This window comes from Triturus cristatus, chromosome 4_2 (assembly GCF_964204655.1).
Source record: "Triturus cristatus chromosome 4_2, aTriCri1.1, whole genome shotgun sequence".
In the NCBI taxonomy this organism is placed as follows: domain Eukaryota; kingdom Metazoa; phylum Chordata; class Amphibia; order Caudata; family Salamandridae; genus Triturus; species Triturus cristatus.
In genome coordinates, this window is record NC_140586.1 from 194138015 (window position 1) to 194268563 (window position 130549).

A 130549-nucleotide genomic window follows, 5' to 3' on the forward strand; every position below is an offset into this window, starting at 1 on the left:
CCGCAACGATTCTCCACACCTCCTGTTCGTAGGGTGTTCGGAACTTCCATCCCAGTTACCTGTCCTTGATAACGACTTAGTCACCCACTTGTAGTGAGGAAAGCTGTGCTCTCTGACTCAGGCTTGCCTTCGGGTTTGTGCATCCCTCCTAGCCTGCGAGGCCTCACTGTTGAACTCTGCAGGGTGCCAGCCTGGACTAGTGGGGATATTGTCCCTTGTGGTCCTCCGAAACACTAGATGAGCCGGGGCACAGTTGGTGGAGCTATGCTGGGTTTGGCGATAGGCGTTTGGGAAATAGTGCAAACAGTTTTTAGCTTCCTCACCTCGTTCTGCTCCAATCTGGAGGGTCCAGTTGAGTGTCCGCATGAAGCTCTCTACTTCTCCATTCGCCTGGGGCTACTGCTGTGTGATTTTCCTATGACGATAGCAAGAGAGGCAAGGTATTTTTGGAACTCGTAGCCCTGAAATGGAGCCCTGTTGTCTGATTTCATCTACACCAGCAGGCCCAGCATTGTGAAGGTCTTATCCAGCACTGCCTTGACTTGAGGGAAGGCTGTGGATGATTCTACCTACACGGCTGGGAATTTCGAGAGTGAGGCCATCATTACAATGGTGCTCCGGTCATTGGGGAAACAGTTGATGCTGATCCTTGCACATGGTTCCAGGCTTGGTTCATCAGTAAAGACTGGAAAGGGCAGCTGCTCCCCACCCTTGATGGCATAGGAATGGCATTGGCGCACAGTCTTGTTGACCAGAGCATCCATCCCTGGGAACCTTACATTGCTGGTGGGCCGGGCCTTGGTTTTCGCTGCACCTTGGTGCCCCAAGTGGGGGAGATTGACTACCTGTACCCACAGCTCTCTCTGGACCACGATCAACTGCCCATGGAGCAGTATTCCATGCAGCCCTTCACTGAGCTTGTGGTGGACCCTCCACAGCTCCTGCCTTGTGGGTTGGTCATCTGTGGTTAGGTACTGGGAACCATCAAGGAAGTGTTGCCATTTCCTTTGGGCTAACGCTTCTTGGACCCTTGTCAGGTTCTCGTTGGTGGCCTCCCGAGTTCTTTCAGCATCAGTGCCTTTGGACAGGCTTCTTGGAGAACCATTTTGACGAATTCCTTGATGCATTCTTCTTACTGGTCCAGCGGTGGGGCTTCTGTCGGCAGGGGATGGTGAGACAGATAGTCGTGCAGGTTGCTGGCGCCAGGGCGGTAGACAATGTCGAACCTGTATGCTTGCTGTTGTACCACCCATCTTTCTATTCTGGGGGAGCTAGGCGTGTGGTTCCAGCGAACAGAGTGACTAGCAGTTTGTGGTCGATCACCACCCTGAACTCGTGGCCATAGAGGTGGAAATGTTGACAGGCCTACTTTATGGCCAGAGCCTCTCTCTCAATCTGGACATACCTAATTTCTGTTTCTGAGAGTGCCCTGCTGGTGTAGGCTAAAGGCAACCATTCCTTGTTTGTGTTTTCCTGCATGAACACTGCTCCAAGACCACCAGGGCTGGTGTCAACTATTAGCTCCGTCCTTTTCCTTGGGTGGAAGTATGCCATGGTGGTTTTGCCCACAAGGGCCTCTTTGATTGCCTTGAAAACCTTGGTGCCTTGTGGGCTCCAGTCCCAAGATACAACGGTGCAGGTGAGAGCCACCAGGGTCGCAGATAGTGAGGCCAGGTTGGGTATAAAATGTCCACAGTAGGTGGCCATCTAAAGAAAGCTGCAGACTTCCATTGCGTTCCAGGGGGTGTTCGCGGTTTGTATGGCTATGGCTTTTTTGGTCCTATGATGCTTGTTTCCGGTCCGGAGAGGACCTGGCCTGGCAGTTCGCGCTGGACTATTCCCATGGGGAATAGGGTCAAGACTGATTTGCATTTGGCAGGGTGTAAACTGGAATGTCATGGGGAGCAAAAAAATGATGGATGTAGGGCCAGATCTCTGTACCGGGGTGAATGTTTGACATCGTTCAACATTCTGTCCATCAATTGTTCTTTTTGCATATGGCCTTTTTCAGATTTACCCGGAAGCCCTCACGGGAGAATAGATACCCAAAGAACTTGATCGACTCCTGGTAGAAGGAACACTTGGCTTTGTTCAGGGTGAGGCCACAGTCAGACAGGTAGCGAGGCCTGTCTCAAAAGCGCACATGGTGCTCTTCCAAGCTATTCAAAATTAACAAAATGTCGCTTGAATTGAGAACTACCATCAGGCTGGACAGCATCTCCCTGATGGCATTTTGGAAGACCTCCGTCGCTAACAAAATGTCGGAACACAGCCACTTTTATTGCCTCAGGCCCACGTGCGTGGAGAAGGTCTTGATGTACCTGCTCTCGGGGGCCAGCTTCTGTTGGTGGTATCCGGAATTAAGGTCGAGCTTGGAGAACCACTTGGCCCCGTGGATATCCGCCATGATGTCGTTATCATAGGCATGATGTGGCCCTCTCTCTTGACAGTCTGGTTCAGGAGGTGCATGTCGAAAGAGAGTCTGATCGCTCCCAATTGCTTTGGCATGGTAACCAGAGGCGACACCCACAGGGTAGGGCCGGTGAACTCTTCAATGACCCCCAGATCTTCTAGTGCCTGTAACTCTTGTTCCACTTGGGGCCTCAGATGGAAAGGGACTCTCCTATGTCCAGGGCTGTTGGCTTGACTGATGTGTCAATGTGAAGTTTAAACTGCTTGTGCTTTAGGATGCTTAGCTCTTTGAACAGTTGCAGGAATTCGGCAAGGAAGGAGTCCGCATGGGATTCATGGATCTGGTTTGCGAACAATACCAGCTCCAGATCTTCAGCAGTGTTGCAGCATAACAGCGTGCCGTTCTTGCCCTCAGTGACATGGCCCAGGTTGTCTGCTTGTCACTGGTCACACCCACTTTGATCGCTCCTTGCAATGGCAGGGGATCTGTTCCCCCATATGTGTAGATCTTCACTTTGGTGTGAGCAAGAGATGGGTATGGTATGAGGAGCTCGTACTGCTCCGAGTACATCACATTTACTGACACCCCTGTGTCGATGAGGGCTTTCCCAGTCGTGTTCATTACCTTGACGGTGCACATAGGGGTTAATTACCACAGCACTGATCCTCAAATCCATGGATGTTCTTGTGTCTCTGATTGCCGTTAGCACAGCTCTAAGGGTTGGCTGATCAAGTGCGTTTTGCGTATGTGGGAGAAGCAGAGTCTTCATCTTTTACTTCTCTTTTTGGTTATGAAGGCCTCTACTTTACCTGTACCCATCTCGGACATTCATTTTCACCTGCCAGGAGTATTATTTTAGCACATATAATTTGCACAGGCAGTACTCATGTCACAGCATCAGTCTTCCTTAAGGGGTATCACAGGGGCACCTCCAGCCATACCAGTGGTCAAACCAATGTATATAATCCCTAACTTCTCTTGCTGTGCCAGGCACAAGCCAGTCCTCTCCAATTTTAGATATTTTAGCATATTGTGGAATTTTAAGCCCAGCGGTGCAGGGGAACACACCCTATGACTTCGGGTTCTTCCTGTTTCAGACCTACAGAAACACAGAGTCTTCTGGGTGAAGTCAAAGATCAGTTTATTGGCTGCAGACCAATTACAGGTATCCTAGAAGTACAACAGCGTGTATGTTCTCAGGAGACTGCTTAAAATTACAGAAACGGGCTTCTCCTTAAATACAAAATATTCTGCTTCAGGCACACATTCCTTGTTTTATGGCATGGTCATTCATATGTATGCATTTCAAACGAAAAGGCAGAGTCATGATGACCATCCCACATTCCAGTCAAGCCAGCCCACAATTATTTACCCAGCAAGGCTCAGATCCCACATCAGATATCGATAGGCCCCAATAAACATGAGCATCTCCTGTTTGGAAAAGAAGCCATAAAGCAGGAACAGTCAGGTGTGAAAGAGATTAGCTGGAGGCTCGTGTGGGATGAAAAGGCTTTATGGTGTGTCAAGCCCTGATGCTAATCACAGGTGGCCGAAGGACGGGGAGCTCGTGGGACCGGACTGACCGGGGGCAGCGGAGCCAAGCTGCCCAGGTCATAGAGAAGTGAAAGGAAGGCACATGTGCTCTAAAAGGCCCGTATTTGCTTCATGATATGTAGCCTATGTGAGGGCAACCATAAGATGGCCACCGCTCTAAGATGGAACCCACGGAGTCAATGTATAATAACGTATACATAGTGCATTCATAGCTAAAACGTTACACAAAGCACTTGTACATACCGCATTGACCATTCGCGGTTCGCTAATACCGGGATAGACAGGGGTAGGGCCCTGCCTCCTACGCGGTCCCAAATTCTAAAGTACGACAGACCCTCCTTTTGCCCTTACATAGGCAATAACTACACTCATTTCAATCCGAGTCTAGGTCAATATTCACGAAGTCATGGAGATGTTGCTGTAGCATCATCCTATTACTTAGCTCGTCCCTCGATACAGGTTTCCTTACACATAATGTAGCACAGAGGCCACATATCGCAGGAGCACACTGTATGCACAGACAGAACAGGAAAAGGATGGCTAAGATCATTCCAATGACCATCAGAATTTTCCAACCCCAGGCAGATATCAGTTCCCAGAACCACCCCACCAGTGACCAATCTCCTTTATCCACGTGTATGGACTCAGATATTTTATGTAGTTTGGAGATGGCTTGATAAACTGTTGGAGCGTTATCTGGTATGAAAATGCAACAACTAGATTGGATAACCTTACATACCCCACCGCGGTCTGCAAGTATGACGTCTAGAACCATGCGGTTCTGCAAAGTCATGAGGCGATCCGCTTGGAGCTCAGCTGTCAAATTACCAAGGGCACCAGCCGTAACATTAACAGTGGATTCAACCACACGAGTCAGCTGTCTCAGGTTCCTACTATTGACCATAGGTCCCCAAAACGGCAGGAAACCCAAAAAGAAGTCTCCCGCTTCCTGACCGGCAGTATCCTCCTTACTAATCACGCCTCTCACAACTCTGGTCTTGTGATAGTCAGAGGCGGCAGTAAATGTTGGCGGTAGCAGATTTGCAATATAACATGTGCCCGAGAAGTCAGGGGGCAACCATGTATATGCTCGGTCATTGCAGATAAAATATGTACCCTTGGCAGCCAAAAACGCAGGGGAAAACTGTGACGGAAAAGTGTACGTTTCAGTACAGTCACTTCTCCCTAGTTGAGCTCTTGGATTCTGACCATTACCTTGTAAACAGAACCGACCTATGTGGGGTACGACCCAGATTGGGGATGAGATTTTTCGCTGTCTTTCACCCAGACTAATACTATACCCCGTCGCGTTCCACCCTACATAAGCTCTCAATTCTTCTTTGGGGATAGATGAGTATGCGTCGATATCTCTGCTCATATCGGCAACCCCTTTCATTAAAGCTTTATTATTTGTACTAGGTCTGATGGAACGCGGTTGTCGCGGGGAGTAGGCGTCTAATGCAAAGAGAAACATGGCCTGGAATGCCCATGACGATCCATTGTAACTAAACGGCAGCACTAGATAAGGAATACCCTTATTAATGGTATGTGGCATTAAACCACACACCCAGCAATTGGTTGTATTCATGACTAGTTGGTGCTGGTGCAGGAGCTGAATAAACGAGTTGTTTACAAACTCAGACCGTCTAGCTTGCTCATGTTCAGGCAGAGGGTGAAAAGAGTGTGAGGAGACAGTAGGAGGCGGTATAGGCTGTACAGTGGGTGCAATGGGCTCTTGAGAGGAGAAGAATACAAATCCTACAGTAAACACTACCATACTACATAATACAAACAGGCATAAAAATACAAAACGTTTGCTCTTCTTTATTTTACACATTCTTGCTTTAAAGTTCATTTCCTCAGTGGGTCTCTCCATCTTGAAAAACTCCATCCTCTAATCGTGCCGCTCGCGGCGGGTGAGTATCTTCTGCTAAGGAGTACGCCTGTCAGTCCAGGGAACGCCCTAGACTAACCAGAACCGTTGACCTAACGTCTTCGGCCTGTACCCCAAAGTCTTAGCACCGCGACCCTGCGGCTGAACCCGGATGGTGGTTCGAAAAACAAAAATCAAGAAAGTCCTTCAGATGGGAGAGCTATGGTATCAAAAGCAAAAGGGGTAAGGAAAAAGAATATTTATTTGTCCATAGGCCTTGGTCTTAGATTATAATGAAAACGGCCAGGTACTGTCTGATCTTGAAACAAGAGTTCAGGCTCTGTGGTGTTCAATCGAATTGACGGTGGCACAGCTTCTTGCAAAATATCGTCACTCTGTTGTGCTGAAGTTGTGCCCTTTATGCGTGCATCACTGAACGGCACAAAACGAGGTACAGTGTCTGTTTCAGAGTCTGCGATACCCTCCTGGACCCACTGGTCATACGGCAGAGGCAAAGGTATCCTTTTGACGTGGGCGCCGTGGATCCAGTTCTTCTTCCCCTTTACTCGAACAGCTGATCTTGTAGACAGAAGTACGAGATGAGGGCCGATCCAACGAGGCTCATCGTTACTCTTGCACTGGAAATTTTTCACCAGAACCCACGTGCCAGGGTCGATAGGGTGTCCTGGAGCCTCAGAGGCCTGGGGGAGAGTATCATGCACCTGTTGGTGTAAAACACGCAATTTAGCCGTCAATTCGTACAAGTAATCAAGCAGTACTGGATGTTCGATTTCACTGAATTTCGCCGGTCTTGGCACACCCCATACATTGGCCGGGCGGCCAAAAACGACCTCGTAGGGACTAAGTCCCACTCGTGAATACATGGTCATTCTGGTGGACAGGAGTGCTAGAGGCAGAGCGTCAGGCCATTTAAGACCTGAGCTCGCCTGGATTTTGGCCAGTTTGAGTTTTAGAGCGCCATTGTAGCGCTCTACTAATCCAGCTGATTGGGGGTGATTTGCAGCGTGGAACTTTTGCTTTATACCTAGTCCCTCACACACATTCTTCATCACTTTACCCACAAACTCACTCCCATTGTCACTCCACACCATTCTTGGCATTCCAAACCTAGGGAAAAATTCCTTCACAAGGGCTTTGGCTGTGGATAGAGCAGTGTTGTCTTTTAGGGGATACGCCTCTATCCATTTTGAAAAAGCGCAGACAACCACCAATACATATTTCAGGTTGTTGCACCTTTCCATGTGGATAAAATCTAGCTGCAAAACTTCAAATGGATATGATGGAGGCGCAAAATGACCAGCTGGAGTTGGGGTTCCCCTACCAGGGTTGTATTTCAAGCATACCATACAATTCTTGACCACATTCTCTGCACACTTGGGAATTCCAGCATTCTGCCATACTGGAGCCAACAACTTACAGATTCCTTTCGTACTGATATGTGCCATTCCATGTGCCATAGTAACCACTGGAAGCACATATGCATCAGGTAACAACCATCGCCTATGTTCTGACAAATCAATCCAACAACCATTCTCATCCAACTTACCCATACTTTCTCTCCACTTGCTCAACTCTTTCTCTGTGGCTTCAGCTTGAATGGACTTTACACTCTCTATTGTGTTTTCACACATTCCAACATCACCAACCCATCTTGCAGGGCCTGCAACATACATTCGAGTCTTTACATCTTTTGCTGTTTCTTTCGCGACTTCATCAGCAAACGCATTACCACGACCAACATCATCAGTGATTTTCTTGTGCGCACTGCATTTCATAATCGCAACTTGTAACGGTAGGGTCAGTGACTCAAGGAGATCATTCACCAACTTGCCATTCTGAATCTTAGCTCCATGCGAAGTCAGGAACCCACGTTCTTTCCACAATCGCCCAAAACTATGAGCCACGCCAAAGGCGTACTGGCTATCCGTATATATGTTCACTTTCATTCCTTCAGACAACACGCATGCTCTCGTAAGGGCAATCAATTCTGCTGCTTGAGCCGAATTTTGTGGCACACGTGCAGTTTCCACAATCGTGTGCAAAGTCGTGATAGCATATGCAGCAGTCGTATCACCATTCGGAAGCTTGAAACACGAACCATCCACCCATAAAGTACCATCACACTCAGTCAGGGGAGTATCTTTAAGATCTACTCTCCCTTTCGTCTCTTCTTCTGTTCTGAACAGACAATCATGTTGCTCAATCTCATCTAGGTCTGCTGGAATTGGTAATAGTGTAGCTGGATTCAACGTGTTGCATCTCTTTATGTGTATATGGTTTGCTAACAGTGTCAGCTCATATCCAGATAATCGCGCACTAGTTAAGTGTTGTGTCTTGGTCCTGTTTAACAATGTGTCCACAGCATGTGGAACCATAACAATCAATGTATGATCCATCACTAGGCCAGCAGACTGTCGAATAGACATAGCTGCAGCGGCTGTGGCTCTCAGACAACTTGGCAATGCCCTCGCTACCGGGTCCAAGGTTGACGAAAAATATGCGCATGGACGCGGTCTGTCGCCAAAAGGCTGTGTTAACACTGATAATGCGCAACCATCTTTCTCATGAACATACAATGTAAAAGGCTTGCTGTAGTCAGGGGTACCCAACACAGGAGCTGAACACAATGCATCACACAATTCCCAAAAACTTTTCTGACACTCTTCAGACCATGGGATAGGATTCGGTGTGTCTTTGCATGTTAATGCTAACAAAGGTTTTGCCAACAAGGAAAAATTAGGAATCCAATGCCTACAGTATGAAGTAATGCCCAAGAAAGCACGCACTTCTCTCTGTGTTCTTGGCACACTCAACTGTGCAATGGCTTGAATTCTTTCTGGGGTCAGTTTCCTTCCCTCCTTCGATAAGAGATGACCTAAGTAGGTCACTTCTTGTCGACAATATTGCAGCTTTGAGAGAGACACTTTGTGATGAAAGGCAGACAAATGACGCAACAATGACAAGGTAGCGTTTTTGCAAATCTTTTCAGTATACGCGGCGATTAGTAAATCGTCAACATACTGAATAAGGATAGCGCCACTGGGTAAAACCAGTGCATCAAGCTGCGCTTTTAAAGCCTGACTGTATATTGATGGACTCTCACAGTAGCCCTGGGGAGCGCGTTTAAAGCGGAAGCTTCGGCCTCCTAAACTAAAGCCAAAAATGTCTCTGCTCTCCTCTGCAATTGGGATGCTAAAGAAAGCATTCTTTAAATCGATCACTGAGAACCATGCAGCGGAGGCTGGAATCATGGTTAACAAGGCAGTTATATCAGGGACAACTGGAAACTGTGGCACAACAATCTTATTAACCTCTCTAAGATCAATCACAAATCTGTAAACAGGTGGCTGTGAAGGGTCCGTTCGTTTTAAGACAGGTAAAACAGGGCTATTGCAAACGTTGCCTCTTGTCTCTTCAATTATATCCTTTTTAATCAAATCACTGACAATTGCTAACAATGCTTTCTGACCTTCATTGGAGATCTTGTACTGCGGAATACGTGGCAATCTGACATTGGCTTTTAAAGTGACCACATATGGCGGTATTTCCAAAAGACCCACATCATTGGGACCAGTAGCCCAAAGGACATCCGGGAGGGATGACAATTCAGGTGGCATTGCATTTTTAGACAAATACATCGGGGAAATCACTTTCTTGCCTAATGTAAGTTGTACTCCTGAGGGAGAACAATATAGCGTTGCATGCAATCTTTTTAGCAAATCTAATCCTAGCAAATTTTCACCACAACCTGTCGTTAGGATGAGGGGTGCTTTTAACTCGCAAGGTCCAACAGAAAGTGACATAGGACTAGAAATCGGGTTCCTAACTGGGGCGCCAGAAAAACCTACTGAAACATTCATTTCGCCAGACAAAGGCGCGCCAGGGAGTTTTGAATGCATGATTGAACTCTTTGCAGCACCAGTATCCAGCAGAAAGGGCTCCGTTACATTTGCTGTAGTTACTCTAACATAAGGTCCGCTCTGATCCACTGGCACTGAAACAACTCCCTCTCTCTGTCTACGGCTGTCCTAGTAATCATTATCTTCTACATTGTCATCTTCTGCATAATAATCATTATTGTAGTACTGAGCTGTATTACCAGTCGCGTTGGCTTGCTGATCAAAGCTATTTATGGTATTTTGAGGCGGAAGAGGACGCGCGTTCTGGGGAACATTTCCACGCCCTCTGCCTCTAGGAGCTTGCTGACCACCTCTACCTCTTGCGCCATATGCATTACTGTTACGCTGCATTAATTTAGGGCAACTATATTTAAAATGACCTTCCTCTTTGCAATATGAACATTGGTTGGGACCTACAGGGATTCGTGGTTGATAATACCCATTCATTTGCTGACTATTCTGAAATTGTTGGGGTTGCTGATAGATACCTTGTGTTTGCCTATAATTATTCTGTCCTCCACGTGGCGGATAGGCCTGCTGTAAAAGGACCTTTGTTTTCAGTTCTTTCGTTTTCTTATCTGTTCTATCCTTCTCATCTTTGTCTCTATTCTCATAATACTGTGCAGTAGCCAGTATTTGCGCTGAAGAGGAAACAGCCCAGGAACTTTCTGAGTCTTTAAATTTTTTACACAACTCGGGAAGTAGATTCTGCACAAATTTATCAACAAATAACCGTTGGCCACCTTCAGTGCTCATGTCTTGACCACTGTGGTCGTTAAACGTTTCTTCAAACCTGGTAAAGAAATCGGACACTGTCTCATCTTTCTTCTGCTTACATGCGGATAGTTTATCCCAATTTACGCGCATCGCAGGCATTATAGTTTTCATGTAGGTAATAATTCTACCAGGGAGTTCTGCTACTAAAGGGTCAGGTTTCGCGCCACCAACTTGGCCAGCATCTGCAGCAATGATATTAGCCCATGTGTTACCCAATTCTGCAGCGTGATCTACATTACGAATGGATCCCCATAAAGGCTGTGGAACCACATTCCCAAATAACATGTCTATGTCAGCCAAATTCATTACACATGATTCTGCAGTTTGTGATAACTCCTTGTAATAACCTGTAGGGTTTTTACGGGGGTCAGGCAATGTCTGTTTAAGCGCTAAGACCTCAGAACGCTTCCAAGGGACATGCACCCAAACACGCTGAAAATGTGCTAGAGCAGCAGCAATACCTTGAGCGGCATTAGCCGCAACGGCTTCTTTCCATACCGGAGGGACTTCTCTCATAGGGTATTGTCGCGCTTTTCCCTTCTTCCCCACAGGGAATTCCTGTTCGAACAATGATTGCTGACAATCCCCATTTCTGAGGGACAGTAAAGTCGCAACTGCTTTATCTACATTGGGGCCCACAATTATACCTGTTTCAAAATCAAATCGCACTCGACACAATTCCTGTGGGTTTGGGTTTGCACCATTATCCTCCAATTCCTCACAGAGGAATTCACACATCTTATCAAAGACATACCTCTGCTTTGGGGCATCCCATTGGTGAAAAACGTTAACAACTGATTCCACATCATAGAGTGAAGGGAAACCAATCCACCTACACGCCAGATGATCTAACACCTCTTTCTCGTCGGGACCAGGCAGCTGACTGCGCAATTGCTTACGCTGTAAGCCAGGAGTCGCACTAGATGACCCAAAGAGAGGCGACATTAAACTAGTAACTACATTAGCTAGTCGTTGTCGTGCTGAAGGAGAAGTTGAGGCGAAAACAGGGGGATAGACAGAGGGAAGAAAAACGGATTCAGATACAGGTACCTGGGTAGTGTAGGAAGGAGCGCCAGGGGAAGCCGCTGGCGTGCTAGGCAAAGTCGCAGAAAGCGCGGGGGTAACAGGTAACAAAACTGGCGGCCCTTGAGAGGGCTGCACTGCAGGGATAGGAGCCAGCTGTGGAGGAGCTGGCGGTTGTGGGAAGGCTTGCGGCATATTTACTGGAGGCTGCACATTTACAAGCTGTGGAGGTGCTGTGGCATTTTGCGCATATGGGGGTGGCGAACTTAGCAAATGGGACATTAGGGAATCTTTCTCATTCTCTTTTGTCTCATCTTGCACAAGGGGTGACAAAACAGGGTAACATTTATCGATCCCTAGTTTGCGCTGTCTGTGCAGTTGCTCATTCATTTGTTCCTCCTCATTATCTTTAAATTGCACAGCTGCTTGCATCATTGACATACCTCTTTCTCTCTTATTTCTTTTCGCTAGCTTAATTTCCTTCTGTTTGGCTTCCTTTCGCCATAGGCGGAAAGAATCAAACATCGCCGGCCGGGCTTTCTTTTTAAACAATTTATCTTCCAAATTATCTAAGATATCTGTTTCGAAACTACCATTTTGGGGCCATTTTAAAACACCGTCCTTTCTGGTGTATCGGATCCATATTTCATTATATGCAATGGGGCCCACGCCATGTTTTACATAAAGCTCATAAGTTGGAGTTCCAATTGGAGGAACCGGACATGAATCCTCTAACTGGAAATCCCTTCCACAACTCAAACAAAATAATATTCCAAATACACTAGCACCAGGCATCTTCGCTCACTGTCTAGTTCCAAACTTCAAAGGATTATCGATTACGATAGTCTCGTGAATACACGAGGCCTCTGGCTTTGGGGTTTGCAAACTCCAAATCAAAATAATCCCGAAGGATACCAAACAAATTGGGAGACGCTCCACTTATACTTAACTGAATATCGATGATCAATGGCGTCACCAGAAGACTCTCTCGATTGTTTCGCTCTACCAAAATCGTCAAGGGTCCAAAACAGGGTGATTAATCAGGGCAGCAGTCCTTCGTAGCCGTCGGGACGCGGAGAACCTCGTAGAAAAGACTTTCGGACCACGTCGACATGCAGGGGTCGATGAAGTGGCGGCCTTCCTCCAGAATTTCCACACAAAGCTCCTCACGAACCTCTGGCTTGGACCGGTACGGCTGAAATCGCGCCCAGTTGGGCGCCAACTGAAGTACTGGGAATTTTAAGCCCAGCGGTGCAGGGGAACACACCCTATGACTTCGGGTTCTTCCTGTTTCAGACCTACAGAAACACAGAGTCTTCTGGGTGAAGTCAAAGATCAGTTTATTGGCTGCAGACCAATTACAGGTATCCTAGAAGTACAACAGCGTGTATGTTCTCAGGAGACTGCTTAAAATTACAGAAACGGGCTTCTCCTTAAATACAAAATATTCTGCTTCAGGCACACATTCCTTGTTTTTTGGCATGGTCATTCATATGTATACATTTCAAACGAAAAGACAGAGTCATGATGACCATCCCACTCGGTTATGGGGGATGGGGGTGATCCGGTGGGGGATGACGGGACCCCGGTTCCTTGAGTGCACTATACAGGGCTTCCCCCCTCTGCTCTTGCGGTACTGTCTGTTGGGATTGCCGGGAGGCGGACTCGACGGGTGGTGACTGAGGTTTTGATGTACATGTACTTCTGATAGGTACGGGCGACATGCTTGGGTGGGTGGGTAGGGAGGAGGGGCTCGTTGGGGGGGATGTTGGGAGATGGGGTGGGGGTATTTTGGCTGTCTCGCACACTTATGGTGGATTACTCCTGTGGATGCATTACCTAGTAGCACGGACATTATTGGGGTGAATGCTGTACAGATGTAGCTTATGTGCTGGGGTGATTATTGCAAGATGTCCTGATTTGGCTGGGGGGAGGACTATGGGGGATGGGGATTGACTGCATTTTGTTCTGTGACCTAATAAAGTTTGTTTAAAAAAAAAAAAAAAAAAAATGATGACCCTCCCACATTCCAATCAAGCCAGCCCACAATTATTTACCCAGCAAGACTCAGATCCCACATCAGATATAGATAGGCCCCAATAAACATGAGCATCTCCTGTTTGGAAAACAAGCCATAAAGCAGGAACAGTCAGGTGTGAAAGAGATTAGCTGGAGGCTCGTGTGGGATGAAAAGGCTTTATGGCGTGTCAAGCCCTGATGCTAATCACAGGTGGCCGAAGGACGGGGAGCTCGTGGGACCGGACTGACCGGGGGCAGCGGAGCCAAGCTGCCCAGGTCATAGAGAAGTCAAAGGAAGGCACATGTGCTCTAAAAGGCCCGTATTTGCTTCATGATATGTAGCCTATGTGAGGGCAACCATAAGATGGCCACCGCTCTAAGATGGAACCCACGGAGTCAATGTATAATAACGTATACATAGTGCATTCATAGCTAAAACGTTACACAAAGCACTTGTACATACCGCATTGACCATTCGCGGTTCGCTAATACCGGGATAGACAGGGGTAGGGCCCTGCCTCTTACGCGGTCCCAAATTCTAAAGTACGACAGATTTCTCTGCATCCACACTGTGGCTTGTGTAATACAGCCTTCTGCTGCCCCATAGGCCCTGTAACATGCACCAGTCCATCATCATCCTGGTGTCTGGTTGTTTAGCCTCTACACTTCTCTCGTGCCACCCGTCCAGCTAGGGTTTTGAGCTTTGTTTGGCCGTTCGGGTATCTCCGCTTTCTCACTGTTGCAGCCACACCACATCCACCCACTTGAGGCCGAGGATACTCAGAGAGAGCTGCAACGGACTTGAAAATTTGTGCAGACTCAGACTTGGAAGTCTTTGTAGTGCCCCATGAATGAATGACTGCTGCCCAAAGTAAGAATCTGAGTGTTGACAAGGAACTCTGTCAATTCCCACATAGTAAGATATGTGCTCTGGTGGCTCTTATGTTTGGACAATTGTTAGGAGAGAGAACTAGTTAGCATATTTGATAATGTTGCAGGAAGTGATTTTACACAACCTTTTAAATCAATGACAACACGAGGTAGCATTGGTGAAATCATTTAATAAGGGAGAAAAGAAATCTAAAATGAATATAATGACACCAAAGCTTCACAAAAGTAGACATGGCTTACAGAAGAAGAGGACCACCACTCATGTTCAAAGAGGTTCTTCCACTCAACTTCATGGACCTGTAAGATGACTCCTCACGTGAAGGGATTGCTTCCTGAAATCCCTTCTGCACAGCAGAACTTTGAACAAAGGAGTATTCAGCAGATAGGTCTTATTCTACTCATCAGCCTCTGTTACGAGAGAAAGCTTAACCTGATGTCCAAATGTGTGGGTGTCAATTTCATTGAGTGAAACTTGAAATCTCTGTGTTGTGTGTGAGGTAGAACAGCGAGATATGCAATTATGTCCCCCGTTCATTATGCTTGGTAAGGGAAATAAGCAGAAAAGTCCATTCAAGAAGAGGGAATTTTTCTCTACGTGATGGACATTCTCCTTGTAACAAGGTGGAGTAGAGGGTGATGCTAGGGGGCTTAACCTGTTTAATATCACTCTGGGGGAATCTTCTTTCTAGACTACCTGCATGCCTTGAGGGTCACCACAGAGAATGGACACACTGCAGTTTAACGTCAATGTGGAACCATTTTGAGGAGCAAAATAAGACAGTAGATCTGACAGAGGGTGGAATCCCATGGTTGAATCAAAGAGTGGGGGGCTTGGAATCAAAGGGCTGCAACTAAGAGATGACGTTGGTGGTCATACAACATTCATAGACTTTGCTGTGTCTATGATGGTATGCCTCACCCAACAGATGTATTTCTTGGAGAATGCTGCAAGGACAACTAAACTTAGAGTACAGGGAGTCCCACTGATCCACAAATTCGGCAACATTTATGTATCACTTTATTTAATCACAGGTACTTGGGAGTAACCGTTCAAAAATGCAGTGTACAGGGTTTTTCAGCTACCAACTCAAGAGCCTGGCGCACAACCCCAGGAGGGGTTACAAAATTGATTGCTTTGGGAAGCCCATCCAAAGTGAGGTGATCACAGAAAAATCTGCCAAGAAAGAGCAAGATTCCAGTCTTCCCTGAACTAAGTTCAGCCACCCAAGACCAGAGAGAGGCAAGAGCCCAGAACTATTGGATTTAAATCATGTTGCCTCCCTGTGGTTTCCTGCATATCTTATAGTGATCTATGAGGGCATGAAATTCATGTTCACTAGGCAGGACGTCACTGCAGTTGAGGACTCAATGGAACTGGAGATTATCTTGACTGGGAAGGGTTAATGCCAACCCCACATAAGGCTATATGTATTCAAGATATATTATTGCCTTCATAACTTTCGAGCTGTGCTGTACACAGTTGCCTCTTTTTTCTCCCTCATCTGTTTTCATGTCCACAAATTGGGGACAGTTTTAACATATTGTTGTGCAGTCTTCATGAGATGTTGCATTCTGTCTGACAGTGGGAGTGTTTTTTCAGTCATATGGCAAGTAAATGCAATTTAAAACTTAAAATCCCCACAGGCTTCGAAGTAACCAAAGAAGGGAGATCAAAGATGAGACAGTAACAATTTTAAGAGTATCTTTATGGATACACAAAAAGTTCTTCATCAACACTGTACCAATTAGCTCATTTCAGTGCTAGTTTGCAGATGTATCTAGATTCCAAGCGTCTTGGATTCTTTGCAGAAGCACTTTGCCTAGATTGGAGCATCATACTGCCCAGGTTATAAGAAGCCAATGATTACATGTTAACATCATGCACCTGACTGTAAACAAAGCAATTGTTTATTAGTGATTACCTTATACTTGATCAATTTCGAGTTACTTCTTAGTTTAATAATTAATGTAGATTTTGTAATTATCCTAATTAGCAAAACATTTTCCCTCTACTTTGTAGCCATATATTTCCCATGTGGGATTTGGCAATACATCTAATTCAAGTCACGGGGTACGAGGTAGTGAGAAACACCAAGTGTCCCTTTCCACTTACGTATAATGTAGTAAGTCAGTTTTAAGTCTATAGTCTACCTGGAGAAAGACTGGTAAGGAACCAATGTTCCTAGGTAAATTAGCTGCGATCAATATGCTATTAAATGTAGGCTGTCCAGATTTCAGTTTAAACTGATAAAACACAGTAAAATCCCACAGCAAGAGAAATTGCACTTTTCTATCCAAACGGATATAAACAGATTTTTTCCACAGCAGTAGCACTCTGGAGAGTCACAGAAGCAGACAAGTCACTGTCCTATTTGTAGTGATGCATTGAGTTGGTCAGGAGAATGCAGGAACACACACTATTTCGCCTGAAAAAAAAACATCCCCATACCATTCGAGGCTGCCTTTTGTTCTGCAGGTAGCACTGGCTAGAAGGCTGCGTTGTTACGAGTTGAGACTGGAGCAAAATGGTCTGCAGTAGCACCAGCCAGCTCTGAGGCAACTCCATTCTGTTTTGCAGCACCGAGGTATCTCTTCAAGGGATGGGTTCCAGGAAACAGTGCTCTTTCTTCCCCAACTATCTGTCTGCTGAGATTGGATGGTTTAGGCAGTGAGGTAGTGTCATCACCCTTCCTGGCCTACCTGTCAGGCATAACATATTAATTGGGCCCAGACTCCCCCAACTGACTCCAACTAGACAACTGGCTCATATCCAGCTTGCCGGATGGGTAACCTTGTGTGATCCTTTCGAAGATCAAAATATACCCCTGTGCCTCAGATCCCCATCTTACTTTTAACTTTCTATAGAAATGAAGGACTTCTTTAGGGTTTGGTGGATAGGATACTCCACCCAAATGTGGAAGATATGCCATTTGCAGCATTAGAGGTGCCTTATAAGCTATGGCACATGTAATACGGCAGATGATTAATACGTCATATTTCCTATCCACATACAACATCATTCTCACATATACATACACAATAAAAATGCTCTACTTAGGATGCAAAAGTACTTATGCACAAGGTTAATAAGTCAAATGACAATAAATGGTAGTTTAAAAAAAATAAAAATTCAATGACAAATAAGTGACATCATAAAAACATATATACAAATCAATAAAACAATGCTAAAAGTTCAATGAATCCAAATTCATGCAATAACAGAAACCCCTTTGGAAAGAAAAAGATACACAAGACAAAGATTTTGTCTTCAAAATCGTTAATTTGCATATAGTCTTAACAACAACCAGCAGGGTGAACAACTTTCCTTTCTTAATGGCTGCTGCCACACAACAAATTTAATAAGACCTCTGCGTCGACGCGTTTCAGTGGTAAGGTATTAATTTAAGCCACCTTCTTCAGGACAAATAACATTCTTTTTTCCTCCAACTTATTTCGTGGTGCAATATTTCCCCCTAACATGGAGACAACAAAGGAATACAAATTATGTCTTTTGGTGTATATAACCAAATATATACGCAATTTACAATCTTCCTTATGATATCAAATGCATTTCTACTATACTCTTTTTAAGCCATAATATTCATATATTCAACCAGATATCTTTTGATATGACATTAAAAAACTATATTATCCCCCATTCTAAACAGCTATCTCCCAAACTTTTCATTACAGGATCTCATTCATTGTTTATAAATACTCCTGGTGGAGCTTGATATTGAAGACCCAAAGCATTTTTATTACATGATCTTATTCGTTATTTATAAGTACTCACACTTCACATGGTAGAGCCTGATATTAAGGACTACAATCATTCAACAGACATTTATACCAGGTGGGTATCTATTCAATCCAACATCCCCTCAAGCAAAACATAACTGAATAATCCACTCACCGGTGCCCCAGCACTTGGGTCAGTGTGGTTCCCATAACTTCGGTAAGTTAATGCCAATATCCTCAATTGATGGCTGCAAGATATCAAAGCTAAAATGTCTGGTATTAACTATCCGTATTATAATATATTCCTATGGAAGTGTCTATGATCACTTCAAACTTCAATCTTTTACCTTTAAATTATTCCTGCAGTTATTGCAACCCTACTATCGGTGGCTGGATAATCTGTTTTGATTAAATGCCTTCCTGTGTGGGTAAAAATGCTAATTAGTACACCTGTTTTAGATAATATTAAGGACTCAGTGATCCTTATTATACTGCGGCTACTCTTATCTCACCTCGATCTTTTAATATGTACTATTTTTGGAGGGATGCCAGCAATACTCTACATAAACCGGACTGGACCACATCTCAGTTGTCCGGCAAAGGATAATATGATATAATTCCTCTCTCCATAAACCCGCAGCCTGTCACAATACTCACTGCAATTGTAATTGACCTTTATATTGTCAACATTACTCAATAACATGGATCTATTTGATAATAGATGCATACATCCTGTATGTCCTAAACTTATGTTAGAGTTGAGTTCTTATTGATGTCTTACCTGGTGTTATGTGGCAAGCCCACATCGGGATGAGAAGAGGGCAAAAGGTACCTCCTCTCATCTGGTCACCGGAGCACTTTTTGGTTGACTGCAAATACACAAACCTTTCTTTTAGGCGTGTTTGTCCATTCTATACGTTCTGTATGAACGTTATTGAACCTACCCTCCCGTTGGCAGTAGTTGCACGTTCGATAATTAATTACAAATATTTCTTAACACATTTCCTATTCACTTGTGTCTTAATTTATTGATTTACTACGCACACAGAAAGTGGCTTCAAAATGGAAGCCTTACTTAATGCGCATATCAAGGTCGTAATGTAACTGTCTTGATTTATTAATTCGTATTGCACACAGAAAGTCACTTCAAACTAGAGACATTGCTTGTTGCGGCATATCGGGGTCATATACTAACTGTCCCAAGAGCAGCCCCTCTACCATCTCTCACGTTGTTTCCTTACCTCAATGGTCCAAGCCGACCCGCATATTCCGGCATCTCTGTATACCGTAGGAATAAAAAGGATTTTCGGGACGCCGTCAGTTTGAACCCTTTATATCGGAACTCATGTTTCATTGTCTAGGTGCATCGCAATGACGTTACTGGCGACTTTAGACCAATATAATAATAACATAGGGGTCTGTATAAGACATCGCCATCTTTAAGTGGCCTTTTGTTGTTAAGTCGATTAACAATGCGTCAGCTAGAATGCCCCTATGTTAAAGTTACTATATTAATGATAACGCATCCAATCTAGTGAACTCACCTGATGTTTAGATTAAAAAACATTTTTTATATCTTTTAATGGACATAAAAACCGCTTAATGTTTTAAAAAATATATCAGGCATATGGTTATATTTTCATATTGATACATCCTAACACTGTTCCTCCACTATTCATTCACCACAGTTTTCTCGATATAGCAAATAATACCATCACCAGTTTTCTCGATATAGCAAATGATCACCATCACTAATTTCTCTACTATGCAGCCTTATATATCTAACTAATTATTCATTAAATAGCTATATCTCTCTCGTATTTTTATTAATCAGCCATTGGGATACTAAATTTCTGAATTCCAGCAAATTATTGTCTATTATATTCCTGATGAATGATAACATATCTTTCAACTGGATATAACGTAACCAGTTTCATCAATCCTCTCTACTATTGAGTCCTTTCTCTATTGTGTCTAAAGTTGAAATGTAAAACAGTTCCCTATTTTTTCTCTTTGCTTCTGTGTTACCTCCTCTCCTATTGCAAATAATTCTTTCAAACACAAACCATTCGAACTCCGTATGTTTGTGTTTGAACCTATTGTAATGGTCCACTAAAGGGGCATTGTGTTTATTAGTCTTCAGGGCTGAACGATGTTCCAATAGTCTGAGTCTAACCTCCCTTCCAGTTTCCCCCACATACACCAGCCCACAAGGGCAGCGTAGTAGGTAGATCACATTGCTACTTCTGCAGTTGTTCAAACTTCTTGAGGTCATGGTATAACCATTGGAAACAAGGGTATTGGTGACAAGGCAATGATCACATATAGAGCATGTACCACACTTGTAGTTACCCTGAGCTTTGCCCATCAGGAGAGGGCCCTGTGTCATAGGGCACGTGACCCTATATGTGTGAACTAGGTTTTTACGTATATTGCCATTTCTTCTAAATGCAAAGAGTGGTTTTGGAAGTTTGGTCTCCTTTCCTTCATTTAAAATGCTCCAGTTAGAGTTTACTGCATTTTTCAGCTTGTTGCTGATGTTGGAGAACTGACTTACGAAAACAGTTCTGCCTTTTGAACTCTCTTCTTTTTTGTTTTTTGGCCTAGGATTTTGATCCAACATGCTTTCACGGTTATAAAATCTTGCACGTTTAAATGCATGGTGTATTAGTTTCTTTGGATATCCCCTATCCAGAAGTTTACTTTAAACATTTTCAGAATGTTTATAAAAATCATTGAGAGGGGAGCAGTTTCTAAGTAACTGGAGGAACTGTCCGAACGGGATGTTGTCTCTCTGGGCTTTGGGATGATAACTACTATAATGTAGTAACGTGTTTTTATCTGTCGGCTTTGTAAAAAGCTCGACTGTTAATTTCCCCTGTATGTTCTTGATAGTGATGTTGAAAAAGTTTACTCTACTGTTGTTATAATCAGCAGTGAACCGAAGATTTTGGTCTCCCAAGTTCAACAACTCCAAGAATTGCAGAAGAGTGAGTTCATCTTCCTCCCAAATGAAGAAGATATTGTCTATGAAGCGGCACCATGAATGGATGTTTTCATTGAAGATATGTCTGTCCTCATATTTACCTACATACAGGCATGGCAGACTGGGAGCACAGGTTGCTCCCATGCTAGTACCCTTACACTGGAGATACAGATCTTCTTTGAACAAGAACATATTGTTTTTAAGGACCAGAGTGATGCATTCTATTACAAATTCTTTATTAGCTCCTCTCAAATCTTGTACAGTTAAAATCTCATCAATAACTTTAATAGTGTCGTCCTGAGGGATATTTGTATAAAGGGCTTTTATGTCGAGGGTCACCAACCATTGATTATTTTTATTAAATGTGGCGCCCTCGATCATAGAAAAAATGTGGGCAGAATCTCTCACGTATGATTTCTGTTTTAAAACTACAGGTTTAAGGAAAGTATCTGCATACTAACTGAAAGGTTCTAATAGAGATCCAATGCAAGTGATTATAAGTCGCATAGGCGGATCTCTTTCATTTTTGTGGTTCTTAGGCAGACCGTACATTGCTGGAATAATAGCATTTTGATTACTTAAAAACTTGTATTCAGCTTCACAAATCCAGTTGTTGTTATCAGCTTTGGTAAGGACCTCATTAACCTGTCTCTTTAGCATCTCCATTTTGGTATGGGGTACTTTGGTGTAGTGATCTCTGATATACAGCAGTGCCAACATTCTCCTGTCATAATCTGCAGTATCAAAGACCACTACTCCACCCCCCTTATCTGCCGGTTTGATGGTGAGGCTGATTGTTTTTTTAAGGTGTTCATAGATATTCTGAAGTCTCTAGACATATTATTGGGATCCGGGTATGCCTCCCTCAGTATTTTTCTCACCTTAGTATTTATCACCTCTTCAAATGTCTCTACATTTTTACATATATGGGTGATCGCAGGTGTAAAGGTGGATTTCCCCCTTAAACCAGAAATGTTTTCTGGAGCCACATACTCCCTATTTTCAAAAAATCTACTTAATCTAATTCTACGGAAGAAGGCGTTTAAGTCCTTTTCCAAAGTAAATGTATGTACATTTGTTGTGGGTGCATAAGTAAATCCTCTCTCTAAGACCTCAATTTCGCACATGGTTAATTCCCTATTTGAAAGATTGACTATAGGGATTTTATTACTTGTCATTTGGTTTACCTCCAATCCTCTGGTTTCTTGTTTTGAGATATTCCTGGGGTTGGTTCTGTTGATATGGACCTCTCTCCAGACTTTGATTTGGGTTTGGGTTTATCCTGGTCCCCCTCCTTTGGCGATGATCTAAAAAATCTCCATAGTTTCTATGTGTTGCCTGCCCCCCCTTGGTCTTCGCCTGAGGGTCCTTCATCCTCGCTACTGGAACCAGCGGTATCTGAATAGGTAACTCCCTTTTTACCCCCTCTAGTGTAAATAGGTCTTTGTACGTATTGTCTGTCACCCCTCTGTTCTCTTGCTTGTTGGAAATAGTCCTTGGTGGTATATGGATAAACGAATTCAAGACTGAATTTGTTCACGTCTTTCTTCAATTTAATCGTTTTTTTATTAATAAGATATTCTTTGTATCCATTAACTTCCTGGTCTAGTTCGTCCAAACGCTTTTTTGTATTTTCTAACACTGTATTTTCTTTGAGGACTCTTGGGACAGTTAGTATATGACCCCGATATGCCGCAACAAGCAAGGTCTCTAGTTTGAAGTGGCTTTCTGTGTGCAATACGAATTAATAAATCAAGACAGTTACATTACGACCTTGATATGCGCATTAAGTAAGACTTCCATTTTGAAGCCACTTTCTGTGTGCATTGTAAATCAATAAATTAAGACACAAGTGAATAAGAAATGTGTTAAAAAATATTTTTAATTAATTACCGAACGTACAACTACTCAAATTTTACCAACGGGAGGGTAGGTTCAATAACGTTCATACGGGACGTATAGAATGGACAAACACGCCTAAAAGAAAGGTTTGTGTATTTATTTGCAGTCAATCGAAAAGTGCTCCGGTGACCAGACGAGAGGAGGTACCTTTTGCCCTCTTCTTATCCCGATGTGGGTTTGCCACATAACACCAGGTGAGACATCAATAAGAACTCAACTCTAACATACGTTTAGGACATACAGGATGTATGCATCTATTATCAAATAGATCCATGTTATTGAGTAATGGTGACAATATAAAGGTCAATTACAAATGCAGTGAGTATTGTGACAGACTGCGGGTTTATGGAGAGAGGAATTATATCATATTATCCTTTGCAGGACAACTGAGACGTGGTCCAGTCCGGTTTATGTAGAGTATTGCTGGCATCCCTCCAAAAATAGTACATATTAAAAGATCGAGGTGAGATAAGAGTAGCCGCAGTATAATAAGGATCATTGAGTCCTTAATATTATCTAAAACAGGTGTACTAATTGGCATTTTTACCTACACAGGAAGGCATTCAATCAGGCATTCAATCAAAACAGATTATCCATCCACTGATAGTAGGGTTGCAATAACTGCAGGAATAATATAAAGGTAAAAGATTGAAGTTTGAAGTTTGAAGTGATCATAGACACTTCCATAGGAGTATATCATAATGCGGGTAGTTAATACCAGGCTTTTTTTCTTTGATATCTCGCAGCCATTAATTGAGGATATTGGCGTTAACTTACCCAAGTTATGGGAACCACACTGACCTGAGTGCTGGGGCACCGGTGAGTGGATTATTCAGTTATGTTTTGCTTGAGGGGATGTTGGATTGAATGGATATCCACTTGGTATAAATGTCTGTTGAATGATTGTGGTCCTTAATAGCAGGCTCTACCATGTGAAGTGTGAGTACTTATAAATAATGAATAAGATCATGTAATAAAAATGCTTTGGGTCTTCAATACCAAGCTCCACCAGGAGTATTTATAAACAATGAATGAAATCCTGTAATTAAAAGTTTGGGAGATAGCTGTTTAGAATGGGGGATAATATTGTTTTTTAAGATAATGTCATATCAAAAGATATCTGGTTGAATATGTGAATATTATGGCTTAAAAAGAGTATAGTAGGAATGCATTTGATATCATAAGGAAGATTGTAAATCGTGTATGTATTTAGTTATATACACTAAAAGACACAATTTGTATTCCTTTGTTGTCTCCATGTTAGGGGGAAATATTGCACCACGAAATAAGTTGGAGAAAAAAAAAAGAATATTATTTGTTCTGAAGAAGGTGGCTTAAATTAATACCTTACCACCGAAACGCGTCGACGCAGAGATCTTGGTAAATTGTTTGTGCGGCAGCAGCCATTAAAAAACGGAAAGTTGTTCACCCTGCTGGTTGTTGTTGAGACTATATGCAAATTAACGATTTGAAGACAAAATCTTTCTGTCTTGTGTATCTTTTTCTTTCCAAAGGGGTTTCTGTTATGGCATGAATTTGGATTCATTGAACTTTTAGCATTGTTTTATTGATTTGTATATATTTTTTTATGATGTCACTTATTTGTCATTGAATTTTTGTTTTTAAACTACCATTTATTGTCATTTGACTTATTAAACTTGTGCATAAGTACTTTTACATCCTAAGTAGAGCATTTTTATTGTGTGTCTATGTGAGTATGATTTTGTATGACTGACTGGGGTGAATAGAGCAATAGTAGCTCTTAGAGACAATACTTAGCCGCTCCAAAAGGAAATGTCGTATTTAACTTTGGTGTTAAATTCTATTGTTTCATAGCAATAGAAATGGCAATTTTGTGGTTCTGGAGAGCTTGCACCTCACCCTCAGTAAGTAACACTAGGTTTTAATTTTTTCTGTGCGTCTCCCTGGTTCTCAGACAGAGACCCAAGTGCATCCCGTTCATGTACACGAGGATGCGAACCGGAAGTCGCCTGTTATTTAACGGGACAACGAAACAGTAATCATCTGAGCCACGGGTAGGCATGTAATATCAAAGGGAGGGTGCAGCTTTGACGATGTAAGTACAGGATAGCCGGCCCCCCTTAGGTAACAAGCACTTTTTTCCCCAACAAAGGACATCATGGAATCGATTTTTAACACCAATTCTCGATCGTTTTTACTAGCAGTATGCGACTACAAGCGCCCCTTCCCTCCCTTGAAAAGCTCATGGGGCCTTAGTTAGGCACCTAATATGTACGTTTTACCTTGATTTTAACGAATTTCACTTTCTTGGTTTACATAGCCAGACACAGTGAGCCCACCGGAAACGAGGAGTAGTTCCTTTAATCATAAATAAATTAAGCTCATAGTGTGTGTGATTTATGTTACATGTAGTTTTGTCTTGTCGGTCTTATTTATAAAGAAGGGTAGCACGGCACTCATATTTTACAAAAAAGAATAGTCGTGTATGAGTGAAAAATATATCACTTTCATTTACCTTCCACTAGTTTGGTGATGTGGTTCTTTCTCAATATAACTTTATTGATGAATTAATGCTATGATTTTTACCTTATTTTTCCAGATTGTTTAAAAGAGATATACCGACTAGGTATTGTATTTATGCATGTCATTATGCACATTCCACCTTGATATTTATCAGGGAGACCAAATAGGTTATTTAAGAGTGGTAAAAGGGATCAATCACTTTGGTCCTGAAGAAAAGCCTTAGGGGAAGGCTGGAAACATGTAGACCAGGGAGAAAATCACCCATTATAGTGTATGTTTCCTCCTCTCCCCCTTTTAATAATACCAGCCACAGAAATTAATAAAGTGTAGGTTCCACATAGCCAGGTATTTTTTAACTCACAGTATTTCCTTGACCCTTCCACTCTCACAGCAGTACATAGTAATCACTTCAAAAACAGTGCTTCCACATTTTCATCAGTCATAGCACACACCGTCCCACAGAGGGACTGGAAGAACCCAATGATGAAGCATGCCACCAATGACCTTTTGGTGGGTGAAGGTTATTTTAGGAAAAATCATCGTTTTCCCTGACTAGAACTAAGCAACTACTAGAAGGATAGCCATTTTGTGAAGTATGGGTGGACTTTCTTTGTTTCTCTCATCCCGTTTTTAAGCCAGTGGCTACGGCCCTCCTTACCGCAGATTTGTGAAACTGACCGTTGTGGTAGCACCTATCAATGTGAAGTGACAGGCCTTTTTATCTGCCTTCTTCAGGGGAACATTCTTACAGGCCTTCACTGCATAAAAGGTTCTTCTGGTCTACCTGAACCTAGATCTTTAACGTTCATCTGTGTGGGTTATGAATGAAAAATATAAGTGCATTGTGCTTGTGATACAGAATGATTGTGCAGCCTATGTACATTTTTGGCTAGGAACAGCATGGAATCCGTTTTTTCTAGCCTGGATCTGTATTGGAATACTAAATATGGGAGGGCTTTGTGAAAAGCTGTCTGGGTCAGTGTTGTGTGGATTATTGCAGGACAGGGTGAATGTGTGGGAGTGGGGTGTGGGAGTGGGGTGTTGGGTGCTGTCAAGGCGGTGAGAGTTGGGTGTGGGTAAGTTTATGAAACCTTGCAGGAATAGCAGGAGAATGCTCCCTTGGTGTTGTGTTGTCCAGCGTGGCAGCAGTGTGTGGAGCAGCAGCGGCTAGGGTTGAGGGCACGGAGGGTCACTGAGGGGTTGTGACAGAAGGGGAGGACCAGGGTTTCCAGCGATCTTGGTGCTGGGCTAGATGCAGACCCAGACGGGCACAGACAGACTTGCCTTTGGCGCATCTTGTTTCTTTACGATTCATGTTGAGAAAAGAAGCAAGATACAGCTGGTTGGATAGTCATGACCAAGCTTTCCAAAGCATCAAAAATGTTATTGCTAGTCCATCCCTATTAAGCATTATCACTGGGGGAATGGCCTTAACAATAAGGGCCGAGCCACCCATGGCGCTTCCCCGCAAGTTCTACCATGCATGCCTTAACCACAAATATGCCTTAACCATGCATATGCAATTTAAGGTGAGGCAGAATGGGGCCTCTGCATTAGGTTGCCCTCTCCACTAGCAGCATCTATTTTTTTAAATCTCTTTCTCTTTGGGGGGAATCTTTCCTTCTCACGAGGACCTCTACTTCAGAGCTCTCTCCTCTGGGAAAATGGGGAAAATAGAAGGATTCTGTCTTTCAAGGGGGCATCTGGTTTAGTGTATGTTCCGCCTATGTGATGTCTCTACTCCAGGAGGCTTCTACTCCAGAAGGTCTCTCCTCAAGCAGTCTCTACATGAGGAGAGGGCCCTATATTTTCAATGAAGGTCTCCTCTATAGGTGGGGGATTTCAGTATGGGCTGTGCTCTGTCAAGGTGTTTGGCCCAATGCTACCATGATCTTGCAGGAAAAGAAGTGAATTGCAACCCCCACCATGAGCAGAGCACTGTGCGGTGCCCTTCTCACTTTACCCAGAACAAGGTTTTGTTTACTGAAAGGAGGAGGCATAGAGGTAGAGAAAGGACAATAATGTATCACCCTGGTAGGAGCACACACAAAGGCACCTACAATCACTTCATATAACTTAACAACCACTATAATCTTACTTTAAGACGTCCAGTTGTAGCAGGGATCCTGACTTCATTTGCAAAGGCTCATCTAGGAAAATAAAGAATGGACTTTGGGAAAAACACACCACTGATAAGGCACTACATCACATGCGAGCTTTGGTCTTGCCTACGTGTCATCCAAGCTCACCTGATTTTAAAATGTATGTTTTCTGTAGGCAAGATAGGACTTCACTCCCACTGGCCCTCTCCACCCTCAGAGCTTAGAAAGGGCTAGCTCTTATAGCACTAAAAAGAGCTACCATTTATTCAGCAAAAAAGGTAATTTGCTTATCTTTTGAGATTCTGTAAGAGCCAAGATCTGGTACTTGATGACGATTTATTGGAAAAAACCTCTGTATTTTTTTTTTATTTGGCAAGTCTCCAAATGTTTGCTTTAATAGTCCTTTGGGTGTCGTACAGAAAAGTTCAACACACTGTTGTAGTGATTTCTTCCTGTATGTGCTATTTTAAGAGCATCTTTCCGAAGCTGAAACATACCGGCTCTTCCTGCGTTCATCAGTACATTTACTGGCCTTGACTCAAAAATACTGGGCCGTTTCGTAGAATAGTGGCCAAGTAACAAGTTTTGCAGCTTTTTTTTGTTTTTTTCCACTTTCCTGACCATCAAAAACAGGACGGGCTGGAACGGGGTACATACTGTAATGGAGGAGGTCACGCATGTCGCTTTGTTACCAGTGGCCAGGAGGTGTTTGCTGAATGTCTGGGAACCAAATGACTATAATGCGGCGCAGACGCAGTGGGTGACTTTGGGGTACATGGTGGCTAAGCGCAATATCGCACAGTTGTGGGGTTCCCCAAGGCCGCCTACGATTTCGGTATGGAAGGAGAATATGGATTGGTGTATGTTCAGGGAAAAGACGGTGTATGTGGCGAGAGGCAAGCCTGGGAGATGGGCTAAGGTGTGGGGTCCATGGAATTCCTACCGTGGAAATATCTGCGCTCCGCCTCTGCCGCGAGAGGTCGACGTCGCTTTGTCCCCCTAGCCGCACATTCTACGCAATTGTGTATGCTTTGTCCTCTTCTCCGCCGCCCCCCACTACCACCTCCTGTCAAGAGTTATTCCAGATAACGTGGATCTTCCCCCGTCCTGGGGAGCGCACGCTGCTATTTCGGACTCTCATTGCCTTGTTTGTGTGTTATTGTTTGTTTTTTAATAGAAAATATGAAACCGTCCTTTTTGATCGCCCTTGGACTGTGGCCGCGGCCTGTTATATGTGCTTACGAACTTTCGGGAGCTTTTGCTTCTGGCTCATTTGAATGTATGGCGTTGCCTTGCTGGCTCCCGAGCTTTCTAGCGGCCGGCCCTTGTGGTTGTAGGCCCTTGTTTGTATTTTTTAATGTGTAATAAAGTTTTCTTATAAAAAAAAAAAAAAACAGGACGGGCCTCTTTACCAAGCATTAGCAAACTTGAGGAAATTTAGCATACAGACACCAGACCAACAAGTGAATTTATACGATCAGAAGAAAATTTATTTCAGGGTAACACACAAACTAATCTTCAGCTCGATAACACTGAAAGTAAATATAAGTGGAGTAGAACAGTGCGTAATACACAGAGTAGCAGTGCCTTTGTTACATTTACCATCTCCGTAGGGGATTTAAAGTGTCCTGAACTGGATGGTGAATGGTGAACTGACTGGAAAACCAGCAGAATGGATGGCTGCAAGAGTAAATGTCCTCCATTGAACGTTTGCCAAATTCTCGAGTTGCAAGGATGCTCCGCCCTACTCTGACTGCTCAGAGCGGTGGTGGACTGTCTATGGTCCGCAGGTTCAGTCTCTTGCTGTTGCTATTGCCAGCTATGCTTGTCACAACTGCTTGAGTGGAGATGCAGACCTAAAATATAAGTGTGCTGGAATGGGATCAGGGGTTTACTGAACCTCGTAAATACTAATGCCAAGGGGTGCAGTATTTACTTAAAGATGTGGTTTTACTGGGTGCAGAAGGCACCTTCTATTCAAAGTTTCTTCTTAAAAAGTAAGAATTACATGCAGAATTGGTGCTGTATTTTTCCTCCAATAAATTATGGTTGGTTTAACCTGCAGAAAGTAACTTGGTGTAAACAGTGGGGCAGTGGTCAGACTGAGCTCCAGAGGGAATGAGGTTTACTGACTAATTCCTTGTTCCAAACCATTTCTCAGCTCGGAGTCCTAGTCTGGTAACACCCTCCCCCACTACACCCATGAAGACAGAACCATTTCCTTTCTTTTTGCTTCGCACTAGTTCCTCCAACTTTCCGGCAGCTCCTCTTCATCAGGGATGGATCTGGATTAAGAGGGAGAGTATTCTCACTCCATGCCTCGGCCGTGGAATGACCTCCCTCCTCATCTGAGGGACCTCTCGGGTCATCTTGTTTTTAAAAAGGCTTTAAACATGTTTTTTTTTTTTTTTGCATTTGTGCTTCATTTTCTATCTCTCAATTTTACTTTATTCCCTTACTCCCCCATTTTAGCGCCATGATACCTCACTGGTGTCTACGTGCAATATGTATTCATTAATCCATTTAATTATAATGGAGTTCATCTGTTTGGCTTAAGATGATCTTAGTTAAACTCCAAAACTCTCCCCCTCTTCCTTGACCTGTTGTCAGTCAGCTCAAGAGAATGTCAAAACAGTCCAGAAAAAAATGCTTTCCCTGGTGTCAGCATTGGTCAGAAAAACAGCAGCTCAAGTTTCTTAAAGAAGCAAAAGAAGTCCAAATGATGATTTGGTCGTGTTTTCATCCCCCCAGCGAGCTGTCTTTAGCAGGGCTGTCTTCTGGGTGACTGAAGGAGCATTCAGCACAGATCCCTAGCTTTTGCAGGGGCCCCACACACCTGCTGCAAATTATATTCACATATTTATAAGGCAAGCCCGACATTTTATTTATTAATCATGAGGCAGCTACTACAAAGAGCAGAATTCTGTAGCTGCCATGTTGCTCCTTTACATGGTGTCTTTATAAATTACAATCAGGTGCTTTGCCACCAGGCAGAAAAAGAATACATGAGGCCCCTTTTGAAGTTTTTGGCCCAAGCCCCGCAAAAAACCTCCGACACTCCTGGTCTCTATGGAGTGGAGTAGTCATCACCCTTGCCCACTATACTTCCAATGAAGTTCTACCAGGCAGATTGAGCAAGTGATTGCAGGTGTATTTACAGGTGACAATAGCATCTTGGCAAAATGAGAGCAGGTTTGTATCCATGCAATAAGTTGTATTTTCCTCTACCTTGCCATGCATGAAGGGCTTCTAGGTGGATGGAGTGTCAACAACTGAAGTTGTTTGACAAACTATAATTGCTTTAAAACTAATGAACACAAAACTAAGGACCTACAACAATATGGCCTGAAAGATATCAACTCAAGCATAGTTAGGGGAGTGTAGATGTACTGCTCTATCTGTTCATCTACATGCCCTAATGATATTGTGGAGGTTAATATCTTGCTTTCAACATGGCTGCAGGTCGATATTTCAAAGTGGATATTGTGGTCCTTCACCACACCTGACGGCACAATCAAAAGCCGCAAACCTGCGTGCGCAGTCTTCATCCTGATGGTGACATCTCTGCACATTGCAGGATGAGGAACCACTGCAAACATTCACTTGGAGCAGACAGGATAATGGGTATCCTCCTCAAACCACCCCCAGTTGAATGGCTGAGTCCACTGAGCACCTAGGTGCATCCTTTCCGGACGCTCTGCCACTGCAGGTGCTGGGATGCGGCTCAGACTTCCAGCTCCATTGGAAATACTAAAATGAAGCCCAGCACAGAACATGTGTGCTTCCGGGGCACCTGATTATGCATGAAGGCCCATCCAAGGTATCCATAGTCCCACAAAACTGGACTCAATTTACACCGGAATCTCAAAGCCAACTCCACTCTGCAGCCCGCCTACCACTGTGGAAAAGTAAAAGAATGATAATGCTGGGTGTGAAGAGGAAAACACACAGTAAATAACTGACCAAGGCTGTTTTTTGAGCCAGACAAACAAAATGGCCAACACTTTTGACTCTATTTGTGGTGAGTTCACTCGAAGAGGGAGAACACACCAAATACCTATCCCCATATTAAAGGGACTGCCCCAATTGCGCCAACAGAACTGCATATTTTAATTATACTCGCACCTAGAAGCCCTTACAACTACCCTGCTCCCTTCACTTGAAACGGGAAGATGAAGTGGTTTGAGGTAGGGGAATTAAAGTGCACACCCTTTTCTCTTCCAAAATGGATACGTTTCCCTTCTTTTCAACTTCCTGAAAATGGGAGACGTGCTAAGTACTACTGAAGACAATGTATTGGCATGCAGCTAGTCAGAGGTTTTATCAGGAATAAATTACCCCCTTTCCATCATGGCAAAGGGGGCCATTTGCTTGGTGAAAGGGTGAAGATGACGGGTAGGAAGAGAGGGGGCAGAGAGAGAGAACTGTGGACGGAAGCTAGCGAGAGAGGGGACACAAGGAGCAAAGAGATTGAAAGGTGTGAGGGCATTCTGAAAAAATAAATGGATAGAGGAAAGGGCAGTGCATAATTTGTGCCAGTAGCTGCAAGTGGTTGGCACCAGTACTCATTTTGGGGGCTGGAACATATTTTTCTTCATCAGACGTTCACCTAGTCTGATACAGAGGAAGACAGAAAAGGTAGAAGGACGGAGGAAGAGAAGTATATGAAAGCGATGACAAAGGGAGAAAGCAGGGCTGAAACAGAAGCTGTACAGTTGAGAAAGAGAGACCCAATGAGGAGAGTGGTGGAAGGAGGAGGCATAAGGTGGAATCAAATCAAAATGATGCATCCTTGGTATTCATCAACCCTGGTGGTGGACTCATAATAATAATAATTAATATTTTACAAAATAAGCACGGAGAGATGCACTTGTGCTTAGGGATGAGGGCCTCATAGTACAGAAACGACGTAATACAGTATTACAGTGTCCTGCAAAGAGCTTAAGGGAGTGATTGCGGCTTCCCAAGAGCAGAGTGCAGCAGAAAGAGAAGAAGAACATGCGGGTGAGTGTGAGGCAGGCTGTGTTGGCGATAAAACAAATGGAGAAGGTGAGAGATACGACAGAACTGCGAGCAGAGATAAAAGATGAGGAGTGGAGGAGATGGAAGGCAGAAATGAGATTTAATATGGAAGGAGAGGGATGGAAAAGGTGGTGAGGGAGGAACAGGGATGCCTTGGAAGGTAGGGGGGAGATGATAGGAGAAGTGAGGAGAAGCAGAGGGAGTGTAGAGAGAAGCCGGAACACTATCAGTGGGTTTGACATGAAAACAACTGATCCTGATGAGCAGGGGGGAGTTGAGCCCTGAATCAGAATGAAGCCCTCATCTAAAGGCCGATTCTGTGTCCTGTCAAAGGACCAAAAATACATTCTCATCCTGCAAACATAATTTGTTGCTTGACTGGTAATGCCATTATTTAACGTCTGGACTCCCGGTGTAAGTTTTGAAAGCGTCCCAACATGGTAAAATCCCACTTTTGGCCTCAAATGAGTCTTCTGGTGACTTTTTACAATTTGTATCCGTTCACTCTGCCAAGTAGTCTCAGGTATCAAAATGAAGACACTTGAAGATGCTCTTGGGCAGTCATCCAGCGAGAAGCAGCTGGGTGCATTCTTTAATCCCTCTGTGGTGCCACCTTGATTGTGAAAAAGTATCATTTGTGAGGTCGCTCCTTGGAAGCCATTGATACGACTCACTTGGGTGGTCAACAATCTGTGCGTCCCAATGTCCAAATCTTGCAGATGGTGAAAGACAATGATCAGATGCCATTCATGTGTCCCCCTCTCCACCCAAGCTATTTGAAGTCAACATCACAGTAACCCTGATGGACACTTTCTGGTCCTCACCAACAACTGCTTTTAGCTGCTTTGGAGTTCTGAGTCAGAAGAAAACTTGTGATTGTGCAATACCTCAGAAACATTGTTTTCTAAGACATCCTGTGATCTTGCTAGCTGGTAAAAATGACCATCAACATGGAAAATGCCATAGCTGAACCATCCAATTTAGAAAAGGATGCATCCAACTTACCCGTTTGTTTCTCTATGGTTAGGTTCATCTCAATTAAAGAATCAGTTTGGCTCCCATAAGAACTCAGGGAGATTGTGGTCAACATCTTTCACTGGACAGTGCACTTTTCACGTCCCCGCTCTTCCCCTAGCACCTTAGAACGGATGTACTTCAGATCGCTGTTAACGCTGGGTCGCCTAGCAGCTGGCGAGACCATGCCATAGGCCTCTCCAGCCTCTTTGAAGCGGCGCCGTACGTGGAAGGGCTTCTGACGGAAGGCCTCACCACCCTGCTGCAGGGAGAGCCGGCGATGGAGGGCAGGGCTCATCTCATGGGGCAACTTGGCCAGGCCAAGGAGCACCCGGAACATCTCATCCACATTGGTGTTCTTCTTAGCTGAGATCTCCAGGTATGCACCATTTTCATCGCCTGCCACAAGGCGCTCTGCATCATCCATCCGCACCTGGCGGCGGTGGCCTTCGGCCCGGTCACTCTTGTTGCCGCATATGACCATCGGGAAGGCACCTGGCTCTTTGGCTTTGTCTTTAACACATGACTTCACCTCCAGGATTTGGTTCCGCAGCCTCTTCACTTCCTCGAAGGATTCACGGTTGTCGAGACTAAAGACCAGAATGAAGACATCACCTGGGTGGTAAAGGAGAGATAAAGAAAGTGCCTCAAAAACCAAACCTACAATAAAAATCTAAAATATTAACATTGTATAAGATTCTCTTAAAAGTTCACTGGAAAATAAAACATAACCAACATTTTACACAAAAGATGATAAAAGAAACAATGATCAGGACACTGAGAAAATTGAACCAAAGATGAAAATACAAAAATAAATATTTCACTAAAAAGAACACAAAGCAAAAAAAGAGGAACTAAAAATAAAATGAGGCTCGAAAATTAAATAGGGAAATACAACACACTGATGTTAAGTCTGTACCTAACTGGGAATTGAATCTAAAGCTCAATGAATAAACTAAAACGAAAACTAGAGTACACTGCAATTAGGAATTGAAATCACCAATGAAATTAGGGATTAAAACTGCAATTAGTCATTAAAACTAAACATAAAATTCGGAACTATACCTAGGAACTACAACAGTAATTGTGAATTCAAACAAAGTGGCATTTTAAACTACAACTAAAACTGAAAGGGAAAACTAAAAATAAAATTGCAATTAGCAAGTAAAACTGAAGCAAGGTTCTAACAAGTAAGAATCAACGGTAAAACTGTAATATAGGAATAACATTCAAATTAATTAAAACTAAAATTGATAGCCAAAACTGAAACCAGGCTCTAACGTTAGCAATAAATGTTCACAAATAAAATTAGGATTTATGCAAACTTAAGCGAGGCCCTTAAATTGAAAATAAAAAGTTATGGTGCCTCCTGATAAGCTAAGATAGAGAGGAATGATTTCTCAAGGTGCCCACCTCCGCTGTCATAAGAAGCGGACAGTGTAGGGAGAAAGAGAGGTAGCCACCTACTCAGATAATAGCCAGAGGAAATGAATATGTGAGCGAATGCATGTGTGATATACTAGAGAAATGCCTCTTTCATACATTATCTTATGAGGGAGAGGTGTGGCACAGTGGCCAGAGTTGCTCACTTCGGAGTGCAGGGCTCCCGGTCGATCACTGGCAGCAGTTCGGCTCAGCATCATGTGACTCTGGGCAATAGCTCACTTATTCTCCCTGACGGTCGAAGCACCTTGAAATCCTTAAGGGGGTGATATGTTTGTGCTTTTCAGATAGGAATTATTATTTATCCCCAAGTATGGTACGCGGGCTCCTTGCCCCATTCCAGTTGTCCTATTGGGCACATTGAGTGGCATCTGTTTTGTCTTCGGGACCATTTACAGGATTTTAAAATGGTTGCTGATTAGAAGTGTGCGCCTGGGATTAGAGCCATTAATATGCCCCCAGAAGAGAGACAGCCCAGTTCCTCAGCCTCCACTTCTCCACCACGGTCTTCTCAACCTGGCGACGTGTCAATGGAGATTTGTGGGGTCCCCATGTGACACTGGTATGCAAGCCAACTGTATTGCTCCCTCTTAAAGTACACACAGGGGAGGGCAAGTACAGCCCCCAGGGTAGGTGAAGGCCTGGACTCCGGCATGGGAACAGCTGAACAAGTATTGTTTGCCTGGCGGATAGGAACTTCCTAAGGGAGAAATCAGTGTCCAGGGCAATCTCTTCTCAGAGCAACAAAGGTGAGTGCCAGGCCTGCAAAGCAGGGCTATTAAGAGATGGAAGTATAACTCTACTGAGCTGCTAAGGGGGCGGTTGTCAGACCCCCCACCACCGGAAGTCACTGGAGAGGGCTGAAAAGGTCCAGCACCAGGAACATCCAGCAAGTGGCAGGTAAGGAAACGAACAGGGTTGTCCCTCGGATTGGGTTGCGAAAAACTAGCAGGGTCAATGGGGTTAGCCCTTGCCTTAAAAGGGGCAAATAGGTGGTGCAGGTCATTCTGCCAGTTCACCCATCCAGTTTCCTGCTCCCGGGTTTTCAACGAGAAGGAAAGGTGTATTTCAAAAATTCATGCCAATGGGCTGTTCTGTGTCCAGTACATACTTTGAGATGCTCATCGCCTTACCGGAGTGGGCATTAAACAAAGCACGCTTGCAAGAAGCGGGGGGAGTTGCACTACCTGGACATCATCTTTTTTATTTTAATCTGTTTATCCTGGAAATCTTCCTCTTCATGGGTCACCCAGAAACTAAGGAGTGCAGTAAACTTCTTGATGCTTTCCAGGTTTTGGCAGAATTCTTAGCTATCCCTCGAGCAGAGGGAAAACAGTAGGCCTAGACATTGAGTTTCACTCTGTAGCTAGGGTTGTCTGGCTGCCCCAAGGCAAGGCCCTCGCCCATAAGGAGGCATTACCAATGATGTCTGGGCATGAGAAGGCAACCTTCAGAGAGATTCGATGCTGGGTGGGTCAGCTAACCTTCGCAGTCAAGGTGATATGTCAGAGGAGTTTTTGTACACAGATTGGCCTCGACAACCCCCCCCCCCCCATGTTAAGACTAGTAGCTGGGGTAAAAGATGGCCTTTAGAACGTGAGACATGTTTCTGAGCAAGTTCAATGGTACAAGAAATTGAGTTGATCCCTGAGTGATAGCAACCAGCAAATGCTATTGGCTCTTACATCTGGGAACAAGGGCTCTGAAATCATCGTATTGTATTGTATTGCAGCATTTATATAGCACTTACTACCCAGTATGTAGGATGTTGAAGCACTTGCCTTCATGGGTAGTATGCTACACCTTGTAGGGTGTTTGGTTGGAAGGATGTTAGCTTTGCTTTGATCCTATGTGAGACATCTTTCTATGTTGTGTGTCATGACCACCAAGGTGCGATTATCGTGGTGCGGGGTGCAGCAGTGTCGTGGATAATGAAGTGTGAGAAACAGGCACATAGTTTTATATTTTTAAGTATGCTGGTAGCTTTGAACAACTCTGTAGGTTCCTTTATGTTATTTCTTAAGATTATATTCTACTTAGCTGGTTACTGCACTGGGGGTGTCCAATCTAAGAATTTGTGTGTAGTTCTGATCATGATCTGGCATGGTTGAAGGGAGAGCGAAGTGGAGAAATCTATTGGGAAGGACATTGTTATCATCATCTCATATCTGTTATCGCAAGATGTAATGAAGCAATTAGAGTGTATAGATATTTCAGACATGTAGTGGTGAGCTATATTAAAGTCCTTTGAACTGTCCAGCAGTTTGTGCCATAACTCTTCAGTTATTCCATGCCTGTTCATTTGGTGGTCAGTTTTTGGGCTGTACAGTAATGGTGAGGAACAACCATTGTAGCAGATATGCCTTATGAGAATGTAAGAGGTAAAAGTTACAATCTGCTGCTGACCATTGCGTATTATGGTCTTAAATTTATTGTGGGCCATAACTGTTCTATATTCAAGTACTTAAACTACATAATGCCACGGCAAACCCTAGGCTAGCCCTTTTAGGTTACCTTCATATCAAAAACAGTTTGCTGGTTGGGTTGTTTTCAATCTGTGGGTTGTAAACAGAGGCTTGCCCTTGGGGGTGTGACTGTTTTTTGGGCTCTGTTGCTGGGATGTGGGTTGGAGCAGTCATGTAGGAATTAGCCATGTTGTCAGCTGTCTTGTGAAAGTGTATATGCTGCTGGGTGCTTCTAATGCTAGCTTGTAGAGAGTTCCAGAGCTTGGTAGCTTATACTGCAAAAGGCCTCCTTCGGATTTCTTATGGTAAGGTGGTATGATAAGTGGTGCAAGCCTAGAGGGCAGTGTCTTGTTGTGGTTTTATTGCTTAAATTTAACTTGTAGCTATAGTGGTCTTTTCAATGGGAGTCTCTATGAACAGTGCAGAGGGCATTGAACATTGCCCTTCTAGCTATATGTAGTCAGTGTTGCAATTGTAGGACTGGATTCATGCGTTTACTTAGGCAATTCTTGATGGACATTCATGTGGCCCACAACATGGGCTCTTCGGTGGTTTATAGACCAATACTCTCTTGAGCTCTTCCCGCTTATCATGCCTTTTACTATGGGCTAGAGTGCTGGCCAACTAAAATGCTAGCCTTTGGTCTGTTAGCTATGCTGAAGTACAGCTTCTAACTGGGGGATGACTGGTTATCGGTTAATTCTGCACTTGATGGGACACTTGGTAGGGTGGCAGCTGCAGGTGAGCATTGAGCGGTAGGGCAGGCATTTTGCAGGGATGGAGGAAGAAGCTGCAGAGGCACTGTCCTATGTTTATTGACAAAGGATCAGTGAGCTGGAGCTGGAAGCAGATCTGGAGATGACACTTCCTGGATAAACTGTGGGCACTGGCTGGTTGGATATCAGTGAGTTAGATGAGTATATGCTGGTCACACAGTATAGGAAAAAATAAGTTAAGTGTCTGAATAACTTCATGTGGGTGTAAAGTATAGGGTAATTAAATGTGGCCTATGACTTGTCAGCAGCAGTTCAAGCTTTTGTGGGCTGGACCTACAGAACCAATAGGTTAAGGGTCCACCTGGTGGCAGTGGCATACTTTGCCAAATTGGGGAGTCTTGAAGATCCAACAAAGGAGCATTACCAGAAAGCAGTGATGAAAGGTTGGGGCAGGTTGACGAAACCACTTCAGAATACCAGGCTGCCCACTAACTTCAGACTATAAGACTCAATTTTGGGTGGAATGCTGGGCATGTGCGCATTGGAGTTTGAGATGATACTCTTCTGGGACGCCTTTACACTAGTGTGCTTTGGGACTTTCAGGGTTAAAGGTTGGTGTCCCCATCAAAAAGACTACACCATGGGGATGGGCTGGGGTGGAGGGGAGTTACGTTGGGGGATGGCTCCATGGAAGTTAGGATGTGCAAATTCGGGCTGCAAAAGGCTAAATAATTAGGCCGGCTTGACTCGGAGATCCTAAATGCTGCCGAATCTGCCTCATCAGTGTGTACATGGACAGAAGGCTTAGGAGGAGTTCCTGTCTGTGCATGAGAATTTATCCCCTTTGACCATATTTTAATATCAGGCAGTCTTGAGGATGGACGTGGGTGGGCTGGGGAAGCAGCCACAGAATTTTGGAACATTCCTTCTCATTGGGGCAGCATGTATGGCGGCCTGGGTAAGCATGCATGAAGAGGCTATTCTGAAGATTGATTGATGGGCACTAATAATTCTATGTTGAACAGGTTCCTTGGTAACGAGGCAATGGGGACCATGTTCAGGATTTCTCTCTCTCCTACAGAGTTTGCAAACATATGTGACGATCCTGAATTCCCCAACTTCACCCCTTTCCCTCAACTCTGCTCCCTTCAACCTGCAGACCGGAGTACTACTCTACCTTCCTTCCAAGGTCATCCATCATTGTCCTCATGTTCTTTGCCACCCACCTGTCTCTCCAGATAATTTTTATCAGCTTCCAGGAAGCCCAAAACTAGAATTCATTTTTGACACTTTATAGTCCCCATCAAAATAAGTAAGCACTGGGCCCCACAGCTTGTCTAAGGCATGTTTGAGGTACCAAGGCCGTACACCAGATTCTCATTGCCCGAGAGTGACCAAAATCTTCACCATGGAAACCTGGTCCTTAACTCAAAAAGCCATGATCACTTGCCTAGCCACCAATACTAAATATGATATGTTTCTGCCCCTTACAGAATGCAACAGGCATATTTCCTGGGCTGGTATCCCCAGCATGACTCTTTAGGCAGCACTCACAGGTGCCCCAACCATATGCTGCACAGCATCCCTTCCACCAACCAGTAAGTGGATATTTTTGGACAACTCCACAGAATGTGTGGCTGGGTCCCCAGTTGCCAGAGTGTAGTGCATTCTATATAAATCATATACAATTTCTCTTCTCAGGGCAAGCCTGACGAAGTTTGTCACCCTCAAGAAAATATTAAAACATTAGTCAGCATCTAAAGAAATACATAGCTCACTTTCCCAGTGCAGTTGACATATGGTTTAGCATTTAGGGGAAGTTGGTTCAGAAGAGCATGAAGTTGTGACACTAGTTGCCTCAAGGATTAAAGTGACTGCAGGGTTTTCTCAAAAATAGGTCTCTGGATGCCCCTTTCTTGACCTAAGGTTTAGGAAACGTAGTGGTGCACTTGCAGGTAGCGGAACGCTCCGCTTTGGTGAGAGCATATTCTGCTTTCACTTATTCAAACAATTTAACTTTCCATCATTAAAATGTTCACACAATCTACAGCAACCTCCTTTCTCCCATGCAGACAATCCCTTCTTATCCAAACCAAGCCTAAAGGAGATATTCCCAAACAATGGGGAGAATGGTAATGAGTATACAGCCAGTCCCCCTTTTTTAGCCACCTTGTCCCTAGCCCTCCAACATGCTCCTAGCGACTGGAGAGGCAAATAGGCCACTCTCCATCGGATCTCTTAAGATCCAAGGGACATCTCCTCCCAAGAGGCGAGATTCCGATCAATAAAGCACCATGATGTTTATGTTTCTCCATGCCACCACTCAGCCATATACCGAAGCTAGGAGGCCTAGTAGTAATGCAATAGGTGAAGTACCCCAAACTCAACCCATCCCGTCTCAGATGCTCCAAGCACTGCGCCAAGCTCAAACTAAGTCTTTTCCATCCCGAGATGTATGTTGTGTAGAGTTACTATAGGCAATTGATGTCTCTGTGTGCTATGCACAGAGGGATGGGTAACTTGAAATATATAATATCTTGGGTAGAATCATCATTTTATAGGCCGCCATTCTGCTCACCCAAGATAACGTCTGCTTACTCCAGGTTTGCATTGTAGATTTAAAGGAACAAAATAAAATAGAAAAATTGTTAGCTGTGCAAGTGCACAGGTTGGGGGATCAGCCTGATCCCCAGAAATTGGATATCTGCAATTAACCATCTAAATGAAGTGTGCGCCTGCAGAGTTTTCAACAATGTTGTCCTCAATTTGTGGAGGTTAACTCAGAAACCCAATGCTGCCTGACACCTCTCTAATTTGTCCATCACTTCACTCAGAGAGCACTTCTGATCTGTGAAAGTGAGCAAGTCAATGTACATGAACGCCGTTACTCTGAAAACATCATGACCCAACTAAATGCCCTTATTGTGAATATTTCTCCTGATTCTCTTCTGAAATGATTTCATAATCAGAGCAAAGAAAAGCGGTGAAGGGGCAGCCCTCACTCATCCCCTTTTGTGTATTCCCACAGAGCTGTTTGCCTGCAATCAAAGCAGACATTTGCCCTTGGCCGATGACAGCTGGCAAGTACCCACTGGAAAAAAAGTCAACTGGACTTCAAATTCCAGCACACTCACCATAAACCCCCAAACCACCTGGTGAAAAGTCTTCTCGGCACTGCCACCCTCACCCTCTGCCTGGCCAAGTCTGTCAAGTGCATGGTCTATTTTATATTGTCGCTTATGCCTTGTCCCTTAACAAAGAGTGTTTGATCAGCGTGGATTAGAGAAGGCAAGGCATCTTATAGCGTGGTGGCAAGGACTTTTGTGAACACCTTTTCTTCCACATTTAATAGCGATATAGAACAATACAAGGCACAGAGGAGGATCACTAATATTGTTGCTTCATCCATGTTTGAGGTCACCTCTCCTGTGTCTTGGAAGCCTTTGAAGGCCTCTGTCATTAAAAGCAGCAGTCGGTGAATGAAGGTCTTAAAAAGAAGGCCCTTCCACGCGCCACTTCTTGAATGAGTGAAGTTTTATTTCCAGTTTAATACAGGTGACCAACCCCGGCAAATGCCCATCTCCAACTGCCACCTGAAAGTTGCATTTAGACAAACATTTACACATACTGCCTTCTACATTCCATGCTCCCCGAGATAATATTACAGTACAAAATATCTCCCCCAACAATAAAACAAAACTTTCCACAATAAAAAAGAAAAATTTGAAAAACGTGCACAAATATCACAATAACCATAAGTTACAAAACTGTTTCCATACTAAAATAAACTAGAAAATAGATTCAACAAGAATATACTTCTCCAAACACATTAATTGATAATACATAATCACCCAACTTTCCAGGTATCTTCTTGTGTCGCACACTTCTTCGTAATGGCAATGTATTTTTATGCAATGATGTATCTTGACCCAATTAACTGATCAACAAATTCTGATTCTTTCATCTTCTCACTTCAGTTTCAATACACTTCACCACATTCCTCATATTCCATTTCTTCTCATCCTCCAATATTAATGTATGTTGTCCCACTTGCAGTACATCTTTCGGCCCTGACCACCTTGACATCCCCTTCTTTACAGCAACAGGAAAATGTACATGCACCAAATCTCCCATTACAAACTCACACCTCTTCCTTTTAAACTTGTCACACTTCGTTTAAGAATATTTCATTTGTTTATCGAGAACTCTACTCCGTAACTCAGTTTCGTCAATACTTTTTGAGTTATTTCTACCCATCCAATCTGGAACCGCCTTGATGCATGGTTTCCTAGCTGTAAACAATACAAAAGGGATTCCCCTGTAGAGGAATGAGGAGTTGTGCGATAATTCCTCAGCTCTTCCTTCCAATCTAGCCCACTTTCCAATGACGATTGTACATTGCCCCCCAACACTCGATTGAATCTCCACACCAAACCATTTTCATGTGGATGTCCGACAGCCATCTTGATATGTCTCACACCACATCATCTGACTCAAACTGCGGACCATTATCTGTAATTATTTCTTCAGGATACCCTTCTCTTCGACACACCTCTTCACAAAATTCAATGATGGTCCTGGATTTAACTTCCACCACCAAACTCATTTCAGGCCATTTTGAGTAATAATGCAGAAGAACTACGGCAAACTTCTTTACCACATTCACCAATTTAAATGGACCATATACACCTATACCTAGTTTTTGCCACACTTTCTTAGGAAAATGTATAAGTACCACAGGGGTTTCTTTAACCACATGATATTTATCACTAAAAGACAACTCACACAAACTCTTACAAGCCTTTCCACATCACGATCCACCCCAGGCCACCAAAAATGCTCAAAACCACCTTTTCTTACAAGACATTCTAGAATGTCCCTCATTCAATATGGTCAAAAATCTTTTCCTCAAATATAAGGGTACCAAGAACTGTTCACCTCTTCTTAATATTCTGTCCAGATAAGACAATTCAGACCACACAGACTTATAATATTAGTTAACATAGACATACCCTCACAAGATGACCGTTCCTTCAGCATACTCTTAATTACCCTTTGCAACTCCATATGTTTACTCACAGCCTCCTTCCGTTCACTTTGCGAAATCCCCTTCAGGTTGGTACTCGGTATATCTGCCACCATCCATTCATCTTCATTGTCTAGTTCCTCACCTTGTACCAGTACTATAGATAAACAATCGGCATTCACACTACTCACTCCTGGAACATACTTTACATTGAAGGGAAATTCCTGCAGCCTATACAACCATTTTGCAATGCTCGGTGATGACCTACCTGCTCCTTTCGTGGTAATCACATCCACCAATGGCTTGTGATCCATTCATAGTTCGAATTCCGCACCCCACAAATAATTCTGGAAATGCTGAATGCTCCACCAACACACTAATGCTTCATTTTCTATAGCGAAGTAACTCACTTCAGCACCCTTTAAAGTCCTAGAAGCAAATGCTACCACTCTTTCACCCCCTTTAATACCCTGCATTAAAACAGCTCCTAAACCATGCACATACTTGCATCCGTTGCCACAATAGTACGATATCCAGTGTCAAAGAGTTTCAAATCCACAGCATTCATTTTACACCTTTTAACATCCTTAAACGCATGTTGACACTCTTGCATCCGCTCAAACCTTTGTCCTTTCTTCATTAGAACCCTTATAGGTTTCACCGTCAGAAAGGTGGTTAACATACTTTGCATAATACTCTGTCAATCTTAGAAAATATCTTAACTAATCCTTGTCCTGTAGACAAGGAGTATTTTCATTAGCTTTATCAAATTAGACATGGATATTATGTTCTCATAAGAAATAGTATGACCCAAATACTCAATTTCTTGGGTGCAAACTTAAACTTATCCACCTCAACTGTGAGACCAGCCTTCTCCAGTAAGCTGCACACTGTCCTCAATAACTCAGAAGTAGCTTCCTTGTTTGCTTCCCACAGCAAAATATCGTCCTGAAAGAATCTCTTATTTGGTAGTCCTCCTAACTAATGCTGCATAACACGCTGAAATACAGCAGACGCAAGCCAAAAAGGCAACCAAATAAACCAAAAGTCTCCCTCTGGCATGATAAATTACATAAAATGGCTCAAATTCCGGATGCAACGGTATCTTGTGATACGCACCTGATTAATCAAGTGTTGAATACTATTGACCACCCTTAACACCAGCCAACAACTTACCAATGTTGGGTATGGCATGGCGATCCACCCATACATTGCTATTGAGATCTCTGAGATTCACACACATTCTAATTTTACCATTAGGTTTACGTACAATTACAATCGGACTCAACTACTCTGATAATTCGATTTATTCAATTATGCCATTTTCTAATGAACTGTTCAATTCCTCCTTCAAAACAATTGGCACATTATGTACCTTGTGTAGACATGCCATCACACCTTCCTTCAAAATTACTTTGTGCATAACTTTTCAACATCCCAGTTGTTGTCCAAATAACAGAGGAAACTCTCTCACCCACACTTTGGTTTCCTTTTGATCCAACACCAGAACTTGGTTGTCCCTATTAGGGTCTAATAGTTCCTAATGCATGTTGCTGCCACCAAACCAAAATAAGTTTTCCTTTCTCCACCACCTACACCCAATTCAGAGCACTCCTACCTTTGAAACACAATTTTGTTTGAAAATACCTCAACACCTGTACCTTTGTTCCACACCAACCTACCAGTTCCACGTCTGTTAGCAACACACCTCCTTGTCCCAACCTGCACCAAATTTTCTTATCAACTAATGTATAGTGTGAACAAGAGCCTGCCCACATAGTAACCTCCAACCCATCAACCTTCACCACACATTTAGGTGAAAAATATGGTCCTGACCCACACATCACATTCTTGACTTCATTCGTATAACGCTCTTCTGCCACACTACCAACACTTCTAAATCCTCATCTGACCCAAATTCCTCCTGACACTCCTTCTCCTCAGTCCCACTTTGCTTTAACAGAATCACACTGGGCTGAAATCCATAACTTCTTGATTACACACCCATTAAAAATGTCCCATTCTTTTGCACTTGAAACATTTCATTTTTACAGCAGGACAATTACTTGACGTTGCCACATTCTTCGTGATTCCACATCTCTAACATATCTTCTTGTTGGATTCAGACACTTTATCCCCCTTATTAGTGTCCATTTTCTTAGACCTATCCGATACTTGCAAAGTAGTCTGCACGAGGTCAGCTCTGTTTTCGTGCCTATTATCTTTTTAATTTAATTCTTCAACATAGCGCGAGGTGTTTTCAATGCGTCTAGCAATGATAATAGATTTCTTTAATGATGGTTGCTTCAAACTCAGTAATTTCTCCAGAATTTTCATATTGTAAATGTGATTAATCACTGATCCCTAATGATCGCCTCACGTAGATCTCTAAATTGACATGTTGCAGCTAAAGTTCCTAATGCTACCACATACTGATCCACTGTTTCGCCCAGTAACTGTGCTTGAGAAAAGAAATTGTGGCTCTCTACCACCACACTTAACTTTTTACCATTGTTCTCCTCAAGCGCCTTCATTGCAAATATATAATATATGCTCAACATCAATTTCCTCATCCATATCATACTCACTGTCATCACCTTCATCACATCACATGCCGCAAGGTAAGGTTTTTAAAACTTTCCTACCTTCCACCCCTAAACTGTGCTTTAACATTGCCAGTTTTCTTTTAGCAACAAACACATCTCCACACATAGCCTTCAGGTAAGTCTCAAACGCTTCACTCCAATCTTCCCATGGCATGATTTTGGGTAGCCAAAAATGTGGGTGGAGGTACAACCAACTGAATTTTTAAATAATAATACTACACAACAGCCCCCCGCACAATACACAGTCCCCACAAATGTCTGTACAAATCTCAAATACCAATTGAAAACAATAAAATAGTCACCCTCGTCACAGAAAAATAAAAAGCTGACACAACAAAAGTAGTCATTGTTGTCTATGGACTCCTTTGTCTGCCTGTCAGTGGACTTTTCTCTTCAAATGATTTGTGTAACCAGGAAGTTCTCTTCTCGCCATGTTTGTAAATCCTCTGCACCGCATAACTCCACACAGGTTAGAGCCTCAGGACATCCAATAGAACTTGCCTAGAGAACATCCAATAGGAAGTGATAGGTCTCGACAAGAAGACAGTCAATGGGAAACGCCGTAAGTTAGTTCTTACTTTTCCCCAACTGGTCCTGGCTTATCTCCCTTTAATAAGACATTAGCAGATGACAGAACTCCTACCCACTGTGTCTCTTCCTTCTTGCAACGATCGGCACTCTTTCATCTTTGCCTTCTGCCGGGTAAGAAGGCACAAACCAGGAGCTCGTGAACGGGGGCACACCAGCAGCCCGATGCAAAATGAACTGCTACTCAAAACGTCACCACACGGACGAGATTGCCACACTGAGCGCGAGACACCAGCTACGTGTTACCCAGGTCAGGCAGTACAATCGCCTAAAGCACGAGCCAGGCTTTTGTCGTTGAAGTGGCATAATTCACCATGCCTAAATCCATGTAATAGTAAAATGCAGGAATCATCACCCAAGGTATTTTTCCAACCTGACACACTCTATCCAATACCGGTTGTGAAATAAAAGCTCAACCGCTCCATGCTCTGGTTGTCGTCTCGTTGCATCTCAGGTTACACACTTGCCCACAAACCCACATATAGGTGGGGTTGGTTTCTTAAGGGTAGCAGCATTCCATCCTTGTTGCTACTCAAAAGAACACCCTTTCCACGCACCACTTCTTGAATGAGTGAAGTTTTATTTACAGTTTATTACAGGCGAGCAACCCTGGCAAGTACCAGTCTCCAACTGCCACCTGAAAGTTCCATCTAGTCAAACATCTACACATCCTACGTTCTACACTACATGCTTCCCTAGATAACTTTACAATACAACATGTCTAGTAACCCATCTGGGCCTTTTGCTTTCGCATGTTTCAAGGTACCAGTCACCCTAAGGACCTCTATCATAGCAATGGGGTTTCCAATTCGCTTAGCATCTGCCTCATCTAGAGCAGGTAATTTAGTGGAGGATAAAAACTAATCCCACACTTAGCGATTCATCAGGACAGCCATGTATAATTTTGATGGAATGAGTGAAAGGCTTTAGGATTTCTCTGTTCAGTTGTCTATCTGATTCTGACTTCATCACTCACTTTCAGTAAAAGGCACATAACTGTTGGGCCTTTGATAGCTTTCTAGCTAATAATCTACTTGGCTTGCTGTCATATTGTGGTACTTCCTCGTTAGCCCAGACATAGCGTGCTTAAACACTTTCAGTTGCCCATATCTGCCTCCACTCTGCTATCAGTTTTCACAGGGTGCTTTGGCTGGGCTTGCCTTTTGTTTAGCCTCTAAAGGTTTCCATTTTACAAAGAATACAGATAACAATGCATTCCTCATTGCCTTTAGGTGCAATGCCTCTCTGATGACTGTATCCCTCAATACTGCTGCAAGATGTTCCAAAACACGCCCTTGCTAACCTCACCTGTGTCACTGAACTCCAAGAACTCTTTCATTTGTTTATGAACTGTGTCTACCACTATCAGATCCCTGAATAGTCAGTCACTCAACTTTCAGCTCCCACCTTACCGTCAATCTCCCAGGGTTGTACATCAGTTTCTATTTGAGCAGACCATGGTCCAATAGTGTCAGAGGACCCAGATCTATCACCTCTAACAAAGGGACAAGACAGCATCTACCAACAGACAATCTATCCTGGCATACGGTTGGTGTGTCAGAGAAAAATGTGAGAAGTCTACAGCCAGGGAGTGGCCATGCCTCAAAGCATCAATTAGTTCTATTTTGTGTATCCACTGCTTGACAAGAGTACTAGAGTACCACCCTGTCTTTGTTTGGATTGATCCTGCTCAGTGCATTACCAAATTCATATATGCCCCTAGTATCAAGGTCCCACAGGTAAAAACTACAATATCTCTTTGATGACCTTATAAAAGAACAACTCCTGCCCTTGACGGAGAGCTTATATCATGGCCAGAGAGATTGGCTGACAGACCATTGACCACTATGCAATAACCTTCTCCATATTTCTTTAGACCTCGTCTCAGTTTACATGTGCTTGGCCTATATAAGTATCCCCACTTCCAACCCCTTCCTGTGTGTGGAGGAGAAGAATTTGTGTTTGATTATCCGGGATCTCAGATTTCTTTACTCTTCCCATACAGGGTGAGTTTACACACATCTGCCTCCCCAGCTCCCAGTTTAAGCACACTATTTATTATTTTGACTGGGCTGTCCATGTACCTAATGTTGTAGGTAGTAACTGCAAGTGCCATCACTTTGTTTCTGCTCAGCATTTCATTCAAAGACATATGCCCCCGTTTCCACTGAGGTCTATACTGAGGGTCCTATTCCCTAAGAGACATTAGTAACTTGTATGCCTATCTCCTCAACTTTTCTTTATTAACAAAACTACCCCCTTCTCCTCCCCTCTCTTCAGAGATCTATGAGTGATCCTCCTCTCCACCCAAACTTTGTGTAACATTATAGAGAAGGACATCTACCTCTTGTAATCTCAAGGCGTCTAAAACTGTACATAGCTCTCTTCTTATCCAACTATAGCTGCAAAGGAACTCCTGGGGCAGAGGGGGGGGGGGATATAGCCCCATCAACACAAATAGCCCCATTCCTACCCAGGCCTGGGGCCATAGCCTCAACTTGCTAGCCTTCATCTCACTTCCAAATTCCCCTTCCACCGAATATATTTATAAAAAATGTATTTGCATTTTAATAATAGACACATACACAGTGCACCTAATGTCTCAACATGAATATCTAGAATAAACGCCTCCCCTAATGCCCCACAGGAAGTGACATAGCAAATTCTCAAAAACAGCATAACAAATCCAACAAAACACCCCACCCCCAGTGCTCAATGTGCTCCTCCCTTTTCCCTTAACAAAATATATCAGTGTCATGGGTCCCCATTGTATATCCCACTAATATATCCACCATGTTCACTTAGCTCCAAGTACTCTCACACATTAGCCATGTCCGGTCATAGATCAGGTAAACTGCACTGAGTCTATAACAAAATTGGCCTCATCCTTTGCTGCTGCAGAGGCGGCAGGGTCCTCCTCATCAAGGTCACGAATCATGGCATCCCATGCCAGCAGGCCATCCACTAGTTCATCGTCGCATCTCACTTCCTTCATGTGTGCTGCCTCTGCTCCAGTCCATTCCGTCATGTCATGTAGCCAGTCCGCGGCCAGCAGGGGTGTTGGGCTATCCACCCACTATCATTATCCTCCAAGGTCCTGTGCCTCTGTGTCAGAAGTTCTGTAGGTTCTTCGTAGGTGCTATGCTAGAGAAGCTCCTTCCTACTGGCCATAATTTCCACTCTAGCTGGCTGCCTCCAGCCACTCCTTCCTGTAACTCTGCAAAACCTCTCTCTACTGCTGGAAGACTTGAGTAGAGAGGCTAGAAGTGTCCATCCCTCTTCGGCATCAGGCCCAGCTTCAATCGGGCTTCAGTCCCATAATGGTGACCCTCCCACTGGAACAACAGTCGAAATGTTTGGCTCCAGAAGTTCTTCACATTGTCACAGTTTTTAAATCATCTGTGATTGGTTAACATTGTCTTTATTTTGCTAATGTGATTTCTGATAGATCCTGAAAAAGCTGATGTTGTGTACCGTTGAAGCTGATTGGATCTCCCAGGGTAGCCTCAGTCAGCTGCTACTTATCTGCAAAGAAGAATACTCTCAAGAACACATCCAGGAGGACATTCCTATTTGATGTGAGTGAGGCGACTGTCTGCTCTGTCAATTTTGATTAGCTCCACCTGTGAAGTTTCCAGTATAGCATCAAAGAGATCCAGCACATAATGTGTAACTGCTTCTTTCTTGATCTCCTGTAGCATGCCTCAATGTGAACATTGTTGCTTCGAAAATGGTTTTCAAGATCTTCACACTTCCCTTGCAAGATGATATGCTGTTACTCGAGCTGTGTCATTTGGTCCTGTAAGTGTTTACAGACAACCAGTTGAGAGTCTGTGGTCTCTTCTATTATGTTGACTCCGTCTCTCAGATCAGTGATGTACTCTCTGACCTCCTTCAGATCATGTGGCGACTCCGTTTTTACTACTTTGATCTTGTCTTTCACTTCTTGCAAGACATATAGCAGAAAATATTTAGTGATTCCTCCCTTGTCCACGTTTAATTTATTTATTTAAAAAAAAAATTATTGAAAAATTGGCATGTTAAACAGCAATAACACAGCATTTCACATGTAGTTAATGGCACACAGTACGTTAAAATATCAAAGACCTCCTCACCATAGCGCAATAAGAATGCATTTGGGAATGTATCATCATCCAATATCGTCAATTCCATCCCTCCGACCACCCGGTGGCTCACAAATCTCCCCCGGAAAGTATTCCAAGGCCCCCAAATTTCAGACCATTTCTTCTGGCATCCCCTGAAGACATAGATGGGGATCTCAGTCACCATGCACCAATCCATATCTCTGATCCAATCCGTAAGGCTCGGTGTGGTTGGAGCCCTCCACAATCGTGTGATATTCTGCTTGGCCACCATGAAACCCAACGTGACCTATATCCTCTCCTTGGCCGGAAGGTCAGTGGGGTCCCATATGTTTAACAAAATCAATTTGATGTTGCATTGTAAGCGTTGCCCCAATACATACTCCATCTTTAAAACCACCCCCTCCCAAAATTTCTGAATCATCTCACATTCCCAAAGTGTATGGATGAAGGTGCCCTCTTTTCCGCAATGCCGTGCACAGCCACTATCCTGGGTGTATCCCATATGAACCATCGAGGGACCAGATAGGTACGTCATATGGAGAATTTTTAACTGAACCAGTCGGATTCTGGAGGAGATGGCAACTGCGCGGGGAGAAGCCACTGCTCCACGCCATTCCTCGTCGTCCAAGCCTGCAACGTCGTGGTCCCATTTACCTCGTATCCGAGTCAGGGGATTGGTCACATTACTGATAAATTTCTTGTATATGAGGGATATAGCCTTTTCTGGCAAGTCGCCATCTAGAACCCTGTCCTCTAAAGGGGAGTACTCTGGGAGATTCGTGCCCTTAGGGAAAGCCAAGAGTAGTGCGTGTCTAATTTGGAGATACTGGAACTGTTCAGAGCTAGCCATTTCGAACTCTTAACATAGTTGGGAGAATGGTACGACATTCCTGGATTTCCAAAGGTCCCCAATTTTGGAAATACCAATGGTGTCCCATTTGTCGAACCCCAAAGAACCAGACAGCCGGCCCAGCTGGTCACAATGCCAGAGCGGCGTAGCATGGGTAAGTTTACCATCCCACCCCAGGCTTTTAGTAGCGTCTTTCCATATTTGCACAGCATGCTTGGTCGGGCTGGACAAGACATTTTTCTGATACTTTGTATATAGTGCGCCCTCAAACCCACCACCAGGGAGAAGCCATCGATCGATTCGAAACGCAGGGTCGTCGTGACGCCTATAGGTGCATTGATTGATGGCAGCGAGCTGCGAGGCCCAGTAGTATCTTTTCATGTCGGGGAGCTCAATACCCCCGTCGAACCACCCCAGTGTGAGCTTATGCATGGTGATGCGTGGTGGCTTACCCTCCCATAGCAAATCTCGCACAGTGCTCTCAGGAGAGTCAAGGGGAGTGACTTCCAATGTTGGACATCAGATTTAAGGCGCGCCAATGGTGGCCGGAGGTTAGTGTCATAAAATCGCGGCAGGTTTTTAGATACCCAGATATTTGAAGCCTGCAATGGCCTCCGTCAACTGGCAATCTCGGGGAAGTCGAGGACGTTGCCCACCAAGAACGTAAAGCACAGATTTGGACCAATTGATTCGATAGCCTGCGAACCTGCCAAAGATGTGGACAACATCCATCACCACATTAAGAGAAGCTGCCGGGGAGGTGAGATAAAGCAGGATGTCGCCCACATACAATGATATGCGGTCCTCCCACCCATACGTCCATTTGAGGCCCCGAATAGCGGGATCCTCCCGGATCCAAGCTGCGAGAGGTTCCAAGGCCAGAGCAAAGAGGAGCGGCGACAGGGGGCAGCCCTGCCTGGTGCCCCTAACCAGAGAGAAGACAGGAGACTTCTGATTGTTTACAACCACTTGCGCCAACGGTTGACAATATAGAAGACACACTCAATCAATAAATTCCGGACCGAATCCCAACTTATGAAGCACCGCGAACATGTATGGCCATTCAATGGTGTCAAAGGCCAAGGCGACATCCAACGACACTACCGCGGCATCTTCACTGATTGTACCTGCCCTGCAGAGCACTGCATGGGGTCGACGGAGGTTAAGAGACGTGTTTCTTGCCGGCATGAATCCGGATTGGTCCGGGTGCACCAAGTTGGGAAGAACCTGTAGCAGACGAGTGGCCAGAACTTTTGCGAGAATCTTGGCCTCGCAGTTAAGGAGCGAGATGGGCCTGTATGAGGAACACAGGTCAGCGGGTTTACCCGCTTTGTGGATTACGATGATGTTGGCCAGTCTGTGATCTTCGGGAAGAATTCCTACCTCTTTACTTTCTCTATACATGGCAGTGAGGAAGGGGGCAGTCATACCTGCCATTAACCTAAATAATTCTACAGGGATCCCGTTTGGGCCCGACGCTTTAACCCCCGCAGACCAGGGATGGTCCTCTCCACTTCGGTTACTTGTCCACGTTTATTAATATTCCTGAGTTGTCTCATGCCTTAGTCCTGTTAGCAGTTTGCATCCCGCCCTTCTTGCTGCTGGGTCTGGGGGTATTTCCTGCTAAAACATCTCCTTCATGTTGGAGTCCTTCCTATTTCTGACACTAGTCATGGCTTAAGAAAGTAGGGTCTCTAAAGTGTCAGTATGAACATTCTTCTCACGCCACCCAAGAGCTATCCTTTGTTAAGATCCCCAATGTAGTGCCACATCAGATGCCGATCCTCTAGTGATATTCTCCGTCTCCAAGTGAGGAGCACCCAAGGATGCCACCCGGGCTCACAATCATCATGGGTGGATCTTCAGCCTACCACAGGAAATCTGAATGGAGGTCTCAAAGTTCATCCTCCCATTGTGGTGGTAGATGAAGCCCAATGTGCGTTCCCCACTGAGCCCCTTGCTACCCTCCCTGAAGCCAAGTCTCACAGGTCTCTGTCATTTAGTTAGGGCCACCGGGGAAGTGCAATGTGTCCTGGTGTCTCCCACCCACCCCCAAGATGGCTCACTCACTGCCTCAATCTGCTGGGCCCTCTGCAATCCAAGGGCTTTTCACATAGCATCCGTTCTGTTGGTCAGTTGAGGTCATCCATCAGGGCCCCAATGTCCTCTTACAGCAAGGCATGGCGCAGTTGCAGAGTCAGCATGGCAGGGCACCCTATTCCTCTCCTCACTCCTCAGGGGGCTACTGACTCCCAGGCCCACTGCCGCAATGACCCCTCTGCAATTCTGGTTATGTTGTGCCCACGAGCTGGGGACTAACAATTTCACTTGGTAGTTGGATGTCTCCAGGAGCGTAGCTTGGTCAGTAAAATTGGGGGTGCGGGGGGGACAGCTTCAGATTATCCAACAGTATAATGTTAAAATACATTATACCACAAGCAGGGCACATGAGAGGGGCTTAAAGGGAAGTGAAAAGGGAGAGGAATGTGTATCTGTAGGGGTACTATGTGAGAGAAATCACAATATTTTGTTTAAAAAAAACATATTTGAAGACTTTCAAAACAAAAGATACGGAGAGACTGTGTGTATGCATTTTTGTCTGTATGTATGTAAACACTCCTGGTGAAATCTGAGACATATCCTCACCATACCGGACTGAAAGCACCTTTACCCACCTATTTACCAGTCAAAATATTTATTAGGGGGGTGTAACACCCCAAACCCCCCCCCCCCAAAGCTACACCCCTGGGTGTCTCTTTCCACTGAGGCCAGACTCTTACGAGATGTTGGCATCTGCTGGTGGCAGCGATCATGCTGGATTGACCATGTGTCCCACATGGAGGGCTGCTGTTGCTTCTCAGCCATTCTCAGTGGCCTGGGCTTTCTTTGAGACACTTGGTACAGGGCCAAAAACATTTTTTTTTTAAAAAGTGTTCCTGCAGCCCCAGGGACCACCACTTTCCCCGTGGCAAAATTCAAGAAAGGAGGGGTGCCATGTGGGTGTATATACACACCCACTCACTCTTCCATAGAGGCACTTACGCACCCACTCACTCACTCATACAGTCACTCGCACAACCATTCACTCACCCATACTGCCACTCATACAACCAGTCACTCACCCATACAGTCACTCACATAGCCACACACAACCATACAGCTACTCACTCACACATCAACTTATTTACCTACACAGTCACACACACACACTCACCCATACAGCCTCACAACACAGCCACTCATTCACAAACCCACACAACTACTCACATACTCATTCACACATCCATACAAGCACTCACACATCCACTAACTCACCCATATAGCCAATCACACAGACACTTACTCTCCAATACAGCCACTCACACACCAACTCACTTAAAAAAAATGATTTTTATTAGTTTCAGTAAGATAACATCAGTAACATATGTATGACAATTCGATCTGGCATTGACATTATAAGAGAACAGTAACTTTGAATGGCATAGGCATAGGGGAACACTCATCTAGGAGACATTAAATTCCATATTGTTGGCTGGCTTGTCGCTTCACTTTGCAGCGCTGCACAGCTGTAAGCAGTCAAATCAAAATAGGTATACCAAAGGGAGAGCCAGCCATTGTTCCTCAAAGCCATTTCTCCATTTAGTCACATACATTTGCAAAATGAATTTAACTTAAGCAATAGGAACAAAGGAAAAATGGAAAGAAGAGGAGAGAAAAGAAAAACTAAAGAGTAAACTACGAACCAATCTCTTCATGAAACCACCATCATGAGTGTGTCTGTCAGTCTAATGCATCATTGGGCAGCATGTGTATAGTTGCAAGGGAGTGGTAGGCCGTGTGCTAGTGAAAGTGTCAAGGGTATGAAGGGGGAGCGGGTTTGGTGTGGGGGGTAGGGGAAAGGAAAGTGACAGGCTGAGAGGCAGCCAGGACGCAGGAAGAGAGAGGCACACACCAACTCATTTAACCAAACACCCACTCACACATACAGTCACTTATACGCTGTGTTACTCACTCATACAGCCATTCAGACACCCACTCACTCACCCATAGTCACTACACACCCAGTTACTCACCCATAGAGCCACTCACACCTCCACTCACTCACCCATACAGCCACTGACACACCCAGTCACTCACCAATACAGCTTCTCAGACAACATCTCACTCACCCACAGAGCTACTCACACACCCACTTATACACCCATACAGCCATGTGTACACCCATACACACAAGAATACATTCACACAGCCACTCACATAATATATGTTAAAAGTAGTATCACTCAGTAGTAGTGCAACTAGTATACTAATCTAACCTTTGCAGTAAGTTAGTATATATGTTTATGACCCATAAACTCTTTAAAACACTTACACTCACTTGATGTCATCGGTGATGTCATTTGAGATGTCATCAGTGATTTCACTGACCATGACATGAGTGATGTAATATGCGAGGTCATAAGCAGTGCATTGCAGGGGTGTAAATCATAGTTAGCTCAAGTAATTATAACTACTGAATGTTACTGGTTTTGTACAAGTGAAATCTTAATGTCCCTTTAACCTTTGTTTTTTTCAGTGGCTATATATATACGTTTATTGAAATGCAGTGACATACATTGGAACACTTGCTGTGAAGAAATTAAAAGAATAGGTAGAACAATTGGGTACTGGCCCTTCATCCGATCCCAGACTCACCAGTGAGGATGGACAGTCTCCGCGTGGCGGGGAAGGGGTGATTGCCAGATGTATCTAGGATATCTAGCTGGTAGACGTCGCCGCGGATATGGTAGACCTTCCGGTGGAAGTCTTCGATGGTGGGCGTGTACTGGTCCTCGAAGCGGCCATTTAGGAAGCGCCCCACAATGGCCGTCTTGCCCACACGTGATGCGCCTAGCACCACCATGCGGTAGGAATTCTTGGCGGGAACGGCAAGCGCGCATGGTGTGCTGGGAGAGCTCTTGATCGCCGGGACCTTTGTCAAAGGGCAAGAAAACGTGGCAGCCATGTGAAAAAGATGAAGAGTAACTAATACCCAGTTGTTCCTCAAAATGATTGAGTCTCTCGTTACAATTACTCATTGTCAAATATTATGTTGCCTCATAGCAGTATTAAATTCACTTGGAGTTATATACTGTAATCACTCACAGCCTCATCTTATAAGAAATCACAGTCACATCGTATAGTTACTGATAGCTACAAATTGCAATCGTCTGAAGCCACATAGTATAAGCGCCACAGATACATCTTATATATTGTCTGTCAGCCACGAATTACAATCATTCAATGCAATGTACTATGTTTAGGGTCACCATTTTATTGTATTGTTTGTTTTACATGTCTGCCTGTATCTATACATAGTTATTTTTCTCTAATGTTCTGGGTATTTATCCATATATTTTCCATTGATCTAAGAATGAAGTTGCAATTAGTGTACTTTCACGTTTACTTAGATGACAAATGTACACTCATACTTTGATGTCTATGGGGTTCTAGTGTACTAAGTAGCTAAGTACAACATAACAACTGACTAACCAGAAACCTTAGCAATGTAATACGAGCACATGTCCATATCTGCAGTAATTCCGCCATCCTCAGGAAATCTTATAATGTTTTCTAAGCTCCTAGGCTGTCTATAAAGACAGGGATTGGAGTGCTAGTAAAGATTAACAAAATGGAAATACTCTAAATAGAAGAGCACATTTGTATTTCTTTATATTAAAAAATTAAATACAGACAGGGAAACAGGTTGTTTTCCATCTGTATACGTTTGTCAAACAAATCAGTACAGCTGAAAGCTAGGAGCGTTAATTACAATCACTCACATACAGGTTTTGGAATTAGTGACTATTTATTAGGTATAATGCATAATACTCACTCGCAGGTAAGTGTTATTCCCACTGGTAGCTGTGTGAAACAACCAACCACAAGCATACTTCAGTCACTACAAGCCATGTGTTATAGTCAGTCCTTGTAATATCATTACTTTCAATATCCGCTTAATATAGTGACCCAAAGTTACTATAATCGCTCTAAGCTACAGGATATATTTACTCTCCATCGCTATATTTTGCTGAAGCGGCACTAGGCTTCCGGTCTCTAAGAGAAATTGGATCCACATTGGCTTGACTTTATAACTACTGGCTCACTAGAATTGCTGAATATTTCAAGACAGCCCAAAGTCCTGCCCCCATTAGGTCTGTCGGCAGCATCAAACATGGTGGACCTCATTAGATTGTTTGGAAGAATAGCCTGGGATCTACGGCACTGGCAGAAACTGTTTAGTTCCTTCCCACCAGTTCGGAGTCAGCAGATATGAATTGGTAACACCATCTCATCGATCAAACCAGTCACTCGTGGCACCCCCAGGGGTCTGTCCATGCTCACAAATATAGGACCCAAGAAGATGTCACGAGCCACCATATGCAATTCTAAATGTATGCGGATGACATTCAGATTCACATCCAATGAGACAAGACCTCAGAACAAACACTCTGTCTGAGACATACTCAATGCTATATGAAGGACAAGCACTAGTGCCTGTATGGAATTAAAACTAAGCTCTTGATGGCGGAGACCAAACCCTGGTTTCTTTCCCATTTCCCTGGCCTCAAGATTTGGGTACAACCCCTGTTCAAACCAGAAGGATAAGGATCTGGTCCTACGCATACCTCACTTTCTTTCTACAGAATTGAGCCAGTCAATCCCGCATCGATCTCCAATTTATAATGTTGGGAAACATCTCACTGCTTTATCAGATGAAGCATGACATTGTGCTCATCATGACCCTGGTTCTAACCAGTCTTGGTTACTACAACACCGTCAATGAAGGAACAGGCAAGAAGCAAAGATCCAATGGAAGATCTGACACCAGGCTGCTGGGCTAGGCCTCATCTGATGAAATTACACTGCATCACCCGTCAGGTTTCCTGTGTCACTAACAGTCCAAAGTACTGCACATCATGTATAGAAAATTGAAGGGGAACAGCTCCAGACCACGTGCAGAACCAGGAACTGCACTACACCCCTAGCCACACCTTCAGGTCTGGGAAACTCCCAGTAGCACCCTTAGGCATACAACAACTCCAGCAACTTCGGTGTTTGGACAAAATATTAAAGAAAAAATATTGTGTGGACAAAGTATTGCATCACGAATACAGAGGACAAAAATATTGTGACGGTAAGTTTCTATGGGTAAGCAAAATGTTACCATGCTTAACTGTACATGTATGTATTGTGATGATATATATATATATATATATATATATATTCAAGGTACATAGGTGTCGAGTTAAGAATAGTAAATCTACACTTACCTATAGGCACTTACCGTCTCGACATTTTTGACACGATAATCTGTCCACACAATATTTTTCACTGTAATAATTTGTCTGACAACTGCAACATCATATGATCCAGAGCATATGTACAATGTGGTGCAGCACTGCAGCCCCCTTACCTCCGCAGCACCCTCAGGCCCAGCAGCTCGTCTGGTCAATCAGTCCAAATTCATCCACAAAAAGCATGAGGTTAAACCCATCTTGCTGCTGGGAGCATGAATGGAATATCATACAACCCACATAATCACTTGCAGCGATGTATTATAATCACTTACAGCAACATAGCAGAACCACTCAGTCATTATATTTACTCACAACAATTAGAAACACACAGATCCACTTATCGCAATCATTCAGAACTCAATATTATAATCTCTCATTTAAAGACCACAAACCTTTCATTACTAAAAGTATTATACAACTCAAAGGAATCTAGATTTTATTTAGATAAATTAACATTATCAAAATAGGAGTGATGATTTTCCACAATTATTCTGCATAGCATAGATTATTTTCTTTGAAGCAAGCTAGTTAATGTTTAATTGAACTGAAGTTCCAAAAAATCGATTATGGTGACATATTGAGGAAGATTTCTGTTTTAAAGAGGCAGAAGCAATGTCTCAGAAACCTAATACATTCTCTCTACCAATAATCAAAAACATTGGTACAATTTTAAAGCATATATTTTTCAAAAAGTTGTTGGAGAAAGGCAAGAACTATACTTTATTGTCTGGTATATTAAATAAACATTAAAATGAACAGAACAGCTGTTTATTTAGAAAGAAAACGTTATCAACTAGATCTATCAACTGTTTGAGGATGTTGAATTCTTCATGTTTACTCAATTACAAAGCTCAAACAATCTACCCAAACCATGTAGGTTTACATTGGCTATAAAGAATTAACTTCAGAGCAGCACTACTGGGTTGTCCCATAAGTCAGTACCATTTGAAGCTTCCAAAAATGTACTCCTTCCATAACTCTTTTAAAGATACAAAGTCTAAATGTAAATTGGAGTGGACATTGGATTAAGAGGCTATGTTGTTAACCGACCTGGAGAACTCTATTTGGAAGAAAGATTATAGTAGATCAGCAAGCATTAGTAATACTTAAATATTAACTTTCCACGCCTTATTCTATAGAATAAAAGAATAATGCTGTCTTCAATTTATGATGATCATGTACAGATGTTATTAGCACATCTTTCACTTACTGTTTTTTAATGTAAATTGGTAAAATGTGTTTGGGTATTGATATAACACAGAGTTAATTACATTTTAAGTAATAATATTTCCTTTATATATTATGACTTTGTATAGGGATGCATCATAAAAGAATGGTAGTATCATCCAGCAAAGTGTAAGATAGTAGATACTTTCATTGCTACTTCAAAACAGAATTTTCTATTAATTGGAAGGATAATGTAAAACTCTCTTCTAAAGCTTAGAAGAATATAATTTGTTTTACATTCAAAATTGATAAGTTCTGTACCCAGCCACAAAGAGAAAAAAATGAATTTTCTCTCATTTTCCAAATTTCTGGTGTACATTAGTCCCAAATTTATCTCATAGGCTTACTCCTACAGAAAATGTTGCTAAGACTCAATGACTGTATTCATTATTTTCACTTATGCCTTACTGCGTAAACTGCTCCTGTCATTCTATTAAGATTCTTATATTTATTACAGGATTGGGCTTTGTTATTGGGCAACCTTCTTTTTATGCTCTCTTCCCCTATTTTTTCCTTTTCTTCTGCATTTTCATTTTTAAAAAGTCAATGCCATCTTAAATATTGTTGTCAAATTGTAAGTCATATTTTGCATTTGAATAGTTTAAACCCAAGTAATAAAAGTCACATCCTTTCGCTGTTCTCTTTTTGTCCGGTCTGGCTAATCCAAAAACAGCCTCTCTTGCCAAAAAGTTATTAAATCGAATAAGAATAGCTCTAGGTCTGTCTTCCTCTCCTTGCCTTGGTTTTCTCACATTAAACGGGATCCTGTGTGCTCTTTGTATCTCTGTTGACCAATCCCAAAGAGTCAGCTCCGGAAAAGCCTCTGAAAACAATTCACAGACAAACTCCCGAATATTCAACTCTACTTTTTTTCCGGAATGCCTAGAATACGCAAATTCTTTCTACGTGCTTGATTTTCCAACTCTGACAGTTTAAAATTAATATCATCTCGATGTGCTTTTATAGCTTTCAACTAAAGTTTCTGGGCGACTAATTCGTCTTCTAATGTAGAGATCCTGGACTCTGCTTCGGTCACCCTGAGAGCCATATCGGAGCATATCTTAATTACCCTCCTAACAGAATTCTGTACTTTGCGACAAGTTGCTTGCATACGGGTATTATCTAACTTTGTCTCGGCTCTATGTTCCATCATGTTATTATAAATCATAGATAGAGTTATCTCCTGATCCAATGTTTGCTCACCAGGCTCTATTTCTAGATTTAACCTGGAAGCTTCCTCTGAGTCCAATCCCGCCATTTTGCTCTCTTGGGACACTAAACCAGATAGGGCGCTAGCCTTTAATTGATTACCATAATTGAGTCGGCTCTTCCTTGATTTTACTTTTTTAACAGTAGTTGCAGCAGTGTTGGGGGAACCCATATTCAATCTTGCTACATCATCATCATCATCCATACTTCCCCCCTCTTCGTTATCCAAGCAGTCCTTACTTAAATTAGTGCTTTCATCTGATGAAAAGTCTGATAAAGAGTAAAAATTATCAGCAAGTTCTTGAGATCCTGACAAATTCTGTGGCAGAATCCCCTTATTTAAACCCAACGAGTCCATCTCCAATATCGGGTTTTCCGAAATGCCAGCCGGCTCATTCGGCAAAGAATGTTCAAAAACTTCAACTCCCACAATGCACCCTTCTGGCTTATCACTAAGCTGATTCTCCTTGCTGGACTCATTCGTTTGCTCCAGATCCTTTAATATAAACTTTGTTGCAGGTAGAGAATCCGATACATCATTATCTCGGTTAAAACCTGTATCCTTTCTTTGCGCGTGCTGCGACAATGTATCCTTTGGCGTTTGCTTTACAAACATTTCTGGAAGAGTTCGTATTCCCTGTTTTGGCAAACCCAGTGTTATTGAAGCATTTTTCTCTTTCACAATTTGACCCCCTCCCCACTTCGAAGTTGTATTAGGAAAATTCCGTGGGAACACACCTTCTCCATCCCCCCTTCTCTCACCCGTCTCAGCCGTAGAGTCCACCTCGTCAGCCTCCCCGCTTTGCAAGTCCTCCAGTATAATCGCCTGTGCTTTAGCATTTCGGGTCGCTGTTTTCAGTGCTGCTTTCGATGCTTTCGGTGGCATTTCTCGAGTATCGCTGCCGCTAACAGCCTTTCCACATCCACTGAACACTTTTCGAAAAACGCCAGGGCAGACAGCAAAAAAAAGCCACCAATTTGGCGCTTTTGTTAGCCGTAGGAGCCCAAACACCAGCCGTTAGCCGTCGTTGACCGGAGCGTCAGAAAACAGGTAAGGAGCTCCTCCCCTACCTAGCAAACAAGTCTCTGCAGATCTCGCCTTCACCGGAGCGTGAAGATTAATATCCCCAGTATTTCTCCACGTTGAGACAGATTACGGTTCAATATAAAAATCCAAATATTTCATTTTTTTTGTAAGACCTGATTTCTGCAAAGAAACGGTATCAAAACGTTGGCATTTGCGGCAGCTCATATCTAGCTTTCAAGCGAAAGGTGCAACAGTGTATTTACAAAATCCGGCCAAGCTGAAGATTATTATTAAGGGCCAGATCAGGTTTTTCTTCTCAGAGATTGAGGCTAAAGAGTTCTTACAGTCATTATAATCTATGTGTAGAAATGCATCCTTGTAAGAATTATATTGAGGGGAGTATAATTAATGTGTAGACTCTTAAAATATTCTTTTTCCCTTTCCTACCTGGATGATGGGGGGGGGGGGTGGTTTTCCATACTTTTAGGGACTGACAGTCCTTATGCCCTATATGGAGGGGTGGGAGGGTAGGGTGGAAGGGGAAGGGTATTGGGAACAGGGTGAGGGGAAGGTGTAGGGAGAGGGGTATTGGAAGGGAGAAAAGCCAATGGCAGCCTTGGTATGTATACTGCCTGATTTTTGTATAAGAATTGTACAGATACAAGAGTCAAGTGGTATATTAATTAGTTTAATTCAGGCTTTGAGACCTTTTTTGGAGAAATTTCTTTTTGTTCTTTTTTAAAATATGGCTAGAAAACTAAAGATATGCACTCTCAATATTTGTGGGTTGAACGACGTTAAAAAAGGAAAGGTATTAGCTAAATTTATTCAGATTATACATATTGATCTATTATGTTTACAAGAAACTCATATAGCGTGGGATAAAAGGGGATGTTTGAAAAAATTGGGGTTAGAATTGGTTGCTTGCTCCAAACAAACAGGGGTGAAGAGAGGTGTAGCTATTTTGATAAAACGCGGTTTAGGTACATGCATTAAAATGCTGGAAGATAAATGGGGCCGTTGGGTTATCTGCGTATTTGAGATGCGGCAGTATAGATTTACTCTTTGTACTGTATATGGTCCGAATCTGGATGATGTGGAGCTTATGAATTTTTTAAATATAGAATTAGCTCAATGGCCACAACCATTAATCATGCGCGGTGATATGAATATTCATCTGGAAGCCAATTTTGATATAAGGATTACCTCAATGTATACTGGTAGGAAACCACAAACATTTGTAGCTCTGCGGTAGTTAATTTTAGATCATGGGTTGTATGATGCTTGGAATGTTATGTATTCAGATGACCTTGGGTATACTTTTTTTCCGGCCCCACATAATAAATTTGTTCGGCTAGATTATTTTTTTATCTCACGTCAATACATTGGAAAGATTAAGTTGGAGATTTTACCCAAACTTATCTCTGACCATAATCCCCTAATACTTGATCTTATAATACCTGTGCAGAGGGGAGAAGAAGTTTGCCCATGGTCTTTTGAAAGAAACCTATAGCTGGATGAAGAGTACTGTGAATTTATGGCTAAAGTGATACAAGAGTTTTTTAAATTTAATAAGGGAGCTACATCTAATAAGATAGTCTGGGATACTTTTAAGGCTATAGTAAGGGGCGAAACTCTACGTTTTTCGAAATCACGGCGCAAAAGATTGCTGACTAAATATAGAAATGACTTTATGAAAGTCACATTAGCGGAACACAAATTAGCTGAGGCAATTAGATTTGATAAGGACGTAGACCTGGCCCAGAAAGACCTTGCTATAAAGAGGTCTGTAGCGTATTCTAATATTGCTGATCAAATTGCTTTAAAATATAAACAATACAAAGAACAGGTATATGAATTCTGTGAAAAAAACGGTAGAATATTGGCTAAAAGGCTAAGGCAGAAAACTGTATACAATGATATAGCTAAGATTATTGATGGAAATGGAATTTTACAAGAAACTAAAGAGGACATTTTAGAAGCTGTACAGATATTCTATCAATCTTTGTATAGTGCACCATTAGACGAGATATCAGACAATAGTGAAAAGGATTATTTGTTAGATTTAGAACCCTTAGTACTGTCAGCTGCACAAAAAACAGTGTTATCTGTTCCTATAGTATGGGAAGAATTGGAGAAAGCTTTATTAGATCTAGCTTTAGGTAAAGCCATGGGTCCGGACAACATCCCTCTGGAATTTTATCGTACGTTCAGAAAGTTACTTAAAAAAGAGTTATTAGAAATATGCCAACAATCTTTTTGGGGAAATCCTCCAGATTCGTGGTATGAAGCAACTATAGTAATCTTTAAAAAAAAAGGGAGGATAGACACGGACATGGGTTCTTATAGACCGATATCTCTTCTTAACGCGGACAGTAAGATCTATTCAAAGATTATAGCAAATAGGCTGAACGATCTTATGCCTATGCTGGTGTGTAAGAGACAACATGGGTTTTATTATACATCGCGACACGACAGATCATATTAAAAGAATCATAGCATTATTGGACTGGGCACAGGCCTCTAATTCGCCGGTTGCAGTAGCGTTACTGGACGCAGAAAAAGCCTTTGACCGTGTCTCTTGGAAATTTTTGTGGTCAATTTTAGCTTGGAAAGGGTTTCCTGTAGGATTTGTTAAAGCTTTACAAGCTTTATATAATCACCCGAAGGCAGTAATCCGTATATCGGGTAGACTTTCAGGTGATATAATGATTACAAGGGGGACAAGACAAGGCTGCCCTAGCTCTTCTTTATTATTTGCACTATACATTGAGCCCTTTTTAAATAGTTTGGAAAACAACTCTGTAATCGAGCCGGTTCGAATACATAATGTCGCTTATAAAGTATTTGCATACGTGGACGATATCGCTATTGTTACACCTAATATTAATATTGCTCTACCTAAGATAGTGGAAGCAGCGGAGAAATTCGGATGATATTCTGGCTAGAAATTAATTGTCTCTAAGACTCAGCTGCTTCATTCGGATGCAGGGCGTCCGGATGATATGACGTTTGAATCAGAAGCTACTTATCTGGGAATTAAAATATCTCCAGTAATAGATAATATTGTACGGCTAAATACTGACCCAATAATAGTGTCAGTCAACAAGACCTTAGAAAAGCTGGATAATCTTTATTTGTCTCTATATGGCCGTAGTAACGTGCTAAAGATGGTAATTTTTCCTAAATTTTGGTATTTATTTCGCACGATTCCCCTACTTTTTCCTACATCTTTTTTTGATCGTATTGACAGAATGTGTTCTAGGTTCCTTTGGCGCTATTGCAGGTCTAGAAGAGCCATTAAAAAATGTATGCTGCCTAAAGATAGAGGAGGCTGGGGAATACCAAATGTTCATTTATATTACTGGTCTGCTTTTTTGCAGAATATGGGTGTCTTATTTGCTCACAATGCGAAGATTGAGGAATCAGTAACCCCAACAATATATGAGATGGTTTTGGGTGAGGAAGCTCGACAATGCTTAGTACGTATTATCGAACCAAGTTACTATAAAAAAACTAAATTTAAAGTGATTATAGCAGCCTTCGAGATTTGGAGAAAAGTTAAAAAAAGAATTGGCTGCAATCTAAACTTGAATCTATATACTCCATTAAAAAACTGCCTTTTGTTACCGGATGTTTTTAGAGATTCTATTATGTCCAGATGGTATTGGTTGGGTATATGTTATCTGGGATATTTATTTGAAGGGAACCAGATAGCCTCTTTTTTGTTTTTACAACAAAAATATAAAATTGCTCACACAGAATTTTTCAAGTATCTGCAGCTATGTAGTTTCCTTGTAATGAAAATTATAAAAAAACAGATGACATTTAAAAAAATTAAAACTATAGAGGCAATCAGAAAAAGACAGAGAATTGGTTTTATCTATCAATTATTGGTTGAAAAATATGAAGATGATTTATTAGTATGGGAAAATAAATGGATAAATAAATTGGAGGTGGATAAAATAGATATGAATAGAGTAATTGAAGTATCCACTAAGCTTTTATTTAGTGGATCGTTAAAAAGTCAACATTTTATGTCTATCTTTGACTTATACTATACACCTGCAAAATTAAACAAGTGGAATTCTGTTAGAGAGAATAAGTGGAACAGATGTGTAATAATCACTGCAGATACTGTGCATATGTTTTTTCAATGTCCGAAATTAAGACAATTTATAAAAGATGTTGAATATTTTTTGCATATTAATTTAGGTATTAGGTTGCAAATAACTGCAGAATTAATTATTTTGGGCTTACAAACAAGTTGTGATAGTATTAGATCTGAAGCAGAAGATGGATTTATATTTATCTGTATGTCAATTTTTCGACTATGTATTACTACTCAATGGCTTGATACAGAACCACCTGTTTTTTGCAACTGGCAAAATAGACTCTTATCTGTATATCACTTGGAAATGTCAGTATATAAAACAAAGGGCAGGAGGAGACGATTATTGGGCCAGAAGATATGGTCCCCATTGTCAAAGTGGCTATGAAATTACTGTTATAATTTGATGACAAAAAAGACTGATTCTTTTCATATGTCTGTTTCTTGGCTGTAAGCTGGCATAAAAATCAATAAAATATAAAAAAAATAAAAAAAATAAACCCAAGTAATAGTTTTCTGCATTATACTGTTATATTACTGGTTTTTAGTGAGAGCTTGTATTGTTCATGCATTGTTGAACTAAATAAAAAATTAAAAAGTAGACAATCACTCAGAGCCTTTACAATGGCTCACTGTTATATATTAGCATCACTCAAAAACATCATACTCACTCACACAGACTTATTTTTTTAATTCATTCAGAGCACCATCATAAATACAAGTCATAACCACTCACCAACACCCAAGTAATATTAATCACTCCTTATAGTTATAATCTATAATAATGTGAAGGCACGTTTTAAAGAAATCACAGCCCCAACTGAATGGGATTCACTGGCAATGTTCCTCCATGGATCTCCTCCTACCTTTCTATTTCACACTAGTTTGTTCAAATGGCACCTACAAGGTCCAAAGGGACACCTATTACCTGTAGATTCACCAATATGTTGATAAGACACAACTCTACCTGAAAGTCTGCTCTGCTTCAGACATACAGTGCATTGAAACCTGCCTGCACCTCATCAGACCTGGATATTCAATGCCTACCTGAAGTTCAAGCCCAGCCAACTAAGAAAGATTTCCAGTTATTTGTCAAAAACAACTAGCAAGAAATAGTACAAACCTAGCTCAATGACATGAATATTGATGGCTTCAAATTTCACTGAATGGCAAGTCAATTGGTTTCACCTTGGGCACCGTCACCCCTCAAGGAACAAATTGACAATAAACAAAACACAAATGAAACCATTTCTTCCAGAAAGACACTTCTGAAGTGCTTTCCAAGTACTCATCCAACCGCATCTTGATAGGGGTATTGTCCTGAACCATGATCTTCCAGACTGCACACTGGTACTCCTTAAAGGCATCCTACACACCACAGCATGTCTCATACAGGTCAGAAGAAAAAAGATCACATCAAACTTACATGGAACTCCGCTTGCTTCCCTTGCTGTCCAGCCTATCTTCAAAACCAGCTGAATCAATTACAAAACAATCATGACCAGCCCCACTGCCTCTCTTGCAGACAAGCTCAGCATCTCTGGCGTCTCTTAGCACACTATACATCAGGCAACCATCCGAATGGAGACTATGATGTGTAAGAAAAAAGAAAAGAAACAAGGCAGTAGGCCTTTCCCATCAATGCATCCATAAACTGAAACTATATCCCCGTATCCATAAGGAATTGTTCAGTATTGATCAGCGACGTCACCAGTTCAAGTTAATTGCAGAGTTCAAGGTTAACTATGTCATCACAACTGACTTTTTTTTTTTTACAGGCCATTTTGATTTCAACTCTCAAACTGGTGTAGTGTCAGTCAGTCGCATTTCCATGAAGCAAGTGTACAGGTCTTCAGTGTAAGGGTCTCCGGTCATGATGTTGAAATCGACTAATTCAGCATTTAGTACTGCATGGTACTACCATGTACCGTGAGTTCTTCAGGAACAAATTATTTTTATTAAAGGATCTAAAGGAGTTTAACATTTCACCTTTTTCCCTTTACCCTTTACCTGTCAAACTTTATTTGGAGAACTTATTATTTGACAACTTTACCTCCCTTAGTAAGTTATGCATGGTTTTACATAAGTTGGCGTTTACCATATTCCAAATTAAAATTAGTTTAAAGTATGATTAGTCATAGTTTTTAATATGGCTTTTGGAGGGGCAATTCAACAAACATCTCATTTTTTAGCAAATCCAGGCAAGCCTGAACACAAATGGAGACAATGGTTTCGAGAATTTGAAAATTACCTTGTGGACATTGGTGGACATTGGTGCTGTCAACTTTTCACCTGCTAGGAAAGCTGCTTTATTATAATTATTTTTTTTTGATACTCAAGTTTTTATTGGCATTTCGTAAATAAGACAAAACAAAATTCAGCGCACATTAGCGTCGGTACATACTCGCCATAAGCAGCAACCACAGCATCGCAACTCCAGAAGATGGAGCAAAATAAATTACAGAGCCATCAATATTGATAATGTTACAGTACGTTTGCCCGTATCTTCGGAGGACAGCAGACACATCAAGGGGGTATTAAATTCAGCCACTTGCCCCACACCTTCTGAAACTTGTTCGGGCAGCCCCTCCCAGCAAACAAGGGCTCCTCTTGAGCAGCACACCAGTCCACTCCCGTTGCCACTTACACAGAGAGGGAGGGTTGGAGCTTGCCCAAGCAGCCGCTATGTCGCGCTTAGCTACAGCAAGGGCCGTACCCAGGAAGAGCTTGTCGGCTCGAGAGCCATCCAAGCCATCGAGGACTCCAAGTAGCAGGCGCAAGGGATCATGGGGGATCTGCCAGCCTAAAGTGTTCGTAAGCTCGGACTCTATCTTGGACCAGAAGGAGGTGAAGACCGGGCAGGTTCACACCAAGTGAAAGAAGTCGGCTGGGGCCAGACCACATCGGGCACATGCAGGGGAAGGGCGCAAACCAGCTCTGTATAGCCGTGTCGGGGAGAGGTAAGCTATGTGGAGGTAGTAGAGTTGAATGAGGCGGAGCCTGGAGGAGGTTGTCCGGGTTCTCGGGCCATTAGAGCGTCACGCCAGTCCGCCTCCTCCAGGGGACAACGGGCTCGGAGTGCATCTAAATTAGTAGGAGTGTTGTTGACCAGGGAGCGATATATCCTAGAGACCCCTCCCTTCCCCAGATTCCCCATCAGTACCTGCGCCTCTGGGGGGGCTAAACTCGGGCAGTGAAGTCCCGGTGGAAATGTGTGCTGCAAGCACGTGACGGAGTTGCAAATAGCGGTAAAACTGGGAGGAATGAAGGGAGTAGCGGGCCTGTAGCTCGTCAAAGGATCGAATATGATCGCCTGCCCAAATGTCCCCCAAGAGCAAAATCCCAATGCGGTTTCAGGACTGGAAGCCCGTGAGGGAAGATGTCTCAGAGAGCCACGAGCCCTGCCATAAAGGTGTTTGTCGGGTGAGTTTCTTGTCCCAGTGGGTGTGTCGGAGGGCAGTGCGCCATGTCAGATCTGGTTATCGAGGGGAGTACTTGCGGAATGGGGGCACCGTACAGGTAGGCATGTATCTGCGGGAAGTCCATGTGTCCTAGCTCCGTCTGGTAGGCCGGGTCAGACCAGCCACCCGTGTACCAATCATGGACCACAAGGAGTCTGGTGGCAAGATAGTAGAGCTGTAAGTTGGTCACACCCATGCCGCAGTCATAAGTTGGGATCCGACAATGCGCCAGGGCGATGCGGGGCCTCCCCTGTCCCCATAGGAATCGGGTAAGTGCCCGGTCAAGGTCTCGGAACCAGCTCCTCGGAAGGTGGAAGGTAGTATTTTGCAAAATGTACAGGAAACAGGGGAGGATCATCATTTTGACCAAGGCGCTACGACCAAGGGGATTTAGTGGTAAGGCTTACCAACGTTTCAGATCCGTTTTGGTTTTTGGCAATCAGGGGGGTGAGATTACGGGCCCACTCCAAGTCGGGGAGGAGGGCGATCCAAATTCCTAGGTATTTCAAAGACTGTCTTTTGATAGGGATGGTCAAAGCAGGCTCTCGATATGTGGAGTGGATTTAGCTGGGTTGAGGCGCAGGCCAGAAACGTCCTCAAAGTCTTTGCAAACAGCGAGGGCCGGAGCACTCTGGGTCGGCCAAGAAGAGAAGGACGTCATCCGCGTAAAGGGCTATTTTATCCTTGTGATGGGGGTCCCAGGATCGGCCCGGTCCTCCACGTCAGAGCGGATGAGGCAAGCAAGGGGCTCCATAGCCAGCGCGAACAACAAGGGTGAAAGTGGACACCCCTGCCGCGTGCCTCTTCTAATTGGGAACACGTCAGAGAGGGCCCCGTTGACAAGGACTCTAGCCCGCGGGTTCGAATAAAGGACCTGAACAGCTCGTAGAAAATGGGGACTGAAGCCCATCAGTTGAAGAACCTCCATTAAATAGGACCAGTCGACCGTGTCGAAGGCCTTTTCGAAGTCGAGGAGTAATAAGGCCAGATATGGGGAGAGCTGTTGGTGGTGAGCCAGGGATACATGCAAACGTCGTATACAATGCCGAGTACCGTGCGACGGCATGAAGCCACATTGATCCGGGTGGACCAATTTGTGGAGAATGAGGCGCAGGCTTTGTGCCAACACCATGGCGAACATTTTTACCTCGGTATTTATAAGAGATATGGGGCGGTAATCCCCACAGGAAGGAGAGGGTGGCTGGGTCTTTGGGATGACTACCACAGTGGCTAAGTCCGTTTCGGGGGGAAAGGCACCCTTCTCGACCACGCAACGGAAGAGCCCCAGTAAGTGGAGAACGAGGGAGTCCATGAAGGCGGCGTAGTATTCTAAGGGAAAGCCATCGGGGCCTGGCGTCCGTCTTGTATTCAGTCGGAATATCGCGCTATGGTCCTCCTCCGGGGTGAAAGGAAGATCCAGGCCTGAGCATTCCGCCTGGGTAAGGCTGGGAAGGCGGACATCGGAGCATTCCAACAGTGTCGTGAGGGAGGCCACGGGGTGCTGAGCCGCGTACAGATCGGAGTAGTAAAGGGCGAACGTCTGTGCGATAGCTCGCGCTACACGTTGTGGGGTGCCAGCTGAGTTGTGGATCTCAGGGATTATTCTGTGGGCTCTGGGGTAAGAGACCAGATTGTGAAGGAGCTTCCTGTTTTTATCTCCCCATCCATAGACACGGGCCATTGGCTAGCGCCACAGCGATTTGGCGGATTTGAGGGAGATGTGTCGGATTTCGTCCCGGAGAGCCATAAGCTGCCTCGAGGAACGGGCATTCGGTGTGGTTGCCGAGTCCCTCTCCTCTCTCATAGCCTGCGCCTCGATGCGAGTTAGGCGGACGGTCTGATCTGCCAGTCCCGCGTGTACTAGTCCTCTTGCCACCCCGCGGAGGGTTGCTTTGCCAGCCTCCCACACCACGTCCGGGGAGGAGACCGATCCGCAATTGGTTTGGAAGTAATAGTGGAGCTCCAGCCCAAGCGCCTCTTTAAGGCGCTCATCTTGGAGAAACCATGCGTTCAGTCGCCATACGGGCTGGATGCCCCCCCGGGGCTCTCGAATGCATAGGGATAGAGGTGAGTGGGTCAGAGTCCACGGGGGAGAATCAAGATATGGGAAATGAGGAAACAGTCAAGCGCAGGGAGAAGAAATAAGTCTATGTGGGAGTGAGTATGATGGGCCGCGGAGGTGTGGGTAAATTGACGGTCACGGGGGTGCCAGGTCCGCCAAGCGTCACACAGCCCGAGGGCTTCTGTCCATTCTGATAGTTTGGAGGCTTGAGATAAACGCGCTGAGGAGGGGGGCCCAGTCGGGTCAAGCTGCGGTTGCAAGACTGCATTGAAGTTGCCCCCGATGACGGTCCGCCCCTGGGGTAGAGCGGAGATGAGCCCCATGAGGCAGCGTAGGGTAATAGAGAGGGTAGCAGGGGGGATGTAGACAGAAACAAACTTAATGACTTGTCCTTCTAGGGTTCCGGAGGCAACCACAAATCGTCCCTGGGGATCAGTAGTGATCTGTGTAGGGGTAAAGGGAAGACCCTTGCGTATAAGTATGGCTACACCCCGAGCACCGTGGCTGAAGCCGGAGTGCCACACCCGGTCAAAGCCATATCGGGTGAGGAAAGGGCATTGATTGCTTTATTATTTAATTGCTTAGAGGCTGAGTGTTACAAAAATGTAGACCACTTACCTGTTATACGACCTCCAACGGGTAGTGATGCAAATGATTAGAATGTTTATATGGAAGCGCAAAAGTGTTTGACACTTCACTTTACTGAGGAACCTGGTATTGTTTTGGAACAATTCAATTTTTATTGAAGAAAACAGTCATTAGCTGAGTCTATAGACCCATATGTAGCTTTACTAATAGTGTTGGCAAGTTCATGTTGTTTTGACAATAATGTAGTGCAGCATATAAGAGATCAGACAGTATTGACCTGTGCATAGAAAAAAGTTCAAGAACATTTGTTATGTTGCACTAATCCTTTGTTAGAAGAGACGGTAAAGATTGCAAAAAAGGTATTGAACGTTCTGCTGAGTCGGTCAACGTACTAGTTGGTGAAAAGGAAGGTGTTAGTGTGTGTGCTTTAAATAAGAATGCTGGTGTCAAAGAAAATTATATTTTCTCGTCAACTCACACTTTGGTATGTTACAGGTGCGGATCCACTATATAAATGCAAACCTTTTTCCCTCTTCTGTCCCTCCACTACCCTTCTCTATCCAAATAACTGAATAACATATCCACCGCTCAAATTACTTTCATATTTCACTATACAAATTTTCAACACTAATCCTTTATGGGTTCTGGAGTAGCGTGCTACTCGCCAAAAAAGCGCTTCAACACCCCATCAGGGGTAACAAGCGCTATATAAATGCAAACCTCTTTCCCTCTTCTATCCTTCCACTAGCCTTATGACTACAAATAACTGAATAACCTATCCACCACTCAAATTGCTTTCATATTTCACTATACTAATTCAACACTAATCTTTTAAGGGTTCCGGAGTAGCGTGCTACTCCTCGAAAAAGCGCTTTGACACCTTGTCAGGGGTTGTAAGCGCTAAATGCAATTACAATACAATATATACAATCAATTTCGTTAACTGTCCTGCACAAGGAAAGTAGTGCAAGAAAATGGGGCAATTTATGCGTGAATGCAAATCTAATAATTCATTACCTGTCAGCAGCATACTTGAATGCAAAGTTATTGATGAAAAACGTACAAATGTAGTGTTAACTGTGAATGTCGTGAATGAGAGGGGTATGACTGCAAGCAAGAAAGGCCCTTTTGTGAAGGGCAGATTGGGGATGAGAGTTTGAAAATTATGGTGGATTCGGGTTCACCAGTTACAATGTTTTCAGAGGTCATTTCTGAGAAATTATAGACAGATGTCAATTTGGAAAAACCAGATATCCGAGCTGTGGTCTATGAGAATTCAGAAATTTAAATTCTTGGATATTTTGAAGATTTGTTAGATTATTCTGGGAGAGTGATATTTACAAAAGTATATGTGGAGATTGATGAAGCGACATTATGGGCTGGGAGGAACTAAGGAAAATTGGGAATAACTTTGAGACCTGGGATGGAAACACCTGTGTTGTTGATTGAAAAAGATTTGTATGAATTTGATGCTATTCTCAATAAGTATCCAGAAGTATTGTGCAACTAAATAGGTACAGTAAAATAATTTGAGCATGAGATTATTTTGAAAGATGGGACAGTTCCTATGGCTCATAAAGTCATGGATGTGCCATTAAGTGTGAGAGAGGAGCTTGAAAAACAACTTAAAGAATTATCAGATGCTAAGATTATTGAATCTGTGAATGCCTCAAAAAGGGTTAGTGCCATTGTCATTGTAAAGAAGAAAGGGGAGCAATAGATTATGTGCTGATTTAAGACAATTCAATAAAAATATTGTAATTGAATGTCACCCTTTGCACAAAATCCAGGAACTGTTGACCAACATTGGAGTTGCCAAATATTTCAGTAAGATTGACTTAAGGGCTGCATATCAACATGTGCCATTAGAACAAAAATTCGAAACTACTCACTACATTCATAACTCCGTTCGGAGCTTTAAAATATTTGAGATTACCATTTGGGCTGGCTTCAGTAGCTAGTGTAATTCAAAAATTATCCCGGCAAACCTCTTAGATATCCTAATCAGACTACACGCCTCAAACACAGCCCAGGTCAGGTGGGGCCCAAGAAACGAAGTTACAGAAAGATTTCCTGTAAATTGTGGAGCAAGGCAGGGATGTGTGTTGGCGCTCACTCTTTTTAATCTTTTTATAAATGGAGTTATTGATTTCTTGGACAGGGATGGTTGCGATGCCCCGAAAATAAACGATAGAAGAGTGCCCGCTTTGTTATTTGCGGATGATAGCCTTTTCATTTCTAAATCTCCCCAGGGTCTTCAACAACTTTTAAATGATTTTATACAGTTTTGTAATGATAGGGGGTTGTTTTTAAACTAGGGAAGAACCAAATATATGACTTTTAACAAAATTGGGGCAAAACACTCCAGTAGATCCATTCGTGCAGGTAGCACCCTACTTGAACAAATTGACGTTTTTGATTACCTAGGAATTCGTGTATCCCCATCAGTAAACTGGGATGCACAAAAGGAGAAGGCTAAGTTACACCAAATATTCCAATGTAATCATATTACCAAAATACACAGAAAAACATCGTCACGGCAGATTGCTTCTGCACTTGAAATTTTTTAATTCTAAGGTACTGGGGGTCTTAATGTATGGTATAGAGTTGTGGGGGACAGGAAATATATCATCTTTAACAGCTGTGGAAAATCGTTTTCTTAGATCTTTGGTTGACCTCCCCGCTAGCACCCCTTTCAAACCTTTGTATATGGATCTGGCACACAAACAATTGAAACACAAGGCAACGTACTGATTGATAATATGTTGGTTTAGGCTATGGACTGTAGAAGAGCTGGAGACCTATCAAGAGACTCTGTTAGATCGCCTGAGATTTCCTAAGGCTTCATCAATAAACTGGTTTACCACCCTACGGAAATCTCTGGCAAAATTGGATATGGATGCCTACTGGACAAATCCAGAAACCATGAGGCAAATCTCAAGAGAAAAAATGAAAGAAGTGTTTTAGGATTCTGTTTCAAAAGAAGTTCTTTCAGCTACAGTATCCAGCCTGACCGAAGTCTTTCTCAAATCTAAATGTTCTCCTTTCTTTGAGTCAACCATTGATGCAATTGTTCCACCGATGGCACGGAAACTTTTTCAGCAGTTTCGCTATAAAACACTCCCTACCAAATTGTTTTGTTCAAAATGGTCTAGCAACAACGATTTGGTTGATTTGTGTCCCGCTTGCCAAGTTAGTCATGAATCCATAGTCCATCTACTCTTTTTTTGCCCGACCTATCAGTCGCAGAGGAAAAAATAGATTTTTCCGTTATGCTTCTTAGTGGGCCGGGAGCATTACCTAGAGACTACTTGATTTGATTTGATTGATTTGATTTTGGGTTTTATAGAGCGCACAGCTACCCTTGGGCATCCCGGCGCTAGTGATCACAGTCCTGGAGGGTGGGAAGTCATGGGGGGGAGTGCTCAGGGGAAGAGAAGGGTCTTAAGTCTTTTCCTAAATCTGAGGTGGTTTTGTTCTTGCACTTTGGGCATTACCTAGAGGTCCTAAGGCTTTTGTGTACTGATACTAGACAACCTATTGTATTTGGTCTTGCTAGATTCTGGCATGCCCTTTGGATTAGCCGTAGAAAATTATGTAGCTGAGACACCGCGTTTTGGAAAGCCTTGCCAGACCAGAATTTTATCGAATTTTTAAAAACATTTTGTTAATTATTGGCTGTACTTGTAGGAATCCTAAGCACCTTAATTTGTGCTATAAAATTTGCTGCTTTGCACATATGCACTTTATAATTGTTCCGGGGGCCCTGCCAATCTGAATTTGTACTAATGTTTTTATGGATTTTTATTCTATGTTCTTCTATCTATACCTTTTGGTGTATTTTTTTTAAATACATTTGTGCTGTATACTTTTTAGGATCTGTGTGATCGTAATAAAGTTGTTGTAATGGTAATGGTAATTCAAAAATGAATGTATCATTTACTTAAGGAGGTGACGGAAGTTGTGTCCTTCTACGACGACTTGTTTATCTTTGCTAAAATGGCATTAGAGCACAACATGATTCCTGATACAGTGTGTTCTAATGGCAAAGAACAAGGTAGGACAGTCTTGTTGGATAAGTGTATGTTCCTGACAGAAGCAGTAGATTACTTGGGCCACTGGATTTCTTCTCGGGGTATTAAACCTAAGACTGATCTTATAGAAGCTCTTAAGGATGTCCCTAGTCCCAAGGATAAGGATAAATTAAGATCATTTATTGGTCTTAGTGACTGTATTTCAAGATTTGTAGAGGGGTATAACACCATCATGGAACCACTAAAACAAATGCATAGAAAAAATGAAAAATTTGAACAGGAAGATAAAGAGGAACATGTTTTCCTTAACATAAAAGAGATTTTGTTGAAAGTCCCAACTCTCGCAACATTCATTAGTGGATTGTCACAGTCAATGCCAGTGCTGAAGGGTTAGGAGCCGTATTATGTCAAAAGGTTAATGGAATGGAACACACAATTGCATTTGCATCCAGAACCTTGAAGGATGCGGAAAGGAGGTACATCACATAGAGAGGCATTATTCTGTGCTTGGGCAATTGACAAATTCAAGATGTATTTGTGGGGAACGCAATTTGTGCTCCATAGACTTTGTATTAACATCAAGCAGATAATCCTCTCGTATTAAGGATTTCAATACCCACGAGATCGCCTTAAGCGACAATTTTCCTATAAGTATTGAAGTGATAGTGCATAACCAGTGCATTAACACGAGAGGCAACTCTACCCAATTTGCACAAAGGCCTGTTATAAACTTAAACACTTTACACGCCATAGTGAAAAATCCAGAAAATATTAGAGAGGCCAGAAGAGAATATAAGAGGGCTTTAAAAGATAGAAAGACGGCAAAAAAAGAAGAAGCTTTGCACGCTTTGCGTGACGCTTCGGTTAACCGTGATTCCTCCGCCTTTTGGAAGGCGCTTAACGCGCCCTTTCTGGCAGAGAGTGATAAAGCAACTATTGAAATTGCTATCACTGAATCAGAATGGATATCACACTGCTGTACAACAATCAATCGTTAGATGAACAGGGAATCCCGGTACCTGTGGTTGACCCCGAATCTTCATCTCTACCTCAAAAGTTACCATTACATTTTACTCTAAGCGAGGTCAACGCACGCATAAACTTAAGTCTGGGTGGAAAGGCCCCTGGGCCTAATGGCATTCCGGTGGACCTCTTTAAATTTAACCTAGCATTATGGGGCCCACTATTAATGCAGGTTTTTAATGCATATTGCTCACAGGGTTTTTTATCAACTTGGTACGACTTAATAATCATGTACATTTTCAAAAATGGAAAGAGGGCGAACCCAGCCTGTTACCGCCCAATATCGCTGCTGGACTCGACAGTGAAGATTATTGGTCGAGTGCTGCTAGATAGGCTGCAGGTTTGGGCGGAGGAACAGGCTGTAATAAGCGATCTACAATATGGTTTCCGTAAGGGTTCGGGGACTACTGAACAGGGTCTTAATTTACATATTTTATTAGATAAATATACTAAGGCAAAAAAGGGAAGGCTATTTTTGACTTTTGTTGATCTAACGGCGGCATTTGATTGCGTCATTCACGATAAACTATGGCAGATTTTAGAGGAGATGGGCGTAGCTGTTGTACCGCTACGGTCTGAGCATTGAATGCACTAAGCACTTTAGAGTGTTGAGAGGCGTAAGACAAGGCTGTGTCCTTGCTCCGTTCCTCTTCACACTGTATATAAATGACTTAGAAACTATCTTGGTTCGGGAGTGCAAGGACTTGCCTACAGCTGGGACTCGCCCATTCCCGCACTCCTGTACGCGGACAATGCGGTTCTCAAGGCCAGCACACCGCTTGGTCTCCAAAGGAGTGTTAATACTTTTGTTAATTTTATGTCAAAACTGGGCCTCACTATTAATTGTTCGAAAAAATTTGCAATGAACTGTGGAGCTGGCTTAAAAAGAAGACTAATTCTCTTTTTATCTACTCAAAAGTAATAGAGTGTACAAAACCTTTTTCCTACTTGAGGATCTTATTTGACCAATCAGGAACTTGGACCCAGGCTGTCAAAGCCAGAAGGCTGCTGTTTATTAAGTCCCTGGCAGCCCTATTAAATTTCAGAAAAAAATTAGGAAGACGTTCCCCGATGGAACTGCTTCAGATTTACAGGTTAACCCTTCATCAACTGCTCGGGGGGGATATCGTTTACGGGATTCTTGCAAAGAACGCAGGCTACCGCCCGTATGTTACTTGGCGTGGGAGTACTAGGGTAACAGTGTGTCTCGTGCAACCAAAGTGCCCCATTCCGTAACAGACCCCGCCGCACCCACTGCCCTAGACCCCGAGCTCCTCCTTACAGCGGCTCTTCAGTTCCCGCCTTCTTTTTCTGACCTTCCAACTTCAGTATCTAACACTTGTTGTTTCTATTTTCCAGGTCCAAATTGCAACCCAACTCTTTCCAGCTAGCAGTCTGTAAGAGAAATGTGCTTGGCCACCAAGAAAGAAAAAAAGTACTGGTATCGCTCACAGAGCAGGATTAAAAAGCACACGCAGTGTGGGCAGGTTTGCTTTCAACATTGCCTTGTAAAATCTGGAGCTAGTTTATGGATATACTTTTCTCTAAAACCCAAGGGCATACCAGGACCGCATAAATACAGGGAGCAATCTAGTGGCGTGCTTAATGGATAATAAATGGATGCACAAGGAAACCAAGCCCGCGAGTGGTGCACGCGCGCCACTGCGATCCATGGCCTATTGGTGTCTATTGCACGCACCAAGCGCATTATAGACACCAATAGGCCATGGGCGGAGCAATGCGCCCGCCTCTGGCCAATTGCGTGCAGTCTATTATAAAAAGACGCATTCACGTCTTCACGTCACGTGCATTCACGTCACGTGCACCACAAAAGGAATCGCACACACACGAGCGTGTGCGATTCCAGGGTCCTTTTCTGAACCCCGGACAAAAGGACTCTCGCCTGCACGAGCACTGCTGCGCAGTGCAACGCAGGTCGCGAGACCTAAAAACATCGGTCCAAGCACATCATATCACTTTGGCTACCCCAAATATACAACCGTATATCCTATTAATTACTGGCAATTATGACAGATTTTTGTTAACACGCTTTAGACTGGATATTTTGTATAGATCCTTTAGTTTTCCTGAACAAAATGTTTGGTGGAGAGTTTTAAGTAAATGTCCGTGCGACGATGTCTCTGCACAGTTGACTATACACATATTGTTTTTTTGTAAGTTTTATTGCATTGCAAGAAGGAGATGGATTATTCCTCTACTAAAAAAACTTGAACTAAGACAGTGCCGCCCTGCATTCCTGGCTCTGCGACTTTTAGAAAACAAATTTATCATTGCCTCTGTTACTGCTATTTTAAAAATTGTTTTTAAATGTCGTTAATCCATTATGATGTGATTTTGATAATATTGCATTTGCATTGTGCTTTTATGGTTAACTTTTACAGTTACCGAATAAAGAACTTTGATTGATTGTGCTCCATACAGATCATAAGCCCTTAACCTATTTGTTGGAGGAAAAGGGCGAAGCTTCAGCTTCTTCACGTCTCTTCAGAATTTTGGCAACATTTCAGGAGTAAAATTTCAAGGTGTAGTACATTCCTGGCAGTGCTAACTGTACAGCAGACTGCCTGTCCCCATTAACCATGAAGAGGTGTACAGAGCTGTGTTGTGAGTTTGAGGATGAGTGTGTTATGACTGCTGTGGATGTAGTTAAACACTGTTGGGGTATCATTGATGAAAATGTGTGTTTTTTTATGTGTTATCAGTATATGAAAATGACTAAAGTCTTGGAGTATGTACAGAAAGGTTGGCCACATATCAAACAACTTAAGGAGAGCTTTTGAATGTTGCTTATATTGCTGTTGAATTGTCTATGGAAGCTGGGATGGTGTTGAGATCGGATAACTTTGTCCCGCCTGTGAGTTTAAGACCCAACATTGTTTTGTTGGCACACGCCGGTCACTTTGGATCGTCATCTACAAAGATAATACTTAGAGAAACATTTTAGATGCCACCCATGGATAAGGATGAAGATGTTATGATGGAGACATTTAAGGAATGCATTTTATCCAAAAACCATTGGAAGGAAAAAGACACCCATTTGTTAAAGGTGCCATTCTCGCTAAAAGATTTGGAAAGGCTAGCCTTGGATTTTGTTAGAACCATTAATGCAATGAGCTAGGAGTTGAGATACATGATTGTTGTGGTAGATTATTTCTCTAAATGGATATATTATGAGTTTGTGGAGGAAATGAGCACTCGCACAGCTGTACATTTTTTTCAAAAAACAATTTCTATTCAAGGTTGATAAAATACAAAGTTTTTGAAGAGACAAAGAAGTAAAGCACTATACTGTGGCTCTGTAAGAAAATGGTGCTGTAGAGAGGACCAATTGAGTACTCAAGGAAGGCATTCAAACTGCTCTTACGTGTGGTATGGATTTTGGTGAATTTATGAGGGAAAAGATATGGGCTTATCACAATACCCTGCATTGTGTTACTGGAATATCAACTTTTGTGTTACTGAGAGGCAGGAAGGGGTATTCCAATTTGGTGCCGAGATGGTTGGTAGAAAGGAAGAAAAGTATCATGAGTGATGTTTGTGAGTTTGATGAGGAGAAACTGAGAAACAAATTTAAGTGTTCCCAAGAGAAGATGGTCCATCAGCATGAGAAATTTTAAAAAACAGCAATTTGGTTGTAGCAAGTGGATCTTGGGTTATGTTAGGAAACATTAGAAGCAAAAAGTACAAAACTGGTCTAAATTTGTATGGTCCGTTCAGAGTAAGTCAAGTCTCATGCACAGCAGTTAAATTAAGTGATGGACGTTGGAGGTCGAAAAGAAATGTGATAGTCTTAAAGTACATGTGCACAACGATTTAATGTGGGGTCAAACTTCTACTTACAATGTTATGAAACAGGATATGGTGACAAACTCAGTTGAGCTTGATGCTGCAGAATTACCTTGTCTGGGGAATGAAACAAATGTTGTGTCCAATGCTGAAGAGAATGCTGGTGTTGGGGTAATTCAAACATTTCTACTGATAATGCAGAAACTTCTGGGGTAGGGAGTAATGTGAATCTCTCCCCTGTAATTAGTAAACATAGTAGAGTATACAAGAAACCAATGTATCTTAAAGACTTTGATTGCTAATGAACTTTTTCTTTTAGAGGGTTTATGTAAGAAGCTAGACATCTCAAAGACTTTTATAGTATATATTTTTTGCCATGTACTTTTAGAAAATGTTTTGCAGTAGGAAAAATGCATGTACACCAGTTTTCATTTTTGTTTGTAAAGTGTATAATTGATTTATTTTGGTTATAGATGCTCTTGTCGCATGAGGAATCATGATTCCAGTTCTGGAATTGGGTCTTCCACTGTACAACAGTTGGAGATCAGATTCCGCAGTTGGAGGATGTGCTTTGCTGGGTTCCATAGTAAAAAAGTAAATAAGAAGATTGGCGTTTACCTAACTTGGCTGGGGTCTCATTGAACTGCCGCTACACTACTTCAATTTAGGAAACAGTTGAAGACACAACTCTTTAAAAAACACTACACTACAATGCAGTACCAATTCAATAACTGGCTACCTCTCCTAACACTTGGTGTCTCTATACTTGACGTTAACCCTCTACAGCGCTCTGCAGCCTTTTTGGCTACATTTTCACAATACAAATACCATATACGTACATATTTACATACATGCTATTGCTCACTGGCACATATTCTAGTTAATCACACAAGTCTATTCTAACTCCTCACATTCAGAAACATGTTACCACCCACAGCCACATGTTGTAATCACTCACAATAATGTATTAAAATACCTTGTGTTCTATATAAAACTGCTCACCACAATATATTGTAATCACAAAAAACCACATACAATCAGCCACGTATTTTGACCCAAAACCAAATGTCATAACGACGTACCTCATGAGGTGGAATGACTCAAACCACATATTAGGATCCCCCAGAGCCAAATATTAATCCCATTCATATAGTCACGTTTTATAATGACTCACAGTTAAATCTGATATTTGCTCAGAACCACTTCGTTTAATCATCGATAACTCAGCTTCAAATGCACTCACAGACTCGTATACTGATTACTCAAAGCCTCATTCTATAATCACTCCTAGCCAAGCATCATTTTCAGTCAAAGTCAAGTAAAATAATCACTCACAACCATGTGGCGTACTACCTGCCAGTCGAGTGTTATCTTCACTCCTAGCCGCATAATATCAACTATAGTCTAATGAAGGTGAGTTAGCTGGAGATATGGACATGTTTTAGAACTACATTGCTAATGTTTCTGATTACTCAGTTGTTTTATATTATGTGGCTTCTTAACACACTAAAACCCGACAGACATCCATGGGTGAGTGTATATTTTCCATTTAAATAAATATGAAAGCATACTAATTGCAAATTCAGTCTTACCTGGGTAAACAAATATGGATAAATACATATAAAATGGGAGAAAAATAAATATGAATAAATCTAGATGGAAATTTGATAATTCGGGGAAATCTAGACGGACCTACCGAACTCGGATGTCATTGCGGGGACTTCATTGCCCACCAGAAACTGCGTCAGGAGAGGCACCATTGTTTGTCCTGCCCAGCCCGTCGACTGCCGCCCAGCACTTAAAAGCGCTTCAGCCCTTCTGCGGCGCAGGAAAGCTAAACAGACCTGCCGTTCTCCGGGGCCATTGCGGGGACTTCATTGCCCATCAGCACGTGCGCCAGGAAAGGCGCCATCGTTTGCCATGCCCTGCCCGCTTCCCACACAGTGCTTAAAAGCACTTCAACCCTCACGTGGCACGGGACGCGTGCGAGCTCTACCAGGGCAAAGACTGGGCAAAGAGCGGGACCATTTACACCCTCTAGAGGCTGGGTTGGGCCACCCCCTTAGTTTTTGCTGCTGAAGTAATTCTTAACTCCTTATTTTTAGTACCTACTTGGTCTATTTTTTTTTGTGTCCTGCGCCCGTAACGAACCAACTCTCTCCCTCGTAAATGCTTGTCAACCCGCTTGTTAGGATGGCAAAGCACAAACTTGACCCTAATTTTGATGGGGCTTCTGCCAAAAAATGTGGTCGATCAACCGATTTATAGAAAAAGCAGTGGGTGCCAAGACAGTGGGTGCACATCAACAAAGAAGTTCTCACAGTTGAATGAAGGCTGTCAGGTGCTTTGGCACCCATCGACTGTGGGGGGATGAATGCAATCTGAGTCAGCTGCTTCTGCCAACCAGCTGGCTGATAACCTGATCCTAAGCAGTGTTGCCAGATTTTGATACCCTTCCCAAGCCCAAAGACACTCACGGATAAGCCCAAATTCAGCCCAACACAGACCAGTGTCAGCCCAAAAACCAGCCCAAAATCGAATCTCTCAAATTTTGCAAAAGTAGTCTTCAGAAAACATTTTAAGGATGAATCTAAAGTCTATTCAATATACAGATAGTGGGAGGAGGTTAACTGGGCACCTGTGCTAATAACTACTCATTTTCAAGACCAGTCATCACTTTTACTTTTCATCTTGTAGTTCTGTCACCACAGAACCAAACCCGAAGCTTGCATTCATGAATTATTTCTATAAAAGCAGATTATAAACCTTTTTATGACTATGAATAGGAATTTCAATGCTATTTCAACAATGTGGCTCCAAAAAAGAATACTGGGAGGATTATGCAGAATTAACACCACACAGTGATCTACATATTAAGAAATACCCCCTTGTATTAAGGCAATTGCAACACAACTTGTTTGGCACGGCTTAACATTCTATGTACCTGTCTGAAAATATTCAACAACAAAAACTCCTTCACAATGACAGTATGGGCGAACAGCAAAAATAAACCGCAGCAGACAAATCTGAAACACAGTTTTTGTGCAAAACAATTGTACGTAATTGTGAAGCAACAGTGTGAAAACTGAGGGTTCCTACAGTAAGTCGAGAGTTCCACACTTTTCCAGTTAAATATAAGGTGAGACCAGAAAAGAGACAGTCACGTACTCTGACCGATGCCCTGCCCTCCGTTACTAAGTCCTTCACCGTGACCACTTACTTTGGCACTAAAAAGTATAGAGGACATTGTTGTTTCCATTGTGTTGCAGCAAGCACTTCTTTGTTTGGGGTAAAGATGAAGGTAAGGCTGTTGCAGCAGAAAGGAAAATTACCCAATTTCCCAGAACTTTTGGTGACACCCTTAACACCGACACTCGCTCAACTCTACTGATACTGCTTTCGCACAGTGCCTGTAACTGGGTCATTAAGGTGTTCGGACTAAATGCACATCCAATCCTTGGCCTCTTAGGAGAGCGCATAAAGCGATGGTTATATAAATGTCAATTGTAAATTAAAGCATTACTATGCATGTGCAGAATGAGGGCTACAATGTGTAGGAGTCATATCATACACACTGGTAGGCACAATATAGTAAGAGCACTTGGTCTGCAAAAACACACAGTCAGGATTAACATGCTATGCAGTTGTTGAGTGTGCTAATAAGTCTTTATTATTCAAAGTAATCCTTTTTAACAACTTTGGAGTTACCAAAAGACTGAGGATAAAAACAAGGTTCTAAAGTAATGCCTTTCAGTTTGCATGCAGTTTCTTGATGTCCGGTCATACCTCACTGTGCTATATAAGAAGGATTATGACATATTAGCTGTAAATAACAAAATGGTCTATGTGTTAAAAGTTGTGGCAGATGGTAATTGTACCAGGGAAAGGGCAGTGGTCACACATACACCTCGCTTACACCCATGCATTCACTCACACACCTATTCACAACACCAACACATTTATTAATTTATTTGAGAGTATATAGCGCTATCTAGATACACATACATTAATACATACACACATGATTCATAAAAAATGCATAAAACTTACCTTAACTGCAGCTCTCCGAGAGAGAAGCCTCAGAGGTCCCAGGAGGGTTGGGACTGCTGCCTTCCCTCATTGGCTGATTGGAAGGCAGCAGTCCCAACCTCTTCACAGTGTGGATTGGAGTCAGTGAGACTGCTGACCCCACCCTACTCTGTGACTAGATGCTACTGATTGCCACTCTACCCTCGGCACTTCAGGGCTTAAAACTGAAGTGCCCAGGTCCGAGGCAATCAGTGGCGCTCCCGTTCATCACATGGGGGAGGGCCTTGAGGCACTTTTGCCAGACTGAGGTCACACACCTGGCAATGTTCCGTTCAGGCATCTGGCAGTCTGTGCATTTAGCGCATGTGAAGCGTCTGTCTGCCTGACATGAACAATAAGAGTGTCGGTCAGGCTGGCCTTAGTTCCTCTGCAACACCCATTGATTTTGACGCTGCCCCCTATATACAAGGGTGACGTAAACAGGAGGCAGTGCCAAAATTAAGACCAGGGAAAACCTGGTCTTAACATGGCGAAACGAGGAGAAATGCTAAATTTCTCCTCGTTTATGCTGTTTCTATGTGTGATGCATTGTGCAGCACAAACAGAAACAGCAAAGTGCCATGAATGATTGCTCATGTGCGACTTATACTGTTTTTTTGTTTTTTTATGTTAGCCTTTGTTTTTATATTCCCACGAGAGGGACGTGCATTTGGTATCAATGATTCCATTTATTTTCTACTTAAAAAAGCCTTTACTAAAAAAACACTGATGTTACCACGCTGCACAACTTTAGGTGCACGCGCATTCGTTCACACCACCATTTAGAAATTTACAAACATTACAAGAAACAATAGAAACTGCTCACACAGTCCAGACTTCATGGCGCACGCCCTTGTCTTTCGTTTAACAGCATGGTGCGTGCACATTTGTTCACACCAACATTCACACCTTTAAAAACATTACAGGAAACAATCAAAACAGCTCCCATACTACAGACTTCATTGCGCACGCCCTCATCTTTCGTTTAACAGCAAGGTGCGTGCGCATTCCTTCACACCACCATTCACACCTTTAAAAACATTACAGAAAACAATCAAAAGAGCCCCTATACTACAGACTTCATGGTGCACGCATTGGCTTTTAGTATAACAACAAGATGCATGCGTATTACTTCACTGTACTATTCTTATATGAAATATTACCGGAATTAATAAATACTACTACTACAGACTTCATGGCACATAACGTGTTCTTTCTTTCTAACAACGTGCGCGCACTTGTAAAAAAACTATAAACAAACTCTCTGCATTAACATTATAATTGCACTGTTGGCTAAGTAACCTTGTTTGCTAATCACATAATCTCCCCAGAAACAGTATGCTCTCTTCTAGTGCATACTAGGATATTTTAAATAAAAGTACAACATGGCGCATGGTGACTCCGAAAAGGGCTGGTCGCTTTTTTAAGTGGATTAGGAGTAAATAGAGGCGCTTAAAAATTACTAAAACGTGGCTCCTAGGCCAGCAGTGTTAAATAACAAACCCATTGTTTAATGTTTCTAAAAAGCAGATTGAAGAACTAATATAAATATTAGCTAATATAGGGTGTGGTACTTACCTATTTAACACAGTGTAGTGAAGTGGCCTTGTTTTGTGTCTTTAAGGGCATCGGATCGGTGGTGCAAGCCGTTTAGGCAGCATGCAACTTAACAGTGGTTCTGTAGTGTTTTTTGCCATGTCCACGGAACAGAATAAAGGAAGGTTATAGCTAGTAAGTTAAATAATGCTTGCAACGTAAGCTGTATATTTAGCGGGCCAGAACATTGGCGATAAAGAAAATTACAAGTTGTGACGGCAGAGATCACCATATATGCCGAAGTTATGTAAAATGTAGGTAAAAGGATATGATAGTGCACGATCCCACAGCTAGCAGTGCTGTTATGCAGGTAGTGCTTCCAGGTACCTGCGTTGTTTTAGAGAAATATTCCTAAAAGATTGTGCCATTATTTTTAAGGTACTGGGGCAGCCGAGCACTTTGCCAGGGCCGGTTGTGGTTCCCAGTCCGGCCCTGGTTCGTGCTATATAAAACCGTAAGGAAAAAAAACAAGCATTGGCATAGCCAATAGGTCTCGCCTTTGGGACCTTATAAGTGTTCAGCCATGCAACAGTTGTTGTTGTTGCACCAAGGATATTGTGCTGGATAACTAAACACTTATAAGGTCCCAAAGGCTATACCTATTGGCTATGCCAATGCTTGTTTCTCCTGCACTTTGGAACAGAAAAAGTATCAGAAAAAGACGACATTTTCAATAAAAGTGTTTCTTTCTTTTTGGATCCATTTTACAGGGGAACGAATGAAGGAAAGCAGAGGAAACAGAGGGTAAGAGATGTTTATTGAAGCACGGTTTTCAGTGAGAAGCTGCGAGAGAGAGACAGAGAGGGTATAAGAGGAAGAGAGGGGGCAGCTGACAGGGACAGAGCAGGAAAAGTGGACATCTTACCTTAATACACCTGCTGGCACCTAAGGACCCCCACGCGCAACAGAAGCAGGCTGCAGGGTAGGCCAACCAGCACCCTTGCCTTGACAATCGTGACTCCGCCTCTCACGCTCCAGACCACTGCACTCTGAGTCCTTGCTGTGCGCCCGCGCCAAGAAAAGCAAATTGCATGATTCACAAGTTTTAAAAAAAAATGATGACAGGCCTGCCCCTCGCAAGATCATTGGACCATTCTCTCTGGGGGCAGGCCATCAACAAGAAGCAGGGCCGTCATAAGTAGCGTGTTCGCTCTATGAATGATTGACGGCCCTGATTGTTACAGATCCTCTGGGCACCGCCGAAACCATGAATTTTGCGCACACATGGGCAAATGTCGTCCAACTTTCCGCAACCCGCCAGGGCTGTTTTTTTTCGCACAAATGGGAAAACTGTCGCCCATTTGTGCGGGAAACCGCCCAATCTGGCAACACTGATCCTGGATGAGGAACCCCTGTTCCACCCCATGTCAACCCAAGCTAGCGGGGTGGGCCCCCTATTATGGAAGATGCCCAAAAGGAGCAGGTTGTTAAATCGGTCACGCAGAAGCTAGGGGCCAATTGAAAGCGCACCGTTACCCCAAGCCAACCCAGCTCTTCTGCATTTCTGTCGCCTGCTATCATTGACCCAATTAAAGAGGCTATTGGGGTTTGTCTGTCCAATTTAGGACGGATGTTAAGTCAGTCCTGGCCCCTAAACTGCAGGATGTGTATGATCGCTTGGGTGCATAGAGAAGAAACTATGTGATCTGGATGCCAGACTGACTCACAACCCTGCAAATTTTGGTGCCCCCAGAAATACCTCTTCCAACCCTTTGCAAGAGGTCAGCGCACCGGAGGGAGGTCTGCGAACCAGGTGGGTGGTGTTGGGGCAATTGGACTCTAGTTTAACTGAAGGCCTACGTGGGGCTGATCCAGCGATCTCTCATGTTCGTTGGGCCAGAGAGGCATCCGACTCACTTCCTGGGACCTCGAGGACACATGGTGATTCCCAAACACCCCCAGGGAGATGGGTCTGGCCATAGTTTCTGATTCCAGATGTGACCTCCCTCTGGCAGCTTGTCCATTTGTTATTGTTTTAGCCAAAATGCTAACCCAATGCCCGGAGGCTAGCAAGTCTACTTTGGATCTAATTCACAAGTCTATACATTGGATCCACAGGAACTTGAGGCACTATGGCAAAATATTCAATGAAGTTCTTATGGCAAGGTGGGTGGGGGGGGGGGAGCATGCGTAAAGAACTTGTGGGTGACTGTGTCCTGGGAGAAGCTGGTGATGACATGTAGACTGAAATACACCAGGGCAGTGGTTAACAATATCAAGCTTAAGGGGGCTAAAAGTAACCCTGTCATTACTTCTATTAGACCTGAGAACTGGGTTAACCACTTTGAAGCACTTAATGGTACTGATACCCTCGTCCAGTCAAGTGAGGAACAGGTGGCTTTCCCCTTAGCCCTGGAATTTACTGTCGAAGAAGTCTGGGAGGCTATCAGCAAGTCTCCATCAAATAAGGACCCGGGCCGGAATGGGTCCCAATGGACGGGTACAAATCTCTACTGGAGATTTGGGCACCCTTGCTGTGGAACTGTTTAAATGCTTTTGTTAAAGAGGACATTCCAGATTCATGGCAAACCGCTATTATAGTTCCCATTTTTAAAAAGGGCAATTACCTGGTTGTAACTGGCAACTGGCAACTGCTGGATTCAGCTGTGAAGATTGCAGGGACAGTGGTCCTTGACCATCTTTTAACATGGGTCAGGAAATCGGACATGCTGTCGGAGGTCCAGTATGGATTCGGTGAGGGACTTGGCATGGTGGAGCAATTTTGAACCTGCATTTACTGATTAGTAAATATACCATTGCTAAGCAGGGCTCCATATGCCTGGCCTTCATGGATCTGTTCTGTGCCTTCGACAGTGTGGTAAGATCAAAACTGTGGGAGGTATTATCTAATCTGCTGGCGGATGGTGGCCTACAGAAATTCCTGAGAGCCCTATATTTTGATCTTTCAGCCTCATTAAGGTTTGGCCCAGGGGGCGAGCATAATGATAGTTTTAAGCTAGGGAAGGGAGGATGCCAGGGCTGTGTCTTGGCCCCAGTTTTATTCCTTTTGTACATTAATAGCTTAGGTACAGCCCTTTTAAATGTAACTTCGGATGTCCCCCTTAGTATTAAGAAAAAAGCCCCAGTGTTATTGTGTGCCGATGACGCTGTATTCATTGCCAGAACTTTCAATGGCCTCAATATGCTGTTCCAGGAGTTTGTTCCCTTTACGGGGTCACTTGGCCTTGCAACCAATCTGACTAAGATGTTCACCATGTCCTGCGGTCCCAGGCGTCATAAGATGCGCAATATATATCTATAAGGCCATCCTGTGGTTTCTACACAAGATTTCTCATATTTGGGCGTTGTTTTCAACGTCATGGGCAATTGGGGACCCTGCCCCACTAAGGCGTGCCCTAGATTTGTAAGTGCAGCTGGGTATGTAGTATGGTATACAGGAGTAAATGCCTTCCTACTCGCAACTATGGGGCGGGCATTTGAGGATACTTCAATAATAACCCCCTTCAGAGTGAACAAAATAGGGTCTTTAGGCAGCTCCTAGGAGTTCCACCTGCCTGTGCCACCTCTCTTGTCCATCAAGTATGTGGAGGACATTAGTAAATAGGACCCTCTTGCCTTGTGGTGCGCAGTCTGGACAACCTGTACACCTCATTTAATAGGGATATGATCTTAGACTGCCTTGCATGCAATAGTGTAATGAAAATCCCCTGGTTAAAATACATTAAGTCGGAACTAGCGAACTTGGGTAGGCCAGCCCTTTTTACTAGTCCTGCCTCCATGACCAAAACTGATGCGGCCTTGGTTAAGAAAACTTTGAAAGCATTGAGGCATTGCCAAAAGGAGGAAACTGAACTTTCAAAATTTACCATCAGGGAGTACGTGAAGCTTCACACCACACCAGCCTTAAAGCCGTACCTTGAATGGGTGGATAACACCTTGGACAGATTGCTTTTAACAAAAATTGGGCTGGGTTTTGTGAGATGCCATCTCAGTTTTCCCCTTGGTCAATTCGACTCATATAAAGTGTTAATATGCACATGCAATGAATCTTGTCCCCAGAGCCTGCTGCATTTAATTTTCTTCTATAAATTTTATTTTGCCTTCACTAAAAGGTTTTTAATACAACTTTTAAGGGAGAGTGGAATTGGAAGAGGTGGTGCTGCCTTGGTCTTTCTACAACAGCTAAATTCTCCTTCTTTATGTGTAAATGTTTGGTCTTTTTCTAAATGTGTTATCACCTAAAGGAAAACTGTTATTTTAGCTGTTTTAAAAAAATATATCATTGCATTTTATGATGTATTCTGTGTAATGGAATGGTTTTAAAGGTGCAACTGTCCCAATGAAATCTCCTGCTATCCCAAACTATAGTCTGCTGCATTTATAGGGTTTTTATCAATTACTCTCTTAAAGCAACCATGCACAACCACTTGTTTTGCATTTAATATTCTTGCTTTTATGTTGTACTTGTTTAATGGATTGAACTGAGATTATCTTTCTGTTTTAAGTTCTTCTGATGTACTTTTATGGTTGCCTATGTAACCGAAATATTTTTTTTTAATTGAGTGTGCTAATTCATATGTCATTATTACGGCTCCCGGTTTTATGGTATTTATCTTCTCGAAATTTCCGTCTGTATTTATCCATATTTATTTTTTGCTCATATTTTCTGTATTTATCCATTTTTATTTTGTATTTTCTCTATAAATGAAGCTGCAATGGCTATTTTTCCACATTTACTGAACTGATAAATGTATACTTGCATTTGAATGTCCAAAAGGTTTCAGCAGTATACAGAGCAATAGCGTCATCTAAAAACATTTGCATTGTAAAATAGCATAAATAACTGTAGATCTGCACTTAATTAAGCTTAATTTGGAATTCTATTGTCTTTATTCATCTCCCCTACCTCTCAATCTGTACACCTACTGACTTGGCACTCATGATTGACAGTAAAAAAAAATATCCAAAGAAGGCATATTTTCCGTATTTATCTGTATTTAAAAATAAATACAGACCGAAAAATAAATAGTTTTCGGTCTGTATTTATCTGTAAAAATCAGTAAAAACGGAAAACTGGGTGCTCTAGTCATAATCACTCACAGTCTTTTGTTCTAATCACTCACAACTACATGTTATAATCAGACAGCCATGTAGTACAGTCACTTACAGCTACCTAATTATAATTAGGGCTTTCAGTTTTATGGTATTTGTTTTTTTAACATTTCCGTCTGTATTTATCCATATTTATTTTTTGGCCATCTTATTGGTATTTATCCATATTTATTTTGTGTTTCAAGAATAAATGTAGCTTGAAAATTGTATATTTCCGTGTATATCAAACTCTTCAACGTGAACTAAAACATGGGTGCCTGTCACGTTTTAGCAAACTAAGCAGCCACGTATACCAAACGACTACACCCACAGGTACGTATTAGCATCATCCAAGAAATATATGTTAACATATGCCTGCATTTAACGAAATCTCATCCTGTATTTTAACCCTCCATGCTGTCTGCCTGCTCAGCTGTTGCCTAGAATTCATGCAAGACAGCATGGATAGTTTCTCACAAGAAGCACCATTTTCATAATTTTTCCGCCTCTGAAAATAAATATAGAGAGGAAACACATTGTTTTCTGTCTGCATTTATCTGTAAAAAACAGTAAAAACGAAAAACCGGAGGCCTTAATTATAATTAAGGCTTTTTGTTTTCCATTTTCACTGATTTTTACAGATAAATACATACAGAAAATGTGTTTCCTGTCTGTATTTATTTTTAAGAGCGGAAAATACTGAAAATGGTGCTTGTTGTGAAAGACTCTCCATGCTCTCTCTCATGAATTCCAGGCAACAGCGGAGCAGGCAGACAGCATGGAGAGTTACAAAACAGGTTGAGAGTTCCTTAAATACATGCATGTCAACATATATTTGTAGTACAACGCTAGATAGTTATACTCCATATTGCCACCCACATGACTCAATCACATACATTGCCACAAACTATTCTCTCACCAATATCCCTCAATCACTCCATGCCACTTATTATATTCACTCTCAGAGGGGTCTTATGATGATGGCTGCCAGCCATGGGTTATGATTAGGGCTTCTGGTTTTATGGTATTTTTTTTTTTTACATTTCCGTCTGTATTTATCCATATTTATTTTTGGGCTACCTTATTGGTATTTATCTATATTTATTTTCTGTTTTGAGGATAAATGGAGTGGTAAAATGGTATATTTCCACATTTATTTAGCTGATAAACATGCACTCATACTTTTCTGCCTGTCGTGTTTTAGCAAATTAAACAGCTAAATATGGCAAAACATTAGACCCACAGGTAAATATCAGCATTTTAATACAAATATATGTTACATATTCCTGTATTAAGGGAAATCTCACCCTGTTTTTTAACTTTCCATGCTATCTGCTCACTGTTGATCTGGAAATGGAAATCACGAGGAAGCATGGATAGTCACCCATATTAAACGCAATTTTCCACATTTTTCCGCTTTTAAAAATAAATACAGACAGGAAACACATTGTTTTCCGTCTGTATTTATCTGTAAAAATCAGTAAAAATGGAAAACTGGAAGCCTTAGTTATAATCACTCACTTTCACATATTAATAATAAATAGAACTATAGATGGGCAACAGTGAATTACGAGGATACTTCCCACCGAAGCTCGAGTTGTCTACGATGTCACTCTCAACCCCGTAACTCACTTTTTACCCATCTATAATTTTATGTTCTGTACTACTACTGCCCTTTATACCGGCTGGCATGTAAGGCAGCAATGAGGGACCTCCACTTCTGTTTATCTTGAGTAAATTGCTGTATAGTGACCCAGCTGTGGTTCAGGGTCTTCATTTCTGGTTCATGGTTTGCCTCCAGGTGTTCTTTGGCCTGCCTCTCTTCCGTTTGCCTTCTGGGGTCTAGTAGAGAGCTGTTTTTTGTGAAAGAGCTTGCTCTCTTCTGATGGTGTATCCTATCTATCTCCACCTTCTAAACTCCAGGATGTGTAGATTATAGGGACTCATCCAAAATGTTACTTGAGCCAGCTTTCCTGTTTCATACATAGTCCGTACGTCCCAGAATCTGATTCTGGTCTTGCACTAGGCACTCAAAACTTCCATCATCGTGTCAGTAGTTTTGTTGGGGCTTTGACTGTCAATCATGCAGGTTTCATTCAGAGACACTGAAAGTCTCTTGTGCCAGGAAGATTTAGTGGCTCTTGCTTCTGCTTCCATAACAAATGCTTTTTTATGGGACAAGGTTGTTAGCCTTATGACCAACCCCCAACCTGGAGGACCAGTGGATGGCACTTCACCTGCTCTCTACCCTTTGACCTGTCCATCTTGGGTGACACTGCCAGGAGTCTAAGCTCCCAGCTGCATAGCTGTCCAGGCCAGTGACACACGTAAGCCCCTCGAGCACTTCAAGGTGGCCATCCCCAATCTATAATTTTATGTTATGTATGGCCCCCAAAATAATCTGCCCCTGCTTTTAATAGATACACAGGGGGCGATTAGTAATGGGGGAGCTGTACACAACTTGGCCTCTCCTCCCTGTCCCAAATTTAAAAAACATACATGGCCTTCTACCACCCACACTCGCCATTCTCTATGCCTTCACTTCCGTCCCTTTTTTCCAGCACCGCTCTGACAGGCTCTCAGAGAGCCCAGCCAGAGAACCCTGAAACTCATTTATGATGTAACAACATTGGTTAACAATCCATCATTTCTACGTCACGGCAGAGGATTCCTAGATTTATAATCCAGTCCTCTTTGACCAACATGTGAAAAACAAATACCTTACCTGTCATCGTTAACCAGCCCCCACCACCTCACTGCTTTCCTTCTCTCTCCTGCAGCTGTGCTTTCTGTCAAAGCAGACAAGCGGTGCTGTGCTGACAAGCTCTCGGAGAGTCCTGTCAGTCTGGCCTGGAAGGCTTGTATGACGTTTTGTTATCAACTTGCTACATCATAGCAGTGAGTTAGCAGATTTACGATCTGGTGTAAATGATAGAGGCTCTCGAAGAGAGCCATTCATAACAAATAGAATTATAGATGGGCAATAGTGAATTACAGGAATGTTTTTCAACGAGGGGTTTTGAGTGACAAACAGAAAACGAGAGCGAACCTCGAGTTGTCTATGATGTCACTCAGAACCGATGTGAAAAACACCCCTGTAATTCACTTTTTGCCCGTATATAATTTTATGTTATGTATAGGCCCTAAAATCGTCTGCTCCTGCATTCAACTGCTGCGCAGGGACAGTGGAGTAATGGATGACCCATACATAACATGGCCTCTTTTCGTGTTCAAAATGCAAACAAATAATAACTGGCTTTCTGCCAGCCCCGCAGTTCTCAGTGCCCTCCCCTCCAGAAGCCGTGGTTCGTGGTTTCCAGCACCGCTCTGACAGGCTCTCAGAGACCCCAGCCAGAGCAGCCTGGAATTCCTTTATGAAAAGAGTTACTGGAAAGTGTTATATCCTAAGTATTGCATTTATGTGTAATCAGCCTAGGTCCTCCTAGCTGCTTAGCCAGAGTGAGAGATGGTAATGGAATGTCGGAGGTGTAGTACTACGAGTATTCTTCCTGCTTTTTCCAGCTTGTTTTTTCTCGGTGCAGAGTGACTGTTTTCAGCACATTCGGTTTGGAATTATTCTAAGACCGCGTTTGCTGCAAGTACAGTGAATATTATTTTTGGAGCCATTTTCATTCTACTATAGTTTTCACACAGTCAAGGACCAATGGTGACATTTAGTTCTAAGCATGGGGAGTCACCATGATTTTTTTTTTTCACAGATGTGCTTCTTCTGACTATTTTGTGGGGGCATATTGCTGGGGTTCCGGAAAGATTCAGGCCCGTTTTTTTTTGGTGTCATATTGCAAGGAATATTTAATTTAACTGTTTTAGATCTATACAATGTGATGTTGCATGTGTACTTACACTGAACGTGTTGAGGATTTATTTGTGACAACTAGGTAACATGGTACAGTTTTGTCATTACGCGTTTTGGACAATATCTTTGCCATGTTTTGCTTTATGTGTTTCATTACTTTTAGGCATGTTTTCTTTTTAGTTCCCTTACGCAAGGGTGTTTGTTTCCTGGCACAACTCGGGTGAGAGATCGCTCACCGGCGTGGGGCACGGGTCTCTGGTGTTATACAGTATGTGGAATGGTTTTAGTAATTTCAAAAGTTTCATATTTCATGATGTCACCATTTTATGAGGTTTAATGGTTGGAACGTACTTGTCTCCTAGTGGGTGGACATCACAGATGATCCCTTACATGAGGGATAGGTTTTGGGCATATTTCATCCTTTAAAGGAGGGATGGGTTTGGGGCTATGGAATCGGCCCTATCACAGCTTTAATTGGGGCCATGGAATCAGCCCTATCACAGCTGTATCCCTATTCACAGGGATTGGATTGGGTTTGAGTCCCGGTTAGTAATCTCTACATTAGGTTTGGGTCATGGGTTAGTTCCCATACATTTTCATTTGGTTAGTATAACCCATACACAGGGTTAGGATATGGGCCTGGATCCCATTTACAGTTGTGCGCAGTACTAATGTACGATTAGGATATACCCCATTTACAGTTGTGTGCAGTACTAATGTACGATTAGGGTATACCCCATTTACAGTTGCGCGCAGTACATAGGTACAACTTGGGTGTGTGTTTTGGGTGCTAGCCCCTCACACAGTATTATGGGTTGTTGTCCCATATTTTGGTAGTTCCCTTGTATTTGGGATAGGCGTTGTGGGGTATTTTACCTTTTGCATTACAGTATAGTGTTTTACAGTTTGTTTCATTATATTACTATTTGTATTCATTTCTCTACACAACGCTCCTTAATGTTTTTATAATTTTTGGGGGAGGATGGGGGGATACTGTTACACATGTATTTTGATGTTGTATTTTTCCCCATCTTTTCTGGGTTTGTATTGTTCATTCTTCTGAGATGTTTTGCTTTATGTTGCATCCCGGAGTTATGAATTTTACTGCTTACTTGTGTATAGTTTTTTCCTTTATTTGCTATTGTTGTTTTTTATAAAGTAAAGGGATAATGTTATATCCTAAGTATTGCATTTATGTGTAATCAGCCTAGGTCCTCCTAGCTGCTCAGCCAGAGTGAGAGATGGTAATGGAATGTTGGTGTGACTGATGCGTGGAATGCCTGGGTGCCCGAGTGGATGTGTGGATGACAGTTGGAGATGGGCTGAGCAGCTAGTCAGACTGCTCCTGGTGGGGCTGGTGTGTGGCTAGTACATGGCTAGTACCTATCTAGAGCTGGCTGAACTAAGATTGTTAATACCCTGACGTGGATCTAATAAAGAAGACTTTAAACTACTCTACAAGACACCCAGTGTCTCTATGCAGGGTACAACTGAAAGGAATCCAGTTAGTCATGCTAGTGGCTTTCTACCAGAGCCATACACAATAACATGCTACTGATTATCAGTCCCTGCAACATTTATGAATGAGGGTCCCGAATACTCAACACCAAGCAATAATGAATGCAATGACACAAACAGCAAACAATCACTATGCAAGGCAACAAACACAACAGCACACCTCAGAGGTGCCTACACCACACTTGCTCACAACCAACACAGTGCCAGAAGCCATACAGAAGGTAATATGGCCAAAGTAATATCTGTAGGTCTGACTCCATGAAAGGGCTAGAGAAATGGGCAATCAAATCAACCCTGCTTGTAAACCTACGCGAAATGCCCGCCGTTAGAACATAACATCTAACAACGCATTCATTAGGCCTAGCGCAAACTTATTCCATGTGGGAAGACGCAGATTAACAAACATGAGGCACTGCAATGTCGTATAAATGGCAAAGGTCTGCTATATCACGAAGAAATAGCAATGTAGTATATATGCAGCATATTTGGTCATTATAATGTCATACAATCACATTTGATAGTCATTCACAGACACAAATAATAATCTCTCGAGACAAGCTCACACTTCATAATCACTCACAACAATCTATTATTGTTCAAGCTGCACAGTACACTCACTTACTGCTATGCATTATAATAATTTACGGCCAGATTTAACAATCACAACAACATTTCGCTCACAGCAGTGTTCTATATTAACTCACTCCTATGCTTTACAATCACTCGCGGTCACTGTATGTTGATCACTCTCAGCCATTTTTACCATCACTCGAAAGGAGTTCTTTGATAGCTTCCTCCCAACCCCATTCTTACCTTTTCTGGCAGGTCGGCGCTTTTCTCTGCCCCTTCCTGGCCTCGCGTGTGAGACCCCTCGTTGATTTCGCTGGTGGACCCTGAATGCCATAACCCAGTTAGCGCCCCCCTCAGTCCCAGGGCCTGAGCTCTCTCCTTGATTTGAAGAGTCTGTCTCATTCTTATGCCTGAGGGTGTCTTCCGTCTCCAAATGATAGGGTGCTTGTCACTGTAGACATTAATGCCCTTTGCCCTGGTCACTGTACTGTGATAATTGCCCCCTTGCCTTGAAGGCCTCTTGAAGTTGTTGCAATAGAAATCTTGCACTTTACGAGCAGCTAATTTAATATCACTTAAAAAGAGTCAAAACACCAAATTATTTAGAATAATTCCAGCTGAAATTCCCCATGTACCTTAAGGAATTGTCCTAAATAAGGTGGAAGGTCTAGTCTAATTTCTGACACCTCCTCCTCCAGAAAAAATTAAAGGGGTGCAGGAGTTTCAGTTACAACCCCTTTACTTCGGATCGCTTCCAATAGGGATGAATGGAGAGAGCCTTGGTGAGTGTTCAGGGGTAGAGGGTCTTTTGCCCCTTGCGGTCCTAAGGAGGTAGTCCTGTGGTCTCCCGTGATTGAATATATTTCTCCTCAGTGGTACACAGAATCTGGAAATTGAAGTCCAGGGAATTGTCTCTACCTCAGCACTAAAAGATCCTGGGAATTTCTAGGGTGGATGGGGACTCTCCTTCAGGGGTCGTTGTTTTAGGGATCACCTCCTTCAGGGCTACAGAGGGTCTGCAGGTGTCGGGGTTGAATCCTCCCTCCTTCGGGGTTTGGGGTTCTTGATGTTGCTCAGGGGTTGTCCAAGAGGGTTCTTGTTCCATAAGCATACAGGTGATCCTCAAGGTGTCGCCTCAACTCCCGGGTTACAAGGGTTCCTCAGCCGTCCAAATGGTCTTATATTCATAGAGAGAGGTGTCCTCTCTATTTCACGCAAAGATGGTTTCTGGGGGTGTCCAGGGGACCCAGAGGGTATTCACTGTAGGGAAGGGGTCCTCTCCACTTCAAGGATAATGCGAATCCTAGGACTGTCCAATGGAGGACCTCTCCTCCTTCAAGGGACCATGGGGTTTCCAGTGGGATACTCTTTCAGGGTAAAGGGGTTATGTGGATGTCCTGGGGAGGGCTCCCATGTTGTTTAAGGTCACAGGGGTCCAGAAGGGTACCCCTGTGTGGGACTCTCCTCCTTTGGGAAAACTGAAAGCCTGAGGTTGCTCAGGGGGTGGTCAGTGCCCCGCTTTTGGATTACACATACCGAGAATGTTCAGGGTCCTCTCCTCTCCTTCAAGGGCTCCAACGTTCTAAGGGTGTTCAAAGTGGGACTACAGGCCCTCTCCCCTTCTGTGATGCTTGAAGTCAGGACTAGCTCAAGGGGTATCCAAGATGGTCTCCTTTCCTTCAAGGATATAGGGGATCCAGACTGGCTTGCCTCTCCTTCAAGCATACAAAGTGCCCTCAGGGTGTCCGGTAGTCTCCTCTCTAGAGGTACAGGGGTCCTCTCACCTTTACAAATAATGACCCCCTGAGGATGCCCAGGGTGGCGTCTCCTTCAAGGATACAGGGGATCCGGTGGGTGTTCATCGAGTAGCCAGGGCTGCCAACGCTTGTTCAAGGATAATGGTGTTCCTGTGGATTTTCTAGGAGAGGGGCCCCTCTCCTTCGGGTGCTCACGGGGTTGCCCGATGGGGCTGCTGCTTCAATGGTATCTGGGTCCTGGAAGTTTCCAGGAATTCCTACTTCTTAGAGGGTACAGGGTTCTTGGCAGTGTTAATCGGATGGGTCCTTCCTCTAACAAGGTCTCACTGGTGCAGAGAATGTACAGGGACTCTCTTCAGGGCTGCAGGGCCCCTCGCTGCATCCACGGTGTCCTGTCTTCTTCAAGATACAGGGACCCTTGGTTGTCCAGGGGTTCTCCTATTCTCGCGAGATGCATGGATTACACCCTCCTTCACAGCTACTGGCAGTCCTGAGTGGTCCACAAGATCATCCTCCTTCAGAGGTAGAGGCGGTCCTGAGGGTGCCCCTTATCCAGAGGAATAAGATTCCTGCGGGTGTCAAAGGGTCACCTCACCCCAACTTTAGTGACATGGGAGGCTGGCGGCGTAAGCAGGGGTCCTCCTCTTTCAAGGATACAGGGAGCCCTCAAGGCTGTCCAGGCAGAGTTAACTCCATTCAGAAGCACGAGTTTCGAGGATATGGGAGTCCTGGGGGTGTCCAGGGGGGTGTTCCTCAGTGGGGAGTACAAAGGGTTCTCAGAGTGCCCAGAGGATCCTACTCATCAGTTAGAAATACAGGGTCACTTCAGGGGGTCCCGTGGGTGTTCACTGTTTTTACCCTATTTCTGGGTCGAGGGTGTTCAGGGTTGCGAAGAGGGACCTCTCTCCTTTGGGGGTAAAGAGGGTCTTGAGGGCACCAAAAGGTCTTCGACCTTTCCGGGCACCTGTTCAAGGGGCTTTCTTTCGCTCCTTCGGAGGGTAAGAAGGGCGCCGAGTCGGTGGTCCGCGCTGGAGTCGAAGGCAGAGGATAATCCAGGAACTGTAAGTAGAGATCAGAGCGCAAGCAATCATCCCAGCGGCGCCTCCGCCCCTAGCCCCCCCAACTTCCCTCCACCATCAGTCAGTCTTTCTCTCCTTTCCTCCCTCCCTCTCGCCCCCTCAGCCTTCCCGGGAGAGAGCCACACGCTCTCGCTCCCTGTGATGATGTCACATCACATGTAGTCGGTCTATTCGAGGGAATAAAGTGACAGCTCCCTGTGAGAGCGCACCACGCCAGGCTTCCTGTGCAGGCGTGCGACGCTCACGCTCCCCGCGCGAGAGTCTCAAACTTCACGCGTGGTACGCGCGTGCTGCGTCTCTTGTGGTGGGGCGCGCACTGGGGCGCAACTCGTCTCTGCAGCCCACAGGGCGTAGGGGGCCAGCTCAGTCTAAAACCTTGAGGTTTCTGTGAGCTATGCATGTCTCGGCGTCCCTCATCCTCACATTCTGAGGGGGAGGGGCATTGTTTTCTGCTACTCCACGGGATGCGCGAGCTCCGTGTGTGAGAACAAAAGTGCTGTACTAGCAGTTTCCCTGCGCCCTGGGCCTCTAGAGCACCTTACTTAGGCTGGAGACGGTCCAGTAACCAGGTCCAACTGTGATCCACGCCTTGAGGGTATCACAAAGCTAGTGCACCGACTCGAAGGTCAGTCACAGTGGCGAAGCCAATGTATCCTGGGTTCTAGTGCACAGAACCCTCCCCCTAGGAACTGCGAAACAGCAATAATAATCAAGGTTCAACGGGCCCCTCGGGTCTCCGCGCCTCGGTGCCACTGCACCTGCTGAACCAACGGAAACTACGCCCCTACGACGCACAGTCTATCTAAATCCGAGTCTTGTAAATTTGTATTTTTTCCTGTGCATTCCTCACCCCTGCGTGCTGTGTTGGATTCTGTGTTTGTGTACCCTTCATTTTTAGTCTTTGTAATGTTCTATTGTGTACCACTTTTCTATTGTAACGTAACTAGCTCTATTGTACAGCGCTCTGACACCTTCGGGTAATGTCCGCGCTTTATAAAAATGCACTAAACAAATAAATAAAATAACTAAATACTTAGTTACAAAGTAAAATGCGTGCCGAATTACCCTGGATACAGAGTTGCAGGAAAAGGGGGAGGGGCGCCGACTCCCGCCAAGCACCGCAGACTGAAACTCCAACATCTTCTGAGGACTACAAGGATGTGAATGCGCATGTGACGTGCGCTACGAAGTTTTAAAATAGCGCCTAGAATTCAAGTTCACAGTGTCTACTCAAAGCCGGCTCGTATTTACTTAATAAAGCCAGGACCTATAATTATTATTATTAAATTAACTGTATTAGACGGTACAGCCCACCGAAGCAATTGTCTTAACGGTAACATGAACCCGAAGCAATTTCAAACCAACAACACTTTTCACTCTCGCAGGTTTTTAAGTTCCTGCGCCAGGGCCCTATCGATGCAGCAGCTATGAATCAACGGCTCATGATTTGCGGGGGCGGACTCCCCTCTCTGTCACTTAAGCACCACCCCGGTCACCCAAAGGAAGCTGGGTGGAGTGACAGGGACAGTACCACTCTCTCCAGGGACACACACTCGACCTCAGTATGGCTAAAGTGCTGCTGGGGAGCCAGCCCCCATCCCCAGGCCCAAAGGCAGCGGCCTTTCCATGTCACCGCTGAGCCCCACTCACAACTCCCGCTCAATCACTGGAAAATGGACCCCAGGACATGCCATGGAGCCACATTAAATTACGAAACGCCGTACATAATAGAAGGAAGCGAGTAATCATCAATTATAGAAGAAAGCATTAGAATCCCCCCCACCCCCCCCCCATCCCGAGCCCAGGTATCACAGCACCCTTCCTTAACAACGGTAAACTAAACATATGCAGGTGTGACTCCCCCACCCCCGCCCTTGACAGATGTGAGACAATACAAACATCAATATTTCAGCACCTTTGGTATACCGCTCCCCACTGCACCTTCAGCCCTGCCACCCACCTACCGAGCAGCTGCAGAGCCCCCCCCCCCCCCCCCACACTTCCCATCCCCAGCCATCCTTTCTTTCCCATCCAATTCACCTGTCAAGGTGGGGGCGGCCAGGGAGTTATTACATTGTCAGGCTCAGAAGTGATGCAGAGCGCACATCACCGAGGCAATCACGAACTGCGGGAGGTGGAGGGCGGGCGGGGCGAGGGGAGAACCGGGACCCCAGGGCATGTCACGGTGTGAAGTGCTCACATATACATGCACACACACACAGACATTTTCACATAAAAACATAGGTAACGTGAAGTTATGGCTCTAAAGCAAAACTTAGAACTCTAGCAAATCCCAAGTTAAGATATGCTTCACAAACCATAACTCTATCTCCACCATGCACTGCTCCCGACCCCACAGATAACATCACAGATGACATCAAAGACGACTTCACCGATGACGTGAAATTACATCACTGATGGCATCTGCGGCAAACCTGCACAGCTTTGCAAATTTATGAGATCACAAAACGGCTTCACAATTATATTAATACATATATGTCAAACAATATTTTGATATCAAAAAACGGCTTCGCAATTATATCAATTCATATATGTCAAACAATATTTTGATATCAAAAAACGGCTTCGCAATTATATCAATTCATATATGTCAAACAATATTTTGCAAGTAGTGTTGGAGAGCTTTTATCTTCCCGCACCGTACTCTAATACTACCTTACACAGAAAACATGCCGTTGGCATTAACACAATATGGTCTATTTTGATAACTTACATTGATTCGAATTCGACAAGCACCCACGCTTCCAACGAAAGGATTCATTTACACAATAGCATTTGAGAATCCCTTGCTCTGTTTCAAAGACTCTGAACACAGACTAGCATAACCCCATACCACACAGGGTACTCAGCCCCCAATGTCACCTTCAAAGCACGCTAGGCCCTAACTACAAGTGGACACCTACTTCTAATAGGGTTCATAACTCTTTCAAATCAACAACACCCCTGTTTCTAACAGTCATTTCTCAAACACTACAGAAGAGATTGGCATCAAACCACACGGGCAAAATCTTATTTTTATGCCAAACTTATGGGGCTAAGATGGAAAATGCACCACCCCAATACATTTTTTTCTCTCAGACAGATCTGTACAAAAAATAGATTTTCTAAAACTTAACAGGATGAACCAAGAGTATGACAAATTTTGTGAAGATCCGCTAAACATCCCCAAAGTTAATAGCAAGACAAAAAATGACTTCCCAGCTGAACAGTAAAAAAAAAGTTAATGAAAGTGATGAGCATCAGGATATAAAGGCTACTGGGGGAAGGGTCGAGGGCATTCTGTGTAATGTTGCGAATCAAGCCTTTATGCATTTATTAAATAAACACACTAACTAGAAATGACGTGCCTTTCCTATTGGCCAATAACTTTCCTAAAAATAGAGACCAAGATATGCTCAGGACTAGGCAACTGACAATAATGGCAAACATAATTTACCAGGCTCAATCAAGGTTCGAGTCACCAGGCTGTATCTGTATCTTACATAATTGTCTCAGTGAATCCCATATACTGAAAGGCCCTCATGATATCTGGTCGTTGGAGGTAAAAAAAAAAAAAGTTATGTTAAGGGATGGCGCTTTCTCTTTAGGTCCCATGTCCAATAAGGGTTGGGCCAGCATTTCCATCCATGCTTTACATCGAAGCGACTGCCTCAGATAGGGCGAATGGGAAGATATCCAACACCATCAGTTTGAACTGCCATGCAGGATGCGGCAGCCTACGCTGCCCACCCTACCCCATTCTTTTTGCTTTTGCAGTTGAACCTCCTGCCTGCTGGATTACAACGCACCCTACATTCAAGGCGTTTACACGGAGGGATGATGGCGATGTTCACATTTTTCCCTCAATGCTGGTGATGCTGCGTTTCTTTTTATGGTGGATCTGGACTGTAGCTTTCCCAGGGTGTTGGATACGTTATGAGTATTTGGATCTCACTCGGGGTTTAACATTGATTGCAACAAGTCATGTTTGTTTCCCGTTTGCTGCCCTTTAAAGGTTGCGATGATAAGACATACCCTTAGAGTCAAGGAGACAGGATCCCAATATCTTGCTTTGCTGATCACCAATAATGAAGAGTAACTTATGATTCATAATCTGGCTGTACGTCTAATTACATTAAGGGAGTACGCTCGCCAATGGGGTCAGCTTTCTCTCTATAAGGAAGGGTGGTCATATTCAAGATGTCAATAATAAGTTTTCTTTATGTTTTTCAGAGCACCTCAGGCAGGATTCCGGATGCATTTTGTCAAAAGGTGGATGTTGCTTTAGGTATCCTGCGATGGGGTACATACACTTCTAGGATCTACCTGCTTAAGCTAGGTAGCCTGGTACATGAGAGGGTGTTTGCTTGCCTTACATTGGAGGATGCCACTGCTCCTCTCAACGGGGGTTTGTTAAGACACAGGCATACTCTCTGATGGAGGTACACTTGACTCGGGTGGATTAGCGTACTGTGGGGAATCTGACATACCAACATAGTCTACATAAACGTGTAAGCCATGATTGTCGACTATTGGCAACAGAAGCTCTGCCTTAGACTTGAAAATCATATAATAGATTTGTGTGGTAGAAAGATAGGGTGACCAAGGACACCCCACTTTGGTGTGGAATTATTCTCAGGCGGTCACAAGTTTAAAAGGCAATATTCCTGGGACGAGATAGGGATCTCAAGACCTCTGTAGAGTTAAAGAAGGAAATCCAGAGAGCCGACACTGAATTTTATAGGTACAGCTGTGTTCAAAACACTTTAAGTAGTCACAGATTTGACTTGGACAATATCCAGACCCACATGTAATTAGTGGCGAGAATCCTTATAGAAGTAGTGGAAAGGGCCACAGTGAGAATCTATAGCACAATCATTTCATTTCATTTCATAAGGCTTTATTCGGAGCAAAAAATAATGTCCATATAAGCACATACATAGTAAAAATTGATGGCATTACAGATCATCATAGTAGTCAACAAATAATTAATAAACAAACATATGAAACAAAACAAGGGGAGAATAAAATAGTTAAAAACTCATGCTTTTCCTGATATAAATAGCTTTTAGTAAAAATATTGCAGTAAAAAAACAAATATCAGCATGATGCAGATTAAAAAGCAATTTAAAAGAGTCATGAAGTGTCCTAACACCAAATTTTTTAAAAATAGGTTTTAAAAAAGCTACACGTAAATTCCCATACAATGGGCACATCAAAAGAAAGTGCATCGTGCTTTGTGCTGTCAAATTGTCACAGGGGCAGGGACCGACAGGCTGTTTATTCACAGAAGGGAAAGCGACCAATTTATGCACCATCCCCATTCTGAATCTAGTTAAGACAAACTTGTGGGAAACTCTGTTCACCATGGTGAGATACGGCTGGTAACCCTTTAATTCATTCATAATATTATATTGCACACAGGTAGATAGAGTGCCGTAATTACCAATCCTGTTCTCAGATTTACTCAGCAGAAAAATATGCTTCATTTCTGACTTTGAGATTACTGCGGCCCCATATCTATCAGTTTTGATATCGATACCATAAATCTCCTGGAAACTGTTGACAATATACTTAATCCATGGTATCTTTAAATGATTGTCAGCAGTGAGGCAGTCATTGATAATGGCTCTATTTAGTGACGTCTCCTCTTTAAGCCAAATTGACCGCCACAACAATAATGGCCTAAGGAGAATCAAATCATTTAAAAATGGGATACCAAGTTCACTATGGACTACGTCATTTGAGGCAGATTTGGGTAGGTTCAGCAGTTTTTTCAAAAAGACATTCTCCTCCACCTGTAGGCACCCAGCCGTAGTGAAGCCCCAGATCCCTGCCCCATAAAGCGCAGTAGAGAGGCAACGTGACTGGAAAATCTTGAGCATATCGCTTATTCGTTTATCACCTAATTTAGATGCGAAGGTGAACACCCCATTAGAGCTTCTAGCCATCTTGGCTCTAACACTGGTGTGCTCATTAGCCCAACTACAATTCTTAGAAAAAACAATTCCAAGATAGCTAAAATTATCAACTAGTTTAACCCTGTGTTGATCAATATAATAAGAATGAGGCTTATTCTTTCCGCGACCACATTCCATGGTATAGGTTTTGGTTTTGTTAATCACAAGCTTTCTAGATGTAATAAACTGTGAAAACCTATCCATTAGGCGTTGGAGACCTATCGGGGTCCTGGACAATAAAACGGCATCGTCCGCATAGAGTAGAACCGGTACATTAATGTTATTAACTCTGGGTGCGTCGGCCGCTACTGACTGTAGGACACAGTCCACTTCGTTTATGAAAAGGGTAAAAAGCAGGGGGGCAAGAACACAACCCTGCCTTATGCCCCTGCCAATCCGAAATTTGGTGGTACACTCCCCATTTGAACCGTACCTAACACTAGTTCGGAGTTTTTCATAAAGACGGGCCAGGAAAAAGATGATACCCTCAGGGGCCCCCATTTCGATCAGCTTAGCCCAGAGAATAGCATGATCCACCAGATCGAAGGCGCTACTTAAATCTGCAAAGCAGAGATAAATAGAGCCCTTTCTAGCCTGGGTATATTTCCCAATTATAAGTTCAAGATTCAAGCATTGCTCGATCGTCCCACGGCCCTTTCTGAAACCATACTGGCAATTTGCCAGGATGCCATTGGTTTCTGCCCATTCTTCCAGCCTTACCAGGAGTACCCTACTCATTATTTTTACAGAGGAGTCCAACAAGGAAATGGGGCGGTAGTTCTTTACATCCCCCCTGTCGCCTTTCTTATAAATAGGTATGATAATTGATTCCTCCCAAGTTGGGGGAACCCCAAGGCAGACTGCGGCATTAAAGACCTTAACCAATATAGGTCCCCAAATCTCTGGTATAAATTTGTAGATATCAATGGGCACTCCATCAGGGCCCTGGGCCTTACCACCTTTACTTGTGGTAATACTATCTAGAACCTCCGTAATACTAATATTCAGGGGCACTATAGGCCAGCAACCATTTTGGTTGAGCAAAACATTACCTGTATCAAAAATGGTAGAAAAATGGGAGACCCAAGAGTCCATACTAACCATTGAGGTTAATTCCGGAGCCTTCTCATCTTTTAAAAAGGGGCAATTCACCGTAGCCCAGAATAATGAACAATCTTTCAGTTCAGCAGCCTGTGACAATTTATCCCAGGCCTATAGCACAATCATAGGCAACATGAAAGATATGATGGTGAAGCAGTGACCAATGAGTGGGGAATTTGCGATCAATGGAGAACAAGAAATGAGAAGAGACAATTTTGCGAACGTTTTTATTGTGTTTTTAAATTATGGACAGAATGAGATTGCTAAATAACAATGCAGATACAGCTGGACCCCAAGTTCGAGAATACAAAAAATAATTTTGTTTGTGTAATGTTAGCCCACCTACTCACGGAACACCATTCCAAGTAGACGATATGTCCACGAGGGATAAACATTGCCTTATGTAGCGAGAAAGTGGGGGGAGAACATCAATTATAAGTAAGTATGTTCCAGTTAAAGATGAGAGAAACCTAACAGTGCTGTTCCCATGAGAAGAGACCCTTGCACACCCTGGAGAAGTTGACACACAGTCCAAGTTAAGATTAATACAGCTCAAGATCTGGCATAGAATGATATCTGCATAGGTAGAAAGTGTTGAAAATGAGCTTGATTGAGGAACCTGCAAATATTAGGCATAAACAGGAGGTGGACTTGTTTTTTTGCACTGCATGGGGATGTGAGGCTATCCCGAGTTTCGGGACTAAGATGCACGTTGACCCGCTGGTCGTCCTTGGGATACAACAGGACCCCGGTCTTCAACTATCCTTCCTTGGGATGTGGGAGAGAAGAGGTGCTACCTAGGCATAAAAGGACCATACGTTTATTGGTATAGATGTTGGGAAGGCACAATATCACGAAAAACTGGCCCAGCACATGAACACCTGAGGTTAGTGAGTGGCAACACCAAAAATATATGTGCATGGGTAAAGAGAAATCAATTTATGAGGGTCGGTGGAAGGAGAAATGGGGCCTGTAGGAAGCTGGCTCTGTATATAATATACCAGAGTAAGGCGTGCACACAGTCCAGTTGATCCCCCAATGGCTTACAGAGGTAAAAGTAGATCATACCTCACTCTCTATTTGTGGTAGTGTGTGTGAGCAGAAAGGCTTTATCAGAGTGTAGTGTTAAGGATTTATTGTACACACTCAGGCAAGAAATGATGTCACACACTCAAAGACTGAACTCAGACCAATTGTTTGTATAACAAATATTTCTTTAGTTGTATTTATTTATAGGGCCAAGTAAGACTTTGACAGGTAAATATAATTATACTTTTCAAGACAGATTGTTCATAAGCAAGCTGGATGAATAATGAGTTTTCTTACAGAATTGTAAAAATGTGCAAATACAGTTGTAATTACTTTTTAGATTACTTTCAGGATTACTTTTTCTACTCAGTGTGATATGCCTAAATATCACACTGGGACATTTCCTAGATAAAAGGTGAGTAAAACACCTTTTCTCAAAGCACAGTTTCTTAGGTTTCCATACAAAACACCCTCAACACTTGGAAGTTTTTTCAGAGGAAAACAGTCAATACAATCCTTTTGAGAAAAATTGAGTTATCGCTTTGCAGGTAAGTACACGGTCTTGAGGGCTGAGTTTCTGGGGTTAGAACAAGGGTCCTCCAGGGTCAAGGAGGCACACGAAAAGCACCCTCAGCGGCACTAGGGCGGCCAGGCGCAGAGTGCTGAGGCCCAATGTTAGCTTATGGGCTGGGGGGGCGTTGGTTGGTGGCTGCTTACGAGCAGGCCACAAGGTTGAGGGAGCAAGGCTCCTAGAGGTAAGCCCATGGCCAAGGGGGATCCAAGTTATCACACAAGGTGTACCTACAGTGACACAGGGGCGGCCATCGGGAGCCCTGTTTGTTTAAATGGGGAAGAGCCGGTCAGAACAAACACTGCAGGCTAGGGCACGAAAATCTTCTGGAGGCGACCACCGGTTGGAGAGGTAAGTTGGGATGTAGGGGGATGCTGGGACACCATAAGTTGGGCCACCCAAGGCCCATGGGGCGTCGGTTGCAAGGGTGTCTTCTAGAGTTGAATTTTCCTTACTGGCTCCGGTCACGGTAGGCGGTGGGGCCCTCCAGAAGAGGCTGCAGGTGTAGTCCAGAGGCTTGATCACCAGATCCCAGGCAAGGACCACCGGGGAGACCTCCTCGTTGTGTTGGGCCACTCGAACTCGCGCCGTGGGCGTGTACTGCTCGATTTTCCCGGCCCTATTGTGTTGATGGGTGATTAGGGTGACTTCAGTCTCTCTACCATTCAAGCCTAAGGGTTAGAGTAGTGAATGAAGTCTATTTTCTAGGCACTTCGACATGATCCTGTGTTCTTCCCCATAGATTAGGGCTTGCACACATATCCTAGGGGATAGATTCGTTAGTCTTAGGGATAACCTGCCCTGTAGTGAGGGTATTTCATGGAGCCGTGCTGAATTCAGGCCTGGTAGGCCTCAAACGGGGGAGACTCCATCTTTCTTTCTGCTCCAGCAGCTTGAGATGCTTCTAGGTTAAAGGGGATGTTTTAGTTATGAGGTGTTATTCGCTTGGAGAGAACCGGTTCAGACCGGCCCTTATCGAAGGATTGTATTTTTCTTCATGCCGAAGACGCTACATCAGGCCGGCCGGCTGGGAAAGTGTCCTTGGCACGGGGAGGTACAAGAATTTGGTGGGCGGCAGGTTACGGGCTGGAATTTTCCATGAGAAAATGCACCTCTATATTAGTGAAAGTCTGAGGCAGATAAGGGCACTTATTCTTTCAATCCATAGGCGGCACCTAGCCGTTAGCAGAAAAGCTACTACTTATTCCAGGGAAGACAGATGATAAACTTAAGGATGGAGAAAAACCGAGGAGCAGATACCCTCCTAGCAGAATAGCCAGAGAGGAGAGAGTAGCCGATGAGGAAGAGATCCCAGTGACTCGGAGAAGGGAGAAGGGAACAGACCCGTGATTGCGGAGGTGTTACTTCCAAGCGAGCCGAGGCACAGACGAGGAGGGAACCTAGATGACCATTGAGTGCAGGCTACACACGACTAAGGTGATGTCGACCCCTTTCTTATTAGAGTATACAATCTAATCTTTCACTTTTCTTTGCAGGATATGTGTCATATAGTACTGTTATGTGATTGCGTATGTAATTGGTAATAAAGTACTCAGTTTGTAGTGAATCAACATGTGCTGTGTGTACTTGTATAAGGGGGTAGCCTATTCTTCTAGTCAGCTGTGACTTGACATGAACAGATGTTAACACCGGTCAGGTAAGTGGTAACTGAATAAAGGAGGGAGAAGCCCCTCAAACCAGAGAACAGGTTGTGCTCAAACTAGCAGTTCTTGTGTGATCCAATGAATAGTAAAACTGATTCCCTTGTTGTATGTTATGGTAATTATAGGATGAACTTGTACTGAGTCTGCCGTCTGGGTAGGAAGCCCTGGGTCCGTTTGGGACCGCGAGGCTAAGGCTGCCGTCTGGGTAGGAAGTCCTGGGTCCGTTTGGGACCGCGAGGCTAAGGCTGCCGTTTGGATAGGAAGCCCTGGGTCCGTTTGGGACCGCGAGGCTAAGGCTGCCGTCTGGGTAGGAAGTCCTGGGTCCGTTTGGGACCGCGAGGCTAAGGCTGCCGTCTGGGTAGGAAGCCCTGGGTCCGTTTGGGACCGCGAGGCTAAGGCTGCCGTCTGGGTAGGAAGTCCTGGGTCCGTTTGGGACCGCGAGGCTAAGGCTGCCGTCTGGGTAGGAAGCCCTGGGTCCGTTTGGGACCGCGAGGCTAAGGCTGCCGTCTGGGTAGGAAGTCCTGGGTCCGTTTGGGACCGCGAGGCTAAGGCTGCCGTCTGGGCAGGAAGTCCTGGGTCCGTTTGGGACCGCGAGGCTAAGGCTGCCGTCTGGGTAGGAAGTCCTGGGTCCGTTTGGGACCGCGAGGCTAAGGCTGCCGTCTGGGTAGGAAGTCCTGGGTCCGTTTGGGACCGCGAGGCTAAGGCTGCCGTCTGGGTAGGAAGTCCTGGGTCCGTTTGGGACCGCGAGGCTAAGGCTGCCGTCTGGGTAGGAAGCCCTGGGTCCGTCTGGGACCGCGAGGCTAAGGCTGCCGTCTGGGTAGGAAGTCCTGGGTCCGTCTGGGATCGCGAGGCCGCCACTTGTATTATAAGAGGTCTTGGTATATATAGTAGGAATTCCCTGTCCTTAGGTGGTATATATATATGTGGTTACTTATTGTGAATAGGCCCTAGGGAGGGGGTAACGTTCTGGCTGGGTTAGAGAGGCTCTGTTGAGCGGGTTCTATCTGATCCGAAAACCCAAGCAGAACATTTGGCGTCACGAACCGTTTTCGAAACCTGTGTGCGTCGTGTTGTCTCGTGTTTGCTTTCGGCGTGTGCGTGGTTTTGTTTGTATATTATTTGTGGTATAATTGTGTGTATAGTTTTTCTTCTTCTTTCTTTTCTTTTTCTTTCTTTTCTTCTTTCTTTTTCACAATGTTTTCTAGAAAGTCAAAATCTACTTTTAAGTTGCCCGTCGATATTCCCGGATGGGATTCAACGCCTTATGAAGCCTTAGCCCGTGAGTGGGCTGATTCTACTGGTTTGAGTGAGAATTGGAATTCTTCTTTGGAGCTGGCGGAGCTGGCTAATGTGATTACTTGTTTACAGAAGGCACCCATCTCGAAGGGTGAGGAGATTCCCATTTTGGGGCGCAGAGGTTGGATTGTTCTGTCTGCGTACAGGATTCTGCATGAGAGGTTGTTGAAGCTACAGATATCTCTTAAGGATGTGGAAGCGCACTTTGTTGAGATTCAGAATTCTCATACTTTGTTGCGGTGTCAAAATAAGTTGCTTGCTGACAAACTTGAGACTTACCAGACTATTGCCGAGAGGGCGGCTGTGCGAATTGCCCGTTATAAATACAAAAATCGGCGCGGCCGGGTTTCGACGCGAAAGGTGCGTCTGGTCGTGGCGAAAGCCGGACTGGATTGGAATCCTGATGAATGGGATGGTAATATCTGGAATTCGAGTGATTCTTGTTCCTCGGGTGAGGAATCTGTTAAGCGCGAGTCCTCCCGCTCCCGCCATGATTGTAAGCCTGCTTCTCGCACCCCTGATGGTGCACCCCGTGATTGCGCTCGTCCTTCGAGTGGGGTTGATGCTTCTTCCACTGATTGTTCCTCTACGTGTACTGGTCGAGCTCCTTGTGATGCTCACCCCGCGGTCTCGGTGCATCCAGTTTTTCGTCGGAAATTGCAGCAGTCTCCCGCTGCTCCGCAGGGTGTTTCTTTAGACTCTTTAGAGGACTTTACTCAACAGGAAATTAGTGATATTTTGCAGCGATTTCGGCAGCGAGCTGGTGAGACCTTACTCACATGGATGTTGCGCCTTTATGAACTGGGCGCTGCTGGCATTATGTTAGATAATGGTGATTGTTTGAAGTTTTGTTCCTTGAGTTCGGATTCTACTGTACAGGATCATTTTCGTAACTATAATGGTGGTGGTCAAATTTCTTTACTTCAATTGGCGACTGAGGGTTGTAATATAAAGTACCCTACTGAGTCTGATTGGCCTGTGAATGACAAACAGTGGTATACTTTGCGCGACGCTGCACAACGTCTCAAAGAAGAGGTGATGAAAACGGCGATTTTTCTAGGTACTGCTGACAGGTTGCTTGATGGTTCGTTGACATCTTCTGTGCGGAATCGTATTATTCGTTCTTCCCCTGTTGCTTATAAGCAGGTCATGATGACTTTATTGATTAATCAAACTGGTAACGTGTTATCTACAGTACTGGAATCGGTACGCCAACTCGGTGAGTTAGGCGAGTGGTTTAAACCTGAACGTCAGTCCCGGCCTGACACTCGTACTCCTGGTGACAATAAACTTACTAGACGTGATATCTTTTCTGGTCTTCTGGCCGATGGTGTGCGGAGGGAGGACATTGACGGTGAGACAACTGCTCGTTTGTGGGAGTTGTTTCGCAAACGTGGCTTGGATCGGAAGGAGGGTGCCCGGCGTGTTCGGATGTCTGAGTGTGATCGTGGTGGTTCTGACGGTAGCGGTGATGACGACCGCCGTGGGCGCTCTGTTCGTCGTGATGACCGACGTTATGTACGTGATATGTCCCCCTGTCGAGAGAGAGACAGAGAGAGAGAAGAGGAAAGAGAGAGGGGAAAAAATGATTATATTTACAGCAGACGTAGAGATGATAGGGATCAATCCCCTGAGTTGAGGAGGAGAGAGGATCGTCATAATTTGGCCGATCGAAACCAGCACTGTACTGCAGAAGACACGAATCCATTTCGTACTGGGAATGGATATGAACAGGAGGTACCGATACCTAAGAAACGTGAGAGTCTTTATCCTGATTTATCCTGGTACACAGAATGCAGTAAACATGACTAGGAAATAGGTCAAGCTCCAGTACACAGATGGGCTCACAGAGATAATAGACCCTATGTAGATATTGAAATTTATTGGAGACATCGTAATATCCAAAGGGCCCGAGCATTGGTAGATACAGGAGCGGAGGCCACTCTTATTCATGGTAAATCAAAGAAGTTTAAAGGTCAGCCTTTTACAATTACCGGATTAGGTGGAAAGGAAACTCCCGCAATTCAAACATTACTTGAAATGAGAATAGGTAGAATCCCTAGAAAAGAATACTCTGTACTAGTGGTGCCTCTCTTGGAATTCATAATTGGAATCGATATTTTGAAAGGAATGACTTTGCATTTAGATGATGGATGTTACCAATTTGGAACTACGCATTATATATCGTCCAGGCCTATACGGGTTGGTCGTTTACGAATGCCCCCCATAAAAGTTCCTCAGGCGACAAAAGTGGTTTATCAGAAGCAGTATCGTATTCCGGGTGGTCATGAGGAGATTAGTACCACTATTCAGGAGTTGGTGGATGCAGGTGTTATAGCCCCAGTTACTTCTGCTTGGAATAATCCTGTTTGGCCTGTACGTAAAAGTGATAATTCTTGGCGTATGACTGTTGATTATCGAGAATTGAACAAACACACACCCTCTTTGACCGTTGCAGTACCGGATGTTATTACCCTAATTGAAAGAATCCAAAAACATCCAGGTACATGGTATGCGTCAATTGATATTGCTAATGCTTTCTTTTCGATTCCGATTGCCCCTGAGTGTCAGGAACAGTTCAGTTTTACGTGGAATGGGCGTCAAATGACGTTTAGGAGTCTTCCTCATGGCTATGTGCATAGCCCTACGATATGTCACCGGCTGGTGGCAGAGCATTTGGCTGAGGTACCGGTTCATCCGCAAGTTCAGATGTGTCATTATATTGATGATGTTTTGATCCAAGGCGAAACACAAGAGGAAGTTCAGACCCAATTGGACAGAGTCATTGGGTGCCTGCGTGAGAAAGGTTGGGAGATCAATCCGGATAAACTACAAGGCCCGTCCCAGGCTGTAAAATTTTTGGGTATTAATTGGCATAAAGGGCACCGTGAAGTGATCCCTCAGGTTAAACAGAAAATTCTTGATTTTGCAGTTCCAAGGAATAGGAAAGAAGCCCAAAGCTTCATTGGTTTATTTGGTTTTTGGCGTCAGCATATTCCTCATTTGAGTCAAATATTGGCCCCCTTGTACCGTGTCACCCGTAAAAAGAATGCATTTGATTGGGATACACCACAGCAAGATGCGTTCAACCTAGCAAAAGAGGCAATTCAACATGCTTTGGATTTATGGCCCGTACGTGATGGGGAGGTAGATTTGAATGTGTCTGTATAGGGCCTTTATGCGAATTGGAGTTTGTGGCAGAAGCAAGGCAGGAGTAGAGTGCCGTTGGGTTTCTGGACCAAAAAGTTACCTGATGCTAGTGAGCGTTATACACCTTTTGAGAAACAGTTACTTGCATGTTATTGGGCTCTGGTGGATACCGAGCAATTGACTTTGGGACATGATATAGTTTTGCGACCTGAGATTCCTATTATGCAGTGGGTTATGAGTTCGCCGAAAACTCACCGAATTGGACACGCTCAAGAGGCGAGTGTGATTAAATGGAAATGGTATATACAAGACAGGGCACGTGTGGGACAAAAAGGAGTTGCATCTTTACATGAGCAGGTGGCGCGAGCGCCATCGACTGAGACTGAGAGTGTATGTTCCGTACCTTTAGTACAGGAGTCTCCTGTCAAGTGGGATAGACCCTTTGATGATTTGTCCGCGGAGGACAGGAACCATGTCTGGTTTACGGATGGTTCAGCAAGGTTCATAGGGCCGAAACGGCACTGGAAAGCGGTGTCCTATAATCCGATCACACAAAAACTGCTGAGCACAACTGGTGAAGGTAAGAGCAGCCAATTTGCTGAACTGTATGCTGTTTATCAAGTCCTGAAACAAGAATTACCCGGCACATGTCATATTTTCACCGACTCTTGGTCTACTGCCAATGGACTGGCAGTTTGGTTACCGACTTGGCATTCCCATAATTGGGAATTGCATTCAAAACAGTTGTGGGGAAAAGAGTTATGGCAAGAGATTTGGGAGATGCTCCCCCAGAGTACTGTTACAATCTTCCATGTGGATGCTCACACCCCTATAGATTCTCTTGACAAATTTTTTCATAACATTGCAGATGAGAAATCTAAAATTGCTGAGGCAGTGGTGGACAGGCAAGATTCTGATATGGCGGGATTGGCGAAATGGGCCCACCAGAAGGCAGGACATTTTGGAGAGAAAGCCACTAGCAGGTGGGCTGCTGATCGAGGAATTTATATTCCCTTAGATTTGATCAAGTATGTTATTTTACATTGTCCCATTTGTCAGCATATCAGACAGCGCAAAGTGCCCCAAATTGTTAAAGGTCATTTACATCGCGGGAAACTGCCCGCTCAAATTTGGCAAATTGATTACATTGGTCCACTTCCCATGAGTAGGAATTGTCAATATGTTTGCACTATTGTTGATACATACAGTGGCTTGTTGGTAGCCCTTCCCTGTAAGCAAGCTACCCAATTGAATACCATTAAAACATTGGAATTGATTATCATGTATTATGGTGTGCCATTCCAAATTCAATCTGATAATGCATCCCATTTTCGTGGAAGATTGGTACAGGAATTCTGTGTGGAAAACAATATTGACTGGGTGTTTCATGTCCCGTACTATCCACAGGCCTCAGGTCTTGTGGAGAGATTGAATGGTCTGCTGAAGGGGCAGCTGCGTAAATTAACTGATGACAAATATAAGAATTGGCGAGACTTTTTGTCCCAAGCGCTATTAATTTTGAATAATCGTCCTTTTCTAAATGCTGAATCTCCACTTATGCGTTTGTTCCCTCCGAATGTTAATGCTCAGCCAAATGAAATCAGAGAGACTGTGATGTACTGGGAGATTACTCCCGGAGCTTTGACTCCATGTAGAGCGACCCCAGGATCGGCAGGTTTAGACTTGCATGCCATGGATGACACCGTTCTAAAAGGTAAAGATCGGGTCATCATCGCGACCGGCGTTGGTGTTCATATACCACCCGGGAATTTTGGATTAATCGCCCCTAGATCGGGGCTGGCTGTAAAAGGCATTCAGGTACTTGGAGGGGTCATTGACAGCGATTATCAGGGAGAGATTAAGGTGCTCCTGCTAAATAGCAGTGAGGCTGATTTGCTGATCCATCGAACTGACCGAGTGGCTCAATTACTGATAATGCCTGTCTTCAGTGGTGGGATGGTAAAAGGCACTGCCCCAACTTTGCTAACTGTACGAGGCCAGAAAGGTTTTGGCTCCACAGATAACCCTGGGGCCAGGGTTTGGGTGCAGTCGCCTAAGACTCCCCCTGAACAGGCAGAGGTCATCGCCACCGGTCATGATAATACCATTTTAGTTATGAGACCAGGGAAAGATAGCTGGGAAGCGGTCCCGGCTGACAAATGTTACTTACGAGAATGATTAATGCCTGTATTTGATTCTCTTTTAGATCATTCTTTGGACTGTTGCTGCAGGATGTGTCGTCGCAGGACTATTTTCGGGTTGGTTCGACGAGAGAGGAGGACTCCCGTCAACCCCGGATGAGCTACGCGCCCGAGTGTCGCGTTCCTTCGCTGCGTGGGATTCGTCATCGAACTTTTGGACACTACTGGCGAAAAGGGTGACCGATGCCCCTCACTTTTGTTTGACGCCGATGAGATCTGTACACGACATCTTAGCGACCTGTCTGGTTGCTGTCCCTGCTTCACTGGAAACTCTAACTAATATTTTCAACATTTCAAAGGCTCGCCCCAATGTTCTTCTGGGCGATTTTGCCACCCATACGTATTGCCCCTTATGTACTGAACTACCGGACCGGATACCCCCCGTCCAGTCCCAAATAGTTACCTATAATATCACACAAGGTGATATGTGTTTTTTCCTTACATGTAATCCTAGTGCAATTTCTGAATGTCTACATCTGAAATTGAAAGGTGCTACTTCCTTCACCTTTCATGAGCGAACTTTGTGCTTTCAAAGGACACCGAAAACATGTGCTTCGGTCATGAACAATATGACTTGCAAGAGTTTGGTAGTTACCCCTAGTCATTATCGCACGATGTTGCTACCTGCCGGATGGCTTTTCTCATGTGGTAATACTTCTTGGCCATATGTCCCCGCAAATATTTCTGGTGGCCCCTGTGCCATTACGAGACTCAGCTTACTGATGTTCTCGTCACATCCGAATGCCAATTCTCGTGTGATTCGAGATGCAGTGATGTTACAGGAGGATTGTGACTCATCTTTGCATTTATATTCCAAGTCTGAATACCTTAGCCTGGCTATTTCAATTATTGGTGTTCCTGCTTTGGCGGTTTATAATGCTAAATCTATTGAGAAAATGGCCTGCTGGATGGTAAAATCCATTAATCATACTTCTACAGTCCTATCTGACATGCTGTTAGACGCCCAGGGTGAACGAAGAGCCATCTTGCAAAATCGAGCGGCCATTGATTATCTTTTGCTTAAACATGGACATAACTGCTCTGATTTTGAGGGTCTTTGTTGTTTTAACTTGTCTGATCATACACAATCTATTCGCACCCACATTGACAGGCTACATGATTTGACGGAGGAAGTTAGAAAACACATTGACCAGGGCTGGTTTGACTGGCTCTTTAATTGGTTACCTGACCTGTATCTGTTACGTCGAATATTAGGAGGTATTCTAATTACCATCGCTGTTTTGATTTCTATTTGTTGCTTTATTCAGTGTATTCCTTCACTACTTCAATTTTGCACATTTGGTACTAGACATAGATCAGTTAGCTTTGTTTCATATTATTCCTCCACAGATGTTAGTTCTGTTTAATGAATGTATAATAGACTGAAGTCAAGGGTGAAATGTACTGCTCGATTCTCCCGGCCCTATTGTGTTGATGGGTGATTAGGGTGACTTCAGTCTCTCTACCATTCAAGCCTAAGGGTTAGAGTAGTGAATGAAGTCTATTTTCTAGGCACTTCGACATGATCCTGTGTTCTTCCCCATAGATTAGGGCTTGCACACATATCCTAGGGGATAGATTCGTTAGTCTTAGGGATAACCTGCCCTGTAGTGAGGGTATTTCATGGAGCCGTGCTGAATTCAGGCCTGGTAGGCCTCAAACGGGGGAGACTCCATCTTTCTTTCTGCTCCAGCAGCTTGAGATGCTTCTAGGTTAAAGGGTATGTTTTAGTTATGAGGTGTTATTCGCTTGGAGAGAACCGGTTCAGACCGGCCCTTATCGAAGGATTGTATTTTTCTTCATGCCGAAGACGCTACATCAGGCCGGCCGGCTGGGAAAGTGTCCTTGGCACGGGGAGGTACAAGAATTTGGTGGGCGGCAGGTTACGGGCTGGAATTTTCCATGAGAAAATGCACCTCTATATTAGTGAAAGTCTGAGGCAGATAAGGGCACTTATTCTTTCAATCCATAGGCGGCACCTAGCCGTTAGCAGAAAAGCTACTACTTATTCCAGGGAAGACAGATGATAAACTTAAGGATGGAGAAAAACCGAGGAGCAGATACCCTCCTAGCAGAATAGCCAGAGAGGAGAGAGTAGCCGATGAGGAAGAGATCCCAGTGACTCGGAGAAGGGAGAAGGGAACAGACCCGTGATTGCGGAGGTGTTACTTCCAAGCGAGCCGAGGCACAGACGAGGAGGGAACCTAGATGACCATTGAGTGCAGGCTACACATGACTAAGGTGATGTCGACCCCTTTCTTATTAGAGTATACAATCTAATCTTTCACTTTTCTTTGCAGGATATGTGTCATATAGTACTGTTATGTGATTGCGTATGTAATTGGTAATAAAGTACTCAGTTTGTAGTGAATCAACATGTGCTGTGTGTTCTTGTATAAGGGGGTAGCCTATTCTTCTAGTCAGCTGTGACTTGACATGAACAGATGTTAACACTGGTCAGGTAAGTGGTAACTGAATAAAGGAGGGAGAAGCCCCTCAAACCAGAGAACAGGTTGTGCTCAAACTAGCAGTTCTTGTGTGATCCAATGAATAGTAAAACTGATTCCCTTGTTGTATGTTATGGTAATTATAGGATGAACTTGTACTGAGTCTGCCGTCTGGGTAGGAAGCCCTGGGTCCGTTTGGGACCGCGAGGCTAAGGCTGCCGTCTGGGTAGGAAGTCCTGGGTCCGTTTGGGACCGCGAGGCTAAGGCTGCCGTTTGGGTAGGAAGCCCTGGGTCCGTTTGGGACCGCGAGGCTAAGGCTGCCGTCTGGGTAGGAAGTCCTGGGTCCGTTTGGGACCGCGAGGCTAAGGCTGCCGTCTGGGTAGGAAGCCCTGGGTCCGTTTGGGACCGCGAGGCTAAGGCTGCCGTCTGGGTAGGAAGTCCTGGGTCCGTTTGGGACCGCGAGGCTAAGGCTGCCGTCTGGGTAGGAAGCCCTGGGTCCGTTTGGGACCGCGAGGCTAAGGCTGCCGTCTGGGTAGGAAGTCCTGGGTCCGTTTGGGACCGCGAGGCTAAGGCTGCCGTCTGGGCAGGAAGTCCTGGGTCCGTTTGGGACCGCGAGGCTAAGGCTGCCGTCTGGGTAGGAAGTCCTGGGTCCGTTTGGGACCGCGAGGCTAAGGCTGCCGTCTGGGTAGGAAGTCCTGGGTCCGTCTGGGATCGCGAGGCCGCCACTTGTATTATAAGAGGTCTTGGTATATATAGTAGGAATTCCCTGTCCTTAGGTGGTATATATATATGTGGTTACTTATTGTGAATAGGCCCTAGGGAGGGGGTAACGTTCTGGCTGGGTTAGAGAGGCTCTGTTGAGCGGGTTCTATCTGATCCGAAAACCCAAGCAGAACAGGGCGTTGGGTGCAGAGTGGTGCAAACTCACAGATTTGGCCAGAGCCAGAGTCTGTTTCTTGAGTAAGTTCGATGCTCACTGGAGACAAAGGCTTTGTAGGGAAGACAGGGCAGGTCCAACGGGTTCTGGGGTGCTGCTGGCTGCAGGACATGCCGGGATTCGGCTGGAGCAGGTCGAGGTTGAGACAGGCCGGTAGGGCTGGGGCCAAGGCAGTTAGTATCCTCTGCATCTTCCTTCAGCACGGCTCGTTGGTCCTTCGTCTTCTTGCTTGTCTGAGGAGGCAAGGTTCGGGGTTGCCCCTAAATACTAAATTTAGGGGTGTTTCATGTAGATACAGGTTGGGACCAATGGGTCCCTTCCTTGGGGTGGGTACACCACCTATTATGCCGCCCTCCAGTGGGAGGGGGACATAAGTCTCAGTCTGGTTGGCTGGGTACCCTCATCTTCAAGATGGTGGGGACTGACATTTGTGCTTCACCTAGCCTCCCATACCTGAGGGGTGGAGTTGGCAAAGGAGGGCACACCTCTCCTCCTGTCTTGGTTTTCCCGCCAATTCTTCTTCCCAAAGTTGGGGTCAGAACCAGTGGGGACCAGTTACTGGGAACAGCAAATGGCTGGGTCAGCTCACAAAGCCAACAAGCCTTTGAAGCTACCCCTTCGTGGACCCTGTCCATCCTGGAGGAGGAGGCTTGGCGCCTCTGCCCAGGATGTGCTTTGTTTCAGGACCCTAACAGCAGTATACATTTGTTAAAGGCTGATGATGCCATAGTATAACGCAACTGGGAAGTGGTCGGATGGCAGGGGGCTCGTGTATATGTGAAACATGTAATAATACTATGTAATATACAGATGTCAGTCTCCAGCAAGACAATTGTACTGAAATGATTGCATTTATTGTTCTAGGACGATGAAAAAGAAAATTAATAATAAAAATGGTTTGCCTCTTCAATGGAAAGTGTATCTGAACTATACCAGAACAATAGGTGTGTGTGTGTATATGTGTGTGCAGATTTGCAGGGTGTAAAATGCTCTTTATTATCATTGTTAACTGTGGTCTACATGAGGCGAGGTGTATTTCTTTTATATATAAATAATGTTTTTTTAACATGGGCAGTTAGGAGGCAGTGTGGCATGGGCAAGAGTGAAGAAAGAAATGATCCAGCTCTTTGGCCTTAACTGGTAAGATACCTCTCCCCTGTTGAGCCATCTAGTGCACTAGTAGGATGGCTACTTCTGAAGCCCGTGCAGTAGGTATTGGAGGCAGTCTTCATTGAGATGCTAGATGGTAGGTGCTGGATGTGAGAAGTTGGCCTGGTATATGCTGTTCACTAATTAAAGTGACCACCTTGTACCATGCCAAGCAACCCTTATGGTGTGGTTGTAAGTCAACCTTTTCGGACTAGCTGCCCTAGTGGTAGCGTAGGCTAAGCAGGCTTGGAGCGTGTTAAGCAGGCTGTTTTACCGTATGTAACCCCCCTTTTTACCAATGAAAGGACACCACACAGATATATATTCAAAATATATATGTATTTATTACTCAAAGTATCCCCTAGACTCTTTATGAGCACAGGAGCACAAATCGTTAAACAAGACAATGTTATAATATACAGAAGTTGCACTTTATATGGATGGGCCCTGGTGGCCACTCAAACCATATACTAAAATAGTGGTATAAGTACCACGAACAGGAAAGGGAAAAGGCCTAGGGCCTCCAGAATTGCTGGGCCTACAAGGAGCTAACTTCAGTTAGTGACCAGGAAGTCCACGGGTCGCGCGTGCAGTGAGGAAAGTTACACGCGGGCTCCCATAGGTTTTCAATGGGTGCGTAAAAGTTTAAAAGTTACTGCAGAAAGGGTCTTCCGGATGGACTACGACCTTAAGATTCAAAACACAGACACTAGAGATGTTTCTCTACACTTGGGCACCGGAGTGCAAGCTTTACCTCACCCTCAGGAAGCGGGTGCATAGGTCTCGAAGTGCGTCGGGTTTCTTCTATCGATTCAATGGAGCCTGATGACAAAGATGCTGCAGGCGGTCGGTCCAGGAGAGCTGCGTTGGATCCAAGGGTGGATCAGAGTTGTAGAAGACCTGAAAGCAGAGGGGACAGTGTTCACAGTCACTAGCCAGTGACCGGCGTGGCACCAGGTAGGTACCAGGCGATGTTGGGTGCAAACAGGTGGTTAGGTGTAGCTTGTCTCCGCAGCCACGTGGTCCCTGAAGGTCGACGACGTCCAGGAGTCGGTTCACAAGCTGTCCCACGCAGGCTCTCGCTGTCGGCGGTGTCGGCGACTCGAAAGAAGCAAACAAGCCTTGGCAAAGGCAGGAGTTGTGGAAATTCAAGAAAGCTGATTGTTCTGACCAGCAAGGTCAGAGGGGCTGCTCTTTTGGAGAGCAGCTAGGGCCAGTCTGGAGCAACCAGACCAGCGTAGTTGATTTCAAGTTTCGTCCCGAGCGTCGGGTTTCTTCTATCGATTCAATGGAGCCTGATGACAAAGATGCTGCAGGCGGTTGGTCCAGGAGAGCTGCGTTGGATCCAAGGGTGGATCGGAGTTGTAGAAGACCTGAAAGCAGAGGGGACAGTGTTCACAGTCACTAGCCAGTGACCGGCGTGGCACCAGGTAGGTACCAGGCGATGTCGGGTGCAAACAGGTGGTTCGGTGTAGCTTGTCTCCGCAGCCACGTGGTCCCTGAAGGTCGACGACGTCCAGGAGTCGGTTCATGAGCTGTCCCACGCAGGCTCTCGCTGTCGGCGGTGTCGGCGACTCGAAAGAAGCAAACAAGCCTTGGCAAAGGCAGGAGTCGTGGAAATTCAAGAAAGCTGATTGTTCTGACCAGCAAGGTCAGAGGGGCTGCTCTTTTGGAGAGCAGCTAGGGCCAGTCTGGAGCAACCAGACCAGTGTAGTTGATTTCAAGTTTCATCGCCAAAATGGCCACTAGCCAACGGGCCACGGACCGGGCAGGCGCGTCGAGATGCAAAGTGCAGAGGGGCCCCACGCAGATCGTGGAGATGCTGGAGGGCTCACCTTTGGTGCAGATGCTGCTCGGTGGTTGGGCTTCTCAGGACCCAAAGCACAACTTGGAGGGAGCCTCTGCTGTTGCGCTTGCAGCTTGTCGTCGGTCTTCCAAGATGGCTGGCTCCACATGTCTCGGTGCCTCCACAGGTTCCTTCTTTTCAGGGACTGTGGATCGGGCGGTGAGATGTCTGGAGGTCCAGGTCTTGTTGGGCTCTGGGCTCGGGCTCCGGCGGGAGGCGGCGGCAAAGCAGACGTCGAATAGCTGGTTGGTGCTTGCGTTAGCAAGATGGTCACTCCCTGACCATAGGGGAGATTTCCTTCAGTCCTCTGTGCAGCAGAGCGTCGAAGTTCCCGTCTTCTTCTTGTGGTTAAGTTGATTCCAGGATGTCGGAAGTCTTAGGATACAGCTCCTACCTTTAAGCGGATTCTAGGGGCCGGACTACCTGCTAGGTCCCTCCCTAAGGGTGGGACCAGGAAGGGGGGTGGTTACACCCCCAATCCTTTGTCCAGCTCGCCCCAGGTCCGGGGCTGGTGTGCCCCAGGACCGGTTTGAACTGGCATATGCACCGAGGCTCCTTGTGAGCCTCAGGCATGTCTGATTCCATTTAAGCCCTACCTGACCAATACACAAAATCCTGTCTGGGGTGGTGCACGCACCTCCCCTGGCAGGAAACCCTTTGTCCACGTCTCCCAAGCTGGAAGGACTCCCAGCAGCAGGAGGGCAGACTTGTGTCTGTGGTGGCAGCATCCATTTTTGTGGAGCTGAGGCTATGTCTGATTTTACCCGGGTTTCAGGTACTGTACATGTCGTGTCCCTCTAGAAGGGTGGAATGCTAACCCCGTCGCCAGAATTGGCGAGGGGTTAGTATTCCAATTCGTATGACACCTTACTCGACATGTTTTGATAAAGCCAAACCAAAGATAGCATTTAACCGCGAGGTTCATAATGCACTTAAGAGTATATGGTATGACGATATCTGGAAACGGTAGAAGGAAGTTGTTCCGACCACTGCAGACAGGCTCAGCTCATGCCAGAGCACCATCTCACATGGAACCAAGCACTCTGCCTTCAGGATTGTTAAGGCCTGCCATAGGAGTGACTTATAGGTTAACATGTGTCCCATTTAAGGTTACGTATAGGTATACTACACCTAAGTAAGAGGTGGTTACACCAACTTACCCCAGCTGAGTGATCAGCCAGTTGTGTCAAATTTGTTAGGCCAGTCCAGGGGTGGCATAATACATTCTTCAGCCCCTGGTAGCCTTAGATACACCAATGCCCTGGGTACCTAGTGTACACTGGTACAGGGGCTGACAGGGTGATCTAGTTCCAATGGGTTATGCACCTAGGGTACATGGAGTCCATTTTAGAGAGAGAGCAGATAGGCTGAGATCCTGAATGGCAGGATCTCAGTCCAACTAAGTCGAAAAACCAGCTAGACACTAGGCAAAAAATTGGGGGTAACCATAGTCAGATATCCACCTTCCTACACTGGAGCACCATATTTTCTAGTTACCATGCGCCTTTTAAGAAATCCCTGGGGGAGGAGCCAAGATGGCTCCGTGAACCTCCGTATCCCGCACGGATATCCTGCATTAGATCCTCAGCCTGCGCTATGCGCCCGTGTTTGTGAATGAGAGCGGCAACCGATCGAGTGACTCCGAAGTTTCTGGCGGCTGTACCGCCGGAGAAACGGGTATTTGCAGTTTGCGGCCTGTGCGGCCCTGGAGCCGGGACCTCGAGTGGACACCTTGGCCGGGTGGCAGTTTAACAACAGCGGCCTTTGGTGACTGGGTGGGGTCGGACTGCCGGATCGGTGCGACTATCGGCCTACATTTCGCCGTGGTCGCTTCCTACCACTAAGGGGAGCGGAACAAGTGCATGCCCGGGGTGGCAGTTCCACGACTCTCCGGTGATTGCCTCTGCCTTCGACGGTGAGCTGCCCGAACGCCGCCCGTAACTCGCCCTGATTCCTGCGGGCTGCTCCCGGATTTTCGCGGGCGCTGGTCCGTGGTGGGGACGACTGTTGCCTGTGACTACATAACGGATACATTTTTGGTCTGCCTCCGGAACCCTGTTTGCCAGCGACATGGACCTTGATGCGCTTGCCCCTGGGCCCCGGTCCCAATACGGGTTGGACCTACCCGGCGGCCATCTTGTCGCGATGAAGTCTACCATCCTGTCCACCAGGTCACAGCAGGATCGGGAGTGTGCGACTCTGGGGAGCGTAGCGGAGCGATCGCAGAGAGCTGTGCTGGGGTACTGTGACCTTCTCGAGGCTCTCGGTGCCCTTCATTCCACCTTGCTTCATGGCGTTTGGGTATTGGGGAGTAGGCTTGATGGTGTGGCATCAGCATTGGGACAGTTGCGGCCTGCCTGTCCTCCGATACACAGGGACTTCCTGCACTGTACTCAGGACGACAATGTCGGGGCCACCCCGGTGCCTAGTGACCAGCTGGAAACTCCGGACAGTCTACTATGGTGGGATCGGCTGGCTGTGGGTCTGATCTGTCCCGGAGGTATTGGACCTGAGTGGGGGGGGATGGCCTTGTCCGGTGCGCGGCCTCCGGCGACCCTGGGAAAACTCAAGCAACGGTTGTCTACTCTGGCTGATTCCGCCTTCCTGGACCTTGTGTGCAGTGCAGATCCTGGGGCAGCACTGGGAAAGACGTTCCTCCATAATGCTGACTGGGTTGGTACCCAGAGACTTCCACCCCACCGGGGTGCGTCGCTTCCTGGTCATTTTTGGACGCTCCTTTACCGTGTAGCATTGGACATGGCGCCGGGTCGAGGGGTATGCATGGGCGGATTTGCCAAGAGTGGCCAAGGATAAGAATGATCTTTCAGAGGTGGTCGGCTACTAGGCGGGCGGGCTCGGGGTTGCGTGCTCTCATGGTATAACTGTCGGTATAGTAGGTGCGAAATGCTCCCCATCTTTCTTTGACATGGTCGATTTTGTGTTGCTTACTGTTTGCTTAGGGGGAAACATAATGTGCGGGAGGGAGACGCCGGGGGCATGTTTTGAAGGCCCTCCTCCAGTTTATTAATACTCTCTCTACCCCCCCTTCTGGTGGGGTTCTTTTCTTACTCCTTTTTCCCTGTTTCTTCTATATTTCGGGTCTGGTTCCAGGGAGACAGGCACACTGCTGGGGGGGGGGGGGGCCGTACTCATCTGCAGAGGTGCAGGGTGGGGGGTTGGGGGAGGGGATTCTTTGGTCTTTAATCTCTTTTTTCCATGGCCTCCTTTTTCTTCTCTGATTCTTCTTGTTTTCTCTTTCCTGGGATCAGCGTGGTACACCTCCTTTGTTGTGAATCGTTGCCTTTTCATGTGTGCCACAATTTCCGGGGTGTTCTCTGGGCTTTAGGGCAGGGGACTGCAGGCGCAGCTGAGCATGATATTCTTCCCCATCCTGAATTTCCTGTGTCTGCGCCATTGATCCAATAGATTGCTGTTTATTGCTTACGTTTATCATTCTGCCTGCCACTTATCGCTGTTGGGAAATTGTTCGGCACCTGATCCTTCTGTTTTTTTTTTTCCATTATAAAATGAAAACCCTTTTTATCCTGGTGTCCTACCTGCGCTGTCCACTGGCCAGACTATATTAGCATGAAGATTCTGCTCCCCGAGGTGCTGCCTGTGTTAACATTTGATCTCTGTTGCTCTGACTGCTTAGCGGCCGGCCCCGGGGGGTTGTAGGCCCATACTTGTTATTGATTGAAATGTCAATAAAGGTTTTTCAAAAAAAAAAAAAAAGAAATCCCTAATCCATCATGACCCCTATTCAGAACAACTACCACTGCGTGACATGGCAGGTAGCGGATCAAAGTATGATCTGTCAGTAAAAGAGTTACGTATGCAAGTGTGTGGGGGCGGGCGATGGTGTAGGGGCAAAAAATACAAAATGTCACCATCCTGTCAGCTGTCTCAGGTGACCACCAACGAGCCACAGATGCAACTGGAGAAGGTTGATCATGTCTCCCAGAAATAGAAGCAAAAGTTCCTGTTCAACATCAAACCCGAATTTGGAGCTATAAATGAGGAATTTAAATTTTCTTTTAAGGCGCTGAAGAGTGATGTGTCCTCTCTCAGAGCCAGAGTCCATGATCTAGAGTAGATAATGGAAGATCGCTCAGAGAAGCAGCACCAGATGTGGGGAGTTATTTAAAAACGACATGACCAGAACACTGAGCTTCAAATCAGACTTTGGTGATGCGCCCTGGGAGCTTGCCCACTCGATTGTAGGTTAGCTTGAGGACCATCAGCTCCGACTGGACAGAACATATGGAGTTGGCCTGGGCGTGTTGGGGTTGGACAGCCCGCAGAAAATCCTCATCGAATGCTCTTTTCTTGAGGGAAAGGAGGAGATAATGGTACCGCCAGAAGCAAGGGCAACCTCAAGTTCAAAGACCACAAGATACAGCTCTGCCAAGAGCTTGCACCTCCTAACCTCAGAAGGCACAAGATCTTTAGACCAGTGCCAGATCTACTTTGGGCACAAAATATGTCCTATCAAAGGGTCATCGCTTTTGCATAATTTTTGAGTAGCAAGGACAAAGAAAAGTGCTGAGATCTTTGTCTGAGGATCAACATTTTTTGGACATCACTGTGGGTTCAGAGGCATCGGCAGGAGCAGTTCCTCTAGATTGAAGAACATTGCTCACAAAGTTCAGCATGGTGCAGGGTGAGGGCCAGTCATCGGAAAAAAGACCATCGTCAGAGACAGCAAAGGTACTTCAGAACTTGAGAGCATTAGGCACCAGGGGCAAAGACAGATGAGACTCCCAGGACCCATGGAAATGCTCACATCAAGCGGTCTAAAGCTAATGCCGATCCCCACAGATGACATCCTGTGGACTGATGCTGACCGCTCATGGTAAAAAATGGTGAGAGAGGAGAGGAGTTGGCCTAACGGCTAGGTTGGTCGACCTCGAATCTGGGGCACTGGGTTCGAGTCTCAGCAATGAGGATGAACATCCTGTGATTCTGGGAAAATCACTTAATCTCTCCGTGCCTAACAAAAATGAATGTGTCCTCATGTATTGCAACTGGTGTTATGTAAAGTGCTCTGATACCCGATTCGGGTCAAGTTCCCACTATATAAAACTCTGTAAAAAAAAATAAAACAAAACAAAAAGGGTGGTGGAGGCATATAGGCACAAGAGTACAAGGTGAGACACCTTATTGGTTACGGATTTCATAATTCCCCGGGTATGGTTTGGTTTGCTACAGGTGTTCAAGATAGCCTGAATGAGACTTTACAGTGCTTCGGGATTCTTAGTTTTGTTTTATTGAAGTTCACTAGGGTATTTACGGTAGAGAGAAGTATTATTAGAATGCATCACACTAATTCTACACTTCACTAAAGGACACAAACCCCGCATCCACTACACACGGATCAGATTTATATGTAGTGTTGGGATGAGCTCGTACATAGACTCTTGGAAGGTACTTAGTGTTAGCTTGAAGGGTCTGAATAACACAGCGAAATGCAGGGAAATTCAGAATTTTCTACATGACTCTGAATGCGACATCTATTTACTCCAAAAAACACACTAAGTGAAAAAAAGCCCGATGTAGACTCGTTCTAAGCGGTTTTCAACGCAATACTTCTCAACCAATGGCACCAAGACTGGCGGCTAGCGATCCGTCTTTTCCCACCAGTATCTGACAAGGTTGTCACTGGAAGAAATCTTGTCTTAGTAGTAAAACAGCAATCAGACATTTGCACAGTAGCCATCATATGTCCTCCCAATTCAGACCAGGAATGCTTTCTCCATAGCAGAATTGCAGAAACAATGGTTTTAGCTGAAGGTGATCCGTGGTGTCCTAACATTGTAATGGACAAATTCAAATCTACCTCGGTATTGAGGCTGGGTGATGCAGGAGCACATGTTGGTAATGATAAACAATGGTTTTCTTCATTGGGTGTTGTGTACACATGGCGTATCCAGCATCCTGAAGAAATCAATTTAACTTTTTATTCAGTGGTACAGAAGTCTTACGCCAGGCTTGAACATTTTCTGGTGAGCTCTCCACAGATGGGTCAAATTCTTGAGATGAATATAGGTCATGTCAACCTGTAGGCTCATATCACCGATCTGTACAAGGGTATGCCTATCCCATTCTCCTGATCCAGACACTTACGCCTTAATAACAACCTTCGACATGAAGCAACAATCAGGGATGTGTGGTTGAAAGTGATTCAAGTCTTCCCCGTTAATTACAATATTGGGAATGTTCATGATAAGGTGTTATTAGGTTTGCTAAAGGAAGTAATGAGAGGCCAACAGATTTTAGGGTCAGCTAGACTCAAGAAAATGAGAGCGGACAC

General features: G+C 44.1%; 1 protein-coding gene across 1 annotated transcript; it reads right to left on the reverse strand.

Moving 5' to 3' along the window:
- Positions 1-29174: 29174 nt before the first annotated feature.
- On the reverse strand, positions 29175-100884 carry RASD2 (RASD family member 2). Its single transcript, XM_085601143.1, has 3 exons — positions 98293-100884; positions 56235-56511; positions 29175-34354 (listed from the first exon to the last, which is right to left on the reverse strand). Exons 1-3 carry the CDS (start codon positions 98449-98451, stop codon positions 33819-33821), a joined length of 972 nt encoding a protein of 323 aa, XP_085457269.1. The 5' UTR covers positions 98452-100884; the 3' UTR covers positions 29175-33818.
- Positions 100885-130549: the final 29665 nt, after the last annotated feature.

Bases quoted from the DNA above. Each gene is read 5' to 3' on its own strand.
- RASD2 (XM_085601143.1), bottom strand. From the start codon at position 98,451: ATGAGACAGACTCTTCAAATCAAGGAGAGAGCTCAGGCCCTGGGACTG. The intron at 56,512-98,292 runs GTAAGAATGGGG...CCTTTGACAAAG, and splicing joins GCGCCGACCTGCCAGAAAAG to GTCCCGGCGATCAAGAGCTC. The intron at 34,355-56,234 runs GTGAGTCTGGGA...TTTACCACCCAG, and splicing joins GAGACTGTCCATCCTCACTG to GTGATGTCTTCATTCTGGTC.